At 56.0% G+C, this 141,096-nt stretch overlaps 1 protein-coding gene and 1 non-coding gene across 2 annotated transcripts; both read right to left on the bottom strand.

Annotated features, from left to right (window-relative positions):
- Nucleotides 1–8,292: 8,292 nt before the first annotated feature.
- Nucleotides 8,293–8,450, bottom strand: LOC132232270 (U1 spliceosomal RNA). The gene has a single exon (XR_009452386.1). It is a non-coding gene; the product is annotated as a U1 spliceosomal RNA (small nuclear RNA).
- A 6,687-nt stretch (nucleotides 8,451–15,137) lies between these two features.
- Nucleotides 15,138–114,704, bottom strand: PAX7 (paired box 7). The gene is made up of 9 exons (XM_059691024.1): nucleotides 114,540–114,704; nucleotides 111,785–112,020; nucleotides 111,097–111,226; nucleotides 110,105–110,233; nucleotides 61,905–62,104; nucleotides 55,645–55,810; nucleotides 54,291–54,493; nucleotides 26,151–26,397; nucleotides 15,138–18,904 (listed from the first exon to the last, which is right to left on the bottom strand). Exons 1-9 carry the CDS (start codon nucleotides 114,622–114,624, stop codon nucleotides 18,789–18,791), a joined length of 1,512 nt encoding a protein of 503 aa, XP_059547007.1. The 5' UTR covers nucleotides 114,625–114,704; the 3' UTR covers nucleotides 15,138–18,788.
- Nucleotides 114,705–141,096: the final 26,392 nt, after the last annotated feature.

Consider the following 141,096-nt stretch of genomic DNA (forward strand, 5'->3'; position numbering starts at 1 on the left):
TATAAATTCAAAGTAAACATCATTACATAAAAGGGTACGGTCTTTTTTTTTTTTTTTTTAGTTTATTCATTTCAAACGGGCCGGATCTGGCCCGCGGGCTGTAGTTTGCCCACGGCTGGGCTAGAATGTGAGCTCTCTGAGGACAGAAGCTGTGACTGTCTTTTCCCTGTTGCACCCAGGGCCTAACACGGCTCCTGGATATAGTAAGTGTTCATTTAATATTTGTTGAATGAGTAAAATTCTTTTTAACAATCTTTAAAAAAAATGTTTGTGTGTGTCCAGTGTTCTTGACCTGTTTCTATTTTTTTAAAGCTTCCCTAGTTCAAATCTGAACCACCAACTCCACGCCTGCCCTGGGAGCCCGGAGGCCCTCATGGACTCAGGCTCCCTCATGAAAATCGTCTGATGGTGCAAGTGAGCGCTGCAGGCACTGACAGACAAGAAACACGGGTCCAATCCTGTGAGACCCACAGGCTGCTCAGGAGGGACAGCGCCCAGCCCGGTCCAGTGAGCGCGTGGCTGGTGGCCACTGCCCATTCGCTTGTGCTTTTAAGACCAATGTGTTCCTTTTCCTCATGTTTCAAAACCTTTTTAATTTTACGTATTGACTATCAGACAGTCACATGATTCAAAATTCCAGAGGACAAAGGCGTCTTTCCCTGCCCCCCTCCCTAAAGGGGACCAATGTCAACAGCTCCTCATGTAGCTTCTGGGATTGATTATTTATTTATCAAATACATTTTTATTGATTTCAGAGAGGAAGGGAGAAGAGAGAGAGACAGAAACATCAATGATGAGAGAGAATCATTGATCGGCTGCCTCCTGCACGCCCCCCACTAGGGAATGCGCCTGCAACCTGGGCACATGCTCTGACCGGGAATTGAACTGTGACCTCCTGGTTCATAGGTCGACACGACCACGGAGCCATTTTTTTACCTAACTGTCTATCTTGCAGATCTTTCCATACTTAACAAGTAAATGAGCAAAGCTTCCCTACATGCAGTGATATTGACCAGGGAGTCCAGCCGGGTGCTGGGGAGGGTCAGAGAGACCAGGCCTGGAGTCCCAGCTCAGCCACTGGCCCTTAAGCCACTTAACCAGAAACTCTCTGTGCACCCAAAGGAGGACAATCCCAGCACCTGCCTCTTGAGATGTTACCAGGATTAACTAAGGGAATGCGTGTTGGGGTCTTAGCTCTTATACGTGAGGTGCTCAAGAAGTGGTGGCTGCTATGAAAATATTCTTAATGATAACATAAGCAGTACTGCCTGGCCCGTGTGGCTCAGTGGTTGAGCATCAACCTATGAACCAGGAGTCACGGTTCGATTCCCAGTTGGGGCACATGCCTGGGTTGTGGGCTCTATCCCCAGTGTGGGGTGGGCAAGAGGCAGCTGATCGGTGATTCTCTCTCATCACCGATGCTTCTATCTCTCTCCCCCTTCCTCTCTGGAATCAATAAAAATATATTTTAAGAAAAGAAAACAAGCAGTACTGCCTCGTCTCTGTTGCTCAGCAGGGGTGGGGATTTCTGGAGGTTTCCTATGGACCCTGGAATCTTCTGTTTCGAGGAAGCCAGGCTGGTGGTTCCTGAACGGTGGGCCTCAGCACGTTTCGGCAGGAAGGGCCCTGGGAGGACATCCACCCACCACATCTCGCGAGAACGGGGAGAGGTCAGGGTCTCCAGGTGAGCCGGGGAGTCCTCTGTGTGCATCGTGCAGACAGAGGGGTGGGGGGCGGCGGGGGGGGGGGGCACGCTTTCCTTTGCAGCCTTTGTTAGGCCTTAGTCACTGGACACATTCAGGCTTAAACCGTTCTGCGTTTTGTGAAATTTCTTTCCCTCCATTTCCTTTCTCCAGCAGGGGAACGTTGTCAATAACAAGAGGTGAAGACAAGAACAGTGCCTTTTTCTTCTAGTCTCCCTTTGCACACGCATTCTTTGTTTGCCTCTGTTTTGTTTTGTTTTATGAATTTCTAGCTTTCAAGGCAATAGAACGTCCATTTAGAGAGTGAAAAGAGAGTCATAATTCCATTCTCGATGGCCGTGTCCATCCCCTTCTGGTCTACGTTCTAGGTACTTTAACGTATTTGAGATCATATCATAAAGTCCGTTTTCTGTCCTAAATTGCTTGGCTTATCGTTGGATTAGCAACCTTTCCCTGTGTGGCTAAGGCTGGCTGCCAAGTAGCCACTGAGTGGAGAAACCACATTCCTTAGAGGCCTCTGTTGGACCTCGGGGTGTCCTCATGTATCCCACTGTCCCGGGCACCCCGCTGGAGAGGGCTTTGCCCCATCCCAGGTTTTTCCCTGAGACTCGGGTTCCAGGGGTGGAATTCCTTGGTCCATGACTATAATGATGCTTAAGGATGTTTACTTCCCCTCCTCCATCACCCCCAGTCAGCTTTAATACATGGCTTAGCAAATCCTGCCTTTATAACAGACAGGGTTCTGACCTGAGTGACAGAAACTTCACAATTTGTTTTCCCTAAAGCATCTTCAAGGTCCCCAAACCCAAGGCCATAATAACGTGGTAAAAACGACTTCCCAGGGCACCCAGCATGGCCCGGCCGAGCCTGGGCACCGCCTCACTGCGGAAGCAGCACGGAGGGCAGGGAGCTCTGCACAGCAGCGGCCCTGTGTGCCAGCCATTCCCACCCTCTCCTCCCTGTCAGTTTGGAGCTGTGTGATCCTTTGAAATATCTCAGCCACTCTGAGCGTCAGTTATGCTTTAAACAGGGTAACCCTTCACCCATCTGAATGTTGGATGATGAATTCCTAAGAGGACTGTTCATTCACTCAATAAAATTTAATTAAGCTCTGTCAGGCTATGGTTTCAATTTGCCATTCCCCATATTCCATCTATACTCACTGGTTCAACAGAGGCGTGAGCTGAGGTTAAAGTCCCGCCTCTCTCCTTAATTTGCTGTGGGACTTGGACAGGCCCATGAATCCCTATGAGTCTTTGTTTTCTCATCTGTACGTTGGGAACAATAATAGTAGCCTGGAAGGTGACTTTGAGGATTAAATGACATAATGAGTGAACTTAGTAAGAACCTAGCAAATATTAGCTGTAATAATAATTACTCTATTGCACAAGAGGGTCTCAAACAACTGCTAGATGGTCATTTTGCCCCCTTTTCAAGATAATCAAACACCTTAATTAGGTTCTGGTTGAGTCTCTGTGGGGACAGGGGAGAGTCTGACTTTGCCTGGATGCCTGCAGGAAGGTCTCCAGGGCTACATGTGCTTTCCCGCCCCCCCTACCCCCCCCCCCCCCCCGCCCCCGGAGCAAGGAGGCCACCAGGTCTGAGCACCTTCCTGTCCGTGACTTAGAATCAGACCCTGGGAATAGGTCCATGGAAGATTCGAGGGCTTCAGTGGGGACCGGACAGATTGAATGTTGGAACGAGGCAGTGCTGAGCGTTAGAATAATGTCAAAATCAAGGGTGACAATGTTATAATGTTAGGATGTTAAAGCGACTCAGTGTTAGAATGTGCGGATGTTACAATAATGAATGGAGCTTTATTCTAAGAACTTCAGCTTTGAAAAGGCTGTTTAAGAAGATCTGATCTTTTGCTGAATTGCTAGCCATGCACAGCCAAGAAAAAAAAAATGTAATATAACTTTTCTGGGGGTTAGTGATAGTGGTTTTAGACAGAATTTGTGAGCTGACCTGGCACCATTTTTATATTATAACATGCATTTGGGAACAGAATACAAACTTTGAATACATTTTTAAGTTAAAAAAAAGTTTGACCTTTTCAATGAGTGTTTGGGGTGGGGCAGGCTGTTAGGGGTGCTTGGTTACCCTGCTTCCTGTACACAGCACCAGTGAGTTCTGACTTGGAATAAAGCTAATTGTGAACATGCTATACTCAGCCTACTGGCTGTTCACATGGTGCCTAGGCCATATCTTATATGGTTATATCTTTCTACTGAGAAAATAAATAGCTGGAAAAAGACGGTCATCTGGTCTACCTAGAACAGTTGAGTAGAGCAAGTTTTTAGCTCCCAGCTCTGCCACTTCCCAGCTGTGTGACCTTGGGCAAAGAGCATAGCCTCTCGCCCTAACTGGTTTGGCTCAGTGGAGAGAGCATCAGCCTGCGGACTGAAGGGTCCTGGGTTTGATTCCGGTCAAGGGCACATGCCTGCGTTGTGGGCTCGATCCCCAGTGTGGGGCGTGCAGGAGGCAGCAGATCAATGATTCTCTCTCATCATTGATGTTTCTATCTCTCCTTTCCTCTCTGAAAATCAATAAAAATGTATTTAAAAAAAAGAGAACATAGCCTCTGTGACTCAGTCTTCTTTCTTTGGTAAATGAAATTAAAAGTAACTTCCTAATATGGTTATGAGAATTCAGTGAGATACAGGACTTTACACAGAGCCTGCAACAGAGAACAAGTGCTTAATAAATACTCTATTTGTAATAATTTATAATAATAATCTCTCCTTCCTGCTTCCCCTCAACTCATACCGCCCCCTCCCTGGATGCTCACTCACTCATCTTTCATTACCCTGGTCCCTATTTCAGGCATAGAAACCTGACTCACCCCCACAACAAGTGTCTAAGTGATAGACATTTTGGAGGTTGGGCTTTTCTTGATGAACTAAAAGGATTTTTAAAAAATATGTTTTAAAAACCGTTATCAAGCCGGGAGCCACAGCATGAGAGGGGAAAGTTCACACCTGCCGAAGGCTTGCCGCATGCTCTAAAAGTTAATTCTCACAGCCTTCATTCAGAAGTATCATCGCCTCCATTTTGTAGATGAGAAAACTGAGGTCCAGAAACCAATTAATGTGGCCAACATCAGACAGCAAGAAAGAGAAGGCATTGAGATTCTGAAACTCCGGATGCTTGATCCTAAAACCATTCTCTTTCCACTAGGACACCCCCCCTCCCCCCCCCCCCCCCAGTCTTGCTTTCTGAGCCGGAGTATGGCCCAGTCTTCGCTTGGCCCTGGGGTCCAGAGGCGGTAGGAGGGTGAGGTGTAGGGTGGGATGGGGTCGGAGGTGAGGGTGTGGTCCACGTTCCCAAAGTCCCATGAAGTACTTTCCAAACCGACAGCTGGAAGCCACGGCGATGGGTCTTTGAATGATGGGTCTTGAATCGTTTTGATGATTTCCCGGTTTGGTCCAATGTTCTTGGTTACTTCCTCTGTGAAATGCTGAGTGGGTCCCTTCGGGAGTGAGGTCCTCCTCACAGGGCAACGGAGAGGTGGGACCGAGTTGGAGCCGGTGCAAGTGCTTGGAAAACAAAGGTGAACATGCCGAGCAAAAGCGAGGTGCTCTAACCAGTGCATCTTATCGTTAAGTTTCTCCCCAGGCTTCTTGTGCGTGAGTGTTCCTTAAATGCATCGGGATGACGATGGTTAATAACATTATGTGATTTCCTTTTACATCTCAAAGAGGTCGCGGGCAGCCACCCTGAAATGGGTCGGGCTCGGGGAGCCCGGGATGCACTGAGGAAGAGCAGGGGACCCTCCAGGAGGGAAAGGCAGCCACTCAACAGACAGGAACCAAGTCCGGGGTTGGGAGTGGTGAAGCCCGCCCAGCAGATGATGGGCCAGGGCAGGAGGCTCAGAACCAAGACCACAAACCAGCTGAGAGGTCAAAAGTCAGCTTTTAGGTCACTTGGATGCAGGTCTAATGGCCCACAAGGTCCACCCAAAGCAGAGACCAAAGCGATGATGGTTCGAGGCTGGCAGACACAGGGAAAAGGCGGATTGGAATAGGAATGACCTTCACCAGAGTCACCCATCTTGGCCAGTGGACAGAGAACAAGTCCAGGGAACTAAGACCCTGTCCACTCCCTTCCAACCCCGAAGTTTTTACCCCGCCTCCGGGTCTGGAGCGAGCCACAGGCGGCGGCTGCTCATCCTTTGGTCTCCAGCCATCAAGAGACATCAGAATGGAAAAATAATTAAAAAATAAGAGAGGAGGTGGCGGGGGGAGAGCTGGGGGCGGAGGACTCGATTTCCAGGGAAGAGCGGGATGGAGGGTTGGAGAGGCTGGCGTTGAGATAACCAACAGATGCGATTCTTCAGATAAGCGTAGCAATTTAGATAAATCTCAGGCTTTGGAGCTGGTCGCCTGCGTCCCCGCTCCTCCGTCTGCCTTTTTTCAATTTTATCTCTGAGCCAAGGGAGGGGGCGGGGGAGGGCAGGGAACTCTGAGGGGTGAGGAGATGGGAGGCGGGGAGGGCAGCGAGGGGGGCCAACTTCATCTTCGGGGACTTTGGTTTTTCTTTTTAATGTGTTTTTCCCAGAAGGTGGGAAATGCCAACACACACTCGGAGACCTAGAAGGCGGCCTATGTTTTTTAAAAAGCGGCAGACAAAAATCAAAATATTTGAAAATGTATTTCATGGTAATTATGTCATATTTCATGGGCTGGTGCCACTACTGAAAGAGAGGCTGAATGCCTTAATTTGTATAGAAATTGTAATCATTTGTTCATTTCAAGGTGAAAATTGCATTTTTTAATTTAAATTGTATCCTGCATGATAGTCTATTATCTAGTAAAATTGTCTCCATGTCTGAATGCCTTATATGCAGCTGCAATGCTTGTTACAAATCCACTTATATTCATAAAAGCAGGTGGACATCTCAGGAAATGGAAGCCGCTGTGTGTGTGTGTGCCCGTGCGGACGCGTGTGGACGCGTGTGGGGGCGGTGGCTCCCCTGCCCATCGCCCACTCCTGCCTCCTCGTCCCCCCATCGGCCCCTCCCACCCCTGATTCTCATGTCCGCACGTCCAGATCTGCCTGACAAATGATAATTAGTTGGAACAAATGAGGAGGCTGCGCAATGTGGACGCAGAGGCCCTGGACTGAGTGTTGGCCTTGCTGCGGGCTCCTGGGCAGGTTGCAGTCCTGATCCCCACTCTGGGCCTCAGTTTCCCCCATCTGTAAAGTCATCTTCCGAGTGAAGGTTCGGTGGTCACGTGGCAGCTTGGCGAAGAGCTTGGCCCCGGGACCCGACTGCCTGACACCGAATCCTGGTTTTGCCACCAGCGAGCGGTGTGATCTTACACAAATTCCTTAACCTCTCTGGGACGCGGTGGCCTCCTCTTTAGAGCGAGGTAACACCAAAATCTGCCGCATCTGGTTGTTGTCAGCAAACTATGGCCGGCGAGCCAACTCCACCCGCCCCCTGTCCATACAGCTTGCCAGCTAAGAGTGGTTTTGACATTTTCTAAATCTATTTTTTTATATTTTTTTAATTTATTTTTCTGGCTGAAGAATAAATCAAAAGAAGAACAATGTATTGTGACATGAAATTCAAATATAAGTGTCCATAAGTAAGTTGTACTGGAACACAGACATGCGCACGTGAGCACATGTGGCCGCTGGATTCTACACCGCAGGTGAGTGGCTAGGACAGGGACTGCGTGGCCCACAAGGTAATTCATTAAGTATTCATTATCTGGCCTTTTATGGAAAAAGCTTGCCAACCCCTCAAATAGCATAAGTCGAGTGCTTAGCCTGGTGTCTGGCATGTCATAAGCATTAGTTCTTCTTTTTTTTAATGTATTTTATTGATTTTTTACAGAGAGGAAGGGAGAAGGATAGAGTTAGAAACATCAATGAGAGAGAAACATCGATCAGCTGCCTCCTGCACACCACCTACTGGGGATGTGCCCACAACCAAGGTACATGCCCTTGACCAGAATTGAACCTGGGACCCTTTAGTCCGCAGGCCGATGCTCTATCCACTGAGCAAAACTGGTTAGGGCATAAGCATTAGTTCTTATTAGCTGGGTGGAAGATTTAAGGATGTTTGGTGTCAGGAAAAAAACCAACTAGTATTTATTTAACAGTTATCTTTTCCCGGCTTATACCTGATACAAAGATGCAGGCTTTCTCTTTGGGGCAAAAAGCAGAATTAGGGACCTTGTTTTCCCAGAGGAACTTTCATCCAGAGTTTTCTTGAAAATTCTATAACATTGCTTTAACCCCGGGATGTCAGAAGGGGCCCGTGGACCAGAAGTTCCATGCTCTTGTCCACCCACCTGCTCTGTAAAATGGGTCTCTGCAGCAAAAAGCACAACTGTGCACACCCCATGCCACGTGGACAGGGCTCACACGCACTTGGCATATAGCAGCTGCCCAGATGCTCAGTTTCTTCTTCTCCTTTCACTGGGGTAGATTCCCTAGTCATTGCTGGACCCTGGTTAGAAGCACCTACTGCCCATCTCTTAGCCCAGCCCATGCATTCATTCACTCATCATTCATTCATTCATTCATCCCTCCCACAATTTCCAAGCACCCTGGGTTCTCTCTCTCTCTTTTTTTCTAGGGGTGCTAACGCAGTCCCCCACTACCACAGCACACAGTGGAGTTTCCCCCATTTGGGGAAACCGCAGGGGTCAGCACATCCGGAGTGCCATGGATGAGCCTCGTCCTGGGAAAACCGCCTTGGTGATCATGGCCTCTCCCCTGCCAGGTTAGTGTCCCCTGGGCTCTCTCTTTGTTCCAGCCTTCCTCTGGTGAAGGAGAAGGAGAGCCTGCCCTGGAACCCAGGCTGAGTGTCCTCTGGTGAGAGATTTCTCAGAGCCTCTCTTCCCCAACCGGAAGATGGAGCTCAGAGTTCCCCGCTCCCTCTCAAATCGTGCAGGACTCAGAGAGAGGCGCACGATTGTTATCTACGGATCTACCTTTCCCAGGAGTTAGGTGAGGGGGGATGTGCCGGAGGCCACGTGGCTAAAAGTGACCCAGTTGAGTGTAACACCAAGGCTTGGTGTTTGTGTCCAACTCCCACAAATCCCTGTGTTGAGGCCCTAACCCCCTAATTCTGTGGTCAGCCAACTGCGGCTCGCGAGCCACATGCGGGTCTTTGGCCCCTTGAGTGTGGCTCTTCCTAAGCCTTAGGAGTACCCTAATTAAGTTAATAACAATGTACCTACCTATATAGTTTAAGTTAAAAAAATTTGGCTCTCAAAAGAAGTTTCAATCGTTGTACTGTTGATATTTGGCTCTGTTGACTAATGAGTTTGCCGACCACTGCCCTAATGCAATGGTATTTGGGTGGCAGCGGGGGGTGGGGGGGGGGCGGCTTTGGCAGATCCTTACAGGCAGGTAAGTCCATGGCCAAACAAACGAATAAATGGATGGACGTACAGAAAGGGCCTGGGCTGGGAATGCAGAGATCTGGCCTCTAGTGCTGGTTATCTGGAACTTTGGACAATCCCCCTTGTCTTCTCTGGGTCTTTGTTCTCAATGTTTGTTGGGATAAATTCTCCCATAAAGTAGGCATGGTCGCACCCATTTTATAGATGAAGAAAGAGAGTCTTGGAGGGCTAAGTCCCATGCCCAGGCCACCCACTGGTAAGGGCGAAGGCTAGGATTTGAGCACTGGCCCATCTGTTCCAAAGCCCACATACTTCCCTACGCTTCCACCCTGAATGCGCTTCCCAGCCCAGACCCCTGACCGATCTCCAGGTTGGGCCAGTGGCACATCCAGCTGCTGTCAGAATCCCCGCCTGGGGCCCCTCATTCTGCAGAACCCTCCATGCCCCAGGCCCTGGCCCCTCCTAATCACAGTGCACCCGATTGAAATGGGCCACATCCCGCTGCCTTCTGCAAAGAACCAGGTCTACTGCGACGCGGGTAAAGAGAGGAAAATTCCACTCGTTTAGTGAGTCCAGACTCAGTGTATAATGCTAACAAGCATTCCTACCATAAAAGGGCCTATGGTCACATAAGACTGTGAAACACAGAGCTAAAGAAAGTTAAGTTGATTTCTTTATTCTGTGATCTCTTTTAGTCTTCCCAACTCTCTTGGAGGCTGGTAGCATCATTATGCCAGCTTTGCAGGTGACAAGACAACCGAGTCCTCAGACAAGTGTAGGCCACCTGCCCACGGTTAGCCAGGGGTGGCACTGGTGTTGGAACATAGGCGTCTACTCTCTTAAAACATATACAAATCGTGTATCTAAAAAGCCTGGCTACAGGCTGGCCTCAAGCCTGGCTTCACAAAGAAGGGTTCTGTAGGCTCCGGAGGTGTGGCCCCGCCCATGGTCTCAGGGAATCCAGCAACCCCTACCCCAACTCTCGCCTAAGCCCTTCTGCCTAAGAATGCTCCTACTCATGTCGGAATTATCCAAAGTTGCTCCTGATAACCCACAAACCTCATACTGATCCCCACTCTGGCTTTCTGCTCTTGGAGACCTGCTCTTCATAGACACAACTGACAGGCCTGGGGGAGGGAGCTGCATGGCTTCACACGCACCAGGGAGGTAATTGCTTATCGGTCAGCAGTGTAGCCCTGGAAGTGAGAGAGGTAGAACCAGGCAGAGGATCCTTTTGTGTTTTTGGTAAATTTCCTGAATAATGGGTCCCAATTCTTTTAAAAAATACATTTTTATTGATTTCAGAGATGAAGGGAGAGGAAGAGAGAGAGATAGAAACATCAATGATGAAAGAAAAACATTGATTGGTTCCTTTCTGCATGCCTCCTACTGGGGATTGAGCCCACAACCAGGCATGTGCTCTGACCGAGAATCGAACTGTGACCTCCTGGTTCATGGGTCGATGCTCAACCACTGAGCCACACTGGCTGGGCAATGGGGCCCAAATTCTTAACTCCCTTGTCATAGACATACATACCCTTTCCATGCCTCGAAATGGGTGTGATAGACTTGCCCAACTTTTGACTTGGGGCTTGACTTGCCTTGATCAATGAGATGTCACTGAATCTGACCAGAGAAGCAGCTGGAAATGGGGCTTCGAATGGGACCCCCACAATGCCTTTAGGACTCTAGTGATCTTTACTCATGACCCGGTAGCCACACTCTTCATGGGCCCCCAGAACAAATATTGTCAGACCTACAAGCTTAAAACTGAGCTGCCCACCTATATTAGTTTTCTGTTGCTGCATAACCAATTGCCACTAACTTAGCAGCTTAGATCAACCCATTCATCACCTCACCGTTTCTGTAGGTCAGAAGTCTAGGCTTCGCACATCAGGGTCCTCTGCTCAGGTGTCATCAGACTGAAACCAAGGTCTTGACTGAGATCTCATCTGAAAGCTTGACTGGGGAAGAGTCTGTTTTCAAGCCCATTCAGAGTGTTGGCAGAAATCAGGTTTTTGTGTAGGACTAAGTCCCTGCTTTCTTGCTGGCTGTTGGGCAAGGGTCACTCTCCGCTTCCTAGAGGGTGTCCTCACACCCTAGTGATGGCCCTCTTACAACATAGCAAGCAGCTTACATTTTTATAGGTGGCAGGAGACTCTCACTCCAGGCTGCTGTGATGGTGTCTCATGGAACATGAAGCAATCACGACCAGGACTATCCCATCACCTTTGCTAGCTAGTGTAACCATGTCCAGGTAGTGACCATCCCACCATATTCACAGATCCTGGCCCCACTCAAGGGCAGTGGACTAGATCAGGAGTGTGAAGCAGGGGACGGAAATCTTGGTGGACATCATAGAGTTCTGCCAACTGCACCACCCAAAAGTAGATTAGCCTAAACCATGGTCAACCTACAAACTTGGGAAGGTGAGAATGAATGCTTATTATAGGCCACTGAGGTTCGAGGTTATGATTCTTACGCAGCGTTGCTCTGGTATTGGCTGTCTGATACACTGTAAGAAGCAGTCTTCCTCATTCACATAGTGTCCTAGCTCCCTGGCGGGGAGGAAGCTTGCTATGAGGGACAGGGCACTGGGACCAGTCAGGTCTGGGTTTGACTCTACTCCTCTTAGTGGGGGGCCCTTGAGCCAGTTACTTTGCTTCTCTGGGTCCATGTCCTCCTCTGTGTAGTGGGAACCACAATGCCTATCTCACCTGGCTGTTGGAAGGATTAACTAAAATAATGGATGAGGACCACGTGGTATACAGTAAGCACCATAAATGTCAGTGTCTTTTCTCTATGAAGTTCATATTTCTAGTCAACATGCCCATGTCTTCAGAGAATGAATGTGGTATGAATCCTGGGAGTGGCCACTGCTGATTCCCGTAGGTTGCCTGGCTGGTCACCCATTACCAGATGAGAGGGTGACCTGCAGGGCTCTCTGACCCTGGGTGGGCTCTCAGCTTGAGTCACATGGTGGAAGGCAGCCCTGCCTGGTTTCTATGGGGTAGAGGCCCTGGGCAGCCACTTGCAGACAAGGCCCCTGCTCCCACTCTCCAGAACTTTAATTTTAAAATGTGACAATGGTCGCCCTGTTTTGGAGAGCGCAGTCTCTCCCACTAACCAGCTGTGTGAGCTAGGGGAGGTAACTTCAACCTTCTGACCCTTGTAAGATTCCCACCCCATAGCATCATTATGCTGATGATCTGACCAAAGGCATATCCCTGGGCCCATTACTGGAGTCCGGAGGTGGTGTTCTCCTTCCTCAGAGCGGAGACTGTCTACACCTGTTCTTTTGGTGCTACTCCCTGCCCCGCCCTGCCTCCCAGGCCCTTCACAGAGAGGAGCGCAGGTCAGGTGCTAAGGGTATTTTTGGTGCTGAATTCACGCCTTTAGTCTCATTTGATTCTCAGGAGAACGTCTGTGTAGGTGGGCGTGGAGGCCCTAAAGGCTGTCCCCCCAGTCCCACCTCCTGCCCCCCAGGCACGGGATGGATGACACTTCCCTTCTCTTTTCAAGTTCAATGTGACCACATGACTTGCTTTGGCCAAGGAAGGGTGAGCAGAGGTGTCCCAGGTCACTTGGGAAAGAAGCTTCAGGGGTTAGTGCCGATTCACCACCCCTCTCTTTCCTTCTGATACCAGCGACCGGCAGTGCTTGAGATGATGCCTGTGCTCTGTCGACTGACAATAATGAGTGGAGGACATGAACGTGAACAAGGAAAGATCAGCCTTTGGTGCTTTAAGCCACGGAGCTTTGGGGGAGTTGCTCACTGCACTCTAGCCTGATATAGTGGACAGGCTTTATTTCCATTTGCAGGAAGAGGGGAGTGGCTTGCCTAAGGTCACACAGGGGGTACCTGGGATCATGGGTGGGGCTTTGCCTCGGGGGGGGGGGGGGCGGCATGTTTGATTCTGTCCAGGGAGAGAGCAGAGGTGATGAGAGCCCTGAACACCCTCTCCCTGGTGCCTCTGGGAAATGAGTCCCTGCAACAGCTGTTTACATCACCAGGAGCAGGAAAACGATTCTCTGTTCAGAATAAGTGAACGGAAGCTTAGGGAGTGGAGGGCGTGATTCTGGAAGCTGTACTCTCAAAAGGACCAGATAGTCTAGACTCAACTTGGCAACAGAAGCCTCCGTCTCTCTGTCTGTGTGTCCCTCCTCATCTCCGTGGCTCCACTTACCTCCTCCTTCAGGAGCCTCTACCCTCCACTAGTAAATCTTGTTCATGGAAAGGCTGTGAAGCTCATCCACCATGAGGTATGCCCGAGCAATGAGACCAGGAACAGACCGCTATGTTACACAGCATTGTTATGACAATAGCTGACTGATGCACTTGTCTATCCAATATCCATTCTTTTTGATTCCTTTAGAGGGTAAACTGATTTTATTCTGGGCAGTAGTGTGCCTGGGCAGAAGACTGTATTTCTCAGCTTTTCATGGGGTGTAAGCAAAGGTTTTTGAGTGGGACTCCTAGGAAAACTCCCTAAGAGGGGCGTCAGAGAGCTCGCTGGGGGCCGCCAAAGGTCAGGGAGCTCCTTGGTATCATACACTCAGCACCCAATATGTTGAGTTGCCTTCCCAGCAGTGGTGTTGGGCCCCTCTGCATCATCCAGGCACTCTCTGCACTGCTTCAAGACCAGCCTTTGGCTCAGTTTATTGTCATGGTAATCTAGAAGATGCTTGGAGATCATCTAGCCTGCTTTTAAAAAATATACAGAATTAGGGTCTGAGATGGGGAGAAGATTGTCTCGGGATCCATAGCAAGTCATATGCAGAGCTAAGAGTAGAACTTGATTAATTCTTCACTCTCCCTCATACCTTCTTTCCTTATTGAGTGATGGGTGCCTGGTTGGGGTGGGGGGAGGGGTAACAGACTTGGGGTGGAATGTGGCTGGGAGCCCTGGTTCTGACAGCAGCTGCCTGGAATTCATAGGGGCTGGAACAGAGCCCATCACACTGCAGGGACTCTATCTGGAGGCGGGTGCTGGGGCAGCCCTCCCCTTGGTCGCAGACCCTGGGTGCTGCCCTGGAGAACTGGGCTGGGTTGAATGGACCAGGTCCACAGGAGCAGCTTACGAACCCTTGTACCATTTTTCCCAACTACTGCCCCATCACACCCCTCCCTGTTCAGGTCATCGAGATAATCCAGCATCCTGGAATGACATGGGGACCCTGGAAGGACCTGGGGACCCTGGAAGGACCTGGGGACCCTGGTTTAGAGCCAGGGGAGCATACATGAGTAGACGCTGCTGATCCTGGGCCAGATGCTCTTTGCTGGGCCAGCACACCGGTCCTCTAACTGGTATGAATGTTGTTGCTAAGGGCTCATTGCCACACCTTTCTCTGGAGAACTGGCCTCAGCCCCTAGGAGCCACTGTAACCAGAGATGCTGAGGCACCTAGTAAGTCCTTTACCCACCCACCCACATCCCCAGGGACAGCCAACAGCCAATGAATGACAGGTACTGGGGAACAAAGGGCCAGTCCCTGGTCTCATGGTCAGACTAACTCTGTGCTACGATTCACGTCCAGAGCTCCCTGCAGCATTAGGATAAAGCAAGACTCCAGTTAAACCTCCCTCTCTGCTCATTCCCTCCCCGGCCCTCTCTTGCTTTCTTCACTCTTATGGGTCTCTCTTGAGGGCTCTCCCTCAATAAGTCACCTGCCCAGGACCCCTCCCATCAGCCTCCGTTTCTACGGCAAGATGGAAGCTTCTGAGCTCTCACCCCCACACTTGTGTCCTAGGAGATGGCCAAGAGGGTTCTAGGCTGAGCAGCAGCGGAAGTTGGTCGTGGTGAAGAGAACAGAGGCTTTCCCAGGGAGGTGCTTAGCAACAGGATCCATCGATCAAATATTGACGAGGTATCCACTGTGTATCCAGCAGCTGCTGCTTGCCACTGGGGGGCCCGGTGGGGTGTGAAAGCAACGTAGCTCCTAGCCTGACCCTCTAAATTAGGCCAAAGCACTGGGGTCTCTGTTAGGGCAGTCGCATAACGGCGACCAAGTGAGGACAAGGAACCTTGCAAATGCTTTTAATTTCTTTTAATGTAGAACAGTTACGCCTGAGTTACAGAGGAAGCGCTTACAAGCAGGTAGTTAAAGCGAATGCCGGTTTCTCTTTCTAGTCTACTACTCCATATAGCTGAATAAATTATGGTGCGATTATACTTAAACACACACCCTCGCGTCCACACGCACACCCCACGCACACGCCCATGCACACACGCTCACTTCCACGTGGAGGAAAATGGCTGCGAGTCAAACATGGATGCAACCAAGTTGCAGTTACTAGGAAGGAGGAACGATCTAGAGTGCCGCGTAGATTGTTCCCAAGCAGGGGACCGGCCACCTTACAGTTGGCAGAGAATGCATTCGATGCGCCGTGTCTCTGAGCATTTCATGATGGCGGCTGGAGACCCCCCATTTGGTCTGGGTTTGGTGCCTCTGCAGGAGGGGAGGGGAGAAGACGCATCGACCTCAAAAAGCGTCCAAGAGTGAAGAGCACATCTGGGAGCTTGGGGGGAACCTCCATCTGAGAGGGGCCCCAGAGGAAGTCCTTTTGGGGCAATCATGGAGTTTCGCCAAATTCCACAATGCAAAGCACAGGATGCTTCACCAGCTCCACGGACACGCTGGACTTGAGAGGCCAAAGTCTGGGACCTTCCTGTCCTCAAGCCACCGCCAGACTGGACATCCGCTCTCGGTTTTCTTCTGGGCCAACCTCTCTTCATCCTTCCCTTCTCTCTCATCCCCCCCTCACTTCTCCTCCATGTTCCTCTGGCAAAAGAACGGCAAAGGTAAATCAAGTAAAATATACGAGTATAAAAGCGTAGCTTGGTTCTTACACATTGGCTTCTTTTTTTTTTCTTCATAGCAAGAGAGAAATACCGAACGGCAAAAACAAAGCAATAAAAATGAAAGAACCCAAGAGAGCCTGGAATGTATACTTTGAAACACACGCTATGCAGATATATCCCTACAGATGGTCCCTGGTACTAGCACGACACACACCGTGGGGTTTCTTTCCTGTTGGATATATATTTATAGATAGAAAAGTCAACTTCCTATAGACGAACAGCACATCACCACGTTTCCAGCTAATGTACAATGAGCTCCGGAGAGGGGCCGCCCGTAGGCAGGACCACCAGCGACGTGTGAGAAGCTGGAGGACACACCTCTTATTTTGCTACAGACTATTCGCAGGGATGGATGGGGGTCACTTCTGGGCTGGCCTAGCCGCTGGGGTTCAGGCTGTGGTCAACCCTCAAGAGTTTGAGGCCTTGTCCCTCTCATCCCACACCACCTCTCTGGTGAGGTTGTGAGCTGCCAACCCCAAGACTGAATTTTTTACACCGAGTTGGCTAAGCAAAGTCATGAGTGAGCTTTTAGGGAAGAGCTGTCTGGGCCAAGGTCTCTTTCTGAGGGGAGTGGGCACCTGGGGGAATAAGTCCCATTTTCTACACCAAGATGGTGGCTTGGGAGAACTCCAGAGAAGCCGAATGTAACGAGAAATCATTTGGTTTGTTCCCGTTTCATCACAGGGGGCAGAGATTTGGATTGGTCCCAGCTTTGGAATGTCACCTGCCTGGCATCCCTGCGCCTGGGCGACGTAGGGATTCCTGAGCCAGGTCTCCAGGAGGAAGGAGGGACCAGTCAAGGAATGTGGGTGAAGATTGTGGTCGAAGGAAGAGCTGCTTCCTGGCTGGGAGAGCTACAGACGCATGGACTGGGTCACCAAGGGTACAACAGTCGTCCTTTTGTCCAGAGCTTAACGAGCCAAAAGTCTGCTACAGCGGATGCTTCAGTTGAAACCTGGGCTGAACTGAATGGACCGCACACGTCTGGGTGTCTGCTGCTACTGAAGAGTCTGTGTGTCCCCAACTACTAGCAAGTTCCCCCAAACCCGAGATATGAGCCCCCTGGCCTGGTCCAGGACAGGCGTCACATGACTGCGTCTGAAGCTGAGAAACACGTGAGCATCTTTCACGGAGGTGATGTCCATGCGGGAGAGTGCCCCAGCTCCCCCGAGGGAGGAACTCAGCTCAACTCCCAACGCAGCAGCCCGTCCCCTTTCGGAATGTCATGTTGGCTGAGGGCAAGACATGGGGTGAGCAAAGAGGTGGCCTCTTGTGCCCAAGGAGGACAAGGAATTTGGTCCAGTCTTTGTGGAGTCAGTGCTGTGCCTCCCGTCACAGAGCCTCTTACCCAGCAGCACCTGAGAAAGATGATCCAAGCGTAGATTACGATGGTGCTGATGGTGAAGATGAATAGAATTTTGATAAATAGGTGAAGGTGGTGAAAGTTCCAAGGGAGGTGTAGCCTGGGGCTTAAGCCATTCCCCCAGGGTCTCAACTCTAAAGAGCAGGAGCTGGAGGGAGCCACTGGCGTGGCCGAGGAAGGTGGCCCCCACTGCCTGGGGGTGGCGGTTTGAAGACTGGCCACATCTGTCCCTGCACAGCTGTGCTGCATCAGGAGACAGAGGCCTCTTGGCCGAGAGTGACTCAACACGGAAAGATGCCACTCTGGGTGGGGCAGGGTCATGTCCGCTCGCCCCCCAAATGCCAAGGGGAGTCGGTGGCCTTGTCTGTGGGACCAGCAGTCCCTGTGGGCCCAAGGACCCTGCTCCAGAGCTGCAAGGGAGCCCCCTGCACCCAGCAGCCTAAAGGGACTCGCTGGGGGTGGAGGCCCCTCCTAGGAGATGAGCGCGCAGGACGGGCTTGGGTCTCTGCGGAGGCTTCGTGCGGAATCAAAGCTACATAGCGCCGAGGTTTGCTGCCCAGAAGCAGAGGCACCCCAGTTACCAACCCCCTTCTGAGCCTGCCCTACGCCTCCTGCTCATGGGTCCTCAAGACTTCATTCCCTCCTCCTCCCCTCCCCCCCGCCCCAGATCCAGTGAATGGGAAAACTGAGGTTATGTGGGCTCCCCAGGCCCCATGTGGGGTGGGCACAGTGGGAACTTGGGCTTCGGTAGAAGAGCCGGCTGCTTCTGGCTGCCTCACTGGTTCCTTGTATCTTGGGCTGGTCGCTGCTGACCTATCCTCACATGGTCACACCCCTGGTTAAGTCTCTTCCTGGTTTTCCCAATCTCCCTGCTTGGGCTAGATTCCCCCTGACACCCAAGCGAGGTGTGCGGGGAGGGACCCGAAGTCCTCAGACTTCCTGGGCAATTCCCCTGGGAAAACCCAGGGCTGGGTTCCCTCTCTGCTGGAGTCGCATCATCCAGAGGAGGGATGGGCTGGGGTTCGGACCCTGGGCCAGAGACCCACCTGGAGGGACTGGCTCCCAGCACTTCCGGCAGAGAGTGGCCTGTGAGCTCCCCCACCTCCGGCCAGGGTGCCCACAGGCCCTCATCCCAGACCCCACCCTCTTCCAGGGCTCATGGTGCCCTCTGCGGGGTGAGCCTCCATCTCTGTGCCTCAGACGGCACAGGGGCCGCCCAGTGGCAGGGTTTGACTGGGACAAGGCTGTGGGCTGACCAGGAACCCCCCTGGGGACAAAGTTAAGGGGCAGATGCCAAGGTGGGGGTCACGCTGGGCCCCCAGCACAGGTGCACGCGAGGCTGGCGGCACGCCTCCGGAGGACTGGCTATCACAAGGGAATGGGCTCCTTTCCCGGCCTCCTGGGACCCCAGGGCGGTGGGGGGACTGAGGCTGGGAGGTTCTGGGACCATAAGGGTGAAGCTGGGCCTTGGGCTGGGGCAAGTCGCCCCAGGGGCCCTAGTAGGCCTGGCCGGTCTCCACGGGCAGGAGTCCCAGGACGGCGGAGTGCTCCCCGAGCTTCATGCGGCGCTGGGTGGAGAGGCTCACGTTTTTGGCCAGGTAATCAACAGCAGCTGGAAAAAAGGAAAAGAAACTCCTAGAAATTATAGTTATTTTTCCCTATCCTTTTATCTGTCCCATATCGATCCATCAAGCCATCCACCCACATATATATCCATCCATTCATTTATCCGTACATCAGTTTGTCCATCCATCCAGCCAGCCAGCCACATATATATCCACCCATTCATTTATCCATACATCAGTTTGTCCATCCATCCAGCCATCCAGCCACATATATATCCACCCATTCATTTATCCATACATCAGTTTGTCCATCCATCCACCCAGCCAGCCACATATATATCCACCCATTCATTTATCCATACATCAGTTTGTCCATCCATCCACCCAGCCAGCCATTATCCCCCCATCCATCTCTGCATAAAGCTCTTTCTCTCACCTCCGCTCCAATCATTCAGCAAATATTAACACTAATTAAAAAACTCAGCTCTCGCGTGGGTTCTGTAGGGAGATCCAGAGGATAGCCACATTGTTGAGTGAAGAACCAGTCCCTCTTTCCGTACAGATCCCTTCTGGGGGTGGGGGGTGCCCAGTGAGTCCCACAGAGCCCAGGTAGTAAGGAGGGCAAGGTCCTTCTGCCTCCTTTGGCCCTGAGCCCAGCTCATGGATGAGGCAAAGCAAGGCCACTTACTCAAAACTCAAAGCAGTGTTTGCGGGTGAGCTGAGGGGTCCAGGCAGGGGAGGAGGCAGGGCCCTGACATGCAGGAAGCCGAGACCTTTAGTCTTGCCAATTCTGGTCACCCAGGGGAGAGGGGGGAGAGTTTGAGGATGTGTACGTCTGCGTGTGTGTGTGTGTGTGTGTGTGTGTGTGTACAGTGGAAATAAGAAACTTGGAGAAGTAGCAATGGGCATGAACATGAATGCTCACACAAGTAGTACTTGCATATGCGCACACACATGCACACAGATGTGGGTGAGTTGTGTGCACCTGCATGAGTAGAACAACAGTGGGGATGCTTATGCGTGTGCAGGTAACTGTACAGGTGAGTTCCACCCAGGCCGGGTACATGTGTCGGAGTATGTGTGTGTGCGCAGGTCTGACCACTAGGCCTGCATGCATACATGTTGTCTTGACTGTATTAACTGTACCTGCCTGAGGCTACGGCAGAAATCAGCCCTGACCAAATGATTTGACTGGCATGTGAGCACGGCCTCCTGAGCTGCCGCTTCCCGAGCCGGCATCCGCGGCTGTGGCCCATCCAGCCCCTGGGATCTCTCAAATCCAGAGGCCGAAGGAAGATGGAAAGATTGCTGCACTAGGAAGCACGAGGCTCCGCCCACCACCGGCTTCGTCACCTGCCTGAAGGGGGACCCTGCAACTCTATATGCCTCCCCAAAGTTGGGGGCTCCTGCCTGGGGTAGGTGGGCGGAGCTGGGAGGTGATGGGGCCTTTGCGCTAGAGGAGGCCATGTGGCCTAGGGCAGTGATGGCGAACCTATGACACGTGTGTCAGAGGTGACACGCGAACTCATTTTTTTAGTTGATTTTTCTTGGTTAAATGGCATTTAAATATATAAAAAATAAATATCAAAAATATAAGTATTTGTTTTACTATGGTTGCAAATATCAAAAAATTTCTATATGTGACACGGCACCAGAGTTAAGCTAGGGTTTTTCAAAATGCTGGCACACCGAGCTCAAAAGGTTCGCCATCACTGGCTTAGGGGGTCAAATGGCCTAGGTCCCAATCCTGGGCCTGCCAGTTTTGAGGGTGTCATTGTGGGCGCCCCACTTCACCTATGCAAGCCTGTTTCCTGGTCTGTAAATAGGGACAGTAACACAGCCAGGCTGAAGAGGTGTGAGAACTGAGGGGGAACGTGCCTATAAAGGGGGTTAGCACTGTGCCTGGCACACAGCGAGCTCAGCAGACGTGGGCCTGCAGACTGGAATTTAGTGATCAGATGTGACCTTTGATGGGGCAACAGGGAAAGTGGGCAATTTGGTGCCCAACCACCTCCTGTTCACGTGGCTTCGGGCAGATCACTGAGCGGGTGCAGGCCTGTTTCCTCGTCTATAACATGGAAAGAACAACTCTGCCTTCTTCAGGGCTGTTATGAGAATCTTGTGAGAGAAGGTGCTTTTAAGAGGCTGGGCAGAGAGGGCGATAAAGAATGTGCTAATGCCCTGGGCCCGTGGTCGGCAAACTGCGGCTCGCGAGCCACGTGAGGCTCTTTGGCCCCTTGAGTGTGGCTCTTCCACAAAATACCGACTTCTGCGCATGGGACACAGAGTTTCAATCGCACTGTACGTGTGCGCCCGCACGTGGTATTTTGTGGAAGAGCCACACTCAAGGGGCCAAAGAGCTGCATGTGGCTCACGAGCCGCCATTTGCTGACCATGGCGCCTGGGCCCTCTGAGCGGCGGGACCCTGTGCCCCTCGGCTTCCCAGCTCCAGGGCCGGCACTGAGCTGCTGGGTCGCCCACGAGGTCACGCAGCCTTTACGCTCCCAGCTGGTCGGCAGAGGTGCCGGTGGCCACCTGTCCTGCTGGGTCTGCCCCTTGCTCTGAGTGGGCCTGGCACAGTCTCCCATCTCTGGCCCCTGCAACTCTGGCCACACCATCTCTGCTGCTCAGAGCCCCTCTTATCTGGGCTCCAGGGCGCGCCCTCTGAGGAGGTCTAACTCAGAGTCAGGATGGGAACAGCAGGAGGAGGAGCTAACATTTACCAGAGCTTGCTCCTGCTCTAAGCAGCTTATGGAGCCTTATCATCCCCATGTTACAGATGGAACTGAGGCCCTTCCCTGAAAGATCACATAGCTCCTAAGCTGTGGAGTCAGGATTCAAACCCAGGCTGTCTACTGCAAGCTCCTATCTACCACCCCCGCCCCTTCCCCAGCATCACCCAGCGCCTCCTATAGAACAGCCTCCATGTTCCACATCACGCCGACCTCTGATGCCAGCCTCCCTGGTTCCTCCTGAGGACGGGACGGGAAAGTCTGGCTTCGACAACAGTGATGAGAACAACAGAGCGAGAGCCCGCACAGGTGAGCACCTACTATGTGCTAGGCGGACATGATCTCCCTGAGTTCTTTCAACAGCCCCATGCTTTAGGTCCGGCTGCCCCATTTTACAAAGGTGGAAACTGAGGCACAGAAAGATTGCTGGCCCAGAACCACCCATAGCACGTGAGATGGCAGAGCCCGAATCTGTCCTGTTTGCACCTCTGGTCTCTGTTACTTCCTCTTTAGCTTCTCCCAGTTACCAGCCATGGCCCAGCACATAGTAGGAGCTTCCCTAGGCCCCATCAAGGTGAGCGAGGAAACATGGAGAAGCCAAACTTTACTAATGACCCAGCCAACTTCAAGGGCACCCATAACACCGCACGGCCTGCCGCTCCCTGGGGTCCAGCCTGGGCCGGTGAGGGCAGGGCTGTGGCATTTCTCATTACGGCTTCTGTCAGCGGCCCTCCCTGTCCCTCTGTCTCTCCGTGTCTCCCCTTCTCTGCCCGGTACCCACGCTTGGGCTCTAAACGTCTCAAATTAGATTAATCGGGAGTTGGCAGGAGATGTGGCTGTGATGCCAACCCGTAAACAAATCTCAGCCGTCAGCATCTTGTCAGCCCGCGGCCCCAGAGGAGGACCCTTCCAGACACAAACTCTTATTAGACTTGTCAGATCTATTAAAATTCTCTTCACACTTCTGCGTTCTATCAGCCCCATCATTAGGACGGCCCTGGCCTCTGGGAACACCAGGGCCATATTAATCTGCCGTGTGCCCTGTCCCTGCCCCCTGCCCCCCTACCCCGACCCCCTCCAGGGACAGGAGGGAAAGACAGATGGACGGACAACAGCCAGGGGCAGGAGAGGAAGGTGTGGAACTGTCCCTGGGAAGGCGCCAGGCCCAGGAAGAGGAGGTGTGCTCCGCTGTTTAAGAGTTTGGCCACGTGTGTATGCCACGCACACCTGAAGGTGAGGCACTATGTGATCTCGGGCAAACAACCTCTCGGGATCCCACTGCCTCATCTGCCCTGTGGAATAAGCATGCGCGCTATACAGGGTGGCCATGAGCATGAAATGCCCAGCCCGTAGTAGATGCTCAGTAAGTGGTCATTTCTCCTTCCCGCCTTCACACACACACACATTTTCGTATGTACACACACATATTAGTGAAAACTCCCATCGAAGTGAATCTGAGTGTGTATGCCTCTGAGCGTGCATAGGTGGGGGTGAAGTTGTGAACGTCAATCCACACACAGGTGTGTCTAGGTGCGTATCATTAGGTGTCTTACACAAGTCTGGGTTTGGCCAGAGAGAACTGGACTTGAAGTTAGGAGACCTGGAGTCCCCCATTCGCCTATGATGTGACCTGGGGAAAGTTCCTAGCCTCCCTGAGCCTTAGCTTTGTGCCTGTAACCTGGGGACAAATGACATCTACCTTGGGTGGGGTGAAGACCATGCATTTCACCCCGTGCCTGGTTGGCTGAAACTCAGGCAGGGGACAGATGTGAGCAGATGACAGGCTGGATCTGGGCATACACAGCCGGTCTGGGACATTTGACTTTCGCCTATGGGCCGTGGGAGCCCAGTCATGGGTGGATGTGGTTGCCCATGAGCGTGGGGGAGGTGGTCAGTGAGGACACAGTGATCCCTCCATGGTCCCAGGATGTCATCGGTGAGGGAGACACTACCATGGACAAACTTTGAAAAGACTGAGTCAAATCCCCAGGCCCCCATTTCAAATGGCAAAACTAAGGCTCAGAGAAGCCGGGTGCCTTGCCCACTCTGATGGTGCAAGAGGGGCAGGCTTTCCCGCAGGCCCCTCCCAGCCCAACCTGGAGCCTCTGTGGGGTGGGGTCTTGTGCTCCGATTCCCTCTGAGTTGGGCTGGAGAATGTGACTCAGGAGGAGCTCCAAGCTACCCCTGGAGGAGCCAGGGATCAGGGGTGGAGCTGGAGGGGCCTGGGAGGACAAGAGAGGGAAGGAGGGGGGAGAGGGAAGGAGGAGGGGGGGAGGGAGAAGGAGGAGGGAGGGAGAGGAAGATATTGCTCCAGCCAGTTTCTAGGAGCAGAGGGGGAACAAACACTCCTTTCTCGCCTCCTGGGCCCTTTCCCTTTTGATCCCCCCTCCCTTGTCACCCCCCCACCCCCCCGTGCTGACTCTGGGGTTAATTTTATTTCCGAGTTGGGCAGGCGCCCCTGGAGTCAGGCACGGCGCTCTGGGTGTGACTAACGCCCGCCCCAGGCCAGGGCTCTAAACTCTTTATCAAGAGCATGTGTCCTGCTCGGTTCCCCGGGCACAGGGGCTGGGGCAGGGGTCGCCCTTGTTCCTCTGGAAACACCCCCATGCACATGTGTGCACCCTGCTCTCAAACATACATGTGCACACGTTATACACCCGCACACACTTGCTCCCCATGCACACACTCTCACACAGACACAGTGATACACACAGACAACATCATGGGTACAAGCCCAGATGCACAACTACACACAGGAGCACACAGCACTCCTATGCAGACACCCAAGTACACATGCACTCATATTTATACCCTGCACACTTCATCTACATGTGCCACAAATACTCCCAAATGCACACACACTTGAGCATGTCTATACACATGTACATATAGTTACACACTCACACACATCTGCACACATATTTATACATGTCCACACAATAACATATGCACACTATAGATGTCAAACACACAGGCACATACACAGCCACATGAACACACCTGAATGCACACTTAAACACATGTATATGTGTTACAGCCATGTATGTTTACATGACCAAACATTGTGCACATGTGCGTTTGCATAAAAACACATACCATGTACGCATAGTGTGCTCATTTAAACTCACATGTATGTGAATAGTCATGTGCACATATACCCACATGTGCCACACACATACACATACTCACCTATGCACAAGGATGTGCGCACTAACACTTGTATGCTGGGATACTCACAAATACACACACACACCTGAATTATAACACATCCAAAACATGTATTCACACTCATGCATATACCTGCGTGCACATATATCATATCCAACATGCACATACAGGGGGGACCGTGAACGCAGCTGGGAGGTGGAGGCAGCACAGCTGGCCCTCATTTAGCCGTGGAGGCCAAGGCCACATGAGGAGGCGAGGGCTGGTGTGGGGACAGGAAGCAGAGGTCAGTGAGGCCAGGCCAGGGCTGTGGCGGGGCCGGGGGTGTGAGGACATCCTTGGGCTGGGAGGTCTCACCCTCTCGCCACTTGCCCTTCTGATTAGTTTGACACCAGCAGGTGAGGCCTTGCCGGGAGGTGGGGCAGGAGGGGCAGCCAGTGACCTCGGCTCCCGGTGCCCCCTTGGCCTGCCCTGCTGCTGCCCTGCCCAGCGGCTGGAGGCTGTGGCTGGGCCCGCCTTCTGCAGCTTTTGGTCTGAGGACCTGCCATCCCCACCCCCCCACCCCCAGGCAAGGTGCCAAGGGGATGGCGACTGGGCTGGGCCTGTGAAGCCAGCTCAACGTTTGGGGAACCCAAGGCTGAGGATGGGGGTAGAGGAGAGAGCTCAAAGGACAGCTGGCCCTGTGGCCAGGGGGCAGGAGGGACAGAGCCCCACCATCTCACTGTCCCACCGGCAGTCACCAGTCACGTGCGGCGAGGGAGCCCCTGACGTGTGGCCAGTGCCACCGAGGAACCAGATTTTACATTTTGATTTGATTTTACCTCATTGAAATTTAAAATCCGAAATTCAATTTAGTTTAGTGGCCGGGAAACTTTGCAGTAGATTTGGAACAACTTGGGTGTGTAAGCCTACAACCTTCTCAGTTGTCAATGCTGTGAAATTTCAATGCGGGTCTAGCGTTCCCCGTGAAACTTCGCGTCTGAATGAAAATGGGCTGGATTTCAAAGACAGTAGTATAAAGAAAAGAATGTAAAATAGCTCATTGATAATTTTATACGGATTACATGTTGAAATGATCATCTTTTGGCTAGAATGGGTAAAATAAAATATGTTAGCAAAAATAATTTGCTGTTCTCACATTTTATAACGTGGCTCCTTGGACATTTTAAATGACATTTGTGGCTTGTCTGATACTATTTCTGTGGGACAGCTTTTCTCCAAGGCAGCAGCAGTAGCAGGGGCCCAGCTCAGCATCATCTTAGAACAGCTGTTCCTCCTTTCTGGACCTCAATTTCCTCATCTGTGAAATGGGCACCTCCACCCCAACACCACCTTACAGCTCTCTACAAATGAGCAGGGAGCAGGGAGAGGGGGATGCCGGGTTCCGGGCACTCACTCTGGCCGTACTGGCCGTACTGGTAGCCAGCCACGGGGTCCACGCTGTAGCCGGTGGTGCTGTAGGTGGGTGGGCAGTAGGACTGGGAGGTGGGCAGGCTGTCCCCTGGCTTGATGGAGTCCGCCCGCTGGCTGCAGCTGGCCGAGATGGAGGAGGCCGAGTCCAGGCCGCCGTGCAGCGGGGAGATGGAGAAGTCGGCCTGTGGCTGTGGCGGCACCGCACTGGGGTTGCTCAGAATGCTCATCACCTGTGGGGAGAGACCATTGTGTGGGCTGAGCAGCAGGGGTGGGGCTGGAAGAACCCCGCAGGGGCAAGCGCGTGCGGGGACGATGCCAGGCTGGCGTGGGCAGGCCTTTGCTGCAGTCTCTCCCTTGGGGTCCCTGCAGCTTGGAGATCCGTTGACCTGTGGGCTTGCCCTTGAGGGTAAGATGGTTAGCGGTTTTTCCTAGTTAGGTCCTGACCCCTGAAGGCGTCCTCCACCGAGAGCCCTGGGGGTGAGGCGGGCCTGTTCACCGCTCTAGCCCCAGGCCTGACTGAATAAGTGAATGCACAGCGCATGCATGAATGAAAGAACAAACACGCTAATTATGTCTCTCCTATCAGACAGGGACCTGTGTCTGCCCCGTCAGACTGGGATGCTCCCATCTTCCAGCACAAAGGGGTTTCAGCAGGACTCTGGGCCTGTCCGGCTTCACCCCTCATCCTGTGCTATGCTCTTGACTTTGGTCAGGACCTGGTGACCTCTTGGGAAGGTACGACACTGTAGCCTGCCCAGAACCTCTCTTCAGTTCCGGCAGCTCCTGGATGTCTGTGCCATCACCCACTTCCTCGAGGAGCCGGTTCAGCAAACAGTTCTCACCATCAGTGCTGCCAACTCGGACTGTCAAGGGCAAGCTCTTTTCTAGAAACTCCGCTTCAAGATGGTGTTAACTCATTGGTGTGTTCACTTATTCATTCAACAAACACACACTGAAGGTGACTATGACCCCAGAACTGAGGCTGAGCCTGGGACCTCAGAGGAGGAAGAGCCATGGCTCCAGCCCTCAGCTGGGAGTGTTTGGGTCTGGGGGAGGGGGCACCTAGCAACAGATCATCAAGATGTGGAGTGATGAGGGTTGTTACAGAGGCAGCTCAGGGGCTGTGAGAGCCCAGGGGAGGGCACCCAGCCGGCCAGGGGGCCCAGGAAAGAACCTGGAGGAGGTGACACCTGTGTCCAGCTGTCCAGGAGAGCGGGGAGAGGGGGTGCGGGCAGCAGGATTCCTGCAGCGGGAGAGAGCACGGCACCTAGTCAGCCCAGGGGATGGGGTGGGCGGGGAGGCAGACCTTTGTGGGTCTGACCTCAGGGCCAGGACCCTGGTCGCCTCCTGCTAATGCCACCCCTTATGGGAGGGAGGCCAAGTGCCAGTGGGCTCGGGCTTGTTGATGGTCTGCCCTACACCGAGCTAAAGGATCCCGCTGCCATCCACACGGGGCATGTGGCTGTGTTCTCTGACTTCTCCTCCCACCTCCTGGGAGATGGTGGGCTCTGGGCATCTGAGCCATGACCTGTGACATCCTGACAATGCCTGCCTTCTCACTTTTGACTTGTCCCTGCCATAGGCACGGGGGCCTGGCCAGGGTCTGCACCCTCAGGCCAGGGCCAGGCACGGAGCTCCTCCACTTCCTGGCTGTGCGGCCTCAGGGTGTCCCTTACCTTCTGTGACCAGCCCATCCTAAGGAAAGGAGCCGACAATGAACCTGACTCAGAGGGCGCTGGAGGCCGAGTGGAGCCCAGCACGGGGAGCTTTGCGCCCAGCCTGGCGCGGCACAGCGCTGAGGGATCAGCGGCCCCAGCGGCCTCAGCGGCCCAGCTCCTCGGACCCTCTTCTTCCCACCTCCTTCACTGTCCCTCCCCTCAGTCACCAACTTATGTGGCTCCCCGGATCCAGAGGCCTACAGAGACGTGCGGGGCAGAGCTATGACGCCCATTTCTCAGATGACAAAACCGAGGCCCACGAAGGGCTGGGGCTTCCCCGATCTCACGGCCAGTCCAGCCGGCCGGACCCTGCCTGCTCACCTGATAATGCCGGGACGGACTCTCAAGGATGTTTCCGGCACCTGACCCCTCCAGAGGCTCTTACTCCGGGAACCAGCCAGCAGCTACCGGCGGGGGTGGGGGTCCCTCATCCCTGACTCTTCCCTCAGTGCTCCCAACACCCCCCCCCCTCAGCCCTGGGGCAACTCTCCTCTGTCCTTTACCTCCCCCCACCCCTTCCCAGAGCCAGAGGCCAGGGCATGGGCCTGCTGGGCTGGTCTGTCTCCACCGCAGCTGGTGGGATTTAGGTGGGTCTTCATGGTGTGTCACCCACTGAGATGGCAAAGACACAGGGCACGGGACTGTGAGAGGGGAAGTCTGGGCGGGAGGTGTCGGGGCGACTTTGTGCAGCAGCACTGTTTTAGGGAGCGGAGGTCTCCCCGATTCTCTCTGCACTGAATGCGTTTCTAAGGCCTCTGTCATGGGGGGGGGGGCGCGCACAGGGTGCTGGGGTGGTGGCCAGAGGGACTCTGGAAAAGGGGGTCCCCGTAGTGAGGGTGTGAGGACGTCAGACCCCACCGGGCTGTGCTTGCTGGGCTCTGACTGTGGAGATGGGGCCTCCTGGACCTGAGATATTTGCTGTGTGAATGGGGGCGGGGGGTTCTCTGAGAAAACTCAGGAATTTCATGATGCCCTGGGAGTTAGGAGACCCCATTCTCTTCCAAGTTCCTGCCTAGACCTCACTTTCCAACTAAATTAAGAAAATCACCCCTATCCTATTCCCCACCCCATGCAAACACTACCCCTGCCCCTTCCTCCGAGGAGGCCTGGGCGCCAGGACAGACTCAGGCTCAGGGGAAGCACACGCCCACTTCCCTGGGGGGCGGGAGCCTCTCGGGAGGGTGTGTCAGCTCAGGTGAGCGAATCCCTTCCTCCTGGATGTCACTACGAGGCAGGAAGAGATGGGAGCGGGGGAGAGTAGAGAGAGGATGGGGTGGTCTGGGGACGAGATGGGAACTGTACACAGAGCCACTCACACTGCAGGACGGGACCTCCAGGGACCCGCCTCAGAGCTGACCACATGCTCATGTCACTCGCGCATCACCCGTGGCTTCTCAGTGCCTTCCAGGCAAACAGGGCAAAGGTTTCTTGTGCTCTGACCGCTACCTGCCTGTCCCAACTCCTCCCTGCCTTTTCCTTCCTTGCACTTGAAGTCCCAGCCACACCAAGCTGTGGTGTTTCCTAAGGACATCTTTTAGTCATTCCACGAGCATTGCACAGAGGGCTGCCCCTGCCAGGCCGGAGAGAGGACTGCACTGTGACTCCTTGAGGCCAGGATGAAGCTGCATTTCGTCCATCTTTGCAGACCCAGTGCTTACATTGTGTCTGTTACATACTATGAGCTCAGAAGAAGCCTGTGAAATTCATGCATAGTCACATACTGCATATTTAGTGAGTACCTACTATGTGCCAGGCCCTGAGATGCACCTACTATGTGCCAGGCCCTGAGATGCACCTACTATGTGCCAGGCCCTGAGATGCAGCAGTGAGCTTTAACAACTCCATGGTCTCCTAGAGTTGCCCGTTTAATGAAAAGGCTGACAACAAACAAGTAAGTCACAGAATTCACAATACTGGTAAGTGCTATGGAGGAAAATAAGGGAGGGGGTATGTGGAGCAGTCAGGCAAGACCGCCCCCAAAAAGGTGATATCAAGGCCAAAAAAGATCCGGCATGAGAAGATGTAGCAGACAGCTTTCCAGGCATCGGCACCAGCAAGTGCAAAGGCCCTGAGGTGGGCACATGCTCAGCAAGTTAAAAGAATAATAAGAAGGTCAGTGTTGTGAGAGGAAACCCCAAGCCCCTGAGCGCTGCAAGGCCTCCCAGGATCCTTCGTAAGAGGGACTAGTGTGGTGCCCAGTGGCTCAGGAGACCTCGGACCCTGGGCCAGTAACAGACCGCTCGGAATCAGCTCTAGCCCAGGGAGCTCTTACTGTAATGAGATTTGTTCAATGGGATTTGCCCTGGAACATCAAATCAAATTCACATCTGGGGTAGGTGTGAACGGGGGAGGGGTGGCATCTGCCTGTTCTCTCCCAGAGTCCCTGGGGGCCTGTAGATCAAAGGGCTTCCCTCCCATCCAGCCCCCTCTTGGGGCATGGCAGCTTCCAAGCAGACAGGACAGGACCCAGCTGAAGAGGTGGGACTTGGGAGCAGTGACTCCTCATGGAAATAGACTATCATTGGCCCCATTTGCAGTTGGGGAGGGGGAAAGGCGCATCCATGCTAACACAACCAGTAAGTGGCAGAGCTGGGATTTGAACCGGGGTCTCTCTGACCTCTGGACTGTGCCTTCCCCACAGCAGGCAGTGCTGGAGAGAATGGAGAGAGCCCCCGCGGCAGCCCCACAGCCCAGGACCTTCCCGGAGTCCCTCTTCGCCCGCAGAAGCAGAACGTGTTTGCCCACCGTTAGGGGCCTAGCCGAGGTCTGGAGCCTGCAAACTTTTGAACTTGAGGAAGTCCGGGTCTGATGCGGTAATCTACCACCCCCTCAAGAATGTGCAGGCCTCTCCCTGGTGGGTTTTACTTTTTCCCGGTGACCTTGCTTTCACTAATGTATTACTTCTTGGTACGTTACCGTTACTAACTCAAAATCAATACCGACCTCCACATCTGTAAGGTTTTATCTGAAGGCAAATCTCCCGGCTGTCCGTCAGGCTGAGTGACAGCCATCCCTTCCTCTCCCCCCCCCCCCACCGGCCAGAGCCCCCCACCCGCCCCCAGCCCCTTCGTCTCCCTCTGCTCTAAATCAGTCCCAGCCTCCACCAGACTAAATCAATAAGGGGCCGGCCTCACCCCCCTTCCGCCGCTGGCTTGCAGGTTTTGGGGGGTGGGAGCCGAGGGAGCCCCGTGCCAACCCCCCTTCCACATCCTCTGCTCACCGCCCCCGCCCCCGGGACTTGCCGGCGCTCCCCTACTTTAAAAGAAGGGGATGGGAAAAATGTAATTAATTCCCTCCGTTCCTGAGCTGGCCCGGAGGGCCTGGGACCGAGGAGGCTGAGCTGTGAGATCTGCACCCTCTGTGATAACCGAACGTGGCTTTGGGAGCGAGGCTGCAATTAGAAGGGGTGATCGCCATCATCGGGGCTCCGTGGCCGGTTCGGGTGGATGAGTGGGGGCCTCAGCAGGAAGCAGAGGGGAGAGGGAGGGGCAGGGCTGAGACCAATGAGGTCAGGACATTGGACCTGTGCCGGGAGCCGGTCCATCCTTGCTGTTTCAAGGGACCTGGCATATATGGCATACTGTTCTTAATATGTTTGCTCACCTTCTTGGCACTATGTGTTTTAACCAAGGTCTCTGAGAAAGGTTGAATCCCCAGGTAGGGATTTTCCCCTGAAGTTAGGGAGGGAATAAAACCCCTCAACTAAGTGCCAGGCGGGTAATTAATCCCTTTAACTACGAACAATCATGCTTAAACTACATAATCTTTTCTCCCTGGAATGGAGATAAGAAACGCCCTAACCTTTGTAATAGAGATTGATAGGATTGAATCAACTGGTATAAATACAGTTGTAACAAGACAGAAAGACACAGAATTCAGAACACAGAATCGAGAACACAGGGCTTGGAAGACAGGACCAAGAGAGACAGAGCCTAGGCACAGAACCTACACAGAACGTTCTCTAGAGACAGAAGAACTTCGCTGGAGAGAGCATGCCGGAGGATCCTGGAGAGGGACTGGCCTCGGAGCCTAGAGACAGAGCCTAGCGGGAGAACATGGCAAGGGATCCTGGACTGAACCTGACTGCGGAGATTGGCAGGAGAGCCTGACTAGAACCTGGTGACTGAACCTGACTGGAGAACCTGGACAGAACCTCTCTGGAGATCCTAAGCAGAACCTCTCTGGAGATCGAGACCAGAACTTGGCTAGAGATCCTGGCTAGGCTGCTGATCAACTGAACGCTGTCTCCGTGTCATTCCTTCTTCGCCGACTCCGTCCACATCTTTGGGGACCCCTGGACCCGCTGGGGCTGGACCCCGGCAGACCTGGAGATGAGATGGACTGGAATGAGGACTACTTGGACGGCAGGCAGGTGGGCAGCCCCACCTCGCAACGCCAGAAGAGGACCAGACGGCGGTTTCACCAAGGGCACCTGCCAATCAGTGTTCTGCAGGGCTTCCCTGAAGCACCAGGGGCCAGCATGTCTGCATGAGCATCCTTGCTCTGCTGCTCACTAGCCGTGACCCTGGGCAATTTCTTTTAACCATCTGAGCCTCAGTTTGCTCCTCTGTATAATGGGAATGATAATTACAGTACCCATAGGGTTACTGTAAGGATTACATGAGTAAATGCACATTAAGTCAGTACCTGGCACATCACCGATTCTCAGTAAATGCAAGCTCTCCCCCTCCTCTCCCACCTGCTTCGGGGGACCTGGCTCAAGGGAGAAATGGCCACTTGAGGACAGACTCAGGGACCGCCCCCGTCTTTGGCCGGAATACACTCATCTATAGTGAGGGGGTGGCATCCAACGACACGGGACCCTGACGGTGAAGCTGTGAAGTCGCCAGTCGAGATGTAGCGAGGGTCAGAACTCACACACCGGGCAGCCCCGCCGCACCTCCCCAGGGACCCACACCTGAATCCAGGAAGCAGAGGCGACTCAGAAACACGTCATCGGGATGGCCAAATAGCTGTTCATCAACACCCCACTCAACCAGCGCGAAAACCCTTCGCTGCTACTTTGCTCAGACTCGTCGGTACATTTCACACGCGCGCACACCGGAGCACACCTGGGAGGCGCCCTGGAGATCGCTGCATTTTCAGACGGGAAACTAAGGTTCCGGAAGGGCAGTGACTTGCACTCGGGGAAACCACGGCAGCTGAGCAGGCCCCAGCCCACTACTGCCCCCCCCCCCCCCCCCGCCAGCCTCAGGCTGGGCTCCAGGAGGACCTGCTGGTGTGGCGCGCTGAGCACATTTATCTCTAAGCCGCACATCTGAGAGCAGCCCGGGCCCACCCTCTAATGCATCCCCTCGGCTTCCACAGGAGGGGAGAGGGGGCCTGTTGGGGGGCAGCCTGTGGAGAGAAGGCAAGGGCGCAGCTTGCCAGGAATGGAACTGAGTGAAATGTCTTTATTGGACCCAGACTGTCCCCGGCTGGGACAGCCCAGCTCGCGACTCGCTCTGGCCCCTAAGGGCCTAGAGTCCACCTCTATGTCCAAATGGACTCCAGGGGGCCGGCGAAGGGCTGAGCAGCGGGAAGGGCTGCTCCTGGGTTTGTCCATTTAAGTCACTGCTTCTTCACCGTGGCTGCCCCGTGGGAATCACTTGAGGAGTCTTTCAAAATGCTGATGCCCGGACCCCGCCCCTTGGAGATTTGGATCAGTTGATCTCAAGGGTCTGGGCACCAGACATTTTTAAAGCTCATTCCATTTCACTCTCATGTGCAGCCGAGTTTGAGAGCTACTGCTCTCACGTCAGCGCTGTTACTGCTACACACACACAGCCCCACTGCACACCCATGCTCAGGGGCGGAGACACGAGCACACATGCAGATACACACAGACTCTCAGACTGGAATGCACACGAACACACGAAGAGTGATGCACATGAAAATAGCACACACACACACACACACATGCACGCACCGCTGGGCTCCATGCCATCCACACACTTCACGGATGCACACACGGGCGGAGTTGCACACACATTTGTGTGTGCCGCAGCCTCACAGCTCCGTGATGCCAGCTCACTATGGGGAGCCCGTGCCTCTATGCCCCCTCCTCCAGCTCCCAACACCCCACACCCCGCACACAGACACTCCGCCGCCCGTTCTGCTGCCTGTCCCAGCTCCACGCTGGGATTAGTGCAAGCGAGAAATCACCTACCCGGGCAGCCGACCACCCCGCTCCCCCTCTCTCCTGCTCAATTCTCTGCTAAGAGGATCTGGGCCCCTCCGCTCTCCCTGCCTCCTGTGGACAGCGGTAATGGGTTTCGGGTGCTGACTTTGAGCTTCCAAACAAGATTTCCTGCAGGTCTCCCTGTTCCCATCCCCCTCCCCCTTCCATCTCTCTGCTCATGGCCCTCTCACTCCACTCCTCCACCGTCCACATCCCGTACAGCAGCCCCCCACCCCCCAGGAGAGCTGATGCCCAGGGGGGGCCAGCGAACTCCCCTCTCCGCCCCCTGACTCCCGTCCCCCTCTCCTTTGTCACCACCCAGCCTTTCAGGAAGGCTCTTCAACGTCTGCCTCTTGTCATTCTCTTGCACAAGCGCAGCCCCTTCGTTACAAAGCATTTCCCCTGAAGCCTTATGACTATGAAGTATTGTTAGTCCATTTTTCAGATGAGGAAACTGAGGCTCACCCAGAATTTCCTAGGGGATGCATGGCAACTTTGGGGCAAGAACGCTTGACCTCTGACTTCTAGTCCAATACACCTGCCCTGGCTGTGGTTTTCATTGCCACATAGAGCTCTGGTGTGTGTGTGTGTGTGTATGTGTGTGTGTGTACTGTGTGGGTGCCTGTGGGAATGTCATGTGTGTGAGAGATGAGTGTATGTGTGCATGCACGCATATGCACATGAGAGTATTGTGTATTCTCTATGTGAATTTTTTATGTGCGCTTGTGAGTCTGTGTGCATGTGTATAAATACTGTGATTTTGTGTCCATGTGTGTGATTATTATGTGTGAGTCTTGCTGTGCATGTATGTGTGCGTACTTCACATGTGTGTGGCCGCGTGTCCTGTCAGTCCCTCCAGGTGACCTCACCGAGGCCACACGCTGGGGCCTGGGCCCTCCGAAGCTCAGAGGGCACCTGGGAAGCACCTGGTCACTGACCGGCATCTCTGACCAGGAGGGGCTCCGCCCCCCACTCTGGCAGGTTACCTCTTCCTCCACGTGGGAGCCCCACAGGCCAGACCCGAACAGGCTCGTGGGGCTGGCTATGTGAGGTTAAAGAGGAATCCTGCAGAGAGCGGATTCAGCCAAGACTGGTAAGAACCTCCTAGTATGTGGAGGCAGCGACTCTGAAAGGCTAAGCCAATGAAGGCTGTCAAGTCTGGGGTTTGGACCTCATCTGGAGAAAACTTGCAGCCCCACCTCCTGCCCTTGGCACAGACCCGCCCTGACCCTGGATCTGGCCAGGAGCTGCTGGGGCTGACTTGGTGGCCTATTCCTAGCGCCTGGCACATAGTAGGTGACCAACAAACATTTGTTGAGCGAATTACTGAGTGAACGAATGAATCTATCTGTTGATCCCCAGTGCAGGGGCTGGTACAGAGTTGGTTGAATGACAAGAATAATGGAGGGACCCGTGGCATACTCACACCCCCACCCCCTCACCCCCCACCCCCGTCTCAGTGAATCTCAGAGTCTCCTCCCACCACAGGGTCCTTGGAGGTTTTAGCTAAAGACCGCGAGGAAGTGAGGGGCCAGACAATGACTTCCCACTCATTGTCCCAGAAGCTAAAGTCCACCCCCCCGCCCCCCCGCGCCCCCCCCCCCCCCCGACACACACTTCCAATTTCCAATGCTTGGTCTACAAGATGTCAATCTCCAAATATCTGGAAACATCTAGAAATATCTGGAAATATTGGAGGGGGCCTGGATCCCCCCACCCCCGCTTCCCGGGAGCATCCTGGGTTGGCCCGATCTGAAGTGTTCCTGCCAGGATGGGTCCGAGGACTCCTGGCCCCTGGCGGGCACTGGAGCAGGCGGGGGTGCGTGGGATTCAGAGACCGGCTCTGATGGCGCGATAATGGCGGCCGAGGGATTAGTGCGACTCTGCTGAGAGCGGCGGCGGCAGCGGGGCTGGAGAAGGAAGGGGCTGATCGCTGGGAAAGATATGACTATTTAAAGATAATGATTGCATAAATTTAATTAGCACACTTTCACGCGGCAAATGGCCGTTTTGTAATTAATGTATTTGGCCTTACTAAGCATGAAAGATCCCATCTCCTCCCCCTCCCCTCCCGCTCCCCCTCCTCTGCGGTCCCTAATGAAAGACAGAGAGCAAGTGACAGAAACAGTTTGTCAGCGGCTCCAGGTGTCAGGGGCCTAATTGGCTGAGCTGAGGGAAGGAGGGGGAGCCAGGATGGCTGGCAGGGGTGGGGAGGGGGCCTCCTGGACTGGCCAGGCCCAGGTTGGGAGAGGAGGAGGAGGGGAAGGAGGAGGGGGAGGCCTGGGCTCTTGGCCCCCCTGGCCTGGAGGGGGGGCTCCCCCTCAGTAATTGCCAGAGATGGGAACGCAGATTGGCCGTGGCAGGGAGTGAGGGGTGGCAGGCAGGCCTCGTTAGTACCTGGGCAGACAAGCTGGCACATATCACAATGCGTTAGGGACCTGCAGCCACGATGGCTCGAGCCCTGCTGGCCCTCTCCCGGTAGCAAAGTCCTTTCAGTGGAATGAATGGATGAGCCTCAGTTTTCTCTTCCAGAAAACGGCCCCCCGTTATTGAAAGGCTCGAAAAAAATGATCATAACCTCTCATGCCTAAGTGCCTAGTGTGTGCCAAATACCTACTATGCGCAGGTAGCACCGCCATTCACTCCTTACCACAGCTGTCCTAAGGATGCGATTGTAATCTTTCTGAAATTCGGGTACATTTTATCACCCCCAGTGCCTTTCTGTGGCTGAGTCTGCGGCCAGGTAGCATCACCGGCAGGTGGCAATGATGGCGGAGCTGTGTGCAAGCTTGTGTTGACGCCTTCTGATAAGTTCAGGAAAAGGCCAGCATCCTTTTCAGTAAAACAGGGGTACTGGCTGCCCCATGTTAGAGATCAGAAAACGGCTCTGGGAAGGTAAATAATTTGCTCAAGTCTGCAAATTATTTAGGAAGTGGTGGGCTAGGATTTGAACTCAGAAGGCGTCACTCCAAAGTGAATTCTCTTTCTAGCAGCTACCTACAAGACCCACTGCGGGGCCAGCTCAGCACCTGCCCTACCCCCATGGCACCATCCACCGCGGCCTAAGACGTGTGACTGGCTCCACAGGAAGCTTCTTTGCTGGGTGGGTATAGCTGCCAATGGCGATAATGCCCCCCAAAGTTAGAGCTGCCTGATTTTCTTGTGGGGGGACCAGGAAACAGGGTTGAGAGGGTTCCAGCTGCCACGCCTGACGTTGTGCCATGGCCATGTTGAAGCTGTGTGCACTCTCGCCTCTGACAATGGCCCTCCATCCTCTTCACCAGCCGCCCTCTGCCAGCCTCAGACAAGGGCCCCTGCCCCAACCAGCCCAGCCCCTGCCCCGTGTTCTCGGAGGAAGGCAGGGCGGGGGGCCTTGAGCCAGCCCAGGCGGGTGGAGCCGGGCCCAGCCAGCCCTCTCCCGAACCAAATTCAATTTCGAAGCTTAATGAGTTTGCAGAGGAGCCGGTACGCTCGCCCGACACCGCTCCTTGCCGGCTGGGTGGTTCCCGCCCAGCCACCGCGTGCGCAGCAGCCGGAGCAGGGAGAGCCCTGGGCTCCGTCGAGTGTGGCGGGGGCACTGAGCGAGTGAAAAATGTCAGAGCAAATTGCTCTTGACAGCGTTAATATCTGCACCTCATAGCAATAATTACATGTAAATAAATAGCAAAATGACACTCAGCTGGAGGCGGCTCGGGGAGGACCGGCGCTGCTAAGGACCAGCTGGGGACCCGAACGCTCTGCGCCGTCCTTGCCTTCCCATCGTCAAGTCTCGGCTTCCCCCTCTCACCCTCAGCCGGATTCTGGCTGCAGCACGGAGCAGGGACCTCCAGATCCTGGCCGCTCGTTAAAAATGTGAGGGTAAGGAAAACATTTGGGTCCCCCTCTGAAACCCACATCTCTGCTCTGACCTCTTGGCCTTGACCTCCACGCATCCACCCCCATCCGGGTCCTCCTGCGCTTCCCATCTCTGCCTCTGATTTCATTCCCCTCTTGGTCACTTGCGCTGTAGATGTCCAGCCATCCTGGCCTCCTCCCTCGTCCCGGCATCCGTGATGCTGCGATAGCAGGTGCCATGCAAACTCACGAGCTGAACAGGGCGCCGCTTCCTGCAGAGTCACCCGGACCCGAGGCCAATGTGCTTCATTATGACCCACAAATACGGCTCCACTGTGGCCAAGAGTGCAAGGCGAGCGTGCCTTTTGAAGAGCCCGTGACAGTCTGTGTGATCCCCGCCCCCGGGGCCTCAGGAACACACTCCGCTTATACTGTCAGGGCTACTTTGGAGGGAAGTTTGTGAAGCCCAGGGTGGAACCAGAATCGCCCCGAGTGCCTTCTTTGGGGGCCTATTGCTTCGTTGGTTTGCTTTTGTGCTTTTGTCTGAAAAAGCAAGGACCATGCCTTTCCCGTGTCTGGACTCTAAGGACTGAGCAAAAGGCCTTTGCTGGTGTCTGAGGGAGGAAGAAAGGAAACAAGAAGGACGGAAAAGGCCAGGAGGAAGGGAAGGGGGAAGGAAGGGCGAGGTGGAAGCTGCTGCCCAGATAGGTCACGTTCTCCGCATGAGCCCACGTATACCAGGTAGCTGGCCTGCAGGCAGGGCTCCCCTCCGGAGGGACCCAGGGGCCGTCCTCCTGGGACTCAGCCTCCCCTCAACTCTGTGCCCGTGCTGCCTGGAGTTCCCAGGAATCAGGGCTCCCCCGGCCAGGAAGAGCACCGAGGGCCTCCAGCTACCCGGCGCCCCGCCCGCCTCACCTGCACAGGGCAGAGAACGCAGCTCATTCTTTGCAAAACAAATACCTTCTCCGGAGCAGCGCCCCAGTCCGACTCCGTCTTGTTTAGCGCACCGACTAATCCACTTATCGGGGATAAAGCGCCTGTGAATCCCCGTTTGATAAAGGCAGCCACAAAATTAGCAAAAACGTGCCCACGGCTCTGACGCAGCAAACAAACAAGAGGCTGGGGACTGCGCGGGGAGACGCTGTCTCTTTTCAGTGCCAGGCCCTGAGAGACGGGGAGAGATCCGGGCAGAGATGGAGCTTGCTAGCTGGCGCAGCAGGCTGGGAAGGCCTTGCCTTGGGGTAGATGGGAAGGGGTTGGCAAGGTGTGGGAAGGAACCCGGGTGGAGTCCATGCCCCATTCGGTACTGCATGCACCCCAATGCCAGCCTGGGTCCCCAGCTCCCATTACAACCACCTTCGTGACCCTGGTGCTCCCACAATTCCAAATGCACCCGCTTGTGATCCCAGCTCTTCAATGCTTACTCCAGGCCAAGCAGCATTCTGAGTGTGTCCGTGTTAACCCATTTACTCCTGACAACAACCCCCTGAAACTGCTGTCATCCATGCGTCACAGATGAGGAAACTGAGGCCCAGAGAGTTCAAGTCACTTGCTCAAGATCACACAGCTGGCAACCGCTGTTTCCACTTGGAGAGTTAGATTATCTATGTTTTATAATCTATCACTTAACTTAGATAATAACGCTCCAAGTGAACCACAACCAAAACTCAACCCACATCTTCAACCACGGTCCCTAACTCTGACCGCAGCCCCCCAAACCATCTGGCTCTACCCCCGCCCTCACGATCTGCGGTCCCCACCCCTGCCACTCTGCACAGGGCCTTTAGGTTGCCTTTAGGCTGCCGAAGCCTGGGTGCCCTGCATATGATCGGACGGACGACTGCCAAGGTCACCTCGCTGAGTCACTGACAGAGCGGAAGTGGTCCACGCTGGTGACTGTCCTCGGGGCTGTGGGCCTCCTGCGGGCCCCCGAGGCCTCTCTGCCCTGCCGCAGGGAGCTCCGGGCGCTTTGCTGACCTGGCCTACCGACCATGGCAGCGGCATTAGTAATGAGCCCGCCACGTAGAAGGAAGCCTGGGGCAGAGACCTGAGCGAAAACTCAGCTGGTTCATGTGAGGGTGGCTTTGAGGAGGGGCCTCTCCTCTGCTCCAGGTGACAGGGGAAGGTCCCGGAAGAGGGAGGGGCCAGGAGGGGATTCTGGAAGGCTCCATCCCTGTGCTGCCCACACGCCCACCAACCCTGGCCTGGGAGGAGGGGCTGGTCCCAGGCCCAGGGGGCGGGGACATTAATCACAGGGGAGCACCTGTCAGGGTGGCATCTGGAACTAAAAGGAAACACTTGGCAGAAGGGCAAGGCTTCTCACCCCGGGCTCCTGGGGCTCTGGGACCAACCACCGCCACACCTGGAGGCCAGGGCTGGGAGCAGGGCATCTGGGGTTCAGGCAGGCAGCCCCCCTGTGCCTGCAGCAGGAGGCGCCTCCTGAAGCATCCCTGGAGCTCAGGGCCCAGGAAGGAGCCTACCCTGATGGGGTGCCAGCTGGTCGTGAGCACAGAACAGGGCGGTAGGGCTGGAGGAGCCCCCAGCCCGCCTCCCCTGCACCTCAGAGCGATTTTGGTTTCCCTCCCAGGCCTTTCTGTCCTGGGTGGTCGGTCCGCTCTGAGTCACTGCAGGGAGCTTGTGCAGAGAGCCGGGGAGTGGGGAGGGCAGGTCGAGGTCATTTCAGCCAGTGCTTCTCCAATGTTCCTGTGCACGCGAGTCCCCTGGGAACCTGTTCACGTGCAGACCAGACCTGGAGTAACGGGTTTGGTCCTGTACCTGCTACTCTGGCAGCCCAGCACGGAGGCCAGGCCCAAGTTTGGGATTCTGACAGTGTCCCTTGCTGCCGACCTTGAGCTTTGCCTCTCTGAGTCTGCAATGAGCCCTCGGGGCTCGGTGAGGATCAACAGCTAAAACACCTGCTTGACCGCCAGGTTCTGAACAAGTCGGGGATGCCGTCACCGCCGTGGACAGTAACAGATGCCGAAACAGCAACCCTGCCACGTTAGGGGCCGTGCAGGGCAGGACCCCAGTTGGGACAGCTGCTTCTCCCAGCAGCCTAGAGAGGGAGAGGGCGCTGACTGGGGTTGGAGTCGGCAAGGAGCCTGGGGACTGTGGGGTTGGGGAGGCATTATCTGTGGTGGGGAAGGGAAGGCAGGCCCTGGGGCGTCGTGTCTCAGTTTCAGCCTGGACACCCCCCCCTCTGTGTAAGACACTTGCCAGGGCCGTCACGGGACCTTAATCCCCTGACTCTCTGCTGGTCCCCAACACCAGCAGGATGGAGGGGCAGGAGCGGGGCACGGGGTCCCCTCACCGCCCCCGTCCAGTGCTCGGTGCTGGAGAAGATTCCCCAGGGCTTTGTGTCAAAGGTGGGGAGGGAATCCATGACACTCGGAGCAGAGAGATGACTGTACGGCTGTCCACCAACCCTCCGTCTGCAGTGATGGGGCCACTGCCACACCCGCCGCGCCCTTGGAAAGGCCTGCCAACTCCAGTGTCTCCAGGCAGTAGAGTGCGGGCGACTGCGGGGTCTCTATAAGTAAAAGGAGGCCGTGGGCCAACTATTTCCAGGTGCTTCCAGCTTGAAGGCGGTTGCAGAGGGGATCCCAGTTCCATTCAAACAACCCCTCCCTGACTCTCTTCCTAAAGAAGCGGGCAGTGGGTCAAGGAGTCGATGCAACGGTGAGAAGGTGCAGGCTCCCCAATCCATGCTTCAGAGGTGCCGGGCCTCAGACCTGTGGCTCAGACGGTGCCTAGTTACCATTGAGGCTCCCCAGGCCCACAAGAGAGCAACTGGGGCAGCCTGTCGGGGTGGAGCCGGAATTTCGACCTTTAACAGCGACCCCACGCCCTTCTGAGGCTCAGGTGTGGGAATCACTGACTCTCAATTTAATCTCCTACCCTGCAAAGAACCCACTCTCCAACAGCCTTGACCAAACCAGACACTGTTTGTGAGCACACACACACACACACACACACACACACACACACACTCACACCCCGAGAGGGCATGTCACTGACATACAAGGCTGCCCTTTCCACCTTCCGTCCGGGCCAGTTCTGCTGTGCAAAGCCCTTCCTCACTCTGAGCTGAATCTGCCTCCCATGACCTCTGCCCTCGGCCATCACCCCTAACACGCTGGCTCGCTCTGCCCCAACCACGAACAGCCCCATGGAGGATTAGGGCGAGAGGCGAAGGCTCCCGTTGGGCCTCACTTTACATAATCTGACCACCTAGCCACCCGGGACGGTGGTTAGAAAGCAAAGGTGGACCTCGGGTGGACCCTGCAGCCCAGTCAGGCCAAAGGTACTCCCCTCGGCAGGAGAGTGCCAGGCGCCAGGACATACCTCCTCCGCCCCTGCCTGGGCAGCCCCCCGCCCCCCTGGAGGCTCCTGACTCCTGGTTGGCTTGCTTGTGTCTTGTGGACTAACTGGGAAGTCCTGGAAGGCAGGCCGGGGCCACAGCCGGGCATGGAACAGATGCTCCGTGTCCAGTGCGTGCCCCTGGCCGTTTACTCACCCCTACAATGGGTGCCAGGTTTCGTGCCTGAAACACAGGCCACCAGGACGGCCTGGTCCTTGCTTTAGAGGGAGAGAACAATAGCCACAAAGTTAAAATTCAGAGGCAAACCTGCTACCCTGGGAGGGAGCATGGCCATGCAGACTGGCAAGTCGGGGAAGGCTTCTGGGAGGAAGTGACCTCTGAGCTGAGATCAGAGAGAGGAATAGGGTGTGGCAGGTGAGGAGAGGCAGAGGGAGAATATTCCAGCAAGTGCCCTGGAAAGAGGACTCTATGAACGGGTTGGGGTAGGGAGAAAGTCCTCATTGGAGGCACCACCAAGGAAATAAGTGTCCATCGCTTCTCTCGCTGGGTCAGCCTCGTGCCCTGTCCCTCGGCCATCCTGGGCCACCATTCACTGGGGACAGATGGTGGAGGCAGGGCCGGCGACCACACGCCCCAGTGGGGGGAGTCCGGTGTTTGGTCCAGCCCAGGCAGAGGGCTCGGCGTTTGGGGGTGGCCGGCTCGCTGCTGCTCCCCATCCTGGCCGGGCAGCTGGAATTAAGCAGGCCGCCAAGCCGGAGCGGGTCCTTATCTCGGGGAGACAGTTGTTGGGAATCACTTTGACTGAGTGGTTTTGTCTCCCCGCATTTTCCACTGTCAGGCGGCCTCGGGCCATGGATCAAAGGCAGGGCTCTGGCGCTCAGTGCACAGGGAGGGGCTGCCAAGCTGATCCAGCCGGATCCCCCCTTCCACCCCCTACCGCCCCCACCCCTGCCCGGACCCAGGTCCTCTGGGCCCCCAGAACCTGCGCCAGCCCAGGCTGTGGGCCTGGCATTAGCGAACTGGACAGGTCCCAGAGAGACTAGAACTGTTGGGAAGGGGGCGAAGGCAAGGGGGGGAGGGTGCTGAAGATGAAGAAGGAAGAGGTGTTTGTGAGAGAAATCTGGAAGTGAGAGAAGCCGTGGAGGAGAGAGATTAGGGGAAAGAGAATGGGAGGGGCTGGATTTGAGAGGAGAGAAGGAAGGAGGGAGAACAGAGGGTGTGAAAGAAGGCAGGAGAGGGGAGGGGTGGGGGAGGGGGGAAGGGCCCAGGGGAGGGGGCAGAGAGGATCCTATCTGCAGAGGTGTAGGAGGCTTATGATGGGAGCCAGGAGAGGGTGCCAAGGGGGTGCTGTAAATAGGGTGAGGGGCCAGGGGGCTGAAGGGAGGGAAGGGGCTGGGAGCAGCCAGGCGCTGGAGGGGGGAAATGGGCAAGGAGAGAAAGAGAGAGCAGGAGCCGCATGCAGGAAAGAATCAGGGGCTGCTTTCCCATCAGCTGGGCCGAGAAAGTCTGGGATGAGGGGCAGGCCATGGAGGCAAGACTGGCTGGAGGAAGAGGAGGAAGGGGGACGACAGGCCTGGCCGGGCTAGGGGTGGGGTAGAGGCCGTTCTCCCTCCAAAGAAGGTGCTGGCAAAGAAGGAAGCAGAGGCACACAGTGGGGTGACCAGCCGAGACTGTACCAGGGCCTGACCTTCCGAGGGTCCCCAGTGATGCCCTGGGGGACAGTGGCCTGGATAGCTGATGCTCCTAGAAGCCCCAGCTGCCCTAGGGCAGCTCCGAACTCCCGTTCCCACCCCCAGAGGTGCTGGAGAAATGTGCACAGCTGGGGAGAGGGCCGAGGGAGAGAGGAGGCCTGGTGTGAGGGCCTGGAGAGGGGGAGGCCCTTGGCTAAGGTTAGGGCAGGCAGATGCCTGGACAGGGAGGCAGGAAGGAGCAGGGGAACTCAAAGGTGCTGGGAGAAAATTCATTCTGCAACAGGAGGTCTGAGGTCTGGGGCCTGGCCCTGCACCCCCTCCCTGTGTGGCCGGGGGAGCCCCCACCTGCAAAGAGCCACCCACATTGAGCCAGACGCCGGTGTGCTTTGCATATATCAACTCAGACTAGCTCGCCGAGACAGGAGCTATTATTAGCTCTGCTTCACAGAGGGGAAACTGAGGCAGAGAGGAACCTGTTGGGAATCATACAGGTAGGAAATGACAGTGCCGGGGGCTGGGACCAGGCCCGGGGAGTCCGGAGCCTGCGTTCCGACGCCCCTGCTCTCCTGTGTTTCAGGCACTGGAATAGCTGAGATCGGAGAACCATGGTTGGAACCTCAGAGGTGTCACCGGCAGGTGGAAAACAGACCATTTCTGTGACAGGTACTGAGTAGCAGCAGGGTTTCCGGGGCCAGGCAGGTGGGTTCAAGTCCAGGCTCTGCCACTTGTTAGAAACTCAGGCAAATTATTTAAACTGCTTGGTGCCTCTGAACACTCCCTTGAAAGAGGGAAGTAACTGAGGCCCTCCCCTTGCAAAGGAGGTGTTAGAAAGATTAAATAGCACAGCCTCTGGCCTGTGAAAAGTGCTCGAAAAACGGAACCATTATTATTATGATTTGCCTAGTAATGCAAGTATTCTGAACATACTGATAAAGTGTGATAAATGAACAGCGCAAGCACCACTAGCCCACCCTGAGGGCTGAGGGAAGGCTTCTAGGAAGGGCCAAGTCTAAAAGGGTCAGCAGCAGTGGGACTGGGGTGATGACGGGGTGCTGGAGGGGAGTCCCCTGATGAGCAAGCAGCAGGTGCAAATTCTTGGAGGCGGGGTGGAGCATGGCCCTAGGGGACCCTCAAAATCACCCCGTCTCTCCTACCTGGGTCTTGCCCGGCCTCCCAGGTCCAGGTGCCGGGCATCCCGGCTGCCTCCCTCCCGCTGGGGACCCCAGGGATGGGCCTGAGCAGCTCCGCATCCGCCCACCATATTAATTGCTAATCTCCCTCATTTTCTTCCCCTCTATCTGCGGGGACTGTCTTGCTCAGAGCCCCCGTGTTAATCAGGAAGAAGGACAAATCCGCAATTTGCATTCTTTCCCACCGAACCAGGCAGCTCGGCACTGCTAAACGCGAAGCTCCGCAGGCCCGGGCTGAGGCCCCAGGAGGGGGAGGGGGGTGCGGGGCGGGGGTGGGGGGGAGAGGAGGACTCACGTGCTCATACAAAGAGCCCCTAGGAATTACGGACTCTGAGCAACAAGGCTCCAGACTAGCAGTTCATCCATCTCTTTAATTGCACAGATGGGGAAACTGAGGCCTAAAGGGGGAGGTCAGAAGCAGAGCCAGGAGGAAACTCAGATCTTCCAACGTTCCAGCTAGTGGCCAGGCCTGGCCTAGCTGAGCCAGACCTCCAGTCCCAGGAGAAAAACGGCCTAGGCAGAGACACCTGGCAGATCATCCCTAATTCAGTTTCTGATCAGGGCAGGGGGAAGCAGAGAGGGAAAAACTGTCCCTTATTAAGCGCTTCCTGTATGCCAGGCATGGTACTAAGTGTACACAGTCTCATTTATTTCTCATCATCCTGCAAGGTGAGTAGTATCGGTCCATTTTACAGATGAGAAGCCTGGGGGCGCCTGAGGGAGGCTGACCGAGGCTCAGAGAGCTCATGTAATTTGCTTGTGGTCACACAGCAAGTACGTCAGGACCCGGGATCCGAACTCTGGTCTGTAGGATCATTCCATGATGTATCTGAATTAGACACCGTTTAAGTATTTGCCACATTATTTGCTGCTGTCTAGTCTGCACCAACTTCCTATCCCTTCCTATTTTTCCTGAGCCAATCCGACCTCCCCTTTGAGACTCCTCCTCCAGGAAGTCTTCAGCGGCCAGGCCCTCCCTCCTTCAAACTCTTCTGCTCTTCCTATCCCGTCTGACCAGAAGCCCCACTAAACTGTCAAACACTGATTCTCTCATCGGTAAGAGCAAAGACAGCTATATGCATTCCTTATCTGGGCCTCCACTGTTGTTAATAACAGAAACCAGATAAACGAATTTGAAGGAAATCATATGTAATGACATCCAAGTGCAAACTACGTGATCAGCTGCCTCAAAAAGCTCTTGGGAACAGACCACAGCTACATGTCATCAGGCCTGAAGCACGCCTGGGGGTCACCAATGGTGGTTGGAGACCTACTATGTGCCAGACACTGAGTTCTGTGTGTTAGCAAAGAAATCATCATGCACCTGCTGTCACTGCGTCACCTGTGGTCCTACTGAAGACCCTGGTCCCTGACCTCAGGGGTGCCTGGAAGCATCCAGGTCTCCCTCCCCTGCTTGTTTAGGCCAGGAAGGGGCAGCGAAGCTCCCGCCCATACCTTCTCAAGGGGTGCAGTCTAGATTGCTGCAGATGTGTCAGTCGCAGTGGGGGAGGAGGGGAGCAAAAAAGAGGCCCAGAGCCCTGGAGGCAGTCTCCAACCTGTCTCTTTTGTCCACACTCGGGGAGGTGGGCTCAAAACCCCATCTTCCCAGAATCCCACCTGGTCCTCTAAGGAGGAGGAGAAAAGGCCAGGTTGCCCTCCTGCCCCAGAGTCACCTGGAAGCCAGAAAATAAACCAGCCCCCCAGTTCCTAGCAGGACCTGTGCATGGGCATGACGCACCGCTCACCAGCAGTCGGGAAAGTTCCAGATCCCAGGCTCGCCGCTGTCCTACCCCCTGGCTCCCCGCCAGGAAAGGAGGGTGGAGCAGCAGAGACATAAACACGGTCTGTTTTACGGGAGAGGAGGCTCTGTCCGGGCCTCTCCCTGTGGGCTGGAGGCTGCAGTGACCTCTGATTGACGGGAGCAGGTGGTTTTGTTTGGCGAGGAGCCGCCAGGGGGAAATAACTCAGCTTTTCCCACTGAGGGAGGTTAACCGTGGACAAAGGCAGCACTGGATGTGAGAGCAGGATCTTGGCAGGATCTGTGCCCCCAGGGGCTGGAGGGGCTGGAGGATGCCCAGGGCCTCAGGGCCAATTCTCTGAGCCCTAGAGCAGGCCTGCCAGGAGTCGAGGGGAAGGGGCACTCGGTGTGGGGGCGCGTGAGGAGCTGGGAGGACAGGCCCCAAGCCCTCAGTTGGTGCTCTGATCAGGGCTGCAATGGGGGCTGGCAGACAGGGCTGGGGGGCGGGGGTGTCCCCAGGAGCTAGCTGGCACTGAGTAGGCTGAAAGCCAGCTGGGGAGGGCAGACACTGTGAAATGCCACTTGGCTTCGGGTCCAAGACTATCTGGCCACGGACTCTTGGCCCTTTCCACAAGCTGACCTCTGACCCCACACCATCATGGTTGGTCATGGTGAGAAATGGTGAGAAATGGGTGGGTGGGTAGATGGGGTGACTCAGTTCGCTTTTCCCTCATCCTGGGAAAATCCCTCAGAGCCAGTGTCCTTCTGATGTGAGCTGGTCAGTCCTTCCATCCCAGCTCATCCTGGACCAGAGCCCTGGGCGGGGGTGCGGGTGGGGGCATATGATGGGGGAGAGGGGGCAGCCTTCCTGTGCTTTCTGCAGAGTGGGGTGCTACCCTAGCATCCTCTCTCCCAAGACTGGGGTCAGCAGAATACCCCACACTGTTCTGGATTGGAAACCAACTCAGTTATTTTCCAACCAATTGAAGGGAGTGAAGGAGAGAGGGAAGGGAAGGGGGAAAGAGGCAGGAAGAGAGAGGCTGGGAGTAAGACAGTGTTGGAAGCCAGGGCATAGATTGGGGGGCGGGAAGTGGGGTGCACATTTATTGAGCACCTACTATGTGCTAGGCACTTTACTCAAATTTTCCTTTAGTCCTTGTGGTACTCAGGAGAGGTAGGGATTACCACTCTCATATTCAGATGAGGAAAATGAAGCCCAGAGAGGTTAAGCAAGCTGCCCCAGGGCCACACAGCAATTTAGGAAGTGGCAGAACCAGCACTTCAGGGCTGCTCTTTAGCAAGGCCATGCAGGGGCCTGAGGGAGAGGCCTCTCGGGAAAGGGAAAGCCTAGAGGAGACCCCGAGAGCCGCAGGGAGGGGAGGAGAGCCAAGGGCTGGCGGCCCAGAGGAGTGCGGGCTGGGGTTAAAGCCCCATGTTCCTACAACCCGCTAAGCTGGAGAAATGAATTCTGATCCCTCCAAAACCCAACCTTGGAAAATGCGCGAGAAGGGTCTCCTTTCAGGGGAGCAGGAAATCCTCCACACCTCCTCCCGACGCCCCGTAATGCCAGGATGTCCCCAATCTGCTTTGAGGAACGGAGAGATTAAGAATAATAAAAAAATTGCAATAAAATGTGTGTGAAGGAGGGGGTAATTGTGGACAAACGCAGCATTCAAATTCATTTTTCAGCTCTTTTACACACCATTTCAATCTTATTTTCTGCTTGTTAATGAGATCTTGTTGCCTGGGCTAGGCAAAACCTTCCAATATCAGGACATAATTGCACATAATTTTCTCTCCTACCAGTGATTTGCATCAGTTTTTTAAAAATTCTGGGCTATTTAACACCCGACAATCCCCCTCCCCGTCTTCCTGCCTACGAATCTCCCGCTCCCTCCTCCTTCCTCGTCCCTGGTCCAGCAAGACTCATTTTAAATGCTTATTATAAACGCAGTGTCACCAATAAAGGGGTGGGGGTGTGGGGGACACAAAGAGGAAGTGACAAGAGAACCAGGCCAAGGAGTTTCCTGTGCCCACACACGAGGGGCACAGCTCCGCTCTCTAGAGGAGCAGACTTGATCTTATCCCGCCTGAGGGTCAAGGGTCACGCAGATCTGCCTTAGAGTCCTGTCACACACCTGCTCTGTGGTCTTCAGCAAATTGCTTAACCTCTCTGAGCCTGTTTCCCAAGTGTAGGGTTTCTGTGGGGCTTGAATGACTTCCTAGGGGCAAAGCGCTTCCATGGGACTTGGCACCCACAGGGGTTCATGGAGGAATGTCCTTTCCTGAGGGATAGGCTCCCCTGGAGGCCTGGAAGGATGCCAGGAGGGCGGCTGTGGGGATCTGCGGTTGAGGGGCACTCAGGAGACCCCATTCATCAAGAAATAAACATCAAGCCTTGAGCCTGATTCCTACTGGTCTCAGGAGGAGCTCTGACCCTGGCTATGTCCCTGTGGCTGCAAACCCAACCTCCCCGGCAGACACAACAGAACAGAACAGTGTAGTGGGCTCTGCAGCTGGACCATTCGACTCCTAGCTCTGCCTCTTTCCAGAACCTACTGCAAGCCTGGCACATGGGAGGGGCTTAATGAATATTTGCTGGATGGATGGATGGATGGATGGATGCAGGAAGGATGGATGGATGCAGGAAGGATGGATGACCCTGGACATGCCAGTTTCCTCATCTGTAAAAGGCAGGTCACAATAACTACCAGGATTCAATGAGTGAGCGCAGGTACAGGCTTTGGCCTCGTCCACGGCTGGCCCACTGTAAGCGCTCGCTGCACGCTGGCTGCCACTGGAATTACTAGGAGCTCAGGCAGGAAAGACAAAAGGCTTCGTTTACTGTGACTGTGGCCTGGTGATTAACTGCACACTCAGAGGATATTTTCCATGAGTTCCGTGTGGGGGAAATGAATATGTAAATCCCTTTTCCCGGCGCCTTCATGTTAAGCTCCAGAGAGGAGCAGAGGGGACCACAAATGTGGGACGTTATGAAGGAGCAAAGTGGGTGGTGGCGGCAAGACAGAGACGCCCCCTTCCCCCAGGCGGCGGCTGAGCCCTTGGCCGGGGTCAGGGGCCACGAACCGACAGTGTGATTGTGTGATTTGGGGCAATTTCCTCCCCGCTCTGGGCCTCGGTTTCCACTTCCCACCCTGGTGGACTCTGCATCTAAAACAGCAGGGACGGGTGAGGAAACTCCAGCTGCCTCCCGCAGGCGGACACACACACACACACACACACACACACACACACACACACACACACGTCCTGAGAAAGCCCCCGGCCCTGGGCACCGGCCCCTGGTCTCCAGCCCAAGTGACCCTTGACGTGGCCAAACTTTGTGCCCGATTCTTTGCTCAAGAGCTAGGCTTGGTGAGTGCTGCTGTTATGAATGAATTCCTGCCGCCCGCCTCCCCCATCACACTGGGCGCTCTCCAAGAGAGGGCTGTGCTTCCACCGTCAGACTAGGGCATCTGGGGACCAGGGGTTGTTCTCTTCTGCCCCTTGCCTCCTCTCAGACCAGGAGTCCTCTGGCAGGGGCTGGGGAATCCCTTAGGACAGGCCTAGGTGCCCCCTTTCTCTGCCCACTACCCCTAATAGCGTGCCCTGCTTGCGAGTCCTAGAGATGAGCCAGTGTGGAGCGATGAGTGTGCAGGTACCAGACTATTCAAAGTCATTACGGTTACAAAAGCTGCCTTTCGTCCTAAGCTGCCTTAGGCTGTTTTCCAAGGAGCTGCCCCTACAGGGGACAGAGTGGGCTGGGGTCCCCAGCCTCCAGCGAGCCAGCAGAGAGAGGCTGATTTCCTCTCCAGAAGGGCCCAGTGCACAAAGCTGGGATGAACGCGTGCGGAGTGCCGAGTGCCTGACCCTATAAGGCTGCCTTTGGGGGTGGCCGAGGGCTGGGCTAGGAGGGGACCAAGCCTCATGGTTATTCAAACCTCTAGGAAGGCTTTACTTGTCTGAGTCAGCCCTGCCCATCACACCCTAACCTGTGGTCCTGGCCTCAGTTTTCTCATCCATGGCATGGGCTGGATGAGCTTTCCCCTCCCCCGAGCTGAAGGTACCAGCTTCCCGAGATGGTTTCCTCTTCCTGCCAACCGATCTCCAAAAGAGACCGTGAGTGTGGGCACTTCTGAGGCAGGAGTGTGAGCGGCTAGGAGCTCAGGCTCTAGAGACGAGGGCTGGATCCCCGTTCTGTCCCTTAAGTAGATGAGAAGACAGGAAACGCTCTAGCAGGGTCTGGGTCACAGGGGCTCAGAAAGTCTAGCTGCCCTTGTCTATTTCGGCACGACATGTAGTGCGTGACTTGCTGTTTCCGGATGTGCGTTGTCTGCCTGCCCTATGACACAGCCAGCTCCACAGGGGCCCGGGCAGGGCCTTCCCCACTCCTGCTCCCTGGCCGGTGCCTAGAACAGTGCCTGGCACCTTGCAAACACTCTGAGTCCGGGGCTAGGCAGAGCTGAGATGAGTGAGTGGCTTTTTGTGGAATTCTACTGGGCAGCCTCTCTGAGGAGTCCCCGAAGCTCCCAGCACCTGCTTCCAGAGCTGGGTCTGAGACAAAGATGGGGGGGGCACCCCAGGAGGGGCACATCTTCCCCAGGCAGTAGCGAGCCAGCCAGTGTGACGAGCAGGTACTCAGCAGAGCCCCAACTTCATCCCCCAGCTCAATCCCCTCGGGCCAAGGCCACCTGGGCAGCAGCGGCAGGGACCTGCCACCCTGGGTGAGGGGACCTGTGCCAGCCCACAGCCCAGGCGGAAGCCCCACCCCAGCGGGCCCATCATCTCCTTCTCTCCCAGGTGGGCTCCTCCTGTTGGGGAGACAGGACATGGGAGGTGGAGAACCCCTCCTCCTCCCCAAACCAGAGAGACGTGTGGAGATGTCAGCGGGCTGCTCAGATGGAGGAGGGGTGTGGGGCCGCGGAGCGCAGAGATGCCGGAACTTTTGTACCAGACCCGAGCACCCCCTCGCCGCCCCCTTCCTTCAGGAAGTGTTCGCAGCTTAACCCCGGAGGGTCAGCGCACAGCAGCACACACAGCCTGCCCCCGGCCCGCCCTGCATGCAGCCCCCTCTCCCTCCAGCAGCTGTTCACCTCCTGGTCCCCTCTGCCCCTGTCAGACCCTCCATCTGTCTTCACACCTTTGGTGGGAACCTCTGGGCGAGTGTCCGAAGTTCGCCCAATCCATCACGCCTCCAGCCTCTCCGCCCGCCCCAGGAGCGGGGAGCAAGCTGCCGAGGGTGGGGCTGCATCTGGCTGCTCACGTGGGTGGGTCGTTCCTCCTCTTCCCTCCCGCCCTGAGGTTCCCTTCTGAGCCCCAACGGTGCATGGAACATCCACACTGTTTAACAGCCCCCCTCCCCGCCCCCCCCCATCCCCCGCTGAACCACGCCGCAAGGGGCCTGGTCTCCCAGGCTCTCCTCTGACCTGTGGCAAGAGTGCTGCTTGGGGGATAAACCTCAGCCCACATTGAGACCAGTGTGGCTGGGAAGAGCAGTGATCAGGGGGACAGGTGCCCTGAACGCAGCCCTGGTCCTGCCAATGTGTCCTGGGCCCTCTGTCTGTCCAGTGAGATGGCTGGCCACGTCCTCTCATTGGCCCCCCTCCGATTCGCAAGCAATGCTCCTGTTTTGTTGAGGCCAGGCCGGCCCACATTCTAGGTGGATACCTCGCGTCTCTGCAGCATCCTCCCCCCCCCCCCCACCCCCAGCTCGGGGATCCTGTTGTGTCTATCTCCTGACTCTGGAAGGCGAGCTGGGCCAGTTAGTCCTTGGCCCTAATGAGACGGAGGTCATGGCCTTGAATCCCCAAGAGGCTCCACTGGGGAAACGTCCTGGTCTGCAGGCTGCCTCACCCTCTACCGTGTGGGTCCCCAGGGGCTTGGAGCACCACCGTTAGGAGCTCTGCGTTCAGCTGCATGTTTACCGGGCACTCAACTCTGCATGGACCTGGCTGAGGGCTTTACACAGATGGTCTCCCTTAATCCTCAAGGACCTTGGAGGTAGGTGCTGTAGCGTCCCCATTTCGTGGAGGAGAAAATCAAGGCTTAGAGAGGAGAAGGGAACTTACCCACAAGTAAATGATGGAACTACAATGCCATTAGCCCTGAACGACACACATTAATAGAGGCAAACAGGAATGAATCGAAAACATGCAGAGAATTAACGTTCTTGGGAATGTTTTAGATCAGCGGGAAGGGCTGTGTGCTAATAAAACTTTATTTACAAAAACAGGTAGCTGGATAGGTATGGCCTGGGGGTTGGGGTTGTAGCTGACCTCCCCTTTGGCCTCCCTTTTATTTCAGGCAACAGTTTCTATACTAATTACATTATCTTGGCAATGGGGGGGGGGGGGCGGCGGGATGGGACAGAGAACTAATGCTTCCTTGACCCTATTTGGTAACAGGCTCTGTGCCAGGTGCTCTGACCTATCAGCACGTGAGTGCGGAGACACCTTTCTTAGGTTAGTGCCACTGGGCTTGACCACTCTTCTGTTTAACAGGGGATGAGCTCAAGGATGCTACCTTGCCTGACACCTGGACGGAGGAGCTGGCTTCAAACCCCTCCCGGTCTTCCCCTTTCCCCTGCACTGCAGCTGCTCAGGTAAGTTTGTATCAGACCAGAGGGAGGTGTCTCAGAAGCGGGGAGGCAGGGTAAACCCGTCTTGGATTTAATCCCTTCCCCTGTGCACATCTATCCGAGAGCCTGCTGCGGCCACAAGAATGAACTCGCCAGTTCCGCAAACTCACTAAGAACTTTCAGCATCACCTCGTCCTGTTCCCCAAACCCACCGCTAACCACCATCAGCCTCGGCATTTAAAGTCGGTCCCACGACTCCTAACAGCACCGCCAGGCAATGAGTGACTCAACCAGCAACCAATCACACGCGAGTGAACAGAGTTCCGAGACCCAACGGGAGTGCCATGTAGCTCCCCGGCCACATTCTCTCCACCAACAGGACAGGGTCCTGCCATGCATTGGAAGGCCACTCCTGTGAGAGGCGGGAGATGGAGCACAGGAGGGAATCCAGGAAGGACTCCTGGTTCTAGAATAAGCCCCAGCCACAGTCAAGTCCCCAGGAAATGTGCCCGGCTTCCACCAAGGCACTGGCTGAAAATGCCTGGCGTTCATGGCCTGAACAGCCATGAGGTGGGTGGTGGCCCGTCTCACAAGCTCTGGGTGGCCTGGCGCCAGGAGCAAATCTATAGCACAATATCTATTTGTTTCGGGGCAGGGAGGGGGACAAGAGGTATGGAAACTTGTTATGCAAACCCTTTCTCTGCGTCCACCCTCTGGGCCACCCAGGCCTGCAGCTTGAGAAGACAGACCCAAGGTGAAGGAGCACGAACTTTCTCCCCAGGGAGCACCAGCCTGAGCCACCGAGAGCCCTCGAAGGCCGGGCTGGTGGGCATCCGGCCACGGGGCCATGCGCAGAGGGGCGAGGCCGCCTACCTGAGGAGACAGGCCGTTGCTGACGGGGTTCATGTGGTTGGAGGGCGCCGCTGCGTTCATGAAGCTGTCGGAGTAGCTGGAGAAGCTGTGGCGGGCTCCATAGGCGGAGCTGGTGTCCGCGGCTGCGGCGGCCACAGCCAGCCCCCCCTGGTGCATGGTGGACGGCGGGAGGGGCTGGGGCCGGTGCACGGTGCTGCCCCCATCTGTGGAGAGACCCCGGAGAGGGCTGAACAAGTGGCCTCGCCTGGAAGGGGGGTCTCCCAGGGAGGGAAAGAGCCTCCTGTTTGGAAAGCGAGCTGTGAGCCTCCTCCTCCCAGTGCCCACCCAGTGGAATGAATCTTCTCTTGAAAGGGGACAAGCTGGCTTCTGGGCAGGGCACTAGGGACTGGCCAATCTGCACAGACAGCCAACCAACTTGCCAGGCCACCTCTAGGCAGCTGCACCGGCCCTGCTGCCCAGCGCCTGGCACACATTGGGTGCTCGCTCAGTAACTCGTCTGGACTGAGTCAGACCTCCATTAACCTATCCAGGCATGTCCTGATAGCATTTTTTCGAGTAGCAACCACCTGCCAGGTGCGTTTCCAAACACTAAGGGTATGAAGCAAGACTATGGTTCCCATTTTATAGGTAAAGAAACTGAGGCTCGGTGGGGCTGGGGCACTTGTGCGAGGTGACAGGCTAGTGAGCGGTGTGGTCAAGGTTTGCACCGCTGTATCTGCTCCTAGCTGCTCGGCTGCAATTCCACTCTGTCAGGGCCCCTCCGTGCAGCCTTCCAGCAGACGGGACCATCATCCTTGGCAAAGGTTTAGTTTCTCATCAAGAACCCGAGAAGTTCCCCTGCTTCTCTCCTCAGCCTCCAGAGCTCCAGCCTGCCAGCCCTTTAAGAGGAGGTTACTGGGGCTTCAGGAAGCAGATCTCAGGTCATGGGATTCCTACTGTGTGCTGGCGGGGGGTGGGGGGGTGGGGTGGGGGCAAGGGGAGGGCAGAAGCCGAGACAGCATCCAAGGAGGGGGGGGAGGAATCTTTCTCCTCCTGCAAAGCTCACCTTCTCTTCTGCATCTTAATAGGAAGACCCAGGAGATTCCTGCGACTTAACAGGTTGAGAAGCTCTGCTCTCGATGTGGACCTGGAGGTGGCCCTGCTAACCCTCACTGGATGCTCCGTGGCAGAGCCAGGAAGTTCAAGGGCAGGACCTCACCTTTTTGTCTTAATCGTCTGCCCCTGTGGAAGCTGGCAAGTGGGCATAACTATACAACCCTTGTTATTCCTTCTCTGTTAAGGAAGGAACGGGTGGGCGGAGGAGAGAGGGTCAAAGGGCACGGCTAAGATGCCAGGACGGGGCGCGGGCACTCACCTTGGGAAATGGTGGTGGTGGGGTAGGTGGAATCCGGCAGCTGGTAGGGGGGCAGCGTGGGCATGCCGGTGGGCGGAAAGCCCCCGGGCAGAAGGTGGTTGAACGCTGCCAGCTGATTGGCTCCTGCCTGCTTACGCCAACGCGCACGGCGGTTGCTGAACCAGACCTGTGGGGTTGAGAGTGGAGAATGGAGCCCTCAGCCTGGCTCCTGGTGGAGAGCTGAGACTTAGCTAGAACAAGGCTACCCCAACCGTCTCCCCTTCTCCCCCTCCGCTGTCACCCTCCGTCCAGGCAGCATCCTCCCCCAGGAGGACATCCCCACCTTTCTGTGCTGGGGACAGTTTGCAGAGAGCTGTCATAGGCACGGTCCCGTTCTGTCCTCATGACCTCCCAGAGGGGCTTATGATCATTACCCCATTTTACAGATGAGCAAACTGAGACCCAGAGAGAGTGAGTGACTTGCCCACGTGACAGGCTATGTGACTCTGGGTACAGTGCTCATTCCATTGCAGCTGCTCCTGCCCAGAGGGATGGCAGTGGGTAGACTGTCCTTGTTCCCACACACCCAGCTCCCACCTCCTCCAGGAAGCCCCCAAGGGGGAAGCCACGCACCCAGAACCCACCAGAATCCAGGATGAGACCAGATGAAAACCAGTTCTTTGTCCGGAGCCTGAGGCCCCGCTCTGCTTCTCCGGCACAGGCCCCCTTGGCTGGGGAAACCACCTCCCACAGTCACGGGGGTTTGTGAAATAGGCATCAGTGGAAAACTAACCTAACATCTTTGCGACTCCCTTTCCTCCAAGCCCTGTGCTGGCGCTTCACCGGTCTGTCCGTGCACGGAACCACGAGCCATGTCCTCCTATTCCCATTGCACAGAAGGGAAAACGGAGGCTCACCAAGGTCAAATAACTTGCCAAGACCACACAGGTGCATCTAAGGTTCCAACTTAAATCAGCCTGACTTTCCAGAACCCACTTACCCGAATTGCGCAACAAGATCTGGGCCGGGCCAGAGAAAGAGAATGAGTGCGCCAAACAGGGGCTGCTCTAAGGGGGCTCATCTCTGCCGCTAAGCTTTGCATATGCTGTTCCCTCTCTGACTCCTCAGCCTGCAGGCTCAGCTGAATCGTCTCCTCCGACTCCAAGTCCTTAATCATGCCCGGAAGGTAAGTTCAAGCAGGTGCTGCCTTTTCTCAGAGACTCACGTGTGTTTCCTCACAGTTTTCCTATTTACTGTGGGTTTTTTTGACGATGCTTCTCTTCGTTCCTCAGGCTCCAGGTTCTGTGGGCAGAGGCCCTGCAGCCCTTGCTCACTGCTCACTGCTCCATAGGTGCTCACCCAATACTTGTTGCATGAATGAATGAATGAATGAATGAATGAATGAATGAATGAACAAATGAACGAACAAACAAGGGAAGGAAGAGAGGACTTTGCCGGGACTGGGGCCACAGGCTCAATTGGGAGCCCCTCCTTGCAGGGTGAAGACCCCAACCTTCCCTGGCATAGGATCACTGAGACGCCCTGACCTCCAGACCACACCTGCTGATATGCCAGCTGGAAGGAGGGGTCTTATGTGTCCCTGGTATCGCTTGTCTTTTCTCCCAGGGGAGAAACGGGGGTCAGCTTTCTAAGCTGGTGGACAGAGCAGCCGGTTCTCACCAGCACAGGATTCACAGAGAAAGGAGTCGGGGCCGCTAAGTCAGGAGTGAAAACTGGCACCCAAATAAAACCGAAGTCCCGACTTCTCCCTTCCCCAGGGCACCGAGGGCTCTCCGGGGCATCCTGTTTCCTGAGCTAATATTTCATCTGGCCCCTTTCTCGATGCAGCACAGACGAAAGGAACATGATGGGCAGTCTTGGGTTCAAGTCCTAGCACAGCTGCCTATGAAGTGTGTCTTCAGGAAGTTACTGCTCTTAGCTAAATCTCAGATTTCTCACCTGCCAACTGGGGAGACTAATCCTCCCTCCCTCCCTCCTAGGATTATGGTGAGGAAGGTAAAGATAATGTATGTAAAGTGTTGAGCATCGTGCCTGGCATCAAAGTGCATGAGACACGGGATCTAGTGTTGTGAAAAGATTTGGTTTAAGTTGCTAATTAGCGAGTCCATCTAGAGCAGTGGTTCTCAACCTTCCTAATGCCGCAACCCTTTCATACAGTTCCTCATGTTGGGGTGACCCCCAATTTCATTGTTACAAATTGAACATAATGAAAGCATAGTGATTAATCACAAAAACAACATGTAATTATATATGTGTTTTCCGATGGTCTTAGGCGACCCCTGTGAAAGGGTCGTTCGACCCCCAAAGGGGTCACGACCCACAGGTTGAGAACCGCTGCTCTAGAGTAGATCCTCCAAAATGCGATTCAGCTCCGGGCGGCCTTGGGGTCTAGAAGAAACACAGGCTCGGGGATCTTGGCAACAGGACACAATAGATTTGTCTGCCTCCAAGGAAGATGTGTGCCAGGGTGGGGTCAGCCTCCAGCTGTTTAAAAATGAAGATTGCTCCAGAGGAGGTTACTGGCCCCCAGGCATGTGTCCTCCTGCCTGACACCCCGTCCCCCCACCGCCCCCCCCTTCACAGTGGCCGAGACAGGGGACTATCATAATGAACCCCCACTTATGGCACTTTCGTGTGCTGGCCACTTTCTAAGTGTGTGTGTGTGTGTGTGTGTGTGTGTGTGTATTTCCATGTCATTTCATCCTCAGACCCTATTATTTCATCTCCACTTTGCAGATGAGGAACCTGAGAGCGAAGGGAGTAATTGATGGAGCTGGAATTCGCACCGAGGCCTCTGTCTCTGAGATGACTCAATCACTCCACTCTCCCACCCATCTCTCATGGCACTGAGGGAAGAGGGCATGAAAACTGGTTGCCAAAGGGAGGGGATTGGGGCGCTGGGTGAAAAGGTGAAGGGATCAAGAAATATAAATGGGTGGTTACAAAACAGTCATGGGGACATAAAGTTCAGCATAAGGACAGAGTCCATAATATTGTAATGACCATGTATGGTGCCAGGTGGGGACTGAAAATACGGGAAAATTCTTTGTAAAGTATAGGACTATCTAAGCCAGGGGTGGGCAAACTTTTTGACTCGAGGGCCACAATGGGTTCTTAAACTGGACTGGAGGGCCGGAACAAAAGCATGGATGGAGTGTTTGTGTGAACTAATACAAATTCAAAGTAAACATCATTACATAAAAGGGTACGGTCTTTTTCTTTTTTAGTTTTATTCATTTCAAACGGGCCGTAGTTTGCCCACGGCTGGTAAGCACTACGCTGTACATGTGAAACTAACACAAAATAATATTGAGTGTAAACTGTAACTGAAAAATAAAATTTAAGTTAAAAAATCGCATATGATTGCAAAATCCCTGAGCCATAGACTCTTAGAATCAGACGCCGAGACCTCAACAGTCTAGAGGAGGGGTTCTCAACCTGTGGGCCGCGATCCCTTTGGGAGTTGACCGACCCTTTCACAGGGGTCGCCTAAGACCATCGGAAAACACATATATAATTACATATTGTTTTTGTGATTAATCACTATGCTTTAATTATGTTCAATTTGTAACAATGAAAATAAATCCTGCATATCAGATATTTGCATTACGATTCATAACAGTAGCAAAATTACAGTTATGAAGTAGCAACGAAAATAATGTTATGGTTGGGGGTCACCACAACATGAGGAACTGTATGAAAGGGTCGTGGCATTAGGAAGGTTGAGAACCACTGGTCTAGAGCCATAAAACCGAAGCAGTGCTCGGGTGGCTTCGAGCTCCTTGCCACACTACCCACGGCAGAAACCCTCTCCGGGGTCTCTGATAGACGGAATGTGGCACTGCTGCTTGATTGCTTCAGGTAACGGGGATCTCATCACCTCACAAGGCAGCCCTGATTGTCGGTCAGGATCCTGGAACTTCAAGGGGGCCTTAGTGACCCTTTCGTTAAATTCCTTTATTTATAGATGGAAAATTAAGTCTCAGGAAAGGAAACTGATTTGTTAAAGGTGCTGCTGCTGATCAGAGGCAGGAACCCAGGGGAACCTAGACCTGTGGCCCCCAGTCCTATGATCTCACTTCTGCCGACCTTTATATGGGACTCAGGACATCTCCCTACCGGCCTGGTCCTACCCTGGGGGCCTCTCAGAGCAGAGCAGCCATGTCCTCCAAGTCTCCTCTTCTCCAGGCCAAATGTCCCATCATTCCTGTCTCCATTTTTGTTTGTTTTGTTTTGTTACCCTTTGTTCATTCTTTAAAAAAAAAAAAAAGCATTTCTTGTTCTGGCCTCTGCAGGGAAAGCTCTCAGGCTGGGAGCTCACAGCCTGAGGGGGACCCCGCCCTGCCCAGGGGGAGCCCAGAGTCTGACAGGGGAGTCAGCATGTGGAGGATGTCTGCCTGGGCCCCTCACTCTGGGTTTGTCTGTTCCCCTCTTCCCAGCCCCCTCCCTCCCTCCCTGGACCTTGAGTGACACCTGTTTCTGGGTCTCCTGGGCCAATAAAAGCACTGCCCTGACAGCCAGGGGATTTTACAAGCAGCGGCCAGGCTTCAAGGTGGTGGGAAGCAGCCGTGGCCCCCAGACGTGGGAATGAGAAAGCACCGAGGAATGTGCCCCGAGAACAGCTGCAGGAGGATCAGAGGGGAGGGAGGCCGCGGGGGCAGGCTCGGGTATCGCCCGGAGAGGAGGGGAGGCGATGAGATGAGCTGGCTGCTGCCGCCTGCCCTGCCCCTTGGGTCTCTCTCAAAGGCAGCCAAGCTCCCTCCTGCCACCGCAGGAGTGGGGGTGGGGGGATGGAGGGAGGTACATTGGTTCCTGGAATGGTTAAATGCCACTTTGCTTCTAGAACTTTCCCTATTGCTTTCAGATTCCAGCTCTGACTCCGTTTCTACTTCCTGGATGGGAAGAACCTGGTCTCTGGGTATCTCCAGGCCCAGCTCAGCCCCAATCCAGCTCTGCCTCTGGGCATGCCACTTCTCCCAGCCTCAGCTCCTGTACCCACAGCTTGGGGGTGACCATGCCAACCCGGACACGGGGGTCTGAGGCTCCACCAGGTCATGCACGAGAAGCCCAAGCCCTCTGACTGGCACAAGGTGGGTGCCCAACAAAGGCTGGTTAGCCTCGGATGGAAGTGCCCCCAGGGAGCAGTTTGGGGTGACCCCTCTGCCGAACTGTGCCCCCCATTCAGGAAGAAGACAGGCCAGGAATGGTTCCCACGGGAGCTGTCCCTCATGACCTCCTCCTCCACCACCCAGCCTGAGCCCTCCCCAGCAGGCGGACACTCGCTGCACTCAGCGGCAAGTCCGACCCCGCTACAGGCCTGCACCCCAATAGGCTCTGCTCTTTCTGCACTCCCCCTCTTCCACCCCTGATGGCTAGGGACCGACCTGACACTCGAGGGCGTGAAGGGGGTTAGCCACCCTCTTCTGATGTTTCCAACCCACCAGGAACCCACCATGCCTGCCCAGTCTGCTTGCATGCTTCCCATAACGGGAAACTCATTACCCATCTTAGGAAGCTAGGCCTGTTCAGAAATTTTCCTCCAAACTACTTTCTCCCCTCATCAGAGATTTGGAGATTTTTGTTCTCTCTGAGTCTCCTCTTCTAGTTGAGCTACTGTCCTTCCTTCTTCTCTTCCTTCCTTCTTCCTCCCTCCCTCCTTTCCACCCTCTCTTTCTTTTTTTAAAAATATATTTTATTGATTTTTTACAGAGAGGAGGGAGAAGAATAGAGTTAGAAACATCAATGAGAGAGAAACATCGATCAGCTGCCTCCTGCACACCCCCTCCTGGGGATGTGCCTGCAACCAAGGTACATGCCCTTGACCGGAATCGAACCCGGGACCCTTCAGGCCGCAGGCGGACGCTCTATCCACTGAGCCAAACCGGTTAGGGCCCTCTCTTTCTTCTTTTCTCTCTCTTTCCCTTTTCCTTTCTCCCTCCCTTGAGCTCTTCTCTTCCTCTGCCTCTCTCCCTCCATCCCTCTGCTCATCTTTTCTTTAAAGTACTTGTTGCCTGGAGAGATGTCAGCAGGCCTCGCCACAGCTTCCGGCTTCCCCCTCCATCAGTCAGTCAGTCAACCAACGCTTGCTGCCCACTTCCTCTGCATCGATTGCTGGTGGCATTATCGGTCTACACGGTCCTCAGACCACTTGCTGCAGAGCTCCCCGGGGGCCCAGCGAGCCCTCAGACCCTGGCCGCCCCACTTCCTTAATTCCAGCCGCTGGGTTAGGGCCGCAGTGCCAACCCGAGACGCCTCCTCACCTGGACGCGCGCCTCAGTCAGCTTGGTCCTCTGTGCCAGCTCCTCGCGGGTGTAGATGTCCGGGTAGTGCGTCCTCTCGAAGGCCTTCTCCAGCTCCTCCAGCTGCTCGGCCGTGAACGTGGTCCGACTGCGGCGCTGCTTGCGCTTCAGGGGGAGGTCCGGTTCCGACTCCACGTCTGAGCCCTCGTCCAGCCGGTTCCCTACGGCCAGGCGAGAGGGAGGGAGAGGGCGGCCTGGTGAGATGGAGGGGTGCGCTGGGCCCCCCTTCCAGCCCATCACGGCACCGAGGGAGCATCCCCCTGGAGCACCGGGCACTGTTTATCAGAAGGAAGAGTGGGAAGCGACCCCATGCCCAGCCCTGGGGGACTGGCTCAACACTTTACGGCACAGTCAGTCCTTAAAGACGAGACTCCGCTGCAGTCGGGCATTTAGGTTATTTCCACGGACAGGAAGGATGTGGTGACATAGGAGGCAGGGGGTGGTTTCATGATGAAGAACATGTGTCAACATTTCTAGAACCACATTCCCCGAAAAGAAGATAACTTTGTGGCATATTAACGACCCCTGAATAATCCTGACGCTAAGAAAAAGGGCAGGTACACACCAGCGTGCAAAGATCCATCCCCCTGTGGGAAAGCAGGTGGGTGGCACGTTATGGAACACCACAGTCCAAGATCAGCAGGTGTTAACCTCCGGGTGGCGGAACTTTTGTTTTTCTTCTTTATACTTGTTTATAGTTTAGTACTTTTAAAATGACAACCATTTAAACAACGATGTTATTGCATTTGGGGGAAAGACTGCAAAAATGGAGGAAAGGAGAGAGGCAGGAAGGAAGGGGGGGGGAGGGAGGGACGGAGGCAGCAAATGCAATAGTGTCCTGTCTCCATCCCTGTTCTTAACCCAATTGCTTCAAATGTTGGTTCCGTGAATAGGCCGAGAGTCCTCCCACAAGGGACAACCCCCCCCACCCCCCCACCCCCACCCCCCCACCCCCACCCCCAATAACCTCAGGCAGCCTCTTAGATGTCACCTGGAGGTGAGGGAAAGGCATCCAGGCAGAGGGGAGAGTGCGGGCAAAGGCCTGGCCTGTCAAAGGGCACGAGGGGCCGTGTTCTCATGGGGCAGTGCCCTTCCACCTGCGTGCCCTCCCTCTGTCCTGCTGCCTTGGCCACTGGACAGTCATGCCTGCTTTTGATCGGTCACTGCCAGGCTGTCCCTGATTATGACAATAAGAGAACCACAGGAAAGGGAGCCCTCCCTTCATCGTGGCCGAAGGCAGAGACTGAAGGCAGAGACTGGGGTTGGATCCATCCCCTTCATCCACCCTTTCCCGGCTGCCTGTCAACCCGTCACTGAGAGGCGGCCACGGGGGGCACAGCTGGCAGCCGGGGCACCTTCCCCAGCACGTCTGGGGCTCAGAGCCAAAGACAACTAATCGCAAGGACTCGTTTCCTGAAACTCACTGCGTAGCCTCAGTTTTCTGACAGCGGCAAGGAGGGGGAGCCTTCAGAAGGAGGTAGCAGGGCGTGGCAGGCAGGCAGGGAGGAGGCCCGCCCGCAGGTGAGCGGGGCACCGGACTCCCCCCTCCAGTGGGGACCAGGAGCTGAGTGAGAAGGACCGGTGGCCCTGTCCTCGGAGTCACCCCAGTCTGACTCAGCCTCAGTTCCGTCCAGAGCCACGCTGTCCAGCAACGCCGCGATGGGGGGACGCTCGGACCTGCGTGCTTCCACGTGGTGGTATCAGCCACGCGGGACGAGCACTGGACACGTGTCTAGTGCAACTGAAGAACTGAATGTTCCCTGTTATTTCACTTTCATTCGCATTTACGCAGCCAGGTGTGGCTGGTGGCTACACACAGGACAGTACACATTTAACACTGCGGTTCCCTCTTTCTAACAAGGAGAGGACCCGCCTCTAGTAGAATTAGCAACATTGTTTTCATGGGTCCCACCGACGTACAGGACATGATACTCATTTTCCAATCACGGGAGCATTCGTTTCCTTGAATTTCGTATAAAGTAAATTTTTAAGGAAATAGTAGAACAGGCCCTGGGGTGTACCCCAAAGCATGAATGCAGTTAGCAACTGACCGGCCGCGGGATGCATTCAAGGTGCTTCCGACACTGCCCTGCCCAGCCTCAGTGCCCACGCGGGCCCCGTGTGCATCCAGTGCCCTGGCCCTCCAAACTCTGGGCAGCTTTCTAGGCTCACCGTGGAGTCTGAGTCTCCTTCCTCCTCATCTCCCGGCTCCTCCCACCCCTTGTTCAGCACAGATCTGGGGTCTCTGGGGGCCCAGAGAGCTGCCCAGACCGAAACCAGACTGGGGAAGGCAAAGCGCGGCCCTCAGGCCTCTTGGTTGAAAGGCTCCTCTAGGATGTTGACGGTTGCCATAACAACTCTCTGGACGCTGAGTGGAGAGCAAGGTTCTGTCCCACTAGCCAGAGATGGAGAGAGGCCGAAGGGACCGGGACTGTGTGACTCTAGGCCTCCGCCCTGGCCCAGCCCAGGGAAGACAGCCTTCTTGGTCTGTGCCAGCTCCACAGCCGGACTGGGCTACTGGCGCTTTTACAAAGAGGGGAACAGGCTCAGAGAGGTTCAGTAACTTGATGGAGGCCACACAGCCTGTAAGTCCATACTCACTCCTGGAGAAGGAAGGGGAAGGAGGATAGGTTGGGGGGAGTGGGGGGCCGTCTGGGGCAGCTCTGGTCTAGTCAGGAGTCCTGGTCTGGGAGGCCTGACACCCGGATGCTGGGCTCTCTCTCTCCCTCACTGTGTGGCCTGGGATCAGTGGCTTCCCCTCTGGACCCCGGTTTTCCCAGTTGTGAAAATGAAGATGATGACATATGCCTGCAGGCCCCATGGGGCTGCTGGGAGAATGGAATGAAATGAAGACTGCGGGGATCAGTTGGAGCCGTAGCGGGGCACGCACATGAAGGGTGCTGCTGCTGCTGATGGTGATGGTAATGGTGATTGCAGGAAGGGTAGAGGGTGGGTGCAGGACCAAAGCAGCCTGAGAGAGGGGGGCTCACTCACAAAGAGCCCTGATGCCACCCCCCGCCCTCACTTCAGTTTCCCCAATGATGCTCTCCCCGCCTCTGGAACCCATTAGTCTCGAGTTAAATTAATCAACAGGATTAGGTGGACTTGGCCACAGAGAGGCCCCGATGGCTGGGGCTGAGTCCTCCACGCAGTGAAAGCCCGGGCAGCTGGCACAGGGAGGGGCTGTGGGCGAGGGGACATGGGAGCGCATTCATTAAACGGAAGCTGCACAGAGGCGGGCAGGGGAGCAGCGTCCTGGCCAGCTGCAGCCCTGTCTCCTGTCTCCAGCAGCTGTGCGACGGGAAGATTCGTGGAGGCGGGACAGGCTGGTGCTGGAGATAGGACCCCCTCCCCCACGAGAGAGAGAGAGAGAGAGAGAGAGAGAGAGAGAGAGAGAGAGAGAGATGGGGAGGGACCCTCCTGGGTTCCCGGGTCCTCTCTCTGCTTAGGGATGTGGGGAGTCCCATACAGAGCAAGGAAGAAAACCAGCCCCACCGTGGGGCCCTCCCAACCTTTTGGGGGGAAACAGCCTCTGTCTTAGGAAGCTCCCCATGTGATGGGAGAGCGATCAGGTATCCCCCCGTTCTGGGATGTTCCCAGTCCGATGAAGGAAACCAGTCCCCATGTGAATCAGGGCCAGGGCAGGTGTGAAACATGTGACCCACAGAACAGCGTGAGGAGGGAGTGAGGGACAGGGTGGGGGTAGGGAGAGGGGGGAACCCTAAGGGTGGGCAGGATGAGGTCTGCTCGGGCAGAGGCCAGCCCAGGCCAGGCTGCTGGAAGCGGGGAGCATATGGCTGGGGCAGCCCCACAGCCCCCACCCCAGCCTCCCCCTCCTCTGGAGAACACCAGCTTTCACAGCCATTGACCCCGGAAGCCTCGATACGCCAGCGAGGCCCCACCACACACGCCCTGCCTGTGTCCGACGCACCCTGCCTCTCCACGTGGTACCGTCCAGCTCTCGGCCTCCGAATATGACCGAGCCAGGCCGTCTCCCACGCTCCAGCTTCTGAACCGGAGCTTCCTCTGCTTGGAACGCCTCCCCACCACCAGGAGCCGCCTGCTCAGCCAGCAGAGCCCAGCTCTTGGGTGCTCCCCGGCACGACTTCCTGGGCCCGTCAGGCTGGTTTCGGTGCCAATACTTGGGGCTCTCCAAGCTCAATGGGAGACACCAAACTCGCCTTCTCTGGGTGTCTGGGCCCCACTGCACCAGGAGACCCGTGACTGCAACAGGGGCGGTGCCAGCACACAGCAGGTGCTCAATAAAGGCTTCTCGGATGAATAGGGCTTCGAAGGACAATGGCAAAGTTTCTTTGAAATAGTCCTGCCTCAAGGCAACAGTGAGCACCGTAAGTTTGTGCACACATCCTACAGTGCACAAACCTTTCACTGACCTGACACGGTTTGTCCCCTTAGCCCCGGAGGGCCAGGCCGGCAGGAGTAGCCCCATTTTCCAGATGCTCAGTGGAATCCCAGGGGAGTGGGCCTGGGAGGGAAACCCAGGGCTCAGGACTCCCAGCCCAGCGACAATCGACTTTGCTGCAGTGAATTCCCGGGGATGGAGGATTCCGTTTCTGATCATGGAAACTAACTCAGGTGGCTGTTCTCCATCCCTGCCCCCCAAGCCTTCCCTGCTCTCCCTTTGACCAAGGAAAAGCCTGGAAATGAGACGTCACAGTTTCTGGACCTGCAGGAGGGAGTGGACACATCTCCAAATCCTCGTCAGAAATTCTGGACCAGCAATGGCCTTACGGTGTGGGGTCCTTCTCTCAGACCCCCCACCCCCACAGACACCTTCCCACTCCCGTCCCTGCCGCCTCCCACCCCAGCCTTTATTACAGTTTAACATAGGCCGGCTCGAGCTGCGGCAGAGAAGCGAATCACATAATAGTTGATATGCGTTTTAATCAAGTAATTCGGGCAGAGCCGGGAGCTGGCGAGTGTGGACGGGGCGTCCCTGAATACCAAACAGGCCTGGGCGCAGGTCTCAGCAAATGGAAAAGTCATTTACAGCTCAGCTGGGGGCCCGGACAGCCAGGGCCAGGCGGCGCCCTCCCGTGCACTCCTCCCTGGAACCGCTCAGCTGTAACCGGCGTGTGGTGCGTGCATCTAGGTAATGTCTGCAGGAGCCCACCCCCACCTCACCCGCACACAGGGCCAGGCGACAGGGATCAGAACGGGAGGTGGTGCTCGAACCCCAAGACAGACCTCCCGGAAGCGACCTCCTCCTGGCCACCTCCTCTGCCTGAACTTCTCCTGGGTGCCCATCTCGGCCCCACCACCCAGGCACCCACAGGACAAACCCTGCACTCCTCCTGACACCCCTCTCCTCTCCCCTCACACCTCACATGCAACCAGCCCAGAGCCACAGCCAGGAGATTCAGGGGCCCTGTGAGCCCCCAACCTACCCCACACCCCACCCTCCCTGGACGCCAGCAACCCCAGCGACTGCAGGCCTTTGCAGAGGCTGGGTCCTCCGCCTGGAGCCCCTCCCCAGCCCCCCATGGCCTGCCTTTTTCAGGGGGGCCGGGCCACGCAGAGGGGGCATTGAAAAGCACAGGCTCCTGGCAGTTTGCCTGGTTCTGTGGATTCCACGTGTAAGACATGGGTAATAGTAGGGCCCCATGCACCCGCCTTGCTTTGCATTTCTCCACAGTCCACGTCGCAATCTCACGCGCTAAATACTCTACTCCACTGTTTGTCCCCAGCTCCCTGCCCCCCACTGTCCCCAGAGCACACGCTCCATGCGGGGTGGGTGTTTACGTCTTCTTTGTTCGCTGCTGACTCTCCAGTGTTGGGCACAAAGTGGGCGCTCAAGTACCTGCGGGATGAATGAATGAGTGGACGCGTGAGGAGGTGAAAACACACGGAACAGTGCCAGGGACACGCGTGTGTGTTACATGCCGTTTCGGAGGCTCCCACTCCTGGAGACCCTATGAATGAATGAATGACGTCCACAATGTCCCGCCCCTGCTCGGCTCCTGGGGGCTCGGGCCTGTGGCTTGTCTTACGAAAACCCACCTCATGTTTGGTCTCCCACCTCTCCTGCCGCCTTCCATGCTTCCCAGCATTATTTCTCCTGAGGCGCCCGGCGCAGGACAGCCTCCGTGCTGTCGTTTCTGCCTCCAGGCATGTTCCGGGCTTACTGTGCTCTGGGACCCATGTGTCCATCTTTCTGGCGGTCCAGGGTGTCCGGAGAGCTCTCCTCCAACACCAGGCCTCAGACGAATCCGCTCTTTCCTACCGGCCTTTGTCACTGTCCAGCTTCCACATCCACGTGTAGTAATCAGGCACGTGGGATGCTGGGGCGTGGCCGACCTCAGCCGTGGTCTCCAGTGACACATCTCTGCCCTTGGTGACCGTTCCGAACTCTGCCATTGCTGCCCTTCCCCATCTCAGCCTGCCGATTCCTTGGCTTTTCCGTGACTCCTCGCCCTTTCCGACTCAGCTGGGCATCACCCCTCCCGGACAGCGTCCTCGTCTATCTGGGCGTGAGGTGCCCAGGTTGCCGGGACTCAGCAAAACCGTCTGCATCTAATGCACTGCAGGCCTGCTCTCGCGAGGCCTCCCGGGGGATGCGAGGCACCGGAAGGCGGGAACCCAAGTAGGTCCTATCTACCTTCAAATCCTATGCGACTCCTCAGGCCCTGAGATGCGTCAGCTGGCCCAATTTCACTCTCCCGACTCAAGGAGACGGGGGAGGGGGGAAAGTGCGCTTAGGAAGCTTGCACCGAAATTTGACAAAACTCTCCCTTCTCTGGGAAGCCCCCATCTAACCCATCAGGCTGCCCCCCCCCCCCCCCCCCCCCCCCGTATTTTTTACTCTGAACCTGATCGTGGCTTTGGTACCAACAGCACAATGCGGTCCTCAGCCACTAGAGGGCGCTCTTTCTACATGCCTCCCAGGAAGGGGCAGATCTGGGAAGGAGGAAGCAGTACTGCTTGACATGGTACCGTGTGGTTGTTGCCGGCATTCAGAGCCATGCTTTCTCACGGGGGCTCCGGAGCTTTTCTGCATGAAACTGTGCACCAAGCACAAGCCGCCACCAATGGGCGAGGAGAGAGGGCTTGTAGGGGGCTGGAGCCCTCGGAGGCAAAGGCGAAAGAGAAGACTTACTGGGAGCCAGTCCCAAACTGAGGGTCACCTGCCCTGAAGGCAAGGAGTGACGATGAAGATGCCATGCGGACCCTTCCAACTCAGTCTCCTGAACTTGTCGGTGTCCTAGGCAACAGGTTAGCAAACGTGGAGTTTGGAAGGGGCAGCAGCTGTGGATGGGGGAGGGCAGGAGGCGGGGCAGGTAGGCAGGCGCCTGAGAGGCCGGAGCAAGCCCACCATCAGAGGGGCTCAGCTCACTGTCCCCTTTCACACTCTCCCTGTGACTTTAAGACAACCCTGAAAACAATCACAGCTTTCTTTGACTTCTTCAGTGGGCAACGGGCAGAGCTCTGCCAGCTCCTGAAAGGGGCTTGCCACGGGGTCTGTCTTACGGAGCACGGCCGAGGCCGCCGCAGGCAGATATGGGGGGTGGTGGGAAGAGAAGCTGTGGGGTCGGATGGACCTGGGATTCCTGTGAATTCTGGATCTGCCTCCTGAGAGCTATCGATGCTAGACGTGCTTTTTAACTCCCAAGCAGCATTCTATTTCTAAAATGGGGATGAATGCATGAATGAATGCATGCATGAATGAATACCCCTTTGCCATCCCTTCCTTACTCTACCATGGTGGGGGCTCTGCACAACCCCAGCCACGCCCACAGCCCCCACATCCCATCCCATCCCCAGGGAAAGCCATCCCAGCTGTAAATGGTGCCCATGAGAGGAGAGGGTGCCGGAGTCTCAGGTAAGTGCTGCAGCTGCTACACAAATGCTGGCAGGTGCTAAGGGCCCCAGAGGGAGACAGACCCTCAGGAAGCTGGGCCTGGGGCGGCCTGGGGAGGCTTTAAAACCAGCGAAGGGGAAAGAGCAGCAGCTGGGGCCCCCGTGGCCAGATGAAGCTGCCGGGCATGGCCAGGAAAAGGCAACCCGGCCACCCGTCAGCACCCCACAAAGGCCCAGTGAAAGGACCATATGCCTGAGAAGTCAAGCCTGCCGGACCCTCCTTCGCCCCTCCCCTTCCCGCCCCGCCCCCATTGGTGTTAGAGCGCTGGGGGAGGGGGCGGGGTGCAGCCAGTTGGAAAGTTGTCAAAGGAGGGATGAAAAGTGGCCTCAGGACCCCAGCCCCTGCCTCCCTCTGTCCATGGAACCCCCTGCCTCTGGGTTCAGTTCTTAAACCAGGGGCTCCCAGGACCCTGAAGCCAGGGCTATGTGATCACACACAGTCTCCTACAGCAGGACTGGGCGTAAAGGCTTCAGAGAATGAACAAAAACAGCTGTGCACGAACTTGGAGCTTCCACGTGCCTTTCCTGTAGCAAGTCCTGGTTTCCCACTACTACCCTAAGAGGTAAGGACCGTTATTAGTGAATGTTATTATCAGCCCATTTTATAGATGAGGAAACTGAGGCTCAAAGGGGTAACTAGGTCAATGACAGAGTGTCAGTGAGACCCCCACAACTGGCCCAGAGCCCCTGCTTCACCAGGTGGCACATGTGAGCCTGGTCTTCAAGGTCCCCCTCGTGCTGGGCCCACACGTGCCTGTCCCTGCAGAGCACTTCCGGGCCGTCTACCGCTGTGGCCTGGGGTGGTGCCCTCACACTGTTTCCTGCTGTCTCCCTCCCCACTCTTCAAATCCGGGCTTGAGAGCCACTGAGTCCATGAAGTTCTCCGGGACTCATGCCTGGAGAGCTCTCCGTGAATCCCTGTGGCACCTGCCACCTGTGCCATCCTCTCGGCCCCTGGCACCGACCCCTGCTGGAGACTGGCAACGGACTTTCAGTGCAGCTGTTGTGTTTCCCAAATACACCCCATCGCCCCGTTTGTAAAAGGGTCATCTGACCTTCTTGAGTGTGGGAACTCGGTTTCCCCCATCAAACCGGGGACGCACCGCATAGAGATGGCGGCTTCACACTAAGGCTGGGAGTTCCCTGAGGCCGGAAACTGTGTTATGACTGGGTGCTACCCCAGGGCAGGGTGACTGGGAACAGCTCTCTGGTAATCATTCCAGAAGGCTGCTAAGAACAGTTCTAACCGGAAGTGCAGCCACAGATAAGCCAAGAGACCGTGGCCCCTGTTGTCACAGACACATTGGGGCTCCAGCTTCCCCAGAGTCGTATGGGAACTGCATGGATTTCTCTCCCTCGGGCTCACTCCCCTCCATGCAATTCCCACCCGCCCCACCTCCATCTTTGTTTAAAAAGGAAACTCGGAAACCTGACGTTGCGTTGCGGGTCATGGGGCACAGAGGAGCATGGCCCAACGGGTAGCTACTGAGCTCCTGCCGGGCACCCCACAGACCCCACTGACAAAAGCTCCAGCAGTGACATTTCACCACCACAGAAGCTAGTGGAGAGCTCAGACCCCGCCCCTTTGATTGATTGATTTTTTAAAAATATATCTTTATTGCAGCGGTTCTCAACCTGTGGGTCGCGACCCCTTTGGGGGTCGATCGACCCTTTCACAGGGGTCGCCTAAGACCATCCTGCATATCAGATATTTACATTACAATTCATAACAGTAGCAACATTACAGTTATGAAGTAGCCACGAAAATAATTTTATGGTTGGGGGTCACCACATGAGGAACTGTATTTGAAGGGCCAGAAGGTTGAGAACCACTGCTTTATTGATTTCAGAGAGGGAGCGGGAGGGGGAGGGGGAGGGAAGAGGAGCAGGGAGGGGGAGAGGGAGAGGGAACATCAATGATTAGAATGAGAACATTAGTGATCTCCGGTGCACCCCACACCAGAGATCAAGCCCCCAACCCAGACATGTGCCCGGACTGGGAATCGAACTGTGACCTCATGGTTCATAGGTCAACGCTCCACCACTGAGCCACACCGGCCAGGCTGATCCTGCCCCTTTTAGAGAGAACCACTCTCCTAAAGGTGGCAGAGCTGCGGGCTGATCCCGAGCAGCTACGGAAGCCAAGAGGATCACGGGAAAAGCAAGGGGCACGTCCTGCCACCGGGTGAGGGGCTTTCACGGAGGCCGGCCTCCCTCCTTAGAAGCAAAAGCTTTACCTGGCAGCACGCGGGGCAGAGCAGTCTTCCCTCCCCAGACCAAGGCCAAAGCCATCAGCTGGTCACTGCAGAAGTGCCCCCCAAACCGGCTACAGGCCCCCAGCCAGATGACAGGACTATTACCTTGCCCGGAGGAGGGTCCCCAGGGAGCCTGGGGGCTGGCTGGAAAGACTAGGGGGCTCCTGATTTGCACCCTGAAGTTTGTCTGACTTTGCCTTCAACTTGCTGCGTGACCCTTGGCAAGTCTAAGCCCTCTCTGGGCCCCCAAAACAAGAGGTCCTCCTGGATCTCTAAGAGTAACCCTGAGAAGGAGGCCTGGGTTATAGCATCCATTACTTCACACTGCAGAGCCCAGGATGGTTCCTGGCACACAGTGGGGCTTTCAGGAAATGCCTGCTGCTGGAGGAAAGAATGATTGGTCCACGTGGGCAATGAGGAGCTCCAGAGGGGACTGGGATTCTACAGTGGGGACTGCAGGACACCCTGCGACCCCCTGATTCCTGGGGGGCAAGAGGGGTGGATTTTATCGCCCTCAGATTCTGCCTGGGGCCAAGCCTGCTTCCCAGTAGTCTCCAGGCCCTTCTATTTCTCTCAGGGGAAGGGGGTGGGGAAACTTAACTCTCCCCTCGGCTCCCCTCCCCCTGCGCCAGTCACAGCCCCTTGTGTCCCAGGCTGGTCGCTGGGCAGCCAGAGGCCTTTCATGGTGCATTCTCCCGCTGCCCCCTCCCCACCCTCTCTCCCCAGCAACCCCATCCCGTCGTGCCCCCATCAATCTACCGCAGCCCAGCCGCTGCAGCTGGCCTGGCGGGGCCGTTCCCAGGCAGAGCAGGTCCGCAGTGGAAGGTGGTGGAAAAATGTGGACAAATTTCTGATTTGCAACACGCTGGGAAAGGGTTTATTGCCATTGTTTGAGGACGAATGTATAAATAAAGCCGGGCACAGGCTGCAGGGGGAGGCCGATGAAAGGCAGAAAACGAGAAATTTTATGGCCCTAAGGAGCGTACTCTAATGGTGATTTTTGAGGCACTGGACCATGGTCGTTACTTAGCCAAATGATCGCTGTGAAGCTGGGCAAGGCGGCTTATTTCTTAATTACTGTTACGTATTATGTCAGGCGGACGCGCAGCCCTGGAAAACCTGGGTCCTGAAGCACGTACCAGCGGGAGCCAAGTCCGGTGCCGAGATGCCCCTGGGCCCATGGAGGCATCACCCGTACCCACCAAGGGCAGGGGTGCCTCTGGGGCTGCTGTTCTCTCCCCCTGCCCAGGTGCCTGCCCCCAGAGAAACTGGCATGAGGCGAAGAACCGAAGAAAACCTCCAACTCGCGCCCACACCTTCAAGGCAGGAATGCATCCACTCAGCACGTAGTGCTGGGCACGAGGAGGTGCTGAACTAGCTGGGCTGGTAGAGCAGAGAACGAAATGGGCGTGATGCCCACCCTCAAGAGATCTCTGCAAAGAGCATGCGGGGCTCCCTGGCTGTGAGTCTCTGTGCAGAGTAACTCAGAGGACAGGACAGAGATGGAAGGAGGCGGCTGTGAGGTCGGAGGGGGGCCAGGGGGACAAGAGGGATGGCTCTGACGAACTGTGTCACCAGGGCCACGTACACGGCCTCAGGGAGCCTCTGAGATATTGTTCTTGGTCCCCTTTGGGTCTGATATCTGACGGTTCTGTGACTCTGAGAAGCTCTGATTCTCTTGCTCCCGGAGTTGGTGAGGTTGAGTTTTCAAGGCTGCTCAGCGCTTGCCCTGTTGAACACGTGCGTCGACTTGCACAGGGTGGCTTCTGTCCGGTAACCAGTGCCAAGAGGAAGAAGGGGTGGCAGGCAGGCCTACTGTGTCCCGGGAGCTGAGGCGTCGTGTCTGCCCACGGCGTCCTCACCGTCGTCTCAGGGCCGGTGCTCTGTGTGAGCGCTCGGAGAGCTGTGCAGACCTGCTCAGATGCTCAGAGGCAGAGCCTCCCTTCAAACCCAGGGCAGTTCGGCACCGAAGCCACGGAATGCATTTTAAAAGGAAACCAAGTGGCCTCCCTGGCATCTTCAGGGCATCAGAATCCCCTGGAGGGCATGTCGAACACAGATGGCCGGGCCCCTGGGGGAGTTCTGATGCAGAAGGTGGGGTCTAAGAAGTTGATTTCCAGCAAGTTCCCCGGTGAGGCTGCTGCCGCCACTGCTGGCCCAGGGGACCCCAGTTTGAGAACCACTGTGCTACAGAACTCTGGGGGGAAAATTGCAAGAGCTAAAAAAAAAAAAAAAACCATCCTGCTCTGTGGAAGGAGAAAACCATGCAACTTGTTTGCAATCATCAGAATGGGAGTTGAGGGCCTGAAAGAGGGTGCCACGCCCTCAGCCCCCAGGGCTCCAAAACTCTGGGTCGATTTCACACTGGAGGGTGGGGTGCGGGGAGAGGCGCTCAGCCCAAGGTGTGCAAAGCCAGGGGCAAGCTTGGCAGCTGAACTCCTGCTGCCTGCCATGGTGGCTGCATCGGCGGATGCTCCACAGACCACAGCCCAGGAGGCCTGGAGCCCTGACCAAGACCCACCCTACCCCTCGACTCACCCCAGCCTCTGAACCCACCTACTTCCACAGCTTCTCTCCACCGGGCTCTTACCTAAGTCCTCTTTCCTCCCCTCCCTCTGCCCCCACCTTCCCCTTTGAATCCAGCCATCAGATTAGCAAGGGCAAGAGTGGTCACAGTCTCAGGAGAGTGGCCTTTAAAAGGCTGAAGTCAGGGACCACGCCTGACACCTGCCTCCTCCATGGCCCACCTCCCAGCCTCCCAGCTTGAATAATTCGGATGGGGCAGTATTTCCTCTCCAGGAGGATGAGGAATTGTATCCGTTTTGTTCATTGCTTTATTCCCAAGGCCCAGAAGAGCACTTGTCCATGGGAAGAACTCCACACGTTTATTGAACGAACGAATGAACGAACAAGCGCACATTTAAGAATGAATGCATCGCCCCTCCCGCATGCCCAGACCTATGCACCAACTTGCAATGTTCCGACAGATGCCAACGACGGTTTGCTCTCCAAACCCGTGCGTAAGTGTGCTGGGCTCATCCTGCACGACCATCTCATTAAAGATGTATTTATGCAACGCCAGACACCTGGCCCAGGCTGAACGCCGCGGCTAGCCAGCTGAACAGTTCCAAGAGGTCCGGAGGATCAGCGCTCTGCAAACCCACACCGGGTACTCCACTCAATCCCCCAGCCTGTACCCAGATGTTTGGTCCACTCGGAGGCGGACCAAATGCAAATGCGGCATTTCAAGCTGCCCGCACAGCCGCCCCACTGCCCGGGGAGTCCCCCTGCCCCCCCACCTCCACCACCCGCCCCTCCGAGAGCATCTCACTGCAGATCCCGACATCTTTGGGAACGGGTTGCTAGCGGGAGCCAGTTTTTAAAGGAGTTAAAATTCAATTCGATCCTGCTGCTTACGCCTTTTCTCATCTGATGTGTTTTTGATAAAAAATGTTTTTTGATCAATAAAAATAAAATCTGTTACTCGCACCCTGGGGCCATTATTGCTCTGGGCCCAGTTTGCTGAATCTTGAAAGAATAATGTGATTTTCCCCCAACTGTGGCCAGCCAGCGCTTAGTTACATTAAACAGCAGGGAGGGGGTGGGGTCTGAGAACACACTGGTTCTGAGGACAAAAGCATGCTCTTCGATATTCGGGGGTGGGAAAAGCAGTCTCATTTAAGGCGCTGAGGGTGCGGGGTGGGCCTTCCCAGTTCCGAAGAACAGGTGGTCCTCCGGGGAGAGAAAATGGAGCATTGGTGATGCGCTTCCCCGGTGCCAGGTACTGTGCTCGGCAGGCATAACTGGCACTCACAGAGCCCAGGCCCGGTGGGCAGGCTTTACCGACATTAAACCAGCTCTAAGGGTGGGACTCAGAGAGGGCAATGACTTACCCAAGGCCACACAGCTCTATGTGGTGGGGCCAGGACTTGAACTGACATCCATCGGGAGTCTGAAACCACATACAGACCTCGTTTCCCCCCCCCCCCCGCACCCCCCCCCCCCCACTGACCCGTCTCCCTTTCTTTAAGTGAGGACAGTGGAAAGGCCTTGGAAACTGCCCAACATTCACCCGCCAATGCTTCTTTTTCTGCCCCCCTTTGCCTCCTCCCTCCTCTCCCTCCGATGCCTGGGCTGCATTTGGTGGGAGGGGAAGCAGCATTGGAGATACGGATGGATGTGGGGGACGCTGGGTCCTGTGCTTGGGGAGGTCAACGTGGAGGGACACACGTTCCTGCCAGCCCCGGTCCTGCCAGTGTGCGGGGCGTGCACGGGTGCTCACAGTTCCGGACATCTGCTCTCCGTTACGTATTTCTAAGCAAAATCATCCATCTCTTAGTAAAATAATCTTTTAAAAAATATATACTTTTATTGATTTTAGAGAAGAAGGGAGAGGGATAGAGAGAGAGAAACATCAATGATGAGAGAGAATCATGGATCGGCTGCCTCCTGCACGCCCCCCACTGGGGATCGAGCCCGCCATCCGGGCATGTGCCCTGACTGGGAATCGAACGGTGACCTTTTGGTTCATAGGTCCATGCTCCACCACTGAGCCATGCCGGCCGGCTGGGCTAAAATAATCTCAAGTATCCTGCAAGAGGCTGGGTCGGGGGAGGAGGATGGATGGCTTGGTGGCCTCAGACGGAGGCTGAGCTAGAAGGGTGATCCGGGGAGGCTAGGCCAGTGGTTGGCAAACTCATTAGTCAACAGAGCCAAATATCAACAGTCCTTCTTCAAAATAGACTCGCCCAGGCCGAAAACCGACTTCTGCACATGGGCCATGAAGTTTCAATCGCACTGTACGTGCACGCCCACACGTGGTATTTTGTGGAAGAGCCACACTCAAGGGGCCAAAGAGCCACATGTGGCTCTCAAGCCACAGTTTGCCAACCACAGGGGATCTGGTGGCAGAGGGTCGGTGGGGCAAGAGAGGGGAGATGGTGAAGGGAGGTTCTGAGAGCGAAGGGGACAACCAGGGGACCCGGGATGCAGACAGTGTTGGTGTCGCATGTGTGGAAGCTGGTCGCCGGGTGGAGAAGAAAGAGCAGAAATCAACGCGCATCGAGCACCCAGTGGGGGTCGAGCTCTGGCTACACCTTCCGGCATCTCATCCTGTCACCTATGCCAACCACGAGGTGCACAGTCCCATTTTCAACTGAAGAAACGGGAGCTTAGGTTCACCACCAACTCCAAGACACCAGGCAGAGCCGAGATTCAGGATCTGAACCCAAGCCCGCGGAGCCTTGCACCATGCTGGGAGGGAACTCCTCCCCAAAGCCCCACTCTACCCTCCCCGCCCTCCTCCCACAGCCCACGGGGCCTCCCCGCCCCAGCCTCCAGCTCCCACCCACTCACGGCCCGGCTGCCTGCCCTCTAATTAGATTCCCCTGGAAATAAGAGTGCATTGTACAGTTCCGCTAAAGGCAAACTGATTTTACAACGTCCTTTCTTTCCTCCTCTTTAATAACTCACAATGTCTCAAGGAGGTTTTACTTAGGCCTGCACCCTGGAAAATTATTCTGTCTCTCGTTTTTCTCTTGAGGAAAATTGAAACTGGGTTTCTCCTCCATCACCGGCCCCCTCTCTTGGCTTGTCTTGGGCCCGGAATATTCTAGTGCATTCCCAAACTGCCTCCCTGGCCCTTTTCTACCTCGAGAGCAAGCCCCCCCCCCGCCCACCTCCCCCACCCCGCCTTCCTGCCCCACAGCTCAGAAAGGCTGGCGCCCGACTGGTCAGGGAACAGTGCAGAGTCTTGCAAAGTTAGCACAGCAGGCGGGTGGAGGGCGAGCGGCATGCGGTGGGGTGCGGAACGGTTTGTGATGCTTTGAGGTGCTTTTGCCTCCAGAGAACTGGACCGGCTCCAGCACTTTTGAGGTAGGAGTGGGGTGAGTGTGGGGCCTTGATTGGTCCCATCGGGTTCCCGTTACGTGTCAGGCGGTAAATTATAAACAAATGCCTCCCATTTCCATTTCTGAAGGCATGTCCAGCCCCGCCTTCGCCCTCCACATTTTCAGGGTACATCCCCTTAAGTGGTGCCTCATGGGACAGGGAGCCAGGTGGGTGGCGTCTCGCAGGCCTGGGCTGTCATCTAAAGAGCCCGCAGCCCCCACCGCCGGCTGGCACCGCCCTCCAGGGCCTGGAGCCAGACCAGAGATGCCATGTGCCGGACAGATGAATGGACAGACGGGGGCCCTAGGGAAGTGCGGGTCTGGGCTCCAGGTCACAGGTTTCATAAATTAGGGTTTGAGAGCTCTGGCCCCAGGAGAGGCAAGAGGGTGGAGAAGGAGGTGCGGCTGACATGCCCATAGCCCCGGGCTAAGAGGGCGGGGAGGGTGCAGCAGGTCCCGGGGCCTGGCACTCAGGGTGTGTGGGACAGAGTGCCCTTGGCACCTGAGCAGGGCAACCCCAGCCTGTCCCCTCCCTCCCCCCACTCCTCAGCTCCTGCCGCCTCTGCTCCCATAATGGGGCTTGGAGAGCGGAGACCCAGCCACACCTATGCCCATCACTGATCTTACACCACCTGGCACCATGCGCCAGGCACCAAGGGCTGGGCTCTTACTATCCTGTGTAATCCTGGCACCAGCTCCACCTGCTAGCACCTATTACCCCCACTTTACAGACAGGGCTCTGGGGGCAGGGAAACCATTACCACACTCGCCCCAGCTACTGGAAGTGCTTCCTGTGCCAGGTACTGCTGAGGGCCCTTTGGGGATTAGCTCACTAACCGATGCTGCAATTATTATCACTCCATCTGCAGACGAGGAAACCAAGGCTCAGAGAGGCAGCGCCTGGGCCTGAAGCAGGCACAGCGCCCTGCGTAGGACATTCCCCAGATGGACTAGTCTCTAATGTCCGAGACCTTTTCAAACTGAGAGCAGCCTGAGAGATCGCTCCTCCCAGCTCATTGTCCTACAGGTTAGTAAGCTGAGCCCAGAGAGGGCGTGTGACTGGCCAGGATCACACAGCAGATTTGAGGGAGAGTCAGGGCTGGTGTCAGGCTCCCTCTCTGGTCCCAGAGAGCTGCAGCCACTCTCAGGGCACGTCAGCAAAGGGTGGGGGGTGGTGACAGCAGGCCTCCGCAGGCAGGGACCCCCTGAAGGTGTTGCCTGTGTGGCCGTGGTCTTGAGGCCATGGACTCGGGACCCAGGCTCTGCAGCTCTACAGATGCCCTGGGTTCCTCCTGGGCCTCCCCTGCCAGCCTGGCAGCAATGCCACTGGCTGTCACCAGGCTCAGGTGCTCCAGACCTGGGAGCGGGGAGGAGGGGGAGACTGAGGCCAAGCGCCAGGAACCGAGCGGGGTCTGGCCAGGCTGGGTGTGCAGAGGCATCACGCCTTCGTCCCCATGTCCGACTACAGGCTCCCAGCGAGATGGCTTTTGACACCAGAAACCGGGAGGTTTGAATCCTGGGTGACCTCGGGCTGGTCACTTCGCCTCTCTGAGCCCCAGGATCTAGGAGGCAGGCAGGTGCTCAGGCAAAGCAAGTGTCTGAGGAAAGGGAGGCTAAGGAGAGACCCCTGGCCCCTGAGCCCTCCAGGGGCCTCCCAGGAAAACCGACACAGGCGCTTGCCACATCCTCCTGGGCCCTAACTTGTCCGGGAAGAAACCTGAGGAAGCCGGCGGCCTGGGAGGGACTTGGCTACAGCTGAGTCATGTTTGCCGAAGGTTCCCTAAGACGTGTCCAAACAAGACCCAGCCAGGGTCCTCCTCCAGGGCCTCCCGACACACCTGCCTGCCCCGACCCAGGACCAAGGCCAGCCTCCTCCTGGGGGAAGATGTGCCCGTCCAGGAGTCGGTCCAGAGAAAAGCGTACGTAAATGAACGCAAAACACCTGGCAAGGAGCAGGCCTCCGCGAATGGGAGCCATTATTACTTTAACAAGCATTTGACCAGCACCTACTAGGTACCAGGCCTTCCTCTCAGGCCCCCCTTCTCATCTGACTGTTCTGATGGTCCCTGGTTTTTGCAGGTGAGGACCTTGAAGCTGGGAGGGCACGGCTCAGGTGTCCCTGTGACTGGACCATCCGCACCTCTGACTCATGGGCCAGGGGTTCGAAACCTCAGGGAGCTTTAAAAAAAAAGAGACTGCTCCCCATTCTGATGTAATGGTCAGGGGTGCAGCGTGGGCACAGAGATTTTTAAAAGCTGCCCACGGTGACTCTCCTGGGCAGCCAGAGCTGGGAACCACTGCCCCAGAGTTACCAGATTTGCCCTGAATTTTCCCATCTCCTCTTCAGCTCCCCAGGCTGCCTGGTTAAAAGATGGGCGTGGGGGGAGGATCATGGAGATTGCAGAGAGAGGGGGAGAACTGGGAGCAGGGGAGGGGGCATGTGTCCCATTGGCCTTGGCTGGGGGAAGAGAAGGGCAAAGATGGGACCCTCCCCATCTCCAGGTGCTGGTTGGGCTGGCTCAGGGATAGGGGCCCCAGCTGAGGCTGGCAGGTGGGCAGGAGCTCCTGGGACTGGGCTGGGGAGGTCATTTACACGCCCCCCGCCCCTACCACCTTCTCAGAGTACATAGCTCCCCATCCCAGCGACTCTGCCTCCTGACCCCCAGGACCTCGTGACTTGTAGAGACTAAGGGGTGTGCATTTCCTTACATGGAATCTCAGTCCTCCCACTGCATCCTCCAGCATCCATCCACCCGCTGGGATTCGTCCTCCGTGGGCTCCATTGTTAGTGAGGGCTGGCTTCCTGGGGCTGCTGCAAAGTCAGGGGTGTGTGCAGACCGAGCATCCTCCCTTCCCCTGGGACTCCCCGGATGCAGGTGAAGCCCACACACCTGTCCTTTCTGTGGGTGTTATTACCCCCCCCCCCGCCCCCATTTGACAGGTGGGAACAGCCACACACACAGCCCACACGCCAGCTGCTGCAGGGTCAGGACTCTCCTCTCTCGTCATCTTTGGATCGGCACCTGGAGGAAATGAAGTCAGGCCCAAGGAAGACCTGCCCAACCTCAGCATCCTGAGCCGCCAGGGGAACCACAGGCCACGGAGTGGTAGCAGGTCTCAGGGTCTTCCTGACCCCGTGCCCTAAGCTCATCCCCGGAGCCAAGCTCCCAGACGCCCCCGCCACCACCCGCCTGAATCTTCCCCAGGTGAGTCGGAGGGGAAATTCAATCCAGTTTGCTTTTCCCTGAACTTGCCAAAAGCTTGTTTGCTCTGAGAGGCCCTCAAGGCCTTGGCTCCCCTGGTTTCAAAGAATTGACTTTCAAAGCCGGTCTTCAGGTGGAACGCTGCCACGCACCACGGATGAACGCCCAGGACCCTGCCAGGCACTGAATGGGGAGACGTCTGGGCTCCAGCCCCCACCCACCGGGAGCCGTCCCGCAGTCCTGGGCTGGCTGGAGTTGACTCAGATGGGGCTGGGATGGGCAGGGCAGCCCCCTCGCACCCGCGCGGATGTGCTGGGCAGCTACTAGAGCAGCCGTGGGCAAACTACGGCCCGCGGGCCAGATCCGGCCCGTTTGAAATGAATAAAACTTAAAAAAAAAAAAGACCGTACCCTTTTATGTAATGATGTTTACTTTGAATTTATATTAGTTCACACAAACACTCCATCCATGCTTTTGTTCCGGCCCTCCGGTCCAGTTTAAGAACCCATTGTGGCCCTTGAGTCAAAAAGTTTGCCCACCCCTGTACTAGAGGGAATGCGGCTCTTGCAAGTGTTCACCGGGGCCATTCGTCCCTCTGGGGCTTGAGACAGAGTGTACCCCCCTGCAACCCAAACACTTCTCTGGAGAACCCGGAGGGAGGTCCCCACAGGCCAGCCGGTGCTCAGGGTCTCCCCTCTGTCCTGTGGAAGACAGGCCTGAGGTTTGGAGTTGGCCTTCCACCCTGGACTGCAGAGCCGGGTTTTCCCCTCCAAATTATGCAGGGTGGGGCAAAAGCAGGTTTACAGCTGTTCGCATGGAAAACACAATAATCTATACTAATAATAGCGTAGGTGGCGTCACGCCCTCACGTCATCACAGGATGGCCATCACAAGGTGGCCACATGCACAGTAGAGGCGGAGCCTGGTGGCTGCTCCATGCCATGAGGCCTGGGGCCCGCAGCTCTGTGTGGCGTGGAGAAGGCTGGTTCAGAGTCTCCGCTGCCTCATGAGGAGGAGGCAGATCACGGCAGGGGAGGGCAGTTGTGGGCGATCAAGCCGGCAGGGGAGTGGTTAGGGGGCGATCAGGCTGGCAGGCAGAGGAGGTTAGGGACAATCAGGCAGGCAAACGGTTAGGAGCCAGCGGTCCTGGATTGTGAGGGGGATGTCCGACTGCTGGTTTAGGCCCGATCCCACAGGCAGTCGGACATCCCCTGAGGGGTCCCAGATTGGAGATGGTGCAGGCCAGGCTAAGGGACCCCCCGCCCCCCCGCTAACCCTGTGCACGAATTTTGTGCACTGGGCCTCTAGTCTATAATAATAAAAGTGTAATATGCTAATTAGATCAGACATCCTTCCAGACAAAGCCAGGACTGCGAGGGCCGAGCCCCTTGCATTAATAAATAATAATGTAAAAACAAACCACTTCACAAACTCACAACTGTAAACCTCCTTTTGCCCACCCATATGTTATTATTTTTTAAAGTATGTTTTTATTGATTTTTTTAGAGAGAGAAAGGAAGGGAGAGGGAGAGAGAGAAAAAAAAATGATCAGCTGTACGTGCCCCGGCCAGGGATTGAGCCCACAACCTGGGCATGTGCCCTGACCAGGAATCGAACCAACCACCTTTTGGTGGGCGGGGCAATGTTCAACCAACTGGGCCACACCAACCAGAGCATGTGTTATTCTTTTGAGTTGAATTGTCACCATCTCTGGGGAGAGGAGATGCAAATAGCCACCTCCTTTCTTTTATAGGAAACGTCACCATTTCTGCAGCTGAAACACCGCCGAGCCGGCCCACGCCCAGGTCTGTCTAGCTCCAGGCACAAGACACCCCCTTCCTTCTGTGTAGGCCAGAGCCAGTGACAGGCACGGCGGGCACAGCTGTGCTGCCCAGGCCACTGCGGTGGAGAGCAGAGCCAATCACAACCCCTCTCAGGCTGCCCTGATCATAAAAACAAGCAGCCACCCACATTGACCGAGCACCGTAACCAGGCTCCCTGCTAAGCCTGTGGCCTCTAACCCACGCAACTGCTGTCTACATATAACAGATGCCACATTGCACGTGAGATAACTGAGGCCCAGAGACAGGAGGTGGTTTCCCCAAGGACACACAGCAGTTCGGACTGGAGGTCGGATGCAGCTGACTCCAGAGCCTGGAAGCTTAGCCACCACCCTATGCCATGTTTGAATCACTGGAACCAAAGGGTGGCATCTCGGGCTGGGCCTTGTCAAAAGGCTGGCATGTTCCCAGGGAAAGGAAATGCATTGTGCTATTTCCCCTAAGGACCTGGGGTTCACCTGTCATGTCTAGAGAAACAGCACGTGTCTAGGGGGATGGTCCCAGAATGAGAAGCTCCTGGCCACCCCTTCCTTTATCTATAAAATTGGAACAGAGCCTGACCAGTGTGGCTCAGTGGTTGAGCATCGACCCATGCACCGAGAGGTCACTGAGTCGATGCCCAGTCAGGGTACATGCCCAGGTTTCAGGCTCGATCCCTGGTAGGGGGCAGGCAGGAGGCAGCCGATTGATGTTGATGCTTCTCTCTCATCGATGCTTCTCTCTCTCTCCCTTCCTCTCTCTAAAAATCAATTAAAACCTATCTTTTTTTAAAAAAATATATTTTTATTGATTTTTTACAGAGAGGAAGGCAGAGGGATAGAGAGCCAGAAACTTCGATGAGAGAGAAACATCGATCAGCTGCCTCCTGCACACCCCCCACTGGGAATGTGTCTGCAACCAAGGTACGGGCCCTTGACTGGAATCGAACCTGGGACCCTTCAGTCTGCAGGCTGATGCTCTATCCACTGAGCCAAACCAGTTAGGGCTAAAACCTATCTTTAAACAATAAAATAAAATGGGAACAGAGACCTAAGTGGTCCCAAAGCTCTTCCCCACCCAGGTCTGACACCCCATCGCTCACTGTGTGACTCTGAGCTACTGATGTCCACCTGTAGGCCTCAGTTTCCCCACGTGTAAAACAGGGGTCACCAGGCTACTGCACTGAGGGTGTGGGGCTCACAGCCTTGGAAGAGCTGTATAAACTGCGAAGAGCTGGCCAAATGAGAGGCCTCCGATAGCTTCGTCAAAGGACTCCCAGCGAGGCCGCCTCGCCCTCGTCCCTGGGAGCCGCTTGTGTGTCCCCCCCGCCCCCACCGCAGGCTTGGTCTTGCCTTTTCCAGGTCGCCAGCTCCCCGTTCGCTAGCTCCTGGCTTCCTCAGGGCTGCAGGCTCTCCACAGTGGGGAAGGGAAGACCCAGATGTGGCTACAGACCCTGTGGGGCCAGGACAGAGGTCACCGCTGCCTCCGAGGAAAGAGATCGTCTTTCCAGCAAGATGGAAGCTGTCCGGGCCCTGTCACCAATTAGCTGTGTGACCCTGGGCAAGTCACTTAACCTCTCTGGGACCTCTGCCCCTCCATCTGTGAAAGTGAGAGGGTCAGACTAGATGCTTCCAGACCTGACATGTGAGGAGGGTCTGATGTAAGAGCAGCTTTTTGGGGGCCAAATCCCAACCTTAGTACAACGATCTGGTGTGAGTTTCAGGATCCTAGATTGGGAAAGGGCATCGTTGCCTGGGGGTCCCGCTGCCTAATGCCGGTGGCTGAGGAGCGGGCGCACTAAGCCTCCCTTCTTCTCCGTCTCTCTCAGCAGGAGGGACAAGGTAGTCTGGAGCTGGCCTTTAGCTCCAAGGCCATGGAGAAGCCACGGAACGCTTCCTGGCCAGCCTGGAGAAGGCCAGCCCTGCTCATCTTTCACCACAGGGCCATGCCCTGCAGGTAACTGAGCAGGTGTCTTTCAGGATGGGGCCCATTCCTCCGCACACCCCTGAGTCCTCCAGATTCCAATTCCAGCTCAGCTCGGTTCCAGCAGGAGGCCTGACGTAACCTCCTACTTCTCTGGTCCTCAGTCTTACCATCTGTAAAGTAGACACAGCAGGCTCCTTGAGTTAACGGGTGAAAGTAACCAGCACACGGCCAGGCACATCAGTTCTCCCCTGTCGGATCGACAGTGACAAAACCACCGATCAAACCCACAGCTGGTGAGCATCAGGGAGGAAGTGGCCTCTCGCTCCTGCCTCCAGGAAACAACGTCCTGACACACTAACTCTTCACGTCTAGAGCGTGCCTGTCACACAAGCCCTTTGCTCAAAACAAGCGGACGGAGGGACGTGCACACTGCCCTCCCGGGAAACGCCCAGAAGGTCAGGCTCCCGTGTTATTCACAGTATTTAACTCTGGGGGTGGCAGGGAGGCGATGGCAGACTTTTTACTTTCTATACTCCTCCAGCGCTTGACCTTCCTTCCCTACAAAAAAACAGGTCATTCTTGTGTAATAAAGAACCAATAAAGCCCGGCCAGTGTGGCTCAGTGGTTGAGCACCAACCTATGAACCAGGAGGTCACGGTTCGATTCCTGGTCAAGGCACATGCCCGGGTTGCGGGCTTGATCCCCAGTGGTGGGTGTGCAGGAGGCAGCTGATGGATGATTCTTTCTCATCATTGATGTTTCTATAGCTCTCTGAAATCAATAACAAAATATATTTTTTTTAAAAAAGAACTAACGCCCTGGCTGGTTTGGCTCAGCCTGAGGACTGAAGGGTCCTGGGTTTGAGTCTGATCAAGGGCACATGCCAGGGTTGCGGGCTCCATCCCTTGTAGGGGGGTGTGCAGGAGGCAGCCAATCAATGATCCTGTCTCATCATTGATGTTTCTCTCTCCCTCTCTCTTCCTCTCTGAAATCAATAAAAATATATTAAAAAAACAACAACAAACTAATAAAATGTTTTTGGATGTTAGAAACCAGGTGTTTTTTTTTTTCTAATTCCAAGCAGAATTCTGACCCGAAGCGGCCGCCTCTCTCACAGAGCAAGAGAATCAGTGAGTGAATGAATAAATGAATGACCTACAGAAGAAATGAAGGCGCCAACTGCAGGACTTCACAAAGGTTACCTCACGTTATCACCTCACTGAATGTCACCTAGCGTGTATGTCAAGGTCACGGGGCAGGGTCATCATCTTTTGGAGACAATCACAGAAGCCCAGAGAGGACGGGTAGCTTGGCCAGGTCCCTGGTCACACCCTTCAGAAGTGCTTGCCTGAGGCTTTGGGCAATCAAAGCACCAGAAACTCCTAGAAAAGAGGCCCCTGAGTACCCACCTGTCCCCAGGGAATTGCCATCCTGTCGTCCAGCCCCAGAGCAGACCTCTGAGGACACGGGTGCAGGCGGAGAACAGGTTGCGCTCAACCAGGGACCAAGAAATAAATACTGCCGCTCCCTGTGCTCCAGGCGGCTGGCTCCCACCCCTCCCTGGAAATGTTCTTTGATTTCAAAATAGGCTGGAGTGTAAAACCAATAAAGCGTCCTGTGCCCATAAACAAACAGGCAGCCGTTAACCTCCCCCTCCCAGCACCCCGCCCCCCACCTGACACTGGAAGGCGCAGTCGGGGGCGGGGCTGAGCGGCATTGTCCCGGTAATTAATTGCGGTACTAAGGAGCTGCCCGAGCTTCAAAGGCCAGGCTGGGCCTGGGAGCAGGAGCCCTGGCCCCTGTGCAGCCAGAAGCAGCATGGGCATCCTCACTCTGAGGGCCTACTGTGTGCAGCACGCACGGCCCCAGGCACTTGGCGCTTTCCAACAGTGTGAGGTGGGTGTCATTCACCCTACTTCACAGGTGAGAAGACTAAGGCGGAGAGCCTGTTTCTTGCCTGAGGTTACAGAGCAAGGGAAAAAGCTCAGCTAACCCAGAATGCAGCCCTGTAGAAACTTCCAGAAGATCTGGCAGGAGAGCCTCGGCTTTCCCATCAAGAAGATGGGAGGGCTGTCAGTGCAAGAGAGGTGGACACACCACGCAGGTCTGGGTGGGCAGTGGTAGTGATGGGAGCAGAGATCAGAAGAAGTTTCTGTAAAGATGCCCCGGAAATGTGTTTGCAAAATTGAAGAGAAACTCATTTCCATCTCATGGCCCTCAGAGCCTGTCCCCCACCCCCAGCACCTCTCACACTGAATGGGGGGGGGGGGGCATCTGTTTGCCTGTCTCCTACAGAGGCCTGAGGGCAGGGACGCTCCTGTGTTGTTCTCTGCTTCACCCAGCACCTGGCATTTAGTTAGTGCTCAACAAAGAATCATTGATGGACAGACACCAGTGCTAGCCATTTAAATCCTCAATCATCTCCCCATTCTGCCCCCTGATTTAGCACATTTTCCGTTTCATTTTCCCCTCTAGCACTGTTGAGCTCTTAGACTGGGCTCGTGGGAGCTGCACTCACCCACACTGTTTCACCGAATGCTTAAGGAAATCCTCTGAGGACAGTAAGTTATAGCTCCATTTTACAGGTGAGAAAACTGAGGGTCAGAGAGAGAAAATACCTTCTTATTTGAGGGGAAGGCTGCCCACTTTTTCTCCCCTAACTCTTTCCACCTCCTGAGCATCTTCCCCTCACCCCACCTCCCCCATCCACCCTCCTTGGCCACGTGCATGTGCTCACAGTCCAGGAGGGGGGGGGGGCGGGAGGAGGGTCCCACCTCTGAGCCCTTCTGTTTTTTCGCTCAGGATTCCTGAGCCCACGGAGCCCGCTTGTTTATAGCTCTGTTGCCTTGGTCCCAGCTCAGGTCACCTCTCTGGGGCGAGTGCGAGCTTTTGAACGTGTTAAATACAGGTTACTGGGGTCAGGGGTCACAGGCCTTCCTTGGGGGAAGTTCGCCTAGAATCATCCATGACGTAGCGACCCTTATCCTGGGGGGAGGAGGGAGAGGCAGATTTCTTAAATGATGATGATTCTTCAGCCCCCTCCCACGCCCACCCCCTCCCAGGTCTCTCAGGATAGATTCAGCATCTGGCCTTCCCGTTGTGTTCCCTCTGACTGTCCTTACGCCAGAAAAGAATGAGGGGCTGGGGGCAAGCAGAGCAGAGACACAGGGAGGAATCAAGCATTTGCTGGGGGCCTGCTCTGTTCCTTTCCTGTTTCACAAGTGGGGCAATGACCCCCCTAAAACCACCCCGCCGCAAGTGGCCAAGATAGGACTGGAACTCGGGTTGGTCTAAAGCAAAGGGCTCTGCTCCGTCTGCCAAATATGAATCTGGGTCCTCCCCACGGAGGCTTCAGGGGGGGAAGGGCGCCCCAGGTCCCCTGGGAGCCCGCCCCTCTCAGCCACCCAGCACAGAGCACAGATGTCCTCAGTGTAGGGCTGCACAAGCACAGGGCTCACCAGGCTTGTCAATGTCCTTTTGCAGCCCTTCCTCCTCCCTTTGCACCCAGCCTGTTACTGCCCCTCCGTTTGGTGATGGCATATCTGGAGGGGTGAGCAGAGACTTGCCCCTGCACCCCAGGGAGGAGGGGGACCGACCGTCCCAGTTGCCTAAGACAGGGGGTTTTCTGGGACGTGGGACTCTCAGCGTTAAAACTAGGACAGTCCCAGTCTGTCCCCGCCGGGAGGGAAGGCAGGATGCAGAGGCCAGGCCCCCACCTCCTAGACAGGAGCACAGGAGCGATTTCCTTCTACCTGCTCCTTGCCTAACCCCCTCCCTTCCCCTCACCATCACTCTCCCCAGGGAAGAACCAGCTGGGAGGGGGAGCATGAGGCAAACACCCTCCTGGCCTGGCTGCCAGGGAAGCAGTTCAGAAGGTGAGGGTCAGCGATACGGGTCTGAATACCCATATTACAGATGGGGTGACTGAGGCGCAGAGGATAAGAAAATGGCCCATGATCTTTAGGGACACTTCCTTCAGGCCCCTCCAGTCCCAAAGGAAGACAGGAGTCAGATGGGGTGAGAGAGGAAAAGGGGGAGGGGGAAGGAGAGAGGGAGGGGCCAGCCTGGACCCTCAGCAGCGGCCTAGCTGTCCCCTATACCGCTCAGGTGTCCTGGGAAAGTTCTAGATCTAGAAAGACATACTGAGCACCTACTCTTCATGCAGCACTGTCCTGGCACAGAGTGGGATGCAGTTAACTAGTCCTCACCCTCTAAGAAAGCCCCCAGCAGGCAGAAGAGAGGGGAGCACAGAAAAAACTCACCAGGGCAATGACTCCACAGGGCGCACACACTCATACGCTGCACATGCATGCACATGCTACACATGCATACACACAACACACATGCACATGCACACACACTTGCCCACTTACATGTGCACACACACACTCTGCATCCAATTCAGAGGGAACTGGGGCACCCCCTCCACTGGCTTATCTGAGCCCGGCGCCTCTCCTTCCGCACTGACCGTCAAGAAAGGATTCTCCCACAGCCACTTCACCTCCCAGCGCCCCAGCCAGAGCTCCCACAACCTCGCTCGGTCTTGCGTTCTGGGGTGCAGGCCTATTCGGAAGCCAGCCGTGTAATGGGATGGGGGTGGGGATTGACTTTTAGCCTAACCGGGTCCTGAGTGCAGCAGCTGAGAAGCCCGGTGAGGCTCGAGGCAGCCAGGCCTGGAGACACAGCCCTGCTCCCAGCTTCCCCGAGAAAGAGAAAGCCGGCTTTGCCATCTACACCTTGGGGGAAATAACACCCCCTGTGAAAGGCTGCGTAAGCAACGGCAAGCCTAGGTTCCTATGGAAGCCCGAGCACACAGTACGTGTCCGTGTTCCACACGGTGCTGCCTGTGACGAGGGCAGACGGGCAGACATGATATTACAGAGGCACGAACCCCTCTCGCCTCCTGAAACACCCACCTTGGTGTCCCTTCGAAGGCACAAGCAGGCTGTGCTGGGCAACATATGGCTGCAGGACCGCTGGGGGCGGGGGCGGGGGGGGGACAGGGAGGAGGGCAGGTGGGGGCAGGGGGGAGGAGGAGGAGGAGAAGGAGGAGGAGGAAGGGCATATTTAGGAAAAAAGAAAAACCCACACAAAACAGACAGAATTCCAGGCAATTATTCCTCCCGCTGCAGCTGTACATTAATGCAGGCGAGGTGGGGGGCGGAGCCGGGCCCGGGAAAGAGAAAACGCTGGCAGTCCTTTTAACAAGCCGTTGTCTGGCTTGATCTTGTCACTCTAAAGAGGGCCATTGAGAGGTATTCATGCGTCCGCCCTGGGGGGACAAAAGGGCCCAGTATATGTACTGACTGCTCAGTTGCCTGCGGGCCTTGGGGCCTTTGTCTAACCTCCCCTTAATAAACTTTTGGGAAGAGTTCATCAATCCGCCTCAATAGCTGATGTTCTCATTTTCAGGGAGAGAAGAAAAATAGCAGAAGGCCGGCCTGGGCGTGTTTTGTTTTTTTTAAGGAGGCGTTCTCAATGCGAAGGGGACTGGGAGAGAGAGGGAGAGCCCGTGACACCCCACTTTAAAGGGAAAAAGAACCCGTCACAACCACAGCCGCGAATCCTAAATGGAAGCCAAGACAAAACCGCTATTCACGGGCCTGAAGTGCGCGGCCGGCCATCGGAGGGTCTCGGGCGCCGGGGCTGTCCCCTTGGCAGCGGCGGGGCAGGCAGGAGTCGGTGAGAGGAGGCACCAGCAGGCAGGAGCCCCCCTCCAGCCCCTCCCTTCCATCTGGGGTCACTCGTTTCCCTTCCCATCAGATGGTTTGAGAAACTAGAGGTGTTTTTGTATTTTCCTTTTAACCAAGGGCAGAGGGGCCAGTTTTTTCTCCTCTAAGCAGTTTTTCCTTCTCTAAAGGAGACATTGGCTTCTGAGACCACAGGAACCTCACCCTCCGGCTGGAGCGGGGTTCAGTCCCCAGCCCCTCTCCTGGAAGCCTCTGTCCCCCCACTTTGCTTTAGGTTGTAAGAAGGACCCCCAGCTCCTCACCAAAAGACTGAGATCCAGACATACCCTGTGTTCCATGCTGCCTGGTGAGGTGTGGGGGGTGGGGGGGGGGAGTTGAGTTGGGGGAGGGACAAAGAAGAGAGGACATTCCTAATATTCGTGCAGTAACAAGCACCACACTAGTTTTGACTCTGTGTTAACTCACTCACTTCTCATCACAAGCCTATTTTTTTAACACGCATTTTATTGTGCTCATTTTACACCTGGGGAAACCGAGGCTCCCAGAAATGATCCCTGATCCAGAGTCCCGAGCAGGAAGCTGAGGTCCAAACTCGAGTCTTATCAAATCCAAACGTCAGAGTTCTACCCCTTACATTTTAAGGTATTGCTAACAACAACAGCTACCAGGATCAGAGTTCTACCCCTTACATTTTAAGGTATTGCTAATAAGAACAGCTACCAGGAGCTGTGCTCTTAAAATGTGCCAGGCAGTGTTCTAAGTGCTTTACCCACATTGTTTCCCCAACAGCCCCGAGCGGTGGGTCCTATTATTGGAATACCCATATTACAGATGGGTTGACTGAGGCACAGTGGATAAGAAACTGGCCCATGTCAGACAGCCAGGAGGGCAAAGCCGATTCTAACTCAAGTCTGACTCTGGGGCTGGGCCTCCACGCCATACCGTTCTGCCTCCGATGAAAGGCAGATGCAGAAGGAAGGGAGGAGATGAACAAATGAATCTGACTTCTGCCCCTGCCAAGCCTCAGAGAGGGGTCTCCCAGGACCTGGTTCAGCTTTTCAGGGAGCAATCCCAGACACACACACACACACACACACACACACACACACACACGCACACGCACACACCCTCTCCAAGTCTCCCCAGTGGCTCTAGTTCAATGTTTTACAGGCCTAATGAGTGTTGACAAGTTTAATGAGTTTGTTTTAAAGAAGGGAGGGGGGACCTGGTCAAGTTGAGATTTCCGAGTCAAATGAATTAGCGGAGGCCGCCAGACTTCAGCTGACAGGCCTGGAAACACTCCCGCGGGTGCAGCCTTGAGCCAGGGACCCAAGCTCCCCTCTCAATGGGACCTGGGCCCCAAGCCAGACGCTGGGGGCTCCTGGGACCTCTGCATGGCCCTCGGGTGCCTGGGTCCCAGTCCAAGCCCATCTCTTTATCCTGCAGCACCCCCCCACCCCCGCCCCCAGCCAGCTCACCCCTCTAGGCCCCACTTCTGCTGGACTCTCCTCCCCCACTGGGTCCCCAATGAGAAATTTGATTCAAACCCAGTTTGGCACTTGTTTGCATATTGATTGCGTGGTAATTAAGTGGCTTCATCTGTGGAAGGGACGCGCCACCTGCATTTCCCAGCCTCCCAGTCACGGGCTGGGACTGGCCACAGCCCCTGCTTCTGACCGTGCAAACTGGAGTCCAGGGAGGCCGGCCCTGGCTGTGAGCAGGGAGTTAAGCACGTGTTTGTTTAAAATGGGAATCTTTCTTTTTGGCGGTGATGAGATGACTTGGGAAGGAGCTTGCACAAAGCTGACCAGGCAGATGAAATAGCAGAGTTAAACTTAAATCATCTTAATGATGCTCAAGTTAAAGGAATATTTGCACTCTGGCCCCGGAGCTGATGGCACCAGGGCATGGAGGCACCAGCAAAGCAAGATCAGTTCTCCCTCTGGCCCCTCCTGAGCCACCCGGGGCTGACCTGAGTCTGGGCCCCAAAGGCAGAGAGGCCAGGATGTAAACTCCTGTTTCTTTCTCTTGGACAAGTGACTTAACCTCCCTGTGTCTCAGTTTTCTCATCTGTAAAATGGGATTAGTAAACCCTGTGACGTTCACAGGGTTCTGGGGCTCAAGGGACTGTGCCCTGCACACAGTAGGTCCTGCACAATCCCAAGTCTGCTCTCCAGGCCGCACCCCTGCTGGCCAAGAGCACTATCTCTCCGATTATTACAGCCTTGCAAGTTAGCACACGCCACCTTCCGGCCCACACAACGTGGTTGGGTTCTTTCCTCCCCTTGCCCGGGTAGCCCACGATGTTCTCAGGTGGTGGCATCACCCTTGCCCATCTGGAGGAAGCGGGTTAGGAGACTGGGAAAGGAGAAAGGCGCCGCCTCCCTGGGCTCTGGTTTGCTTCATTATGTCGTGTTTTGTCGTCCATTACGGAGAACAGAGTTGGAGCTGACACATCTCAGGCTTGGGCACAGCGTCCAGCTGGAGTTCCAGGCCCCTCCCCAGTGATCGCTCTCTCTCTCTCTCTCTCTCTCTCTCTCTCTCTCTCTCTCGATTATTGATTAGGTTTCCCCCTGGGGTGCCCCTCCCCTCTTTTTTACTTTCCCCTACTCTCTGGACTCAAGTGGTGAACTTGTGAGTAGTGTTCTTTCTAGTGAGAATTTCTCAGCACTGTTTTCCCCTTCCAGCAGGGAGCAAGGGTGGGATGGGAGTGGTAGGTGAGGGCAGGGACGCGGGCAGACCCTCCGACCCGCTCTCTGGACAGGGCTGCCACATATCTCTGGCGATTTCTTCACTTCCTAGGTCCTCCCATTGTTCAAGGCTGCGGCCAGCTGCAGGCATTCATCTTCAGCGTATTGCAATCCCCCCAGAACCAGGCCCTTGTGCGACAGGGCTGGGCTGAGGCCCTGGGGAACAGACAGAGGCTGAGATGCCAGAATGAGCATGGACTGCACACACATCCTCCAGGCCCCTGACCAGAGGCAGCATCAGCTCACCACCTCCCGGGCATTTCAACCTTCTGTTGTCACTGAAACCTTTCCTGGGAGCAGGGAAGAGCCTGGATCCTAAGGGCAGCTCTGACTCCCTTGCCGGCTCAGCCACTTACTGGCTAGGTGACTTCGGGCAGATGACTTCTCTAAGCCTCTGTTTTTCCTTTCTGTAAAATGGGGGCAGGCACATTCAGACCACAGACCAATGCACCGACCTTCACCTGTGAATAGTGGAACTGGCAGGGGCCGACGGGCACACATGTTCCTTATTCTCCAGTGACCCATGGGACATTCACCCCTCAGCACCAACAGAGGCACACCCACACCGACCCAGCTACGCACCCCTAAACACATTCACACTGTACATCACAAGGACAGACCCACACACCCCAACAAAGACAAAGCTCCCCACCCAGTCTCACCAGGACCCGCTATTTCCTCCCCAACTCCCATAATCAGCTCCTCAGCACCCATGTGCACACAGCACAGCTGCAACAACAAATACACGCAAGAGACAATGCTCCTTCCGCAGAGATCCCAACGCCTACCTTCCAACACCCGCCCAAGGCCAACCGAGGTTTCTCAGTTCATAATCTCCCCCGAAAGTCAACCATGTGGGCAGGGCTCCCCGTGCAAGAAAACCAACGGGCAGGTCCTCCGAATGAACCTTCTATGAAGGACAAGCCCCCTAGAGACAGGAAGCCACTCCCCAGGTATCGACCCCATGAGTCAGTGGAGGGCATTCCCAAGTCAGATGCTGGAAGAGTTTGCAGCAGTAAGAGTCCGTGGTACCCGGATTCCATTACTGGCTCTGCCACTTCCTGGCTGTGTGACTCCAGGGAGCTGAGCAACCCCCCTCTCTCTCTTTTGTTGTTTGATTTTTGTTAATCCTCACTAGAGGAAATTTTTCTGTAGATTTTTAGAGAGAGTGGGAGGGAGGGGGAGAGACAGAGAGAGGGAAACGTCGATGTGAGAGACACATCGATGGTTGCCTCCTGCACACACCCCAACCAGGGCCAGGGATCGAGCTTGCAACCAAGGTATATGCCCTTGACCAGAATTGAACCCGGGACCTTCACTCTGCAGGCCCACGCTCTAACCATTGAGCAACCAGCCAGGGTTGAGCAAACTTCTCTGACTTCTGCTTTCATTTGCAAAATTAGGATAATAGATACCCAGGAGCAGGGTTTTAGAGGCTGAGATGAGGTGTATAAAGTAAGAGGTGGACAAGTTGAGTACAGGCTTCCAATGAGACTCACCTGCTCGTCTGTGCCCGAAGGGCCAAGGCACCTGCTTGTACCTCAGTTTTCATATCTATAAAGGGGCATCTTAATAATCCCTCTTCCTCGGTGCTGTTGGGAGCGTTTCCTGAATTCATTCCTATAAAGCACTTGACCCAATACTTAGCACGCAGTCAGCTCTCAATTGGCTATTCTCCTTCATATTTCAGAATCCTCTGGATGGAGGTTCAATAAATGACTGCCTCTTTCCTGCCATCCAAGTCTCAAGTCAAATACCACCTCCTCTGGGCAGGCCTCCCTGATAACCCATCTACCATTGCTTCCCAGGTCAGTCACTTTCTATCTTCTTTATGCCCCTGTCCACCTTCTTAGTGTTTTCCTATTCGTGGACATGCTCATTGCCTGACTCCCCACAGTATGTAAGCTCCGTGAAACCAGGGCCTTGTGCAATTTGAGGCTGTCCTCCCGATCCCTGCACACAGTAGGTGCTCAGTACATTGTTATAAGAATAAAATGGGAGTCCTAGCTCCACCTTCCTGGGGCACTGGCGTGTGTGGAAGGGCCCTCCCTTCTCCTCTGTCCCTACACACACCCCGCCCCTCCGGAATGTGAGTCCATGCTGCTGGCCAGCCTTTCCGCTGTGGCCCCAGATTCTCTCTCGCTGCCTCCTGCCAAGGGGCGGTATGCCTTGATGAGTTTACCTGGGTGTTAATCCCCCAACAATCTCCCCCGGCCTGACCCGAGAGCCAGCCTCCATTCTTGTCCTGGGTCTAATTAAGGGCCTGAAATACCACTTCCCCTTTCAAACCTGGCTGCTTTGCTCAGAGGCGAGGCAGGTAAAGCCCAGCCTGCTCTTTGAAGCAGAGGGGCCGGAAGCCCCAGCAGGTGCATGAGGGGGAGAGGGAGGGGCTGAGGGGCTTGAGGGGCGGGGGAGAGGGCTTCTGCCGGCCCCTCCTCCGAGAGGGCAAACACCTGCAAATCTCCTAACTCTGGATGCTTTGTTGGGGACCCCAGGCCCAAGGAGACCCAGGAAAAGCTAAGGTTCCCGCCCAGGGAAATGCATGCGTCCTTACACATACACACGCTTGAGAATTCCATTCTGGGGCTCCGTGGTCACCCCTGAAGCCTGCAGTCCCCAGGCGAAGTTGATATGATGCCACTGTCCCTCACATCTGTCTATGCCTAATTAGATGGATGGATGGATGGATGGGTGGGTGGATACAACATAGATCTGGGTATCTAAGTGCAGACAGCTATCCTCCCAAACTCAACAAGATCACCTCTAGGGAAGCATTCTCTGCTTCAACATTATATACTTTTTTTTCTGACTTGAATTTTTACAAGCACGTGTTACTTTTATAATAAACCTTCCAAAAAACAGGACAAAACTATATGCACATATACCTTAGAGCCCCCGATAGAAGAACAGTGTGCATCTGACGTGGGGGATTCTCATCTGGGAAACCTCTAGGAGTCATCCATTCTACACAAATTATTTTCAGACCTTCTATCTCATTTTCATCAGGCACCTCCGATGTGCCAGCCACCTTTTCTGTTATTTTTAACTCATTGTTCTCTTTGTGATTTTCATCCCCATGGGATAGATGACAAAACTGAGGCTCAGACAGGCCAAGCGACTTGACTTGCTCAGGGGCCCGCAGCAGGGAGGCTGTGCCTGGTCCCACGGACTCAGAGTTCAGTGAATTTTTGTGTCCCCAAGGCTGCCTTTGGAAGACAAGGGTGAGGGCCCAGAGCTGGGATGAAAGTGAGTGTCTGGGGTGGAGGGGGGGCAGCCTCAGAGTGTGGGTAGGTGTTGGGGCCAGGATGACAGGTGGGGTCTTGCCCTCTTGGCTCCCTTGTTCCTTGCATGGCACCCTTGCAGGCAACTAATAAAAAGTGAGGGACCCAGCAACTTTGGAAGAATGTTCCATTCATGGTACCTGGTTTAACCGTCTGGAGACGGGGTCCCTGTTCTCACTCTGCTCTCGATTTGCTGTGCAACAAGGAACAAGTCCCTTCCCCTCTGTGGGCCTCAGTTTCTCCATCTGTAAAACAGGGTGCTGCACCGGACCAGCGGCTCTCAACCACGGCAGCTTTTCCAAAAGCCACTACCCCAGTGGAGAAAGTGCCCGGTGGCATCTGTGCAAATGCATCTGGGCACACCCTTCAGCCCTCCTGGCTCCCAGGCCTTTCCATCTCCCACACTCTGCACTGACTCCTCCTTCCAGGGCCATGCCGGGATGGCACTGCCACCAGCCACACCTCCAGTCCCTCACTGAGGCGCAGAGAGGGAACTGCCTCCCGTGGTCACAGGGCAACCTGGGCAGGTAGAGCCCAGTGTCTGGAGACCAGCCAGGCCTGTTCTCCAAAGAGACCTCCCAGCCAGGAGAGAAAGTTCCCTAATCAGGGGAGCAGAAGAGGAGGGGAATCATTTGTCACCAGATGAGCGATATCAGCTTATCTCTGAAGACCAGTAACCACAGCCTGGGGCTCTGATTCCCAGCGTAAACACAGTGTCCTCTCCTCCCCTCCCCGCCCCCCACCCCCCACTCCAGAGTAGCCTCCTCGATGGGAGGATCCCTGCTCCTCCCCAGGACAAAGCCCTGTCTCGCCAGAGTCTCCTCGCTGGTTTTCCTCCTCCAAGGCATACATGCTCCTGGTACCAGAGCTCCCAGGAGCCTCACCTGCTGCATCACCTCCTGCCTAGAACCACAAGGTGCCATGGAACACAGTTTGAAAACCACTGGGCTCCTCATGCCTTACCCTTATTCAGACAAAGAGGCAAGGACCAGAGAAGTTAAGTGGCTTGTCCAGAGTCACACAGCAGTTACTGCGAAAGCCAGGGCCACTTTGTGGGCCATTCACGGGGAGATCTGAATCCCAACCCTAGCCACAGTCCTACAGTTCCTTCCTCTGGGCTTGAGTTTTCCCTGCTGCTAAAAGGACTTTTCCCAGAAGATGAACAGACCCTTCAGAGGTCAAATCTGTGGCTTCTGTCAGGTCTCAAGATCCCAGTCAGTGACCCTGGGTGGTAGCAGGGGGTACTGGCTTGAGCCATAGTATCCCCTGGACCTGAGGATCCAGGGTTCATGAAGGGTGGGGGTGGGGAGAGGTGCTGGGGCTGCAATTGTCCAGATGGAGCAAAGGAGAGCAGTTGGGTTGTGCCCTTCAGGCCTCTTAGGGTAAAGGCCACCCTATTAGGAGAGGCCCCTCCCCTCCCTATTTCCTTGGGATAATAACTGTGCCTCAGTTTCCCCCTCTGTGAAATGGAACTTACAAAGGGTGATAGACTGCGGGGATGGGAAAGGGCCATGCTCCCCATGGCTGCCTCACCTTCGAATTCCTGGAAGCAAGGCCAGCTTATTTTGCTTGTCTACCAGGCCCACGGCCAGTCGCCTTCCCCTCTTTGGGGCTCACTCACGCCACGCCCTCTGAACCTCCGCTTTTCCATCTGTAATGACCAGATGACCTCTCTGACTCACCCTTGCGGATCTCAGCCTGGAAAGGAATTCCCAGGTCTCTCATTGACCTAGTAGCCAGCCACAGGTTCCCACACACCTGGGCATCGGACCGGAGGAGTCTGGAAGAGCTGCTTCCCCTCCCCTCTCCCATCCCTGGCTGGGGCTGCCTTCTCCTTACACCCCTCCACTCTCCCTCTGCACCACCCCGTCTCTGTCACAGCATGAACTCCTAGCTGGTCTCGCCACACCTTCCAGTGCAGTGTCTGCTCAGCCCATCACTCTCATGCCCAAATCCCCTCTCTGGCTCCTCATGCCCTTGGAGTAAGTCCCAACGCCTTAACTGAGCATAGAGCAGTCATGGCCTGGGCTCCAGGGGTATGGGGCCAGCACAGCCCACACAAAGGGCTTCCTAAAGAGGTGTGGGGTGAACAAATGAAGGGCCAAAGCACTCCCGAGTCATCCCTCAGGACTGAGAGCTCCCCTATCAAGGGGGTGGAGACAGCTGTGGTTGGGGAGGAGATGTGATTGGAGCAGGGTGGGGGAGATGTCACAGACCCTCCTTTAATCACCGCATCCTGCTCGCCCTCTCTGCTCACCAAAGCTGCCTGGCCTCTGCCTGGAAGGAAATGGGACTCATTGAACAGTGGCTGCTGGGCCCCAAGAACTGGCTGTTTCTGCCTCTTTCCCTGCCCACAGGGGCCACTTCTTTCCGGGAAGGAGGGGTGCTATCCATCTGCACAAGGTTGAGCACCTGTCCTCATGCCCCCCGCCCCCCCCCCAAACATGGTGTCACCTAGAGACCTGCAGCCCCTATGATTTCTCAAATCACAGGCGAATGGCTCTAGATGGAAAGCAGGAGGTGGAAGGGGCAGGAGAGCAGGATTTATCCGGCCTCCCAATTTGTCCTGCACTTTCTGAAATTACATTGACTCTTCCCAGAGCGCTCTGAGGGTGTGGCTCCCAGGACCACTTTGCAGACAGGGACACTGAGGCTCTCGGGGAACCTCAAAGTTACCCACACCTTTCAGGCTGGGGTGGGGCTCCCCTTTCTCCTCCACCCCCACCGCCCTGCCCCCCACTCAGGCACCTCCTCTAGAGCATTTCAGAGGCGGTACCCCCGCCCACCAGACTTCACTGTCACAGGCCCGCAGGTGGCCACAGCTGGGAGGGCTTTGGAGTCGTAGGACCCCCCTCCCCGGGTTCACAGAGGAGGAAGGGGAGGCCGGAGAGCCAGAGCGTGCGCGCAAGTCACGCAGCACTTAAGGCAGACGAGCCTGCTTCTGTGGCCTTAGCTTTCTCCTTTCCTCCCCCCCCCCTCCCCCAAGAAAGCACCGACGCCAGGGGCGGGGAAGCGGGCCGAGTACCCCCAACCCCCACCCAGCGGGCCGGCAGCTGACCCAGCAGCAGCTCAGCCGCGGAGCCTCGCCAGGCCTGGCTTCCCCTCGTCCGGAGCCGAGCGGGGTTTTGTTGTGGGGTTTTGTGCGTCCTGTTTTGTTCGGCCTCCCCGCCCCGGCGCGTCCCCTCCCCCTCGGGGCTCCCGGCGCGCCCGCTCTTGACTTCATCCACTAAGTCAATAGCCGGGCGCGGGCGGGCCGCTCCCCCGGCTCCCCCCGTTTTCTTCTCGGGATAATGGGGGCTCTTTGTGGCCTAATCAGCCTCCTGAGGGGCCGGGAGGCCGGGAGCGCTTCCCCCGCGGCCGTCGGGGGAAATGAAAGCGGGATTAGGCCGGGCCTCGGCCCGCGGCATCGTAAAGCGCCACCAGGCATTCGCCCCTTCAAAGCCCCTCTCGGGGGTTTGGTTACTTTATTTCTAAAGTTGTTTGTATTTCTAAAGTGGCCATTGAGGCGCGAGCGGGGACTCCGCGGAGAGGGCGGCGGAGGGGGCGGCGGGGAGGAGCCGAACGCGCGGCGCCGCCCTCCCCGCCCGCGGGCCGCCGACCCGTCCCCGCAGCGCTGTCCCCGCGCGGGCGTCCTCCTGCCGCGGGACGGGAGCAGCGGCCCGACCCCAGTGACCAGACGGGGAAACGGAGGCTCCACCCCAGAACCAGGGCTCCCCGGATTCAAACCTACCGACGCAGCGGGGAGGGGAAGGGGCTTTTAAAGGGGGTGACGCAAAGGGGCCTCGACGGTGGCCATCACCCGCCGAGCGAGCGGGCCAGCTAACCCACGGGTGTCGCCTGTGCAAACCCTGGAAGGGAAAGTCCCCACCCAGCACAACGTGACCTCCCCAGGGAGAGAGTCAGCCCTACTTATTAAAGAAAGTTCTAGAACTTAAGTTTCCTTCCAGCAAACCCCAGAGACACCCAAGCAATATTTCAGAATCCTCCCCATCGGCAAAGCCAGGGGGTGCAGCAAGGATGCTGAATTCTGGGATTTGCCGGCAGCTGGAGAATGGGAGACGGCTATGGGGGTGGGGGTGGGGGGTGCAGAGGAAAGCGTGCTCCTGGCTGCGCCTCCTGCCCCCACACGCATACAAGGGGGTTTCTTTTTATTATCAGGCTTTTTGACCTCGGAAGGGTGAATCCAAGCTCAAAAAGTGCAGGCGAGGAAGGAAAGGGCAAGGATGAGGGGCACGGGAAGGAGGTCTCAGGGGAAAGTCAGCGGAGAGCCCGCTGCCTCTGGATCCCTGTCTGTGGTGTCCGTGGTGAGGAGGGAGCACGGGAGATGGGGCTCTTCTGCAGGCTTCCGCTGGGAACCAGAGAGCTCCAGAAGGTTCCTCAGGCTCCCCTGTCCCCTACCAACCCCGAGTTGAGTTGTCACTCTGGAGACAAACTAGAGCTTGAATCTGGTTTCCGTGTCTGTGCGGCCCAGAGAAATCCCGCGCAGACTTCTAGGACAAGTTTCCAGGCAATCAGGGCTTGATTCCGGACCCACGATCTTGATCCCGGACCCAGGATCTCCTTGCAAAAGTAACACCACCCACCACCCACTCACACACCTGCACAACTTCCCCGGATGTGGCCTGCTCTCCACCTTCCCCAGTCGCCTAGGGACTCTAGGCCTGAATTGGAACCCGCAGCCATCGTGGCTCCCCTCCACCTGTCACCCGCGCTGAGGTTTGGGACCGTGGGGAAGGCCCCTAGGAAAGTCTGCTGCCCATTTGTCTGAGGCTTGGCTGCTTCTGGGTCCCACCAAAAGGACCCCAGACAAATTCAGGGTGTTTTCTAAGCGGAGACTTGTGCCCAAAGCCCCACCCCTTTTTCTGTCGGGTCTGGGGCCCCTTTGATCTTAGGTCTTCTTTTCGGCTTCAGACAAAGAGCGCTGTCAAGGCAAAGGCTCGGGAGACTGGAGGCCTGCGTCCTCGCTCCTCACTCCTCCCTCCTTGGCTGGCCTGGACCCGAGGGCCTTCAAGGTCCTAGCTAGCGCCTGCAGCTCCTCGGGGTCGGGTTGGGGGCTGCCTTCCAAATTCAGACCTCATCCCCCATGCATCCTGATATTGTGCTCACGCACAGACTCCCACCCACCCCAAACACACACAACATTCACAAACACCCAAACACAGAGACAGCCTGCACTAGGCTCACGCCACACACACCTCTACTGGGGCAAGTCTGTTTATCACGGGCTTGTTTACTTTCTGAGTCATCCACCTGGCTCAGAACTCCATGGAAGCAGAAACCTTCTTGTCTCTGGGATTCTTGGGCACTTAGCACGATGCCTGACACATAGTAGGTGCTCAAAACATTTTTACAGAATGAATCAAGAAAGTCACCCCCCGTTGGAAAATGTCTCGTCTTTTTCTCCTCTGTTTCTCTCTCTCTCTCCTTCCCTCGCTTTCCTTCTTGGGACAGACAAAAGGGGGAGCTCAGTATTTGTCCTTACCTCTACACACTACAACCTCAGAAAAGACCCTTCCCGCAACCCTGAGGAGGAGGGGAGTGGGCTGTGCTGTCTGTTTTGGAAAGGGGGGAAGCAGCAAGGGCCAGGCTGAGGGCAGGCTCTCAGCTTCATTATCTCCCTCCCTGCCCCTGCCCCAATCCATTGCCTCATCCTGGGCTCCTGCTTCCGGGATCAGAAGCTCTTTCAAGAATATGTGTTCTTATGGGGCGTGGCCCCCTAGAAGCCCAGAGACCCCTTTATGCTGCCTGGAAAATTCCGCCTGTATGAACACATGTGAATGACCAGTTTCTGAGGTTTTACCAGGAGACCAACACCAAAGGATAAGAATCTTTGTTTTGGTCCAATTCTCTGGTTTTTCGTGGGAGAGCTGGAGGGAGGCCCAATTGCATTGCTAGTGAGTTGGGGCAGGACGGACACTAGAACTCTTACTGCCTGGGCTCACCACTGCACTCGGCCCCTCCAGGATTCTCCCTGCCCTGCACAGTTGGGTTCAAAGGGAGTTAGGGAGGGAAGGTCAACCGGAGAGGGAACCCAACTCCCAATCTCCCAGAAGCGGTGGTTGTGAACCGGAGCCTGCGCAGCAGGAAGCCCTAGGCTGGCCCGGGTATGGTACCCTTACCCTCGGCAGCATGGGAAGCTGGGGAGTGGGGAGGATGGCCCGGGCGCCATCCTTCCCCAAACTGACAACTTAGAAGGGGCGGGCACAAAAAACCGGAAGGAGGCGAGCCTCGCTGCTCCGGGGAAAACTGGCCTGGCCTGTTTCCTTAGCATTATTCAGCGACGCTCTAAGTAACGGTTCCCGCCCCCCACCCCGCTGCGAGCCCCCGCAGAGGCGGGCGCGCAGGCCGGCCCCTTCCCCGCGCCTCGGGTCCCCGCCTGGGAGTCGGCCTCCTCCCGCCCCGCCGGCCCGACTCGCTCGCCTCTAATTAAGCGGCGGGATCGCAGCGAGCCGCCGGGCCGCGCTGTAATGTGATGAACTGCCTTTGTGCCGGTGTCACCGAAAGCGCTTTCCGATAAGGGGAAGCCGCGGAGGATCAAAAGGAGGAGCGCGGCGCGCCCGCCTCCCGCCGCCCGGCTCTGCGCGCTCGCCCTTTCCGCCTGCGCTCTCCCGCGGGCTGACTCTGGGACCCTCGGCCTCCCCGGGGGTGCCCGTCCCGGGGCCAGCCTTTGGGCGACTCTGTGTCTCTTTGTCTTGCTTCCAGCTGCCCCAGCCTCTCTGGGCCTCTCGGCCTTTCTCGGCGTCTGCCAACGCTCTCCCGGCGCTCGGTCTTCCTCGCTCGGAAGCTGCGCGCGCTGCTCTCCCTCCTCACGCTCTCCTCCTCCTCTCCGACTCGCTTCCGTCCCACCGCTGTGCTCCCCGGCCTCTGCCCATTCCGCTCTTGGTCTCGACCAGGGGTCAGGCCCAGCGCACCCCCGGGGCCCAGGCACCCAAGTCTTGGAAACGTCCATTAGATCGCCCGGGGCCCTGTGCAACCCACCCTCACTCGGCTGTCCCGTGGACGGCCAGGTGGGCTCCAGAGGCGCCCGGAGCGTGCCTTGGGGAGCCCACAGCTTCCCCTCCTCCTTCCCGAGGCTGCCAGGCCCAGGCGCCTTCCTCTCCCCCAGGGCTGAAGGTCTAAGTGCAGCCGAGCCCCCTTTTGACATTCCCGTCCTTACACCCCTTCCTTTGGCTCCCGCTTCCCCTTTGCCCTCGACCCCTTCTCTTCCTCCTCCAGGCCCCTCCTCCCTTCGCAGGCTCCGCGCGCCTCTCCGGACCCCTTCCCCGCGTCGCCGCCCCTTCCCCGCCACTTTGTTTGAAGTTCTGGAGAGATCTGTCTCCTCGTGGCGAAGTTTCCCCCTTAGGTCACCGTTCTGCCTTGATTCGATTTGGGAAGGCGAGTTCCCTCCCTCCCCCTGCGCGACCCCAGCCAGGGCCGGGCGGGCGCTCCGAGCAGGTCAGAACGCACTGACCCCACTTCCACCTTTTCCTCTTTTCAGTCCAGTTGGGGGAAGGGAAGGCTTAGGGCGGCCAAACCCGAGGGGGCGTCCTAACCTTCCAGTCCCCTCCCCCCTCCCCAACGGGGCTTCCTAATCACCTCATTAGTCTGGAGCGGGGGAGGGAGAAGAGCTATTTTTTTCTGGAATTCATGGAATGTGCCCCCCTTTGTCTGGCCTCCAGGCCCCCAAAGTCCCTGGAGAACCTCCCCGTTGGGGTTTCTATTCTGTGCTCTTAATAGCAGGAAGGCTTCCCCGCACCAGGCCGCCTCTCTTCTGGGGTGATTCTGTCTGGCTTTAGAGCAGACACTTCCAGGGCCTGAACCAGGGGCCCTTGTACCTTTCGTGCTTGGATCCTGGGGTTCCCCTCAAGGTTGAAGTCTCATCAGCTTTGCTGATGATGGCAAATAGGAACTCGAAAGAGGCGACCTGGAGGGAAATCTCATCTGCTCAGCCCTTGCGCCCTCGATGAAACTATGTTTTTATATCATATCACATATATCATGTAACGTGTAACAACGATCATTTTCAAAAATTCTTTTTTTAAAAAAGCCCATATAATCACCTTACTGCTTTAAGGCGACTGTTATATGTGCTTTTAAATCCTTCCATGTAAATGCTACTGAAAAATTTGGAAAGCTGTGAGGAGGGGGGGCGCGGGGGGGGGGGTGTTAATCCGGGTTTACCGCGGATGCCGGTTTAGGACGGGGTTAGCCTGATGGCGTTATCTCTTCCCAACATTTCAGACGCCCATATTTCACCCGGCCAAGTAGCGCGGAGAGCAGCCCAGATGGCGGCCGCGGTCGCGCCTCGGGAAAACGTGTTATTAATATCTAAATAACTTCCCAGGACTGTCTCTAAATCTCCCTCCGCCGTTCCGAGGGATGGATTCGTTTGAAGTCTTCCCCAGCCTCTCCTCTTTTCAATGTCTCTCTCTCTTCTTCTTCTTCTTCTTAGCCAGGCTTATTTCCAACTGGTAAATATCTAATTCCTTGAACGGCTGTGCCGAGCGCGGGAGTCTTTTAGGTCCAAACGCGCCTGCAAACAGCCGGTGTGTGTGGTGCTGCGCGCCGCCGCAGGGAGGTGAGCATAAAACTCTCGGGCCGGACAGCAGGGCACCCCACCCGCTGAGAAATGCGCTGGGGAGCAGGGGGCTGCGCTAGGACCTCCGTCTGGCAGTGGAGCCCTTCCCAGGTGCGCCCCGGGGGCCCTCTTCTGGTTCCCAGTGGAGTCCCAGCGGCACCCCCCAACAGACAGCTCTGCAAGGCTCGGCTGAGGTCCCCCACTCCACCCCCAGCGCCCCAACCTGCAAGGGCTTTTCGGGTCTCTGGGGCGGATAATTACGCGCCGCTCGCCTGTTCGCCCTTGTTTAAAGTTTGTTTTCTAAACGTCTATTAGATTATATTCGTTCATTCCCCCTCCAACCTTATCTCTTCCCGTCTCTTCTCTCCCGGCCCCCGTCACACTCCATTTAGGCACGAGTTTATCTGGCAAACAGCGGACTTTGTTTATTTGCCGCGGGTTCTGGGGCTGCCAGCGAGCGAGCGCCAGTGTTTGCCTTTGTAATAGTTATCTCATTGTTGTTCTTCCTCGGTCTCCGCTCCCTCCTCCCCTCTCAGCCTCTCTCTTCTTCGGTTGGGGGGAAGATGGAGGGAAGAAAGGGGGCGTCGTGTCTGCCCCGCCTAGACTCGCCAGGAGCCGCCTCCCCCGGGGATAGTCTTCCCAAGCACAGCTCCCCTCGGCTCACCCCTTCCACCCCCATCGCGCGGGCCTCCCCCTCGGGTTTCACTGAATATCCACCACCCAGCGCCGCCTAAAGCCGGGGAATCGCCCGGCGCCCTCCCGCCTTCCTCCGCGCCCCCATTATGCGAAGCTGATCCCACTTTGAACAGCTTCAAATCCCGCCTGGACTCCGTTTGATTAGATTGCCAACCCGGGGTAATCCTTTGATTTGGTGGAGTGTCAATTACCTTTCTCTAAACACACATTTACGGAGGAGGGAACTTGTTGGTTTAAATCAATGCCGCTTGTTTCTTGATAAATGGACTATCTTCTCTCCTCCCCGGCTCCCTCTCCCAAGGCCCCTCTCCCTCCGGGTCCCCTCCCCTCCCGGGCCCCGTCCTCTCCTACCCGGTAAACAATGCCCCTTCCAGGTGTGAAGAAGCCGAGGAGAAGGCGGCGTGGGCTGAGGGGAGCCGCACCCCCCTCCCCCCATTCATTCGCTCCCCCGGAGCCTAATTAAATTTGGCAGGTCCTTGTACACACAATCAAAACAGCTTCCTCCTGTGTAGCAAACGACCGAAAACCGCATTAGCAGCTACCGCCGCTGCCAAATTAAATTGTTTCCCACCTCCTTTTACAAGTGTCTAAAGCCGGCACTCGGGGCTCTCCCTCCTTCCGAGTCTCCTCCGTCACTTCCCACTCCACACCTGTAAGTTTGCTGCTTTCAACATCGACGAAGGGAAAATGCAGGGAAACACACCTGCCTCTCTCTCTTAGGCACTCACCTGGGCCCCCACTCAAGTGGCCATTCATAAGGGGGAAGCCCGCACATTCTCAGGTGGACTTTGGGGACCCCTCCCTCCAAAAGGCACACTCCTCTTTTTTTAATCTTGTTACTTTCCCCCTGGTTTCCTATTCATTGTGACCCTGCTGGGCTTTCTGCTTTAGAGAACCGTGTGGAGCCCCCATGTCTGATCTGGTCCGTTTCAGCCTAAGTTTGTACATTGCCAGATGCTTGCTGGAGGCTTTGGTGTTCTTATTGCTTATTGCCATTATTATTATTATTATTATTATTATTATTATTATTATTATTACTCATTTCTTCCCATTCACTCCGTCAGTTCCCCAGAAGAATGGTTTGACTCTGTGCAAACGCCTCTCAAATTTCCTACAAGAGTCTCAGGAAAATCTTGTTCTTTCTCGTCCCTCCTCAAACCCTTTCCTGGTTGGGTCCCGGGCCTGTCCGTCCCCTGATCCTCAGAGAAGGGGCACGGAGGAGAGTCTGAGCGGATGAGGGCAGCGAACTGTCCACTCCCCTCTCCAGGTGACCAGAGCTTGGCCGGAGCCCCTACGCGCATCGGGCTGCAGATCCTCACAACCAACAATCCTAATAACTCAGTCTTAACAAGGATAAGAGCAAAAAAAAAAAAAATATGAGCAGCCTCATGAATATCAGCCCACGGGGAGCAGGAGTGAGCTGTTCAGAGATGAAAGTGCACAGAAATAAAAGCTCAATTTAATCTGCTTTAAAACCCTTCAACTTAACGTTTGTGCTTCAAACTCTGAGAGTGAGGACTGATTGCGGATAAATAGTTTCTTACCATGCCCGGGAGCTATTACACCCCTCTCCAACACCGCTTCCTATTCAGCAGGCCCAGTTTTCATTACCAGCTCTAATAAGTCTTAACGTTATTAAATGCCAAGCGGACGGCAGGAAAAAGCGGGCTCAGGGAGGGATCTCTCTTTAGCGTTTAAAGAGGAGAGCTCTTAAACCCCTTCTTCCAGGGCTCCCCGCCACGAGTGGGGCAACCCCCGGAGAAAGCATTTGTCCAACGCAAGGAGCCAAAACAAAGTTTGTGGATGTGCGCCCCTCCCCTCGCTCTGCCCATGGGGCCTTGTCGCCTCTCCCCACCTGGTTGATACTGGTGGAGGCTGGGAGGTCTTTTAACCCCTAACTTGGTCATGAAACCGATGTCTGGGGCCTGGGAGAGAGGTGAATGGTTCCAGGTAGGGAGTTCACCCAGGTGCCCACGGACTGGCCCAGGTACCACATCAGGAGCTGATATGATTTGTGCACAGACGAGCAGGCAACCGACCAGCACACAGCCCATTCACACTGCACCCCTCTGCAATGACACTGCACCCCCACACAGAAGCCCACTGGTCCGGAATACAGCCCTCGCACTCCCATCCAAGGGCGGAGGGGCAGTCACACTGACAGACACAAGCGCCTACGTGGCCACCTAGCTCCAGTCGCAATGCCCAACATGCCCACTGTCACTCAGAACTGCAGGGCTTTTCCGAGCCCAGGCCCGTGGCTTTCGTTTCATTTTGCCACTCCACAGACCCAGTACCTGTGCTCTCAGCCTTCCCTTCGGAACCGCCAGGCTCCTCCTTCAACCCTGGAGGCCCGGGGCTTCCCGGTCCTGCTGCAGGGAAAACCTCTATCTAGCGAAGTCGCCGCCTGTTAGCTGGTTTTATAAAAGCCCAGACCCGCACCGGAAGCCGCTTCGAATGCCTTTGAGTCGAAGGGATTCCCCAAACCACACCATCTTTCCATCCTCTTCATCTCCCTTTTTTTTCTCTCTCTCTCTCAAAAGAAATGAGTCTATTGTGCTTCCTCACAGACTGAGTTGGGCATACCCCCACCACATAGACAGACAGACACACCCCTAAAGTTTCTCCAAATAAAACCAAATCTCCCGGCACTCCACCCAGGGTACCCCTCCCACAAGCGCTGTCTGCTGTGCAGGATTTGGTGGGAAAGATTATTCAAGTTTCATGTCTCCCACCCCACAAAAAAGGAGTCCAACTAAGTACCTTTCCAATACAGACCGAAGTGAGGACTGGGTCCCTCCCACCAGCACCGGGGGTGCCAGGGCTCTGGGCGACCTCAGGAGAGCCAGGGGCTGCTTGGCAGGCAGGGCCCCTCCCGCTGAAGACCCAGGCCAGGCCCGGCACAGCGGGGTGTCAGGCACAGCTCGCTCCCTTTCTTCCCTCGCCCTTTTGTCCCTGACGGACAGGGTTCCACTGGGGGCCCTGGATGTCAATAGCCTGCTCAGTCCCAGCTCCAGCTGCTCTCACAGGGGGCTGCCTCTGCCCCTCTTCCTCCCCTCTCCAACCAGGCCCGTGGGGGCTGGGCCTGGCTGGGCTTTGTCTGTGAAGTTCACCTTCAAGGTTGGGAGAGGCCACTGAGAACTGGAGAGAGACCTGAACCGGGAGTGGACGGGAGGCAAGAAGAGGGAGGCCTCCACAAACTTCTGGAAGGAAACGCCAACAAAATGTGCTCTTTACAAGTTTCTGCCCTTTTCCCAAAGCCACTGTCCTACCGGTTCCCACTGTCCTCCCCGCGCGTGTCCTTGGGGACCGGCGTCTTTTCCTGTTGGCCGGTGACTCCGGATCTCCCGCTTCTATCTCTCCCCACGCCCTGACGCAAAGCAGGAACACTCACCACGTCTCAACGACAACTTCCAGGGGACGAGGGATTGAGGAAGGACTTTCCCTTCTCCTGAAATTTCCTGCCTCCATACAGGACAGAGCAATCCCCTCTCCCAGGCACGCAGGCGCCAGGAGGATGAACGGCTCCTCTAGCTCCCCTCCAGGAAAATCAGAGCCCGGGTTAGGCTCCAGTCCGCCCAGCGGCCGCGCTGACAGGGGGAGAGGGGGTGCAGCGCCCCAATCTCTCTCCTTTCCCGGGATCCTCCTGCCCAGGCTCTGGCCCTGAGTGCACCCCTCTGCCTCCCCACTCCGCGCCGCCGCGATCTGGGCCCTGGCAACGGGAAATGAGAGGCAGCGGCCCACGCGGCCCGCGCTAATTTTTATTGATTGCGGCGGTCAGTCAGCTGTCAGGCGGGGTTTCAAGGGACCGTTTAGAGAGCGTGTGCGGGTCTGGTTAACAAATTCATTTAGGGAGCCGCAGGCCGGCCCCTCCTTCCTCGCCCCCCGCCCCCCTTGCCCAAGTTTCCTATAAATAATAGATCGACCCAGGGACCCGCAGCCAAAACGCCAGGCCTGGAGTCCTCGCCCCCTAGGCGCGCCTTGCAGTAACCTGCAGCCGAGCTCCCCGGCAACGGAGGCCACCTGCTCCCTGCCCAGCGGGACACACGGAGGGGGCGCCCTCCCCAAATCCTGAGAGGCTCCTGGTTGCTCCAGAGCCACGAGTTCTGTCCGCCAATCTGGGGCACAGAAGCGAAACACAATCGATTCATCCCTGGCCCGCACACCAGCGCGTGGGAAACGCGGGCTCGGTCGTGGCCGGCAGGGAGGGTCCCTACCTTTGTCGCCCAGGATGCCGTCGATGCTGTGTTTGGCTTTCTTCTCCCCATCGTCTTCTTTCTTGTCCCCTTCGTCGTCCTCCTCTTTCTTCCCGAACTTGATTCTGAGCACACGGCTAATCGAACTCACTAAACCTCAGAAATTCAAAGGCAAAAGAGCGAGTATAAGTTGTTGGGGCGCGGGAGTGGAGCACAGGCCGCCTGGGCCCTGGGGACAAGGTCCTGAAGCCCCTTCCCCTAATACACTGCCCGGGGATTCACACCCACAGGCCCGCATTTACACCTCCGCGGGGCACGAGCACAGTGTGTCACCCCGTGGGCAAGCCTGACTCACACGGGCACGCACTCAGCGGCAAGACCGGCAGACACAGCCACCTGTGCACTCCTATCCTAACACATCCCCACACACACCTGTGCCTTTCCCTTCACATACCCTGGGTGCACTCCCGTCCACGCCGCCTTCCCCAGGCCTCCCTGGAGGCAGGCCCCCCAGCCCCCGCTGCTGCAGCCACCGGCAGGTGTGTCCCAGCCCGGCCTGCCCCAGGGCCCAGGCACACACTCCCCCGCAGGGAGCCTGGCTCAGGGCCTCCACATTTGGGACCCACTGATGGCTGGTGGCAGCAGCAGAACGGACATGGCGACTTGAAGAAGGGGGTCCAGGGAGCCCTCAGAGATCAAACCTCCTGGGACAGCCCTGTCTCCAGGCCACTTCTCTAGGGGAGTGCCAGGGAGCGCTTCTCACCCAACAGGATAAGTAAACTTTTTGCCGCCCCTTTCCTCCCTCTCTCCCTCCCTCCCTCCCTTCCTTCTCCTTCCATCTCCCTTAAGGTTTTGCTTCCCTCCTGTATCCTCACTGTCTCTCTGCTCTCTTGCTCCGGTTCCCTCCCAACTTTTCTCCAAGTTCCCCCCATCCATCAGCCCCCCCCCCCCATCCAGCCCGGATCCCCAGAGCCCTGCAGCCCCGGGCTCTGCTGGCTCAGCTGCCTTCTCACCTGAGGGCACGGTGCTGCGGTCGCAGTGCCCATCCTTGAGCAGCCGGTCCCGGATCTCCCAGCTGAACATGCCCGGGTTTTCCCGCTTGTACTCCTCAATCTTTTTCTCCACATCCGGGGTCGCCACCTGCTTCAGAGGCGGAGGTGGGAGGGCAGGAGCGGGAAGACGGGGTGGGGGGAGGGAGAGACTTTCAATATCAACTTCCCAAGAGCCCCAGGCCAGGCTGGTGGCTCTGCGAGCCATGCCCTCCTTCTGAAACGGGCTTTGTATCCTTTCAAGGAACCTGTCTGACTCCAAGGAAGGCAGTGGGGTGTGTGTGTGGGGGGGGGGGTAGAGATAATGAAATAGAACCCACAGGATCCCCCTCCTCACTATTTCAGACAAGACTGAGGGGGAAGCGGTCCCAGGTCTGGGATGGTGACAGGGGGTCAGGACAGATATAGGTACAGCCCAGGAATGACTCATTGGCCTCAAAGTCTCAGGCAACCTGGACCCCAGGTATTCCCATCCCTGAGAAACTCAAACAATGGGGAGGGACATCTGGGGTGGGGACAGTCTCCCACCGTATTTCCCATAAGAAGCCTATAGTCACCCGGATGGCACAGGGCGGTGAAGGGGGCCAGGCCAGGATCCCCGCACCAGGGGAAGGCCTGTGGCCGGCCGGGCCACTCTACGGCAGACACTCACTCTGGGCTTGCTGCCTCCGATGGCCCCGGGCCGGATGGAGCCAGTCTCCTGGTAGCGGCAGAGGATCTTGGAGACGCAGCCATGGGAGACGCGCAGCTGGCGGGAGATGACACAGGGCCGGATGCCGTGGTGGGCCATCTCCACGATCTTGTGGCGGATGTGGTTGGGCAGGGGTCGCCCGTTGATGAAGACGCCACCGAGCTGATTGACCCGGCCTTGGCCCAGCGGAGTGGACACTGTGGGAGGGAGGGGAGGGAAGAGAGAGGCACCGGGTGAGGATGCGGAGGAGACCCCGTTCACCCCTTGACTCCAGTGTTTCTTGAGCCCCAAGACCTCTGACAGCTCTGAGCGCCCAAGGTTTGGAGCTGTGGCAGTTCAGCCATCAGAAAAAAAAAAGTCCTGAAGCAGAGGGAGGGTCCTGCAGGGGTGGAGAGAGGGTCCTAGCTGGCTGCTAGAGTCCCCGGTGCTGTGAGTCCCCAGTCCTGCCACCCTAAGCGGAAGGAGGACACACCTGGAGGGTCTGGACGCCTCTGAGAAGGGCAGGGAGAGGCAGAGGGAGAGCCTGGAGGCTCTGGGACCAATGGCTCTCCGGCCCCCAGGGTGCAGCTTGGGCAGCAGGTTCGCCTGCCCCTTAGAGATGCCAGTACCGGCGAGATGTGGCCCATCCGGTCAGCTCCCCGATCCAAGAGGTCAAGAGGGTTCATTTTGTTGGGGGCCAGAAGGGGCTGGTTGATGACTATATTGACAGCCCCAGTTTGGGCCACCGCCCCTAATGGAATAGTGAGGACAGGTGACACCATGCTGTTTCCCGCTGGCTCTGGGGGCACCTGGCTGTCCCTCCCCGGACTCTTCTTGCTTCTAACCTCTCGCAAAGTTCTAATTTCGTTTGGGGACGATTGGGGACATGCTCCATCGTGGGAAGTCTCCTAAAATGAATACCTGCTCGTCCCCAGAAGTCCGTGGACCGTACCTGCGGGCTCTGGGAGGTGGTATACAGATGGCCAGGGTCCCTGGGGGCGGGGGTGACTTTGGAAACCAGGAAGACAGGCCCTCCTGGTGTGTGCCTGGGAGGGAGCCGCCTCGCCTGGAAGCCTTAATGCAAAGTCTACACAGTTTGCTTAGAAGGTTGGGGGACACCCGGTACACTAATCGGGCCTCGATCCCCCCAATTTGGGGAGTTGGCGGCTGCGGAGATCCGGCAGATTAGAACGATTTCACAGCCGCCGAGGCGGAGGGAGCCGACGGATAATTGGAAGGGAGGAGGCGAGAAGGGGCTCCGGCTGCCGAGCGGTGCCTACCGCCTCCTCCCTCGCTTTCGCGGTCCCCCCCGCCTCTCTTTGTAAAAGTCGGTGTCTGAAGCCACCCTTGGATTTAATCAGAAATCGTGCGTCGCCAAGTCAGAGTCCCTCGGTCTCCGTGGCGGGATATGCCATTAGCGCTGGAGGGCTCTCGAGCGCCCAACTTTATATTCAAGAGCCTCTTCAGCGACCGGCACTCGGCTCTCCTCAGTATTCTCCGTCATGTTGGGCAAATATTGTTCTAATCCGCCGCGCGTCCTCGGCCGCCGGTTTCCCCTGCATTCGCTACAGGAGAGCGCGCGGCAAATCCCCGGGCCCGGCGCCCTCCCGCTTGCGTGGCCGCTCGCGCGCACTTGATCACGGAGCCACTCTCCTCACCGGCGTCTAATTCCGAGACCCGCGCCGTCTCGCAGCCGGAGGGTCCGGACCCCCCTCCTCCCCAGATCGCAGGCTGCCTGCCCGCCCGTCCCCACCCGGCCTCCTCTCCCCAGCCTCACGCACCAGGGGCCTCATAGAATTACAAGAAGAGTAATTAAAAATATATATATATAAAGCCGCGCCTATCGGTGACACCCTGGGGTTCCTACCCCCAGGAGCTGAGTGACCTCCCAGTGGACAGGTTGAAGACCTTCCATTCGTTAAAAAAAGAAAAAGAAAAACAAACAAAACAAAGACGCTGGAAAGGGTCTGGGCGGCGCGTCCCCAGCGCTCTCCCAGGCCGGGACCGGCTCCCCGCCCGTCCTCTCTGCTCACCGCGGCGCTGGATGTTTGGGGAGGACACATGACAAAATGAACGCTTCCCCTTGCCTGCCCATCGCGGTGCCTTCTCGCCACGCTGAAGCTCTCTCCTGGGAGGGTTCCCAGAGTTCGGAAGCCCGGGTGAAAAGTTTGGCGGGGGTGGGAATTCGTTATTATGTATCATTTCTAATTAGTTGGTTTCCAGACCCCAAAGCAGGAGAGTTGCTTGGGCAGAAGCGGATAGCCTGCCCCGTTCAGACTTACACATACCTCGCGAGTTGGTATTTCGGAATAAAAGGGATGGGAAGACACCCGGAGAGGAAACGAACAATTCAAAACAAGAGCAGAAAGCCTGTGGCTGGGGAACGCAGAGCGCCCAGGAATATCGGAGGGGGCGAGAGTATCTGAAAACAGGGGAAAGAACGGAAATCCACCGGGACCGACATTTACCAGGAGCCCGAATCTGCCGGTTCAGCTCTGCGGGTGAAGGCCAGAGCCTACGACCCTTGAGGCGGAGGCCGAGGGTCTGTGAAACCAACCCAAAAGCCGACGAGTGTCGGTCCCAGGAACTTCCTGGGTCTGGCGCCCGGACTTGGACCCAGAAGAGAAGGGGACCCCCGTGCTGTCGCGGCGCCGCCACCACCCCCTGGAGACGGCCACCTCTCCGGGGACCTCCGTTCCCGGCGGAGGAGCGAGGCGAGGCCAGCCCGCGCTCTTACCTTCCAGCGGGAAGCCGGTGCGGGGGTAGTTCTGCCCGGGCGCCGGCCGCATCATCCTCGGTACTGCGCCGGGGAGGCCCGCCATTGTCGCGCGCGCCGGGGGCGACTCCGGAGTTGGCCAAAAGCGCTTCCCGTCCTTTCTCTTCACCCCCGCTGCGATCTCTTTCTTTCCTTCTTCTTCTCTTCTTTTTTTTTTCTTAGCCTCGTCCCGCTCCCCTCCCCACACTCTGCCTACCCCCCCGCCCCCTATCCCGGCTGTAGTCTACGCGTCCAGAAGCCGGGGAGGGGGGTGAGGTGGGGGCGGAGGTTGCGCGGGGAGGGAAGGTGGCGACAAGGAAGTTCAAACAAACAAACACGCCAAGCCCAAGTCCGCCTCTGCCCGCTCCGCTTCGCCAGAAGTTGTGCGGACGGATGCTCCGGGCAGATCCGGGGGACGCGGCCGCAGTCCGGGCCCCCAGCCTGGGACGCGCGAGCGCCGCGCTCTCGCGCTCGCGGCCAAAGTTTCTGAGCCGGGAGGCTGCGGAGTGGATTCTTTTTCGTATTTATTTATATATTTATTCTTTCGTCCTCCCTCCTCTCCCCCCGCCCCCCCCCTCCTCTCCGCACTGGTCTCCACGCCTTTCTCCAGACCACACTCGCTACTCCCTTACGCACCAGCTCCCACACCCCCGCCCCCAGGACACGCGGGGAGGGGAGAAGGTGCCTCCGGGGTTTTGGGGCCAGAGGGGAGGCGACAGGGATGCCGAGGGCGAGCGAGGGGGCGAGCGGTGCTCCGGGTAAGTTGTGCAAAGTGCTCCCCTGGAGTACGAGGAGGAGGGGGCCCCGCGCCAGAGCTGATAGGTCCCGACTTTTCTTTTATTTATGCGGAGGGAAGCGGGCCAGGGCTGAAGGGAGTCCAGAACCAATAACGAAAAGAAGTCGCCAACCAATTTTTTTCCCCTTCTCTTTTCTAATCCCCGACTCGGCCTGGTTTTGGGGGGAGAATTTGAACTGCCCGTTAAAACCCAGGGAGCAAAGGCCAGGAGTTGGGGGGGGGGGGGCGGGAGGAGGGAGGAGAGGGGGTTAACTTTGTCCGAGTGTTCCCTTTTGACGAATGGGTGGCCCCGCGGAGTGCCGGCCCTGGGGCGCCCACAGCCCCTCGCTCCCTCCCGGCGGCTGGCGGGTGGGCTGCAGGGGAATGTCTGCCTCGGGCGGTGGCTCCCCTGGACCCTCGCCTTCTCTCTGGCCTCCCAGGTCAGCGCCCGCTGCCTTTCACATCTTCTCCTTCATTTCACTCGCACACGCAATTTTCCGCGAGTGGGGCCGAGGGTGACTCCAAGGGAGCGATTTACGACTTTCTCTGAAATCGTGTCAGCTCTGAGAGGCTGAGAGTGACTGGCAGGGTCTGGTGCTTAGAAGACTGAGTCTGTGGGGTGTTAGGGACGACCCCCCCCCCAACCATCCCTCATCCTTCCCTGCGCTGCTCCCTCGGGTTAAAACCCCTCACCCTCTTCCGGCTCCCAGGCCACACCCAGAACTCGTTTCCAGCGGGTAATCGGGTTCCCTGAGGCTGAACCACAAAGGGGTGCCTAGGATCTGGGGGTCCCAAGGGGTGGGAGGGAGGGAGCGGGTCAGCACTTGGCACCGCCCTGAGCTCATTAATTCTGAGCGCCTCCGCTCAGAATTTGGAGGGGGCGCGCCCCAATTGCGCGGTCAGGAGCGGGGGTGGGGTGGCCAGAGAGGCCCCGACATTCTGCGCGCTCCTGGGCCTGAGTGACTGGACACCCCGGCCTCGGATGGACGCTGAGTCCTGGGGGCGAAACGCCCTCCCAGCGGGGCAGGACGCCAGGGCTGCAGGCCTTTTGTCTCCCCCGGGAAATAGTGTCTCCAGCACAAAATACAATAAAATAAACCCAGCCCCCAGACTCGCCCAGAACCCACCAGCCCGCCCCCTCCCGCCCTCTCCCAGAGCTGGGTCCGCCTCGTCCTGGCCTGGGGGGCTTTCCTCAGGCTGGCCCCACTGTGCCCCGCTCCTCCCCTCTTCCTCACCTGTGACCTTTGCCCTCTCAGCATGTGGCACACTCCCTCCTCTGCCCTCTCTCCAGGCACAGGGGGCTCCTCAGGCTCTTGGGGGAGGGGGAGGCCCTCTAGGAATGGGAACCTACTGGAAGGTATTAAACCCACCCCCTCTGTGGCCCCAGAATTGAAAGGGGGGACACCAGGGTGCCTTGCCCAGACCAGGGTACCGGCTGCCTGAGTCATAGGGGTTTTCAGGTCCCTTTCTTCATTGACGGTGCCACTCGACCACGGAGTGATTAAGGGTCACTCCTGCCCCAGGAGAGACTGAGATGAAATTTTAGGCCGTGTGTGTGTGTGTGTGTGTGTGTGTGTGTGTGTGTGTGTGTGTGATGAGGTAGACTTCACATCTCATCTTGCTGGAGACTCAGGCCTGTCTTGACCTCCAGAGGTGGAGAGGTGGCTCTATAGGGCATGTGCACGCATATACGTGCAGATATACACAGACATATGTTACATATGTTGTTCATTCATTCATTCATTCTTTCTTTCTTTCATCCATCACTGATCTCCCTCTGGGCTCAGAAGGATTCAAGGCGCCTCTTCTCTGTGTCTGTGGGTGGACGGGCCAGGGTACCTGTGTAGGTGGGCTTGCGTGCAGGGCTGCTGGAGGCTGTGGTCCCGAGGGAGGGCTGTGTTTCTAAGTGAGCATCTGTGTCCGTGTTTATGTTCTGGCATCTCTCCCATGTTGCCTTGGTGTAGCTCCCCGCGCTGTCCAGAGGGTATAAGTGGTGTTTTGGAGAAAAGACCCCTGGAGCGAACCTGGTGCAGAGGCCGGAAGACGGTCCCTCCTCTCAGCCTTGGCATTGGGCCCCTCTCCCAACGGAGTGGGGCAAGCCTAGAGCAGGACCCCAGGATCCAGGCCCCCCCAGCTGGGCACTGGAACCCCAGGCACGCAGGACCACCTAACCCTTGGCATGGCTCCTGCCCTCCTGGCAGCCCACTCAGAGTGGCTGGTCCAGTAGCAAGGCGCCCGCCCCCCCCCCCCCCCCCGCCTCTTAACAGGCTCCCCCAGACCCAGTGCTGGTGGCGGCAACCCTGCGTGGTCAGAGCTTGGGGATTCCGTGGGCTCCCGGGGGGCAGGTGCGAGGGAGGAGGGGGAGGTGTCTGTCGGAATGAGCATGGCTGGTCTCGCCTGCTGGAGACCAATTTCACAAATGATTTTTGCAACAATTAAGAAGTGTGGCGGGGTGAAATGGCGATTTCACATCCAGCAGGGGAAAGGGGTGCACCTGGGAGCTGGGGCGGCTTCCGCTGGAGGTGGGGGGGGGGATTTCCCCCTCCTCTCAGTCCCCCTTGCTCACCTGCTGGCCCCAGTGCACCCCCATAGAGACACTAGTCAACTCCTAAGACCCCCAGTCACTGCTGTTAGCACTGAGGGGCGCCCTCTGCATTGCGGGTGCTGGGCTGGGCCTGGCCTGGAAACTTTTCCCTTCAGCCTCTCATCCTGTTCTCTCTCTCTCTCTCTCTCTCTCTCTCTCTCTCTCTCTCTCTCTCCCTGCTTCTTCCTCCCCCCTCTCCTCTCTCTCTCTCTCTTTCTCACACTCTCTCTCACAGGCACGCATAGCGCCCTTTTCTTTCTCTGTCCCCCCACACTCTGTCACGGCTCTTCCATCTCTTTTTGTCTTTCTCTTTCCTTGTCTTTCTGACTTCTCCCAGCGGCTTCCCCCTCTTGGTCTGTTCATCTCGTCCACCGCCTCCCCCATCTCCATGGTTTCCTGAGGTATGCCCAGCCCCCGTTGCTCTGCGGGCTGTAACTCAGCCCTGAATCCCTGGGAGAGCCCCTGGTCCCCTTGGGATGGGGCAGAGGCCTTCTGGAGGGGCCCCTCTCTGCTTTGCCTCTACCTCCGCCGCCCATCTCTCTCTAAAGCACTGCCTCCCAACCTAAGCGCCTCTAAAATCCTGATGCGCCCCCCCCCCCCCCCGACATAGAATTCTTATTATTCAAACAGTGAACTCCTATTCGCCTGGAGGAAGCCTAAAAGGCCATTCACTTGGTCTAAACAAGCTTCCAAAGAACATGGAATCCATGAAAGAGAAAAATAAAAGAATGAAAGGACAGTTGAAGTACTGAGGAAGGAATCACCAAGAAATTGTATTTTAAAAAATGAAGTGATATGAAAGAATAGCAAATAAAGTTTCAAAACATATAATAGGGAACTGGAGTGCATAAATACAATATATATGTATATACTGAATATGAGGCCCCTAGAACCATAGAAATGCAAAAAATTCAAATTCACTGTTAATCACTCATTCTCCAATTGCCCCCCTTAAATCAAATTGCCCCCCCCCCCGTGGGGCGTGTGCCCCATTTGGGAACCACTGCTCTAAAGGAACATCTCCAGGCCCAGCCCAGCCTGACTCCAGTCCCCCCACCCCCACCCCCAAATCACCCCATGCTAGTACTCTGGCTAGATAACTGTCCCCTACCTCCACCTCTCTCTGTCCTGAGACCTTGCCCCCCCCCCCAACTTCATTTATAAGGGCAACACAGTGCTAATAGGAAGTCTTTCTCCCAAGTCCCCGAATTGAACCCTCCAAACCCAATTAAAATGGGAAAGAAAAACATAGGCCCCAGGATCAGGGCCAAGGCCCAGGGTGACATCAGCCGGGGAAGCTGGCCTTTCTTTCGCAGCCTGTGAGTGATGGAAAGTGTGACACAACTCAGGACCACTCCTGGGGTCCCTTTTCCCTGCCCCCACGTGGCCAGTGGCCCTTCTCCCAGCCCAAGGGGGAGTGCACTGTTTATTCCAGATCTCTGCAGTGAGCCCTTTCTGAAAGCGATTGCCCGGTAACGCTTCCCTTTAAAGAGTGATCAATCCACCTTGAACACCAGAGGTTTGGATTTCAGCAGGGCCTTTTGCATTTTCAGAGGCTCCGGCCAAAGACATCTACAAATGGAATTATTCCCTCTTCAAATATTTGATAAAGAGAGGGGTGGGGTGGGGGTGGGGAGAGGAATGGAATATCCTGGAACAAAGCACCCTCCGCAGGCTCCCTCCAGGTTCCGGATGCCAGGATTCCTGGGCCCGGCCCCGTTTGAAGGGGCTCCCTTGAAAAAGAACCCCTTGGCCAACTCCCCCAGTCCTCTGCTCCCGTTTTTTCTCTTACGGAGTAGCATTCTTCGAAGAGAGGCCTTGAAATCGCTGCCCCACCCTGCAGAGGAAGGAAAGCGAAGTGGCAGTGTTCTCTTGCTTGACGTTTTTCTCTTCCCCAGAAAAAGAAAACAGACCGTGTGGGGTTCCAGTTCTCAAGGTAAATAACAAGGGCAGTAATAATAACAAGGCTTCTCCCAGGCCCACTGCTCAATAGGCTCTCCAGGAGCCTCCTCCTTCCCTTCCTCCTGGCCCGCCCTCCCTCTTCCTCCTCCTCCTCCTCCTCCTCCTCCTCCTCCTCCTCCTCCTCCTTCTCCTCCTCCTCCTTCTTCCTCCTCCTCTCCCTTCCTCTCTTCTTCCTTCTCCTCAGGCTTGTACTGGGAGCCCTTACCTCCTGAAGTTCTGGGAAACAAGATTGTGAGGTTGAAACTTAGAGGGACACCCAGGAGGTGCCCAGATGCCTCCCGTGCCCACCTTGCCAGGTGGCCAACTGCTGGGACTGCCTCCCCCTCTCCCTGCGCTTGCTCCTCTGGTTTTTCCTCTCTCTCTCTCTCTCTCTCTCTCTCTCTCTCTCTCTCTCTCTCTCTATGAAAATATATTTTTATTGATTTCAGAGAAGGAGGAGAGAGGGAGAGAGAGAGAGAAACATCAATGATGAGGGAGAATCATTGATCGGCTGCCTCCTGCACAAGCCCCCCTCCCACCCCCCTACTGGGACCTGGCATGTGCCCTGGCCAGGAATTGAACCATAACCTCCTGGTTCATAGGTTGATGTTCAGCCACTGAGCCATGTTGGATGGGCATGGATTTTCCTCTCTTGTTACTTTCCCCCCTGGCTTTCGGAAGTGCAGTCAAGGCCATCTTCACAGCACGTTCTCCAATATCTGGAAAAGCCCCTCCCCTGCCTATTAATCCCCCTTTCCACTTCGGTGTGGGGAAAGTGCCCCCCGATAGGAGAGTGCCCCTCCAATCCGGCCCCAGTCCCCTAAAGGGTGGAAGGGACTGTGTGTGTGTTGGAGTGTATATGTAGGAATGTGAGGCTGAGAGCATATAAGAGCATGTGAGTGTGCCTGTACCTGCACATGTGTGCATGTGCGCATGTATGCATGTGTGTACGCAGCATGTATGTGGGTCCACGCAGGTAGCAGGAGGTGGAGGTGCGTGTGCAATGGGAATGTGATCCTGGAACCACTGGAAACCTCCTCCCAAGCTCCCAGCTGCCTGAACAAAAGCCCAAGTGTCAGATCTCGCCGGGCTGCCTCCTCTGGCTCCCTTAGATCACTTCTCCAAGTTCAGTTTGCACTGAGTCCAGCGTTAATGGGTGGTGGTAGACTGCGCGCTTGGACAATTACCTTATCACCGCCCAACATCTATGGAACCGGCAAAGCATTTTCATGAAACAAATCAGAGGTTGGGGGTGGGTGTCGGCCCAGCGCCGGCTGGCCTGCAGCTCTGACTGTGCACGGTTCCAGGGAAGCCCACAGCCCAGCCTAACTTTCCCTCCAGGCCCCCAGGCTTTGGGGGGCGGGGGGGAGGCGGAATGGGAATTAGGTTGAAAGATCAAACGTTGCCTGGTCCCCACCTCAGACGGGCCGTTGCTGAGGGAAAGCTGATGGAATTGGGTTCCGTGGGTCCCCAGGGCTGGTCTGTCCTTGTCTCCTTGGGAAGCCCCCTCCTCTTCATGGCCCTGTCGGCGGGGGGGCGGGGGGGTCTCTGTCCCGGGTACAGCAGAGCTTGTCCTACTCCTGCAGCCCATGTGCTATAGCAGATGCTCAATAAATACTTATGGATGAATGAATGAATGAATGAATGAATGAATGATGGCAGCACAGGCAGGGTATCTGGACTTGGGAAAAGTGGGAGACCTGGGCTTGAATCTTGTGAGGTCAGCAACTTGCCGTCATATCGAACCTTTGCTGTGCCACATGCACACATATGACACATACACACGTGCTCCAACAGAACTCAAAACATGGCCCATCATTACAGTCTTAGGCAGCAGGAGGGCCTAGGGCTTGGTCTGCAGTCAGCACTCAACACATGCTGGCTCCCTTGCTTCCTGCTCCCTCTGTAGTCGGCCCGGGGACCGGACCGTGCGGTGCTCATCTCTGCAATTCGGTGGCTGGGCTCTGTGTCTGGAAGAACACAGGGGCTGCTCCATAAAGGACTCCGTTGAATGACCATATTGCTCTGTGACCTTGGGCACCAGTATAGATAACCAGCCTTTTTGAAGGCCTACCCCATGCCAGGCATCTACCAACCAGCCTGTTTCATCTCAAAGCCTCCCCGTGTGGTGGATACTAGCATCTCCGTTTTACAGAGGCTCGGGGAGGTGTCCAAGGTCAAACAGACCAGTTCAAGGTCAAAGAGTACCAGGTGGTAGGAAAGAGATGATAACTTAGGCTTCTTTGACTCCAAAGCCTGTCCTCTTTCTTGCTCTCATTTCTTTGCCTGCTGCCTCAGTTTCCCCTTTTGTAAATAAGATGAACCCAGCACTGAGCACAGAGATGGACACATGGCAGGCACTCAGAAGGAGCTATTGATTGAATGAATGAAATGGGAGCATCCTAATGACTTAATGACCGTAGGTTGGCTCTGGAGTCCATGGGGTGGGGCTGGGGCTGGGAGACTGCTGACCACAGGATGCTGGGGCTGGGAGGGAACCTTTGAGACGATCTTGTCCAAGGAGTTTGCAGCATCAGGAGCCCACCTCCCGCCTAGGGGCTGAGGAGAAACCACAAGGGCTTTTGCGTGGCCAGAAAGTGCCTAGCCCAGGGGAGGAGGTGGCCCGTGCGGGAGCGCCGGGGGCCCCTGGTGGGTGCCGGCCTTCATTGGAATGTATAGGTGGAAGCAGTGTGCACTGCATATTTGTCTGGGTGAATTAAAGGCACAATCCCCATTCCCCAGAGGGAGCAGTGGGCTCATATTTATACATTTAGTCTTACAGGTGTAAAATAGGTTTCCTTTATGCTTATATAATAATTTTTCATTTGAATTTCAAGGCTTTATTCCCTTCTTTGGATTCAAGTCTTCCACCTGAACCCGATTCTCTCCATAACCATTAATTCCTTCATCATAAAAATGAATTCCGTCGTATTCTCTATACTGGCAGTTAGAGCAGATCAAAAAGTGCCGTTGCAAAGGGGCGCCCCCCACTCTTACCCCCTCCCCCCGCTTCTACCATTGTAGTTTTCAGCTCTCCCATCCGCCCCACTCCCCACCAATGCTGAGTTTCAGAAGCCAGGGCTTGGAGCAGAGAAACTTATTTCTCTCGCTTGGGAAGGGGGGTGTGCGCTGTAGAATATGCTCTTCAGTTTCAGAAGGACAACAACAACAATAATAATGGTGACTTGGTACTTGCGATGAGCCAGACACTTGCGAGGCACTTGGCGTACATCATATCATTAAATGTCATACACATCAGGTCCCAGTGTCTTCATATTACAGATGAGGAGACAAAAGTCCAGAAATGTGAAATAAATTGCCCACAGCCACACAGCTAAGAGATAGCAGGGCTTAAAAAAAAAGTATTAACTATTTCACATGGACATTATAATAGAACTAGAGGCCCAGTGCACGACATTCATGTCCCTCAGCCCGGCCTGTACCCTCTCAGCCTAAGCCGGCAGTCAGACATCCCCTGAGGGGTCCTTACTGCTGCCCCTGTGCTCTCCAGCTGTGAGCCTGGCTTCTGGCTGAGTGGTGCTCCCCCTGTGGGAGCGCACTGACCACTAGGGGCAGCTCCTGCGTTGAGTGTCTGTCCCCTGGTGGTCAGTGCACATCATAACGACCAGCCATTCCGCCGTTCAGTCAATTTGCATATTAGGGTTTTATTACATAGGACTAGAGGCCCAGTGCATGGGATTCATGCACTGGTGGGGGGGTGTGGCCTGCGGGGATTGGCCCACTATGGGAGCACTGCTCATCCCTGTCAGCATAGTGGCTGTGGACCTGCCCTCTGAGTGGCTGCTCCCTGGTCTGGCATTTTCCGTGGAGCCAGAGCACTGGCTCTCCTGGGGACCCAGTCAGGGCCGGGCCCAATAGCACTGAGAGGCAGCCATGAACCTGCCTTCCAGCCTCCAGGGTCAGCTCTGTATTGAGTGTCTGCCCCCTGGTGGTCAGTGCGCATCATAGCGACTGGTTGACCCATCGTTCTGGTGGTTCCGCTGTTCGGTCGCTGGGCTTCTATTGTATAGGATGGGCACTCACACGCATAATAGATACCCTCTTGTCCCCCTCCCCTACCTCGTTTTCTTTATTTTCTCCCAGAAGAAACCACAATAATGAGTTTGGCACATATCCTTTCTACACATGCTGTAGTAGGTTGAATAACAGCCCCCACAGACATCAGGTCTTAATCCCTGCAAACTGTAAATGTTATCTTAACATGTGAAAGAATCTTTGGCCATGGGACTGAGTTAAAGGTCTTGAGATGGGAGCTTATCCTGGATTATCTGGGTGGGTTTGAAATGCCATCCCAGGCGTCACTGTAAGAGAGAAGAAAAGGGAGATTTGACACAGTAGGAGCAGGTGCTGGGACCGTGGAGGCAGCAATTGGAGTGATGTGGCCATAAGCCAAGGAATGCTGGCAGCCACCAGAAGCCGAAGGAAGGAACAGATTGTCTCTTAGAGGGAGCACTTCCTGTGACACCTTGACTTTGGCCCAGGGACAGGAGGATTTGGGACTCTGAGCTCCAGAACTGTGAGAGAATAACTCTCTGCTGTTTTAAGTCACCAAGTGTATGGTCATTTCTCATGGCAGCTACAGGAAGCGAATGCACAGGCGTTTATAATTTTACTACATATTTACATTAGAAGAGGTAGTCTTTACAGGTTACATATGGTGCACTGTGGACATCATGCTGACACTTGCCCAACATAATGTTTTTGAGATTTGTCTAGATCAACACACGGTTGTTGGTTTAAAGGCAAAAAAGAATCTGACTGGCCAGGCAGACCCAGTGGGATCCTGAACGGCCGCGTGTTGCCTCCGCAGGACGCTCTGCCAGGAAGAAGTTGCGGCTCTCCTGCCTGTCACGCCCTGAACGGGCAGAGCCACACGTGTGCTCCCTGAAACCCCCGTGTGACTCAGGTGAACACGGGCTTGCCGCGGCTCGGGAAGACTGGGCTGATGGGATCGTGGGGGAAGGTGTGGGGACCAGCTTTCAAGTGAACTCAGGATTCGGTGTCTCTGGGACCTTGGAGTGTGAAGGGTTCAAAGCCATGGAAGAGAAAGGCAGTAGAATGGGAAAGAGAATGCGTGTGTGTGCGTGTACGAGCACGGTGCCTGCCCGTGTGCATCCGTGGGCGAGTCTGTGTGTCAGTGTGGACTCCTTGAGGCCACAGACGTTGCCTGCCTCTTCCCCCAGGAGAGCGAATGAACGAATGAGGGGTGGGAAGGGGGTTGGTGATGGGTCCTGTAAATGGATCTGTCTGTGTGTGAGTATCCAAGTTGATATAAGTTGTGAGATTGTGAGCGAATGAATAGTTACATCCCGTGAATGAAGGCGCCACTGGCCACCCTGTTGGACCCCTTTACAGTTTATACCGTCTTTGTGTTTGTGTTTCAAAAACTTGATTCTTGCCTCAATATTGAGCGGCATTCGCCTGGTTATTATTCTCCCCAGACGAAGGCAAACTGGGATTAGGGGGGTGAGGCGGCTTTCCTTCTGTCGCAGAACAAGCAGCTGCCGAAGCTGGGGTTACGGGCAGGCGGGTCCAGCGAGTGGGGCTCTGCCGTAGGACACAGGCGTGGCGAGGTGGCGGAGTCCGTCGTCATCTTGGTCTCAGCCTCCTCAGTGCCGGGTTTCGTGGGGCAAGTTCCTGAACCTCTCTGAAATGTCCTTTTCACCTTGAAGGAATGGGCACACTTAGCTTGCGGGGGTGGGCAGGTGGGGGAGGGGGTGGAGAGAGAACACGTGTCCAGTGGCCCGCCCCAGCAGGGCTCACGAAGGGGCAGCTTTTACTGCTTATCCCCAAGCAAATGCTATTTTTCCTCTTGCAGCCCCGGGCTGTCGCCTGCATTCCACCCAGAATGGTCAGGGACATTTAGGGAAGCAAGCAGCTCAACCAGTTGGCTGGCATCAACTGTTATCACCAGGGGGCTTGAGTTGTCCCTTTTTGGGGGTCACTGGGGCGTGATGACCTGTGACCTGTGCAGCCAGCAGGGGTAGGAACCCAGCAGATTTGGGGTCATCTAGGACTTCTGGAAAGACCTGATGGGCCACTTTCCAATCTGGGGTTTTTCATTATGAGGGGCCAGTAAATCAAAGGGCCGGCTGCAGGCTACAAACTTAAAAGGGCCCCAGGCCGACGCAACTTGGCAGGGAAGATGCTGATGGGGGAGGAAGCTATGGCTTCCCTGGCTGGTTACCCAGCGAATCCACCGGGAACAGAGTAACGCACCAGGGAAAGGAGCCGGCAACAATGAAATCGAGAGGTAAATGGCAACCCGGAGAAAATACTTTCCACATCTCTGCTGCAGAGGGTCCAGGTCTTTGCTATATAAAGAGTTCTTGCAAATCAATAAGGATGATGAGCAACCTCTAGGCAAAGGCCACGGACAGGCAATTTATTAAAGATACCCCTGGAGGCTAGAAGCATAGAAAAATGGTCAGTCCTATCAAATACCTAAGAAAAGCTAATGAAAACGACAAGATACTGTGCTCACCCATTGAGTGGCCGTTGTAAGACAGGAAATGGTATTCAGGGCTGCTGACGGTCTGGAAGCTGGGAGCCTGATGTACTGTTGGTGAAGACTAAATTGGCACCAGCCTCCTAAAGGGCAACTTGGAAAGTATGTTTCAAAAGCTCTAAAGCAGCGGTTCTCAACCTGTGGGTCGAGACCCCTTTGGCAGTCGAACGACCCTTTCACAGGGGTCGCCTAAGACCATCCTGCATATCAGACATTTACGTGACGATTCGTAACAGTAGCAACATGACAGTTATGAAGTAGCAACGAAAATAATTTTATGGTTGGGTCACGACATGAGGAACTGTATTTAGAGGGCCAGAAGGTTGAGAACCACTGCTCTAGATGCATCATAAGAGTAACACTTGTATACTGTTTCCTTGGCTCCATGCTCGCAACCATCGGGAACGCTTTACAAATGCATTAGCTCATGTAATCCTCACGGACGACTGTTTGAGGTAACTACTAATATCATCACCCCAATTGTATTGGTGGAAAAAGGAGGCTCGGGGGGTTAAGGAGCTGGTTCACAGTCCAACTCCAGGGTCTGTGTTCTTCACGGAACTACCTCTCAGAATGTTTATTTATTTATTATTATTTTTTAAAATATATTTTTATTGGTTTCAGAGAGGAAGGGAGAGGGAGAGAGAGATAGAAACGTCAGTGACGAGAGAGATTCATCGGTCTGCTGGGGATCGAGTCTGCAAGCTGGGCAACTGCCCTGACTGGGGATCGAGCCGTGACCTCCTGGTTCATAGGTTGACACTCAACCACCGAGCAACACGGGCCCAGCTAGAATTTTTAAAGAACTGACAAATGTTCATGAAACACTGAGTGGAAAAAGGCAGCTTCCAAAACAGCCTAATCCTATCTGGAAAAAATTGTACGGATGTGTAGAAAAAGAAACCAGAAGGTGTACCCAAATGATCAGTGAGTGCCACTAAGAGATGAGAGGGTGGATAATATTTATTTTCTCCTTTTGGAGAGAGACAGAGAGAGAAACATGGATTTGTTGTTCCACTGATATATGCATTCATTGGTTGATTCTTGTATGTGCCCTGACCGGGGATTGAACTTGCAGCCTTGGCCTATCAGATGACACTCTAACCGACGGAGCTACCCGGTCAGGGCCTACAAGCATTTTCTAATCTTAAAAAACAAAATGTTTTCATTGGATTTAGAGAGAGAGAGGGAGAGGGAGGAACATTTATGAGAGAGAAACATTGATCTGCTGCCTCCTGCGTGCCCCCTACTGGGGATCGAACCTGCAACTCCGGCACGTGCCCTGATAGGAATTGAACGGTGACCTCTCGGTGCATGGGATGGCGCTCAACCAACTGAGCCACACCAGCCAGGGCTCTAAATGTTATTATAATGAGAATATGACTTGTAAAAATAAGGACATCCCAGTGAAAGTTATTACAAGGAAAGGAAGCAGATTTTGGGCCCATGTTCATGCCTCAGGACCTAATTATCCCAACCCAGTGTCCAGGCAAAAAAGTGAGATTCATGGCTCACTCCAGATCTTTCCGCCTGTCCCCTGCTCCCCAATGAGTGGGGAAGCATTGGTGTGAATTGCCTCTAAGACAGCTTCCCGGACACCCACCCTGCGCCAGCCGGGAGCAGCGGGCACGGCCGGCACTCGGGGAGTTTACGGCAAAGCTCGGATGCCACCCAGCTCTGCTGGACTTTGAGTCACATGTGCGACTGTGCGTTATTCGGCTCCCAGTGAATAGAGCTGTCTTTTCACCCCTTGGTCCGAACCGCTCAAGGCGCTTCAGTGAGAATGTGGACTCCCAGAGTGCGGTCCCCGGAGCAGCAGCGTCAGCGTCACCCGGGACGCGTTAGAAATGCAACTTCTCCGGCCGCACCTCTGACCTGCAGAATCCAAACTCCCGTGGGCGGGGGGCAGCGAGCCGGGTCATAACAGCCTTCCAGACGGTTCTGACGCTCCCTGGAGTGTGCGAGGCACTGGCTCAGGGGACCGCCGTGCGGGTGAGGAGTGCTGGAGGGTGAGAGGCATTTGTCATTTTCTCAGACGCCCCCCCCCCCCCCACGTGACTGGCTCTGCTAAACTCGTTCTTGAAACCCTGAATCCGGCTCTGGGAAATGAGCTCGTCTTTTTTATTCTCCCCTCCCTCCCTCGGAACGCTGCTGACAGCTGATTAAGGGGAAGGACTCTCCAAAGATTTCTTTCCATATATTAGGTTAGGGAAGGCTTTGAAAACTTTTCGTGCCAATTGCGCCTGCGAAGATCCCCTTCACTGGCTCTCCCAGGGGGTGGAGGAGTTGCATCCGCCGCCTGGAAATGTAGCCGATGACCTCTATTTCTGTACCTCGCTGGGCAATGCCAGGCCGAGAGCCGGGGCTGGTCCCCACGTGGGCGCCAGCACGGGTCTCTGTGTGACCTTGGGCTGGTCACTTCCCCTGTGGTGCTGTGTGCTCCTGTTCACCTGCGGGCTCGGATGGTCCCTACGTTCATACCCAGGATTTCGAGCTTCTTCCGTTTGAATTTCCAGAGCTGGGCATTATTGAGAAGGGTCCCGGAGGTGTCTTTCATACTTCGATTAATTTTAGGGAAGAAATCCATGGAATTGCAGGAGGCAATGTGTGTGTGTGTGTGTGTGTGTGTGTGTGTGAGAGAGAGAGAGAGAGAGTGTATGTGAGTGTGTGTGTGTATGTGAGTGTGTGAGTGAGTGTGTGTGACTGTGTATGTGAGTGTGTGTGTGTGACTGTGTGTGTGTGTGTCTGAGAGTATGTGTGTGTGTGTGTGTGTGAGTGAGAGTGTATGTGAGTGTGTGAGTGTGTGTATGTGAGTGTGTGAGTGGGTGTGTATATGTGAGTGAGTGTGTGTGACTGTGTATGTGAGTGTGTGTGAGTGACTGTGTGTGTGTGTCTGAGAGTATGTGTGTGTGTGTGTGTGAGTGTGTGTGAGAGTGTATGTGAGTGAGTGGGTGTGTATATGTGAGTGTGTGTGACTGTGTATGTGAGTGTGTGTGAGTGACTGTGTATGTGTGTCTGAGAGTATGTGAGTGTGTGTGAGAGTGTATGTGAGTGTGTGAGTGAGTGGGTGTGTATATGTGAGTGTGTGTGAGAGTGTATGTGAGTGTGTGAGTGAGTGGGTGTGTATATGTGAGTGAGTGTGTGTGACTGTGTATGTGAGTGTGTGTGAGTGACTGTGTGTGTGTGTGTCTGAGAGTATGTGTGTGTGTGAGTGTGTGTGAGAGTGTATGTGAGTGTGTGAGTGAGTGGGTGTGTATATGTGAGTGAGTGTGTGTGACTGTGTATGTGAGTGTGTGTGAGTGACTGTGTGTCTGAGAGTATGTGAGTGTGTGTGTGAGTGTGTGTGTATGTGTGAGTGAGTGTGTGTCTGTGTGTGAGTGTGTGTGTGCGTGAGGGTGTGTGTGTGAGTGTATGTGTGAGTGTATATGTGTGCATGTGTGCACATGGGTGAGTCTGTGCCCTGAAGACTGGGCGGATGAAGTCTGTAGAAAGGAGAACGCAGACTAATGCAGACAAAAGGGCAGATTTTGGTTTTCTTCATTTCCGGACGGATATGGCGACTGAGAAGTGTTGACCGATACTGGGGGGTGGGGGTGGGGGGCTTGCTGCGAACGGGAACTCGGCCATCAGATGCGCTCACCTGGAAGGCAGCACTTGCCCGTCCTCCTGGACCCCTAGGATCCACGTGAGAGCAGAGCTCCCTTGGGCTGGACGGGGAGCCCTTTAATGGGAGGGAGCCCTGCAGAGGTAGGCTCTTCATTTCCTTTCAAGGGAAAGTAAATCCTAGAGGGCGGGTGGGGGGGCTGTGGAGGGATGTGAGATGCTCCTGAACCCAGCCCCCCACTTCATGAGCCAAGATTTGGGTCCCCTGGAACCTGGGTCCCCAGTTCTCCCTGGGGTGGTGTGCAGGGTGTGGGGGCTGAGCCATGGCTCCCTGGGGTGGTGTGCAGGGGTGGCGGGGGGCTGAGCTATGGCTCCCTGGGGTGGTGTGCAGGGAGTGGGGGTAGGCTGAGCCATGGCTCCCTGGGGTGGGTGTGCAGGGTGTGGGGGCTGAGCCATGGCTCCCTGGGGTGGGTGTGCAGGGGTGGCGGGGGGCTGAGCTATGGCTCCCTGGGGTGGTGTGCAGGGAGTGGGGGTAGGCTGAGCCATGGCTCCCTGGGGTGGGTGTGCAGGGTGTGGGGGCTGAGCCATGGCTCCCTGGGGTGGGTGTGCAGGGGTGGCGGGGAGGCTGAGTCAGTTGCTCCAATTGCAAGTGGTCTCATTGATCTCAAACGCCACAATATGTCAGAGGTTGGGCAGTGAGCACCGACACTCTCAGCGGGCCCCACCCACAGTCTGCAAGGGAAAGAGCATCATACCTTGACCCCCTGGGCTGGCCAGTGACCTCTGACCTACAGCTGGGTCATGGCGTCCATCAGCTCACAGCTGGCTCCGGTTCACGGCTCTCGCGGTCTCTGCCCGGTAAGGGGAGACTCAGGGTGCCGCCTGCGTGGGCCCAGGCCGTTCCTGCCCAGCTGTGAGCCAGAGCCAGGAATCAAGGTTCCAGTGGCTGAATCTACCCAGTGCAAACAGTAAGTTTATCTTTTAATTTTTATTTGTTTAATTAAAATTTTTTTATTGAGAGAGAGAGAGAGAGAGAGAGAGAGAGAGAGAGAGAGAGAAACATCGATTTGTCGTTCCACTTATTTATGCATCCATGTGTTGCTGCTTGTACGTGCCCTAACCAGGAATTGAACCCGTAACCTTGGCCCATCAGGACGATGCTCCAACCAACTGAGCACCCCCCAGGGCCCAGTCAGTGTGGGATTCATTACCTGTGGTCCCATATAGACACCAACTGTAATTCCCAAGCCGTAGAGCTAAGGACCTTCATCGTCAGCCGCTCTGACACTCAGGGCTCAGACCCCGGCACTCCAGCTGTGTGTGATGGGGTGACTCAGTTTACCTCCCCCTGCCTTCCTCTCTGCGTCTGTAACCGTGGGGACAATAGCAATGCCCACCTCTTAGGGACCGATGGGAGATTCAATGAGCTACTGTGTGAACGCCCTTGGCCCACTGGCCAAAACTTAGTTGTACAGTAAATGCTCATTGTTATTACAGAGCCTTCACAATGTTTACTGAATCCGATGGGACAATGTGGGCACAAAAACGAGAAACAATTAGCCCTAGCTGGGTTGGCTCAGTGGCTAGAGCATCAGGCTGCAAACGGAAGGGTCCTGGGTTTAATTCTGGTCAAGGGCACATGCCCAGGTTGATGTTTCTATCTCTTTCCCTCTTTCTTCCTCTCTCAAATCAATAATATATATATATATATATATATATATATATATATATATATATATATATATATATATATTTACAATGAGAAACAATTTCAAGGGGCTGGCGTTCGAATCCTGACCCTGCCTTTTTCCAGCTGCGAGACTCTGGGCAGCAGCTCCCTCTGTCTCCTGGCTGGTAGTTGCATCTGCCTCAGAGGGTTGTCCAGAAAGACAGACAATCAGGCCAGAGGGACTTGCACGCAGGGGTGAGATCCCAGGCGGGGCCAGGAGCCCTGCGGACTTGCTATTTGAATCGCACTGGAACCACCATCTGGTTTGTGTTTATTTGTTTGTGTGTTTGTTTTTTAGAGAGAGTGGAAGGGAGGGAGAGGAGGAAGGAGAGAGAGAAACATCGATGTGAGAAAGACATTGATTTGTTGCCTCCCACAAGCACAACCCAGGTCTGTGCCCTTGACTGGGAATCAAATCTGTGACCCTTTGGTCCATGGGCCAATGCTCTAACCATTGAGCACACTGGCCCAGGCATAACTGTCTGATTTTACTGGTGATCCAAATGCCTTGCCCAAGGACACTCGGCCAGGCAAGTGGCAGAAGCGGGTGTGGAAGCATCAGTGAGATCTGGGTCGGGGACCACTGTCCGCCCTTAGGTCTAAAAGGAGGCTCCGGACTCAGACACACCCACCCTGGGTGGAACCAGCAGCCGAGGGGGGCACGGCTCTCCTGCAGGGCAGCCTGTGTCCCCCAGGACACTGCCTCTCCAGGGCTGGCTTTCTCTGCTGCTCGCGGAGGCTGTGTCCCTGGGAGCTGGCCAGGGGCAGCCTGCAGCCCAGAGTGTCCCTGCCTCTGATCTGAATTTCCCCGCTGTGGCCAGGTGACAGGCGTGGAGCGAAGACGTGTTTAGGCCCTGGGCAAGCTGGCAGCCATTTCCAAGGGAAGGCTGGTCCTTGATAGATTCCCTGAAAATATTCGAAAGAAAACAAGGGTTCGGTTTATAAAAGCAATACGCGCTCTTGGCAAAGTATGTGGCACCGATGAGGACTACCCACCACGGAGTCCTTCCCACATGTTCACGTAAATGCCCAGGACTTTCCCTGTCCCTCCATCTGCAGTGACACTGGGTTCAAGGGCTGTTTTACTCAAATCTACATGAAAACAGAGCTCCGTGTCCTCCGTTCCTGTTTGTTTGTTTGTTTGCAGACAGGATATGCAGTGGCTGCATGACTTCCATTGTGTGGAGAGAGACAGTTCCATTAACCACCCCACAGGCGACTCCTGTGGCTGCTGCGCTGGGCCCTGGCGCACCTGCCGTATGAAGGCCTCCCCTCGCAGCCCGGGGAGGAGCGGTGCCCAGTGGGCATCGTTTTCCCGGCCTGTGGAGTGGCACCAAGTTCACTTTGGTTCCCAGGGCCTGCAGCCAGGTCCTTCCAAGCAAGGACGTTCCCTCTCCTGTTAGTTGGGCGATTTGGAAACCGGGGCTCGAGTAAATATATTATTTTCCCCAGTCGTTCTCAAATTGCCTGTTCACCGAGTGCGGGCGGCCAGTTGAAGCGAGAGAGAGGAAAACAAACCCCCCAAACTGCGAACCAGCTGCGCCGTGTTGTGCAGACAAAATAACCTCTGGCAGGCCGACGGGATCAGCTTTGTGACCGTCGGTTCTTACCAACGTCAGCGAGACTTCAGCTGTTCCAGGGGCTTGGGCTTTTGTTTCTTCCTCCTCCTCCTCCTCCCCCTCCTCCCCCTCCCCTCCCCCTCCCCTCCCCCCTCCTTGCTGGTTTGTTGTGCAAACAGTACTCCAATATTAGGTGGAACGAAATGGAAGAAAAAGGTGCTCATCCACCTGGGCTCAGAGGAGCCAGACTGGTTCTGCCTCCCTCCCTCCCTCCTTTCCATCCTCCCTCCCTCCCTTCCTCCCTCCCTCCCTCCCTCCCTCCCTCCCTCCCTCCCTCCCTCCCTTCCTTCCATCCTTCCTCCATTCCTACCTTCCTTCCTTCTTTCCTTCCTCCCTCCCTCCTCCCTTACCTCCCTTTCTCCTTCCATTCTTCCTTCTTTCCCTCTTTCCTTTCTCCCTCCCCCCCTTCTTCCTTCCCTTCTTTCATTTCTTTTTACATTTAAAAAATGTGCGGTAAAATATACATACATAAAACATACCGCCCTAAACTATACAAACAGGGGCATCTGCATGTTCACATCGTGTGCAACCATCGCACCATCTAGCTCTAGAGCGTGGTCCCCCTTCCGGAGGGAACTGCGATCCCGTTTCTCCCCAACCCCAGCCCAAAGCAGCCCCTCCCTTCCTCTCTGCCTCTATAGATCGGCCTGCTCTGAGCAGTTCCTGTAAGTGGAATCATACAACGTGTAGGCTGTGCTGTTCCCAGTCCATGGAGACAGCAGACCCAGCTCCGGTGGCTTCCATGGCTGTGCTCATCGTCTCCGGGTGGTCCCTCCCAGCCCGTGACCGTTTCCTGGGTGAAGCTCATGTGTCAGGTGCTGGCCTCACAGACTTTGTCTCCTGGAATCCGCAGATCATGTCCTTTCTGATCACCATCATCCCCATTTTCCAGATGAGGAGACTGAGCGTTAGAGAGGCTATGCCGCTCCCCAAGGGCCATGCTCTGGTGGCAGAAGGGGCGTTCGCACCAGGGTACCCTGGTCCCTGTGCTTCTTACCCTCTAGTGGGGAGAGGCCAGGGACACTGCTACACACCCCCCTGTGCACACGACGGTTTCTACAACCCACAATCGTCAGCCCAACGAGTCAATGGAGCTGCTGTCCCAGATGGTGGCCTAGTAGGAGGGGGATGAGCCAGGTGGGATGGGGGTTTCTGGAGGAGGAGGGATGAGGGTGAGTGTGATAACAGAGTTGATGGGCAGGTGGGGCCCCCACTGACTGGGTTTGATGGCCTCCTCCACCCGCCTCTGCCTCTTGGAATGAAGACCCAGCCGTGGGCCCTGGCTGGGTAGCTTGGGTGGTTAGAGCGTCAACTCGATACGCCAAGGTTTCTGGTTCGATCCCTAGTCAGGGCAAGAATCAAACAATGAATGCATAAATAAGTGGAACAGCAAGTCGATGTTTCTATCTTTCATTTTCTCTATCTAAAAATCGGTCAATAAAAATTAAAATAAAAAGGAATCCGTAGACCATGGCCTTTCTTATCACTATCATCCCCATTTTACCGATGAGGAGACTGAGCTTTAGAGAGGTTAGACTTGGATTTGTCCGTATTTCAGCTGACGTCTGCATAGGCGCGGACTACTGCAGAAGTCGTTAAGATTCTGGACACCATCCTTTCTCTCTTTTTAGTTGATGAGGAAAAGTTGGAAGGTAAATGGGTAATCCTAGACCTGCAGAACCTCTGAGGTGGCTATAGCCAGAGTCACTGGGGGACTTGGGTCAGGCAGGATGGGGCAGGCACTGCCTGATGACAAGGCCACTGCAGCTCTCGGGCCACTGCTCCAGCTGCTCCTGCTCCTGCTCCCACACCCTTCCCAGGAGAACAGTAATAGTACCCAGCCCATGGTGTTGTTGGGAGGACTCAATGAGATAATATCCATGACAGTGTGGCACTGGCCACCAGTCCGCTCTCACCACATGTTAACTCTTGTTATTGTTGTCATTATTATTACTATTATTGCTAGAGGCCTGATGCATGAAGATTCGTGCAAGAATAGGCCTTCCTTCTCCTGGCTGCTGGCACCGGCTTCCCTCCAGCACCCGGGACCTGGGCCTTCGCTCTGGCCACCATCTTCCGCCTTCGCTCCGGGCTGGAGCCGCCTCCCGCCCGCTCCGGCCAGCTCCATGGCCGCTGCCCAGAGGCCGGCCCTCGGCGGCCGGCTGGGGCTTGTTGGAGGCTTGGCTTCCTTTATCACTGGGGCGACAAAGGAAGCCAAGTGTCCTACCCAAAGGAAGCCAAGCATCCCGCCCGCTCCAACCAGCTTCGTGGCTCTGGGTGCTGCCATCTTCGTGGCTCTGGGTGCTGCCATCTTCGTGGCTATGGGCGCCTCCATCTTTATTGTGGAGTGATGGTTAATTTGCATATTATCCTTTTATTAGTATAGATTACTAGAGGCCCAGTGCATGAAATTCGTGCATGGGTAGGGTCCCTAGGTCTGGCTGGTGATTAGGGCCGGCCGGTCCTTCCTTCATTCCTTGCCACCCCCTGGTGGTCAGTGCACATCATAGGGAGTGATCAAACTCCCGGTCTCCCAGCTGAACTCCCAAGGGGACACTTTGCATATTAGCCTTTTATATGTATAGACTAGAGGCCCGGTGCACGAAATTTGTGCACAGGGGGTGTGTGTCCCTCGGCCCAGCCTGCACCCTCTCCAATCTGGGAACCCGCAGGGATCAGGCCTAAACCTGCAGTCAGACATCCCTCTCACAATCCTGGACCACTGGCTCCTAACTGCTCTCCTGCCTGCCTGCCTGATCATCCCCTAACCACTTCCCTGCTGGCCCAATCACCCCCAACTGCCCTCCCCTGCCAGCCCGACCGCCCCCAATTGCCCTCCCCTGCTGCGACCCACCTCCTGTGCTGGGACCTGCCTCCTCTGTGTGAGGTGGTGGAGATGCTGGGGCCCGCCTCCACTGTGTGCATGGCCATCTTGTGATGACATCACGCGAGGGTGTGATGCCACCTAGGCTTTTATTAGCATAGATTGTCCGAATCAGGAATATCTCTAGATGAGGATCTAGTTCAACCCCGTGGTTGACAGATGGGGAGAGTGAGGCTCAGAGAGGCAGCTGCCCACTCGCCATCCCCCTGTGAATGAGAGGAGATGCAGGCCCCTCCCAGCCCTGAGCTGCTCTGGGCCCAACCTGGACAGAGCAGGAATTTCCACCTGCGGCTGAAGACTCCCTTCCCTCTCCAGCCTTTCCCTCCCTGAACCAATTTGTAATTACTGGCCTGTGGCCACGTTTCTCCGCCTCCCTCCCTCGTGGCAGACCTGCGAAACCTGTATGAGGAGCTGCTGTGGGCGGCCAGCCTCTGGCTTCCGGCCCCTTTGTCCCTTGGCTCCTGGGAGGGGGAGGATGGGCCACCTCCCCACCCCCCCGTACCCCCCCAGCCCTTCCCTGCTGGCCCATAATCCACGCTTGTCTAGGCTGTAATTTGTGGCTGGTGCCCCGGCCATTCTGGGTGTGGTGCCCGCTGGGGGAGGTGGGAAGACACAGAGGCAGGGGCTGCCAGGCCATCTGGGGAATTCAGAAGAATTCGGGAGGTGCCGTGGGGACGGTGGCTGGGATGAATGAGGACAGAGGTGGGTGCCAGGCCCAGCCAGGGCACCTCCCCCCTCCCTCCCCAAGGCCCCGTGGGCGATGCCACCGCAGCCGGAGTTCCGGGAGTTGGGGCATCTCTGGCACAGCTGCTGACTTTGGCAGAAAAGAAATCCTCCTACTTAATATCCCTCCTTGCAGAGAGCCGGGGGTTGAAGTGCGCGTGCAAAGGGAAGACAATCTCGTTACTAATGCGCCGTGAAGTACAATAAATATTCTGCTGACAAACTCCAAACCCAGGAAACAATTCCGAAACACTAAGAAATAATCATAATAAAGAGGGAGAACCCAAACCTTCCCTGAGCCTCTCTCTCCTTCGGTGAAATTTTATTAAGATGGGAAGTGAAGTCACGCTCCCCCCTGCCTCTCTTCCCGTCCCCTACCCCCCCCCCCCCATCTTTCTTTTGGGTCAGATCTTCCTCCTGAGCTGAGGGCTCGTTTCTGATTTCCCCACGTTGAGATCAGATCACCTGGCCAGTGGGCCGGACCCGGAGCCCTTGTCCTGAGCCCTCCCGATGGACTGAGGACCCTGTAGAGCCAACCAGATAAACACCTCCCAGCCCCCCTCTCTCCCCGCACCCCACCAGCACGCCCGGGCTTCGAGACCGGCTCCACTTTTTCATTAAATCCGAGAGTCACACGGCGGGAATGACCTGGCTACTTCAATTAATTTTTTTTCCCTTTTAAATCATCAGGTTCCATTTCCTTCGGAGGTGGCAGCATCTCCCAGGAGGGAGGCGGGGCTTGAGACCAGGGCTGCATTTGAATGTTTGGGTCTTGATAGGAGATAGGGACCAGCATGGAGAATCGTCTTTATCACCCCAATGAGGAAGGTGGCGCATGTGGCCGGGGCTGGCATACCAAACGGCCCGCGAGCCCTTATCGTCATCCCAGGAGCCGCCCCCCCAACCCTGTCACCTCTGCTATTCCAGGCAAGAGTCAGCCGCCTACCCTTCTGTGGGGAGCCAGATAGCGCCGAGCTGGCCGGCGCGGGGAGCTTAATAAGAAGTGGAAATTGCTCCCAAGGAAAGTTTCTGAGGAATTAACTTCTAAGGGGTGGAGGGGGTGGGAGGGCAGGGAGCCTGAGGGGCGGGAGGAGGAAGGCGAGGAGCTGGGTGGGGACAGGAGATGCCAGCTGCATCCAGGAAGGAGGGAGGCCTTGGATGTATCCAGAAAGATTCTGCTCTGAACGGGGAAGACAGGTGGGCCCGCCGCTCCCATGGGGACCTGGGGGTGCCCAGTTGCTAAGGGAGGGCATCTGAGCTCCCCCTCTGGGTGCCAATTGTGCCAGACGGCCTGGGGGCATGTGGCTGGGATGAAGAAGCTTTGGCAGCTTCCATCCATCCCTCCCGGCCTCTCTCCCTGTGCTCCCCACCCCTGTGCAGAGGGCTCGGCGACACGCTGCCTCCCAGCCCTTTCTTGTCAATATCAGTGGGAACCGGGGAAGGAGACAAACCGAAGGACAAACCCCGCTCCCTCCTGCGAGATGCTGCCGGTTCCCACTCAGCACCTCCCATGAGAGTCCCTCCAGCTCCTCGCGCTTCCTGGCTGATCATGAACCTGAGCCAGGCTCCATCGGGCCTCGTCTGGCCCCTCCTACGCCCTCCCCGCTGGGTGGTCAGGGCCTGGAAAGGCACCAGGCACAGAGCAGGTGCTCACTAATATGGACCAGTGAGCTCTGTGGAGCACGTGTGAGGACGGCCTGGAGCTGACCTCCTGGGTTAGACCCTGGCCGCCTGCTTCCTAGCCGTGGGCCTGGGGCAAGGACTGGCCCTCGGCTTCGGGGTTCTCATCCGGAGGTGGGGGTGATATGAGCAGCTGCACCATAGAACTGCAGGGAGAATTAACGGGTTCCTACGAAGGGGCTCAACTGCATTGAGTTAAGTGGGGACAGTTCTTATGAGAGAGTCCGATACCCATTGGACCCTGTGTCCGGCTACCATGTTTGGCTGAGATGGGGGTGGGGAGGAGCTTGGGCTGGGAGTTAGGAGCCTGGCCTCCTCCCTGGGTAGACACCCAGGTGACGTTTACACATATTTTGTGTGGCAGCTGTAGGGCCATGCTGGGAGGAGGGGCAGGCATGGCACATCATTGGTCTGGGGATTTGCAGCGACTCTCAGAACAGCTAAGGAAGCAAGCTGCCCAGAGAGGGTGTGTGAACTTCCCAAGGACACACAGCAAGCTGGAAGGACTCAGGCCGGAGCCAATGGCTTCTGCCTGCCCCAGGCTGGTCCCAGCAGGGGCGAGTGGAAGGGGTCCCAGGGAGAGGAGCCTCTTTGGTTTTAGCTTTAGGGGAGCCAGAGTGGTCATCCCGGAGTCACTGGGTGCTAAGACCATCATGCCTCCCAGTTCATACTCCCCTGTCCCCAGGGCTCCCTGTGCAAGGATGGCAAAGCCCTTTAGAGGACAATGCCACCATTAACGCATACACCCTCCCCCTCCTGCCGGGAGGAGAGGCGTGGCCGTGCAAGGTGCTGGGGGATTAACCTCAATTCTTCCCTCTGGTTCAGACCTCCAGGCAGGTGGCTCTGGGGTTTGCAGGAGGGAGGAGCTGGCCTGCGGGGTTGGCTGTGCAGAGCTATGCTCTCCGACTGAGCTGGTGGTCCAGTTTCACTTCCTGATTTCCAGCCCCGTCCTGCGGGCTCGGGAGCAATACTCCCCCTGCCTAGAAGAGAGAGCAGAGAGGCAACGGGACTCACACGGGGTCACATAGTTAGCCGGGAGCAAGGCTGGGATTAACCCCAGTGTCGCCAGGCCAGGGTGGTACCTGAGGGGAGCAGGGCTGCGGGCTCAGAGCCGCCACTGCCCGTCCTGAGGGGGACTTCAATGATGCTTCAGGGTCAAGGGTCAAGGTCTTAGGTTTCGTGCTTGCTTACAGACTTGAAGGGGCTGCTCTGCCTGCCCCACATGCCAGAGAAACACAGGCCTTTGAGGGGACTGGGTGCGAGGAGGGTGACACACACATTTGTGCATGCTTCATCCATCCATCCATCCATCCATCCATCCATCCATCCATCCATCCACCCATTCATTCATCAATTACCTTTGCGCTCCCACTGCACAGGGTAGAGGCTAACAGGGTAGGCTCTGGAGTCAGGCTGCCAGGGTTCACATATACGCCCTTTGTGATGTTGGGCAACTGCCCCCCTCCCCTGTTTCCTCGTTTGTGAAAGGGGGACCGTGACAGCACCCTCCATCTGGTGTCGCTCCTGCGTAGGTTCCACACCCCAATACTGTGTGCCTGCCCTGAGCAGGGCCCTGCTCCCAGCCTGGGACGCAGCCGGGAACCAGGCAGGCGGGACACCTGGCTGCAAGGCCCGTGCGGCCTGGGGGGAAGCAGAGGGCACGCAGTCCATCTAGAACAGTGATGGCGAACCTATGACACGCGTGTCAGAGGTGACACGCGAACTCATTTTTTTGGTTGATTTTTCTTTGTTAAATGGCATTTAAATATATAAAATAAATATCAAAAATATAAATCTTTGTTTTACTATGGTTGCAAATATCAAAAAATTTCTATATGTGACACGGCACCAGAGTTAAGTTAGGGTTTTTCAAAATGCTGACACGCTGAGCTCAAAAGGTTCGCCATCACTGATCTAGAACCACGGGGAGATGGACGTGCTCGCGGGGTGTGAGAGGGTTGTGGGGATTAGAGCAGATAATCCGCACGGAACGCTCCGCGTGGGGCTTGGCGCACGGACAGTGTTTAATTAGCGTTAGCGGGGATTTCGATGCGCTGGGCCCGCCCTACACTGGGGGCGGGGACATGGGACGCGCACAGCTGGGACGCGCACAGCTGGGGCACGCACGGTGCGTGGTCAGTGTGACCGTCAGAGGCCACCTGCCCACCGGAAAGCCAGGCAGAGCTGCGTCTCCTGTGGCAGGTGGGTCGGCCCTCCTTCCCCCCCTCCACCTCCCCCTGGCCCAGAGGAGGAGGGCTGAGCCGGAGGCACAGAGCCCACCCTGGGGAGCCGCAGGCTTCGGGGCCAGGGCTACCGGAAAAGGAGGAACCGGCTCCCATTTCACAGATGTGGAAACTGAGCCCCAGGGGGCTGACAGGACTGGCTCAAGGTCACAAGATCAGGCCTCCACTGTGTCTAGAGCCGCCGGCTGCCCATCACGGAGGCCAGCACTGCAGGGGCTGGGAGGGCCTT

This window comes from Myotis daubentonii, chromosome 3 (assembly GCF_963259705.1).
Source record: "Myotis daubentonii chromosome 3, mMyoDau2.1, whole genome shotgun sequence".
NCBI classification, from domain to species: Eukaryota; Metazoa; Chordata; class Mammalia; order Chiroptera; family Vespertilionidae; genus Myotis; species Myotis daubentonii.

What these genes read in the sequence shown, in the direction of transcription:
- PAX7 (XM_059691024.1), bottom strand. Translation starts at nt 114,624, where the DNA reads ATGGCGGGCCTCCCCGGCGCAGTACCGAGGATGATGCGGCCGGCGCCC. An exon ending in CACCGGCTTCCCGCTGGAAG is followed by an intron (nt 112,021 to 114,539) that starts GTAAGAGCGCGG and finishes TCCCTCCCACAG; the next exon opens with TGTCCACTCCGCTGGGCCAA. An exon ending in GTACGGCCAGTACGGCCAGA is followed by an intron (nt 18,905 to 26,150) that starts GTGAGTGCCCGG and finishes CCTTTTTTCCAG; the next exon opens with CTGCTGTTGATTACCTGGCC.